Source organism: Ischnura elegans, unplaced genomic scaffold (genome assembly GCF_921293095.1).
Source record: "Ischnura elegans unplaced genomic scaffold, ioIscEleg1.1, whole genome shotgun sequence".
Taxonomy (NCBI): Eukaryota; Metazoa; Arthropoda; class Insecta; order Odonata; family Coenagrionidae; genus Ischnura; species Ischnura elegans.
Genome location: NW_025791676.1, coordinates 48 through 143,165, shown reverse-complemented (window position 1 = coordinate 143,165; position 143,118 = coordinate 48). Strand labels below are relative to the sequence as shown.

The 143,118-nt window shown below is 43.9% G+C and overlaps 16 protein-coding genes, 5 non-coding genes and 1 pseudogene across 21 annotated transcripts; 5 read left to right on the top strand and 17 right to left on the bottom strand.

Moving 5' to 3' along the window:
* Nucleotides 1–4,975: 4,975 nt before the first annotated feature.
* Nucleotides 4,976–5,405, bottom strand: LOC124173424 (histone H2B). Its single transcript, XM_046552906.1, has one exon. It carries the CDS (start codon nt 5,385–5,387, stop codon nt 5,016–5,018), a length of 372 nt encoding a protein of 123 aa, XP_046408862.1. The 5' UTR covers nt 5,388–5,405; the 3' UTR covers nt 4,976–5,015.
* A 193-nt stretch (nt 5,406–5,598) lies between these two features.
* Nucleotides 5,599–6,092, top strand: LOC124173419 (histone H2A). Its single transcript, XM_046552902.1, has one exon. It carries the CDS (start codon nt 5,604–5,606, stop codon nt 5,976–5,978), a length of 375 nt encoding a protein of 124 aa, XP_046408858.1. The 5' UTR covers nt 5,599–5,603; the 3' UTR covers nt 5,979–6,092.
* Nucleotides 6,093–6,922: 830 nt separating this feature from the next.
* LOC124173432 (histone H4-like) lies at nt 6,923–7,321 on the bottom strand. Its single transcript, XM_046552914.1, has one exon. It carries the CDS (start codon nt 7,319–7,321, stop codon nt 6,923–6,925), a length of 399 nt encoding a protein of 132 aa, XP_046408870.1.
* A 6,414-nt stretch (nt 7,322–13,735) lies between these two features.
* On the bottom strand, nt 13,736–15,329 carry LOC124173416 (late histone H1-like). The gene has a single exon (XM_046552900.1). The coding sequence runs from the start codon at nt 14,593–14,595 to the stop codon at nt 13,807–13,809; it is 789 nt and encodes a 262-aa protein (XP_046408856.1). The 5' UTR covers nt 14,596–15,329; the 3' UTR covers nt 13,736–13,806.
* Nucleotides 15,330–23,237: 7,908 nt separating this feature from the next.
* Nucleotides 23,238–23,356, bottom strand: LOC124173438. Its single transcript, XR_006868557.1, has one exon. It is a non-coding gene; the product is annotated as a 5S ribosomal RNA (ribosomal RNA).
* Nucleotides 23,357–32,797: 9,441 nt separating this feature from the next.
* Nucleotides 32,798–32,916, bottom strand: LOC124173433. Its single transcript, XR_006868553.1, has one exon. It is a non-coding gene; the product is annotated as a 5S ribosomal RNA (ribosomal RNA).
* Nucleotides 32,917–33,813: 897 nt separating this feature from the next.
* LOC124173426 (histone H2B) lies at nt 33,814–34,249 on the bottom strand. Its single transcript, XM_046552908.1, has one exon. The coding sequence runs from the start codon at nt 34,223–34,225 to the stop codon at nt 33,854–33,856; it is 372 nt and encodes a 123-aa protein (XP_046408864.1). The 5' UTR covers nt 34,226–34,249; the 3' UTR covers nt 33,814–33,853.
* A 2,889-nt stretch (nt 34,250–37,138) lies between these two features.
* Nucleotides 37,139–37,810, top strand: LOC124173420 (histone H2A). Its single transcript, XM_046552903.1, has one exon. It carries the CDS (start codon nt 37,226–37,228, stop codon nt 37,598–37,600), a length of 375 nt encoding a protein of 124 aa, XP_046408859.1. The 5' UTR covers nt 37,139–37,225; the 3' UTR covers nt 37,601–37,810.
* A 6,996-nt stretch (nt 37,811–44,806) lies between these two features.
* On the bottom strand, nt 44,807–46,394 carry LOC124173414 (late histone H1-like). Its single transcript, XM_046552898.1, has one exon. The coding sequence runs from the start codon at nt 45,664–45,666 to the stop codon at nt 44,878–44,880; it is 789 nt and encodes a 262-aa protein (XP_046408854.1). The 5' UTR covers nt 45,667–46,394; the 3' UTR covers nt 44,807–44,877.
* An 8,872-nt stretch (nt 46,395–55,266) lies between these two features.
* LOC124173437 lies at nt 55,267–55,385 on the bottom strand. The gene has a single exon (XR_006868556.1). It is a non-coding gene; the product is annotated as a 5S ribosomal RNA (ribosomal RNA).
* Nucleotides 55,386–69,040: 13,655 nt separating this feature from the next.
* LOC124173425 (histone H2B) lies at nt 69,041–69,515 on the bottom strand. The gene has a single exon (XM_046552907.1). The coding sequence runs from the start codon at nt 69,450–69,452 to the stop codon at nt 69,081–69,083; it is 372 nt and encodes a 123-aa protein (XP_046408863.1). The 5' UTR covers nt 69,453–69,515; the 3' UTR covers nt 69,041–69,080.
* On the top strand, nt 69,502–70,051 carry LOC124173422 (histone H2A). Its single transcript, XM_046552905.1, has one exon. The coding sequence runs from the start codon at nt 69,671–69,673 to the stop codon at nt 70,043–70,045; it is 375 nt and encodes a 124-aa protein (XP_046408861.1). The 5' UTR covers nt 69,502–69,670; the 3' UTR covers nt 70,046–70,051.
* Nucleotides 70,052–70,988: 937 nt separating this feature from the next.
* Nucleotides 70,989–71,507, bottom strand: LOC124173429 (histone H4). Its single transcript, XM_046552910.1, has one exon. The coding sequence runs from the start codon at nt 71,373–71,375 to the stop codon at nt 71,064–71,066; it is 312 nt and encodes a 103-aa protein (XP_046408866.1). The 5' UTR covers nt 71,376–71,507; the 3' UTR covers nt 70,989–71,063.
* A 3,385-nt stretch (nt 71,508–74,892) lies between these two features.
* Nucleotides 74,893–75,720, top strand: LOC124173431 (putative protein TPRXL). Its single transcript, XM_046552913.1, has one exon. The coding sequence runs from the start codon at nt 74,893–74,895 to the stop codon at nt 75,718–75,720; it is 828 nt and encodes a 275-aa protein (XP_046408869.1).
* A 4,692-nt stretch (nt 75,721–80,412) lies between these two features.
* Nucleotides 80,413–81,963, bottom strand: LOC124173415 (late histone H1-like). Its single transcript, XM_046552899.1, has one exon. It carries the CDS (start codon nt 81,270–81,272, stop codon nt 80,484–80,486), a length of 789 nt encoding a protein of 262 aa, XP_046408855.1. The 5' UTR covers nt 81,273–81,963; the 3' UTR covers nt 80,413–80,483.
* An 8,909-nt stretch (nt 81,964–90,872) lies between these two features.
* LOC124173436 lies at nt 90,873–90,991 on the bottom strand. Its single transcript, XR_006868555.1, has one exon. It is a non-coding gene; the product is annotated as a 5S ribosomal RNA (ribosomal RNA).
* Nucleotides 90,992–100,424: 9,433 nt separating this feature from the next.
* LOC124173434 lies at nt 100,425–100,549 on the bottom strand (annotated as a pseudogene).
* Nucleotides 100,550–103,850: 3,301 nt separating this feature from the next.
* Nucleotides 103,851–104,325, bottom strand: LOC124173428 (histone H2B). The gene has a single exon (XM_046552909.1). It carries the CDS (start codon nt 104,260–104,262, stop codon nt 103,891–103,893), a length of 372 nt encoding a protein of 123 aa, XP_046408865.1. The 5' UTR covers nt 104,263–104,325; the 3' UTR covers nt 103,851–103,890.
* Nucleotides 104,326–104,435: 110 nt separating this feature from the next.
* Nucleotides 104,436–104,864, top strand: LOC124173421 (histone H2A). The gene has a single exon (XM_046552904.1). The coding sequence runs from the start codon at nt 104,481–104,483 to the stop codon at nt 104,853–104,855; it is 375 nt and encodes a 124-aa protein (XP_046408860.1). The 5' UTR covers nt 104,436–104,480; the 3' UTR covers nt 104,856–104,864.
* Nucleotides 104,865–105,798: 934 nt separating this feature from the next.
* On the bottom strand, nt 105,799–106,350 carry LOC124173417 (histone H4-like). The gene has a single exon (XM_046552901.1). It carries the CDS (start codon nt 106,267–106,269, stop codon nt 105,874–105,876), a length of 396 nt encoding a protein of 131 aa, XP_046408857.1. The 5' UTR covers nt 106,270–106,350; the 3' UTR covers nt 105,799–105,873.
* Nucleotides 106,351–123,744: 17,394 nt separating this feature from the next.
* Nucleotides 123,745–125,225, bottom strand: LOC124173430 (late histone H1-like). Its single transcript, XM_046552911.1, has one exon. It carries the CDS (start codon nt 124,531–124,533, stop codon nt 123,745–123,747), a length of 789 nt encoding a protein of 262 aa, XP_046408867.1. The 5' UTR covers nt 124,534–125,225.
* An 8,908-nt stretch (nt 125,226–134,133) lies between these two features.
* On the bottom strand, nt 134,134–134,252 carry LOC124173435. The gene has a single exon (XR_006868554.1). It is a non-coding gene; the product is annotated as a 5S ribosomal RNA (ribosomal RNA).
* Nucleotides 134,253–143,118: the final 8,866 nt, after the last annotated feature.

The following is a 143,118-nucleotide window of genomic DNA, read 5'->3' as shown; positions in this document are numbered from 1 at the left end:
CGTCACCTTCCAGCAGGGATTAGACGGGGGTGTCCCTTGTAAGACAATCGCCTTACTTTTAACGTGGTTAATTTCCACTCCCCCCGCCGTATACGCCTCGATTACCTCACGAGCAGACTCCATCTGCTCGTGATTGTCGATGAAAAGAGTAATGTCATCGGCGTACACAATCCCGGTATATCTTGAGCCGAAACGCTCAATGCCAACCCCCGCCAGCTGTAATCCTCTAATTAGAGGGTCCATGGCTACCGCGAAGAGAGCCATAGATAGGGGGCACCCCTGACGGACTGAATTCCTGACTAAAAAGGGCCCTGAAAACCCTCCCCCAACCCGAAGACAGGCAGTGGCGTCAGTGTATAATAATTTAATAACATTAGTAAAAATATCAGGAAAAGCCATTCGTTTTAAAACAGTTAAAATGAACTCGATCCTAATAAAATCAAAGGCTTTGCTGAGATCTATAGCTAAAACACAATAAAAAGGATTACTGTTTGGCGTGATAAAAAGGTCTCTCAGCAAAGCCGAAGCATCCAGGATGCTACGTTCTTTAGAGACCGCATACTGGGATTTGTCTAAAATCAAATCGGCAACGGCCGAGAATCTGTTTTTTAAAATTCGGCTAAAAATTTTAATATCACAGTTTAATAGGGCGATCGGCCGTAGGTCGTTACACGACTTCGGCCGATCCTTCTTTGGCAATAAGGTAATCACCGCGGTCCGCTGACTTGGAGCCAACTCGCCGCCAGAAATATAAAAATCATTAAAAATTCGCGTCAACACCGGAGTTAAAATGTCCCAGCATGCGGCATAAAACTCGTAGGGAAGCCCGTCCGAGCCGGGTGACTTACCCTTGAGGGAGGGAGCGGAGAACCAGCTCCACCTCCTCCCCTCGGATCGCGCTTTCGAGCTCGAGGGACTCATCAGGCGGGAGCGTGGGTAAGGCGGGGAGTGGGGGGCAGTGCGCATCACTCCAAGCAGGGTAGCGTCATATGTGCCCTTGAAATGTCCCTCCGCCTCACTCATGAGGCGGTCGATATTTGCAGTGGAGTGCTTATTTTTCATTCTTATTACTCGCTTGAGCTCAGAGAGGGATAGCGGGCCCCACCCCTCCTTATCTATCTCCCGCTGCCAGCTGCGGGGAGAGTAACGAGCAATTTCATGGGTTAGAATAGTGCCTTTCAATTCTCGCACCATGGCGTAATAGTTATCAGGCCGGCGAGGCAAGGTAATGAGCTCTTTCAAAGCCAACCTATAAAATTTTATTGTGGCATCTTTCCGTTTTTTCCATTGCCTGGACATTTTCCTCAGCAAGAGGGTAGCCTTGGGCTTGAAGATGCTCTCCCACCATATAATTGCGTCCATGTTTGGGTCGAAGGAGTCAGCCAGCTGAACTACCTTCGCCCTGATTAACTCAATGTACTCAGACATTCCTAAGAGTCGAGTATCTAGACGCCAAAGGGAGTTGCATTGGAAATGACCGGGGGTGAGGGAAGGTAAGGGTAGGGAGAGGTCTAGAATAAGGGCACAGTGGTCAGAGAGAGACACTGGCAATAAATACGGGGTTCGAGGGAAGGATTTAAGGGCTTTGGATAAAAAGATGAAGTCAATTCTCGAGCGCGATGTTGGGCCCGTGCGCGTGAATGGCACAGTGTCAGAATTGGAATTTAAAAAACTATCTGTTAAACATACAGAATCTATTTAACATTTTAAAAGCCCGGCTCGGAGGTTCGATACGAGCGCGGGAAGATTGACGATCTTCGCCGCGATAAGTACAATTAAAAATCCCCCGCGAGAATGGCTTTCCCAGTAAAAACATGTAAATACGGCAACAGTGTTTCATTTAAAAACAAATCTCTGTCCACCCTCCGCTCAACATGCGCAGGAGCGTAGACGTTTACCACATGGATGTCGAATACAGTTAGGGAGGTTATTCTCCCTGAGGGGTGGAATCTGATATTTCTTACCGGAAGCCCGGATTTAATTAAAATAGTCGTACCTCGGCCCGGCCCGTCGCAATTGGCGAAGGACCGGTAGAGGGGGTCAGGCCAAATGATCCCCTCTATTGACTCTTGAATACATGCGATGTCTATATTTTGTGTTTTTATGAAATTTAGAATTAAATTTATCTTAAGGGGATTATAAATCCCCGCAATGTTTAAGGAAAGAATTTTCATTACGGGCCAGTGGGAAGAAAGACTCACGTGGGAATCGAACTTGAAGAAGGGGGGCACGTCTTCCGTCTTTTGTTTGCTCTTTCGTCTCGACGACCCGTTATGGGATCGGCGGCGTGAGCGTCGAGAATCCGTCGGCTGCTCTTGGCTGCTTCCGCCTTCTCCCACACCCCGCTCCGGTTCGGCATCGCTGCCACTTAGACTCCCGCTGGGAGGGACAGCTCCGTGGGACGGCGAGCGTGTGGGGGAGGTCGTCGCCTGCCGGTCGCCTTTCTCCGCCATGTCGAGGGTGAGGGATGGGATGGGGTCGCTCTCGCTGATATGCGAGAGGTCGGAGAAGGAGTTGTGAAGGGAAAGGGAGGTAGGGGAGGTAGAGGGGGAAGTGACGGTGCTGATGGTAATTACTTCGTTTGGGGTGAAAAGGTCTTCTATTATTTCACCCTCATATTCCGCTGCGTTATCTGCCACGTGTTCTGTAGCAGGTTCCGCACCGCTGGTGTCCATCAGCGCTTCTTTGGAAGACTTTGGGTCGCCTTCGTCGTCGGTCTGCTGGTCAAAGGACTCGATGACCCGAACAGACGCGAGGATATGACGATTTGTATGGTCAGGGGCCGGCACTCGTTGGGGGAGGGGGGGATATTCTGTGGGCGTATAGTATGAGACCTTTGAGGCCTCGTCGGCTATTTTCTGCTTTTTGAGCTGTCGGGGTTGAGGTCAGGGATGATGTCAGCCGGGGGAAGGGGGTCTCTTCGGATTTGGAGGGATAGGCTTCGACGGTTCATCCTCCATCGTTGAAAGATGCTGGGCGATGTCAGCTGTTGTCTCTTCGTCGTCCGCGGGTGCAGAGGGGGAACGGGCTGCCACATCCGCAAAACGCCTTCCAAAGTCGTTTCGCGGACAGTTCTTACGAACGTGGCCCTCCTCGTGGCACCGGGCACACGTCTTTTTTTGCCCCTCGTAGAGTATCAGGGCCCTGTGGCCTCTGAAGTTGAGGTAGGAGGGGATATTGCTTTAACAACCATTTTTACAAAAAAGGTGCCAGTTCTGGTGCCACCGAGGAGGTCCTTGCCCCTCCACACCCCTTCCCAGCATGATTTGATGTCGCCAAATCGCCTGAGCTCATCGGTGACCACTGCGATGGGCATCTCTAGCGGCAGGCACATGATTTTTACGAGGACAGGGGCGTCGTCCGTGGAGTCTATGTTGGCCGTCATGATTTTTCCCTCCTGGGTGGGAAAAGGTAGCGTTCTCGTTTTCATTTCTAAGACCTTCTTCAGGATAATTTCATTTTTCAACTTCAAATATATGTTCCTTCGGTTATAACCGATCTGAATACCGTCGACATCCTCCACCGCGAGGCCCAACGTCTTCTTTACAAAAACGTGCGCCTCCAGCGGTGTAGCGAATCTCGCCGTTTCCTCCGTCGTGATGACGATCGTGTTAGTGCGATTGACTTCCATCATCACACTAACATAAGCACATTGGGGGGGGAAGAACACGAAACAAATTGGGGAGAAAGAAAAAAGGGGATCGCTGATGATAATCCTGCCCGGCGCAGACTGCGCGCAGGCAGGGGCGAGCACACTCCGCTACTCACCAAAACAAAGAAAAAAGTAACTTAATCACCACTCGTAGAATAAACTAAAGAAAAACCTTCAAACACTGTTTCACTGTGGCTAAACTATAGCCCGTAGGTCGGTAGAGAGAAAAAACAGAAATCACATGGTTGCTCCGGAAATTTTTTCCGATCGTCAAACACACGAAAAAACAAAAGACGATCGCCAGAACGGGCGATCGTCGCCTCGCGCGGGCGGCCGAGGCAGGCCTCCCGGCCGGGTGTCTTATCTCGCGTTCGGGCTAGCAGAGCGCTCCGCAAACACGTCCGTCCGGTATGGCCGTTGGCGAAGATATGTATGGCTTTTGAAGAATGTTATACTCATTCGGTGATTAGATTCGATAGTTCACTATCTGACTTTGTAACAATTTGGAGTGAAATGTCATACAGGAATGAAATTGAGCATCAACGGCGCATAAAAAATTTCCATTTCAAAAGTATCAGTTTCGGAAATGGATCTGTAAGAGTTAGTTTTCATAAATGTTGCGGAAAGGAAGACAGCTGAAGCGCGGACCTCCCGTGACAAAGTAGAGGCTTTCGAAGATGGATTACAATGGGCTGCCAACGTGGAATATGGAGTGAACTGAAAATGATGGAATAACGGACAAACGGTTTGACGTAAGAGAAACAGTCCCACCAGTTTTCTGAGTTACAAAGTGCCTTTTGTTGTCATAACAAGGAAATAACGTTAACGATCGTCTCGTGCGGCTGCAAGTAGACAAAATTTGAACGCACTGGACGGATTGTCATGCAACGAGGAACTGTGGAGACGTTACGGAGGACTTTACATATAGCGATAGTAGAAATTCATGTACGCGATAGAGGGAAAGGAAAAACATCTGCCATGAAGATAAGGAAAGAGAAAATAATGTTGCATAAATTATTAATTTGTGGGAACATTGTATCTGTTATGCTCGTGGAAAAACGATTTTTGAACTTGAACATTTGAGAGAGCCCGGAGACACCGTCACACTTCGCTTTGACAATGCGACGCCAACAATCACCGACTGTTGGAATGAAATAACTGATGAATGATCAACAATCTGTTGCTATGGCAACCAAGGAGTAATCATAACAATTAGGACCTTCTGAGCACTGAAAATGAGATATGGACTACCGTTGTGAATTTTAAAGTGGAACTTCGTTTTTGTCGTTGAAGTAAGCAATGGAAACATCACACTGAATGATGTAGGGCCCTAAAAAGGGCCGTTGGGGCGCTACCAAGTAATTTACTTGGAGCTGGTGTACTTGGTCACAGCCTTGGTGCCCTCAGACACGGCGTGCTTGGCCAGTTCACCGGGGAGCAGGAGCCTGACGGCGGTCTGCACCTCCCTGGAGGTGATGGTGGAGCGCTTGTTGTAATGAGCGAGACGGGAAGCCTCGGCGGCGATCCTCTCGAAGATGTCGTTGACGAAGGAGTTCATGATGTTCATGGCCTTGGAGGAGATACCGGTGTCAGGGTGGACCTGCTTCAAGACCTTGTAGATGTAGATTGCGTAGCTCTCCTTCCTCCTGCGCTTCTTCTTCTTGTCTCCCTTGGAGATGTTCTTCTGGGCCTTGCCGGCCTTCTTGGCAGCCTTTCCGCTAGTCTTGGGTGGCATGTTGGTACCAACGTTGCGTAGCAGCGAGAATGAAAATTTTTGGCTAGATTTTTATTATATGCCGTGAAGTCGGGACTCGCCGACACCGGATTGGTCGAGTAGACGGAGCAGTCGGCCAGCGGCAGGCCATAAAATGTATAAGCCACACAGACACGGTTCTAATCAACATTTCGTCGAGAGGTCTACACCGTACCGCCGAAAGCAACTCGATTCAACATGTCTGGACGCGGAAAAGGAGGCAAAGTCAAGGGAAAGTCCAAGTCCCGTTCCAGCAGGGCCGGACTTCAGTTCCCCGTGGGACGTATCCACCGTCTGCTCCGCAAGGGCAACTACGCCGAGCGCGTTGGTGCCGGTGCCCCCGTGTACCTCGCCGCCGTCATGGAGTACCTGGCCGCCGAAGTCCTGGAATTGGCAGGCAACGCTGCCCGTGACAACAAGAAGACGAGGATCATTCCCCGTCATCTTCAGCTGGCCATCCGCAACGACGAGGAGTTGAACAAGCTCCTGTCTGGCGTCACCATCGCCCAGGGTGGTGTCTTGCCCAACATCCAGGCCGTGCTTCTGCCCAAGAAGACCGAGAAGAAGGCTTAAGCGTTCTCTTCTTACGAAGAGAATAAAAAAAATGGTCCTTTTTAGGACCGCAAACCATCTAGGTCTGTCAGTCTTACGACTATGTCAAAGAATTTGGTACTCTTCCCAGAATGTGCACATAAAAAGTCTAGAAATTACTTTCTGTTTCTCTGGTGGAGAGGTCGTGGATCGAGTTGTCAAGTGGTTATAAAATTTGAAAATTATAACATAATAGAACGATAGCAAGTGTGACGAAAGCATACCAACAGAGTTAGAGAAACTGTGATGATGAATGAATAGTAATTAAGGGATTAGTATTATGATGGGGGAAAAACATGTTGCAATACCATAGCTTCGCCTTGTAAAAGGAACATTTGAATGGATATCCAAAAAGTCCGAATGCTATGTAGCAGTTTGAAAATATGTTGGCAGCAGTGCGTTTCTAAGCAACAGATAGGCGATGTATAACAATGTGTCATAGTCACCGCATTCGGTCGAAGAATTGTTTGAAAATCGACGAAGGCGTTTGGTCGTTGCTAAGTAACACTATCAATGGACGACATTGTTAACGGCTTGTGCCGCTGTAAAATGTAACAATAACTACCGGAAATAGAACACTTAGTGACCATTATTGTTGAAGTCGGTAATATGGGTTGGATTAAGAAATAGAAACAAATTGATCGTCCCTCAGCAGTTTACTCAATCAACTTTCAATATGAATGAAAGTATTTGGTTTACTCGCATAATAGTAACTTGTCATGTGACAATTCCATCAATTTTTTTTTTCTTTACTCAACCAGTACCTTAGTTCTCATGTATTATCGATGACATCACATTTCTGTGATTGCGACGAGTGTAAGCAATGGCAAATAATATCCTGCATGTTCTATGGTCCTGAAAAGGACCTTTGTTATTCGATGATGCTGCAGCTGCCAGATGTAATGGGCTGCTGCCGCGATGGAAATCTAACCACCGAATCCGTACAGGGTGCGTCCCTGGCGCTTGAGGGCGTACACGACGTCCATGGCGGTCACGGTCTTCCTCTTGGCGTGTTCGGTGTAGGTGACGGCGTCACGGATCACGTTCTCAAGGAACACCTTGAGGACACCGCGGGTCTCCTCGTAGATGAGTCCGGAGATACGCTTGACACCTCCGCGGCGGGCCAGACGGCGAATGGCCGGCTTGGTGATGCCCTGGATGTTGTCGCGAAGAACCTTGCGATGACGCTTGGCGCCTCCTTTCCCCAAGCCTTTTCCTCCCTTGCCTCGTCCGGTCATGTTGCTGCTGTCTCGGTGAGAGAATCGTGCTTGCTTCGATCGATCGATCCTCTCAATTTTGATGGGGCTTTTATACCCAATATCCATCCAGCCTCCGGTGAGTATATATACCACCTCTTCGGCGGCGGTGATTTTTTCGCAAGTGCGAAAATCAGGGAAAATTGACGATTTAAGTGTATAGGGACCAGTGTTACCTTTCCAGTGTTAGTGAAGGAGAATTAGAAAGACAGGCTTCTAGTGAGCATGTGCAAAAGCACTCTAAAGTTAACAAGACTACATACTAACGGCGACTGAAGCCGTGAAACGGCCCTGAGTGGCCCCAAAATGACATTTCAAATATTTTTATGACACTTCTTTTTTGATTTTTACACAATTTTATCATTTTTTTGTTGCATACAATGCATTTTGTTCATTTTATTATTTTTTTTTGTACATTTTATCAAGTTTTTATTATTTTTTTTTGCTTGATTTTGAACAATTTTATATATTTTTTTTTGTTTTAAGTATATTTTCTTATTTTTTCAACAACAATACAATACTACTAATTATTTTGAAAGAAAAGACATAGGAAAGAATTCGGTATTAGCGAAATAATATTTCTTTTGGAAGTCTGTAGCTTTTGAAGCGTTTAAAATGTACTGGGTAATCCCATAGAGTTTTTGTGAGCGGGTTGCGTGAAAGGGAGTTCTGAAGTCGCACAGCTTGTGACTTGATGAACTCGTGTATCTTGGGTACCTTGTGAGCGCGTCTTATTTCGGTAATTGGTATGAGTCTACGTTGGTTTGTGATGTAGCGCAGAGTACGATTTTGGAATGTTTCTAAGCGTTTGATATTCGTAAGGGAAGTGCTGCCGAACACTTCGCACCCGTAAAGCAGCCGAGGTCGAATGTAGGATTTGTACAGCGTCACCTTGTCCTTTCTAGCGATCGCAGATCGCGAATTTAGAAAGCAACTAAGAGCTATCCTAGTTGCTGTTGCTGATTTCAAGGCTTGCTTTACGTGCGCGGACCAGAGTAATTTGGAGTCGAAATGTAACCCTAAGAATTTGTGTTTTGAAACCATTGGTACTTTGCAGGAATTAAAGGTAAGGGAATTGGAAATAGGTTTTTTTCGTCGTTGAAAGACGACAAGACTGCTTTTGGCAGCGTTGATTGTCATCTTCGACGAAACAGTCCACTTTTCAAGAAGAGAAAGATGGGTTTGAAGTTTACGCAAAGCGTAAATGCCGCTCCAGGATTGAGCCGCTATTGCGGTATCATCGGCAAACATGAAAGTTTGAGTTTGTGGAGAAGAAGGAAGGTCATTGACATAGAGGTTGAAGATTGTTGGTGACAAAATGGCGCCCTGGGGAACGCCACAGTTTGTTTCTCTCGCTTGCGACAATTCACCGCTTTCAGCTACCTGGAATATTCTCTCGTGCAGGAAACTCTGTATGAGTTTCAAGAGATCGGGCGGAATGTTTGCCCTGCAAAGCTTAAGAATTAGGCCCTTGTGCCACACTTGATCGAAGGCCTTGGCGACATCGAGGTAAACCACTGCCGTATACATACGGCGTTGATAACCTTGGGCAACAAATTCAGCTAGTCTTAGGACTTGGTGCAAAGTTGAGATTCCTTTACGGAATCCCATTTGCTCCGGGCGGAGAACGTCATTTGTCCGTAAGTAAAGGTCGAGACGGGTTTTGATGATTTTTTCGAACATTTTTGAGATGTTCGAAAGTAAGGAAATTGGGCGGCGGTTTAGAGGAATGGAAGGGTCTTTGCCGGGTTTAGGAATGAGGACTAAGCGCGCTGCTTTCCATGCAGATGGAAAATAACTGGCGGCCATGCAGTTATTAAACAGCGCTAGGAGATGGAGAATGACAGGTCTTGGTGCATTCATCAGCTGTCTGTTCGACACCTCGTCGAGTCCAGACGCTTTTCTTGGATTGAGATACTTGATGAGTAATCTCAATTCAGTCTCAGTCGCAGGAATGAATGGAGGAGTAGGAGTATTTGCAAGTGCTGAATACTCTATTTCTGCTTCTTGGTCGTCGTCAGTCACCGACCAATCAGCTTTTAGTGTCATTGTGGCCTGAAAGGCGTCAGCTAAGATCTCTGCTTTGTCCTTAGCGTCATGGATGAACATGTCATTTTGTCGCAAAGGAACCTGAAACGGCCCTTTTTTAGTCAGGGAACGCGCCAACTTCCAAATGGAGTTGTCGTCAACAGAAAGAGAATTAATTTTGTTCATCCATAATTCCCTACGATGTCGTGCAATTTCTTGCTTCACTCGAGCGGCAAGAAAATTGTAAAGTTTTCTGTCAGTAACGTCATGTCTCCGAATCCATCGTCTACGCATTCGGTTTCGTTCCTTCATGAGTTCAAGGATATGGTCAGGAAGGATATTTGGATCGGCCGGTGGCCGGAAGTATGGAAGGGAAGCAAGGGCATGGGCGTCAAGGAGTTTAGATGTTATTAACTCGACATGCGCGTCAATTGCATCAGGGGTGGCTAAGGTTGGGATTGGAATTTGGGAAAAGGAATCGTTAGAATGATTGACAAAAAATTGCCAATTGGTTTTCACTGAAGGTGACGGAGTGAACTCTTCAGGCGAACACCAAACATGCATTTGGATCGGGAAGTGGTCGCTGGAAAGATCGTCAATTACTTTGGGAGTAGAAATTCGGTGGATATTTTTTGTCACGCAGAGATCGAGAATATCCATGTTGCCAAAGGAATCAACGTGTGTCGCCGTGAGCGGCACTTCGACATTACACGCGCCATCAGAGACGAAACTGTTAAGAATCGTCCCACGCGCGTTAGTGCGTTGACAGCCCCAATCTACATGCTTTGCATTCCAGTCGCCTGCAGCGATGATTTTTTCGTCGGCGGATAACAAGAAACAAACTTCGTCACGCTGGAGAGGTTTGGCCGCGGGTTGGTAAACAGAATACATATAAAAATCGCCCGTTGGAGTAGGAATAGAAATACCAATGGTTTCTAATGTGCTAAAGGCATGCGAAGGCAGTGCTTTATGTTTGATGGTGGATTTTACTGCGATCAACACTCCACCGCTACGGTTCGAGCGATCACGCCGATAGAGTTTGAAATTGGGAATATGAATATGTTGTGAGGGAATTAGATGCGTCTCCTGAAGGGCGATCACATCAAAAGTGCCAGAATTTATGAAATTTAGAAACTCCTGTTGGCGGCGTCGGATACCGTTGCAATTCCAACAGAATAAGTTAATACCGCCGAGTCGATTAATTGTCATTCTCGAGCAGTGCGCACATCTGCCTGAGAAGAAACAATTTCTTCTCATTGGTCGTCTTTAGAAGACTCAATTGATCACTGATGGTCAAGAAGAAGGTGAAAAGGTTGTCGGAGGAAGTATTTGCGGGTTGTTGGGTCGGGCAAGATTGAGTGTCGGCGGATGCCGGCTGGGGTACAGTGGGAGTAGGTCTTGGGCGAGGCTGGGTTAGAGAGGGGTAGCCATCTTGGTCCTTTTCGGGACTTCGTGACCAAGGGTTGAAGGTAGGAATGGGAGCGGGTTGAAAAGCGATCCCTCGGGCTGATCCTTGGGAATTCTTTTTTTCGCGAGCCAATTTCTGCGCCTGCGCAAACTTAAAAGCTTTGCAGCCGCGGTAACTGGCTGTGTGGTCACCACAGCAATTTACACACTTAGCGGGAGTGCGGCTGTCTTTTATACATACGGCCGTCTCATGCGGTCCGGCGCACTTGACACAACGTGGCCGAATGTTGCAATAGTTTTTGCTATGCCCGAAACCCTGACACTTGTGGCACTGGAGCACGCCTTTAGACTTTTGGAAAGGAGACACTTTTACTCGCATACCAAGCAAATAAAACGGTACTTCAAGATTAATGTTTTGTGACTCTCGCGTAAAAATAACGTGATAAACTGGCGTGAGGCGCCGGGGAACAGAGTTAATACCATTACTCTTGTCATTCCGAGTGGGCCGCGTTGTTGACAGCTGCACCACAGACTTCGGTTTGAAGCCCTTTTTCTCTAAGGCCTCCTTAACAGCCTCAGCTGGGGTGTTACTCAGGATGTCCCTGAAGCAATACTCGGTCAGTCGGTCATCGGCTGCCTGGTATGAGGTGAATTCCAGTCCCCTCTCCTGCAGAATCTTCCTGGCCTTGTTGTAGTCAGGTGGCGACGCGGTGTTGATGGCCACGGTGTTAGGGCCTCTCAAGCGGCACTTTGGCGGCACGACAAGTGCAGCCGATAGCGCCTCGTATAACGGAACCCACTCGGAAACACCGTATACATTAATTAGAGGCATTTTGGGTGTCTTAGGTAATTCAGTTGATACATTATTATCGGAATTGTCAGCAATTGGCTGGAATTGATTTGCTATATTCACCTGGGCCGTTGGCGTTAGGCGCCCTCCTAACCTAGCGGCCTTTTTTCTATGAACGGGGGTGAAGCCCTCGTTCTCTTGGTCATGCGGTGTTTGTGAATTGTTAAGCGGCATTGTTGGTGCGAGAGGGAGGACAGTACTTACCGCCGAAGAGGTGGTTTTGGCCCTTCTTGGGTCCTTTAGGGCCTGGCGGGCGAATTTGGCGGCTGCCGCTGCGGTTGGCGATGGCAGCGACATCAGGGCTGGGATGGCGGATGAGCTGGCGGACGGCTGAACGTCAGGGGTGGCAGGGATGGGCTCAGGGGCAGCATCAGGGGCAGCAACGGCGCCTCCGGGAACGGCCGAAAAGGATGAAGTGATGGCCAGTTGGCATGGGAGAGGTTCAGGAGACTCCTGGTTGACGGCAGGTGCCGAAGGTGCAGCTGAAATAGCCATAAGGCTTTGCTGCTTGGCTAGCGCCATTATTCGGGTGACCTCAGGGGTCACGGCAGTGAGACTGGCCATTCTTTGCGACGCCTATGGCGCGCTGGCCGGGTGGTGGCCCGTACCCAGCGTATATAATAAATTTTGGCGAGCAAAATTTTTCTCCGAGAGCACGCTCCGAAATGGTACGATTCCGTACCCTGGTCGGCAGCACGAATCAACACGCTCCGAAATGGTACGATATTACTGGTATGGTATAAAAGACAACGGATCAAGCGTTATGGTCCTTAAACCGGCGAATCGTGAATCGTGCTTGCTTGACTTTCGGCTTTCCATTTTATAACGTCTTTCGACGGTCTCGCACTCTCAGCCAATCACATTTCGGCACATGTAAGAGTCTACACACTCATGCCAATATATTGGGTCGAGAAATCGGCCGCTTCAGTTACTTTCCCGACAGGAAAATGGCACGTACCAAGCAGACAGCCCGTAAGTCGACCGGAGGCAAAGCCCCCAGGAAGCAGCTGGCCACCAAGGCCGCTCGCAAGAGCGCGCCGGCCACCGGTGGAGTGAAGAAGCCCCACAGGTATCGCCCAGGTACCGTGGCCCTCCGAGAGATCAGGAGATACCAGAAGAGCACCGAGCTTCTGATCCGCAAGCTGCCCTTCCAGCGCCTGGTCCGTGAGATCGCCCAGGACTTCAAGACCGACCTCCGCTTCCAGAGCTCCGCCGTCATGGCTTTGCAGGAGGCGTCCGAGGCCTACCTCGTGGGTCTTTTCGAGGACACCAACCTGTGCGCCATCCACGCCAAGCGCGTCACCATCATGCCAAAGGACATCCAGCTGGCACGCCGTATCCGCGGAGAGCGCGCTTAGATCGTCGTCGCTGTCGACTTCTTGTCGGCACAAAAACAAAAGTCCTTTTCAGGACTAGACGTCATACAGACGATTGTTTCCCATTGCTTTCATCGACGAGAATGAAATAATATTTCATAAAGAAAAGCTGAAAGAGAATGAAAAAATAATAAAGTTGTAATTAATGATAATTATAATTAACTAATGAAAAATAGTATAGAAAAATACTGGAAGGTATGAATATAACTTATGAAAAGATGTTTTTTTGCAGATGGAGTGCTTGGCATCCTGGCAGTTTCCTGACGGAAAATGTTATCTTTACAGAATGGCAATTTAAATTTCATAAGTAACGGAAATTTCGAAGTTCTTTCAGAATAACAAAGTCAGGAGTACACTCAATCGTTTATCGAGTTACGACAATGTAGGCATCTCTCGAACTCAAAAAATGTCGTCAGGAGATGTTGCCATGCGCGACGATTGTTTTCCGCCAGCAGTTTTGTCACGGAAAATACTAATGCAACAATGACATTCGCCAAGATTTCATTGTTTTCAACAATCGACCGTCTTGGTTGCAAATATGTGAAACGCAAATACTTCATTCTTTTGAGCAATCAGGCTTTCTGCTGCAGCAGACGTCTCTTTCGAAACTTAGGTTCATAGGTAAATTTTTACTGCCAAAAAATTATCTGACAACCTTCAATGGAAGGTGCATTAATTTGACGTAAAATTAGCGGTTTTGTAGAAGGAATATTGTCCATCTACTCATTTCCTTCAATGGGTAAGGTTTGAAACTTTATTGGGTAAGGTGAAGGAGTTTGGAATTTTGTTTTAAGCATGGAAAATAGTCATCTGTATGACTTGATGGCCCTTAAGAGGGCCTAAATTGAACTTCGCGTACATCGAAGTTCGGTGAACCTGCGAGGTTCGGTCGCTCACTTCTTCTTGGGGGCGGCGGCGGCCTTCTTTGCTGCCGCGGGCTTGGGCTTGGTGGGCGTCTTCTTGGGCTTGGGCGCCTTGGGCTTGGTGGGCGCCTTCTTTGCCTTCGATGGGGACTTTGCTGCCTTCGCCGCTGGCTTGGCTGCTGCGGGCTTCTTCTTGGGCTTGTCTGCTTTCTTTGCCTTCTTCGCAGGAGGCGCGGACTTGGAGCGCTCCTTGGGCGCGGACCGCTTGGTGGCAGCCTTCTCCTTCTTCGCGGGCTTCGGCTTCTTGGCCGCGGCGGTCTTCTTGGCTGCGGTCTTCTTCGCCTTGGCTGCAGCGGGTGCAGCCTTGTCCTTCAGCGTGGTGGAGCTCAGCTTGAAGGACCCCGACGCTCCCTTGCCCTTGGTCTGTACGAGTGTGCCGGAGGTGACGGCGGACTTGAGGTACTTCTTGATGAAGGGGGAGAGCTTCTCGGCGTCGACCTTGTAGGAGGCGGCGATGTACTTCTTGATGGCCTGGAGGGAGGAGCCGCCGCGTTCCTTGAGGCTCTTGACGGCGTTGTTGACCATCTCGGAGGTCGGTGGATGCGAGGGCTTTGCGCGGGCCTTCTTGGAGGCGGCGCCCTTGCTGGCCTTCTTGGATGCTGCGGAGGCGGCGGGCAGGGGCTTGACGGCTGCGGTGCCGGACGGCTGGGCCGCCGGGGGCGCTGCTGCGGCTGCTGCGGTAGCGTCTGCCATGGTCTCGGACGAGAGGTATGAAGCGATGAAATTTTCGCGTTTCCCACCTTCGAGATATCGTACCATTTCGGAGCGCGTTCGCCGCTGTCGAACTTGTCGTCGGCGTTCTCCTTCGAATCTTTGTACTCGACTTCGTCTCGCACTTTATCGTTTCGGACGGCGCCGGCGGCTCCGACGTCGGCGTCCGATCTCGACGCGCGAGGCGACAGTCCCGGCCGCGCGCGGGCGGCCCGCCGTCGGCGACCGGAACGTCGCGGGCGCCGCGGCGCCCGAGCGAAATACGGCATGTCACCGGCGCGCCTTCCGACCCGATAATTAAAGTGTCGCCGTGGCGTCGCGGGTTCGCGTGGTCGATCGGCGACCTGCCTCGCCGTTTCTCTGAACCTTCCTGCGTGTGCCGGCACGCCGGCGCCGGTCTGGACGGCGCCCCGCGGACGGAGAACGATGGTCGGAAGATGTGCCTGTCGGACGGATCGGCGTCGTGTCGCGACGACTCGATCCGCGGTTGTGCATTCGTCTGTTGCACTTTTCGATCCGAGTTTGCGGCGATTTCGATCGACGATCGAGACGCCACTTCGGCGTCGCCGAAACGCGACTGTTTCCCTCGATCTCGCCTTTTCGCGACGCCGAAATCACTCTTTCCGCGTGCGACTGCGATCGTTCGCGCTGCCGCGAACCCGCGATCCCCGGGAGAAGCGGACGAATGTCCATAATTTTTGTTCTCGTGCCGTTATTCCACAAACGGCGGCACTCGATTATCGTTTCCCCTTTCCGGCGGGGGCTGAATGTCGCGAGAGTATTCCGATTGCGCCGCGAGTCGTGATATTCGAAGGAAATGGAATGACTCCGTTTGACGCTCCTACGGTTTTCGGTTCGCCCCGTTCGTTTCACTCCGTGCGCTTTCTGTGCCTATTCTGGGGGGGAATGTGGTGAATTTGATTCCTGGGCAGGGATTGCGAAAGGTTGGTGAAAAAAAAATTACGCCTCGACGGGAGGGATTGTCGAGTGAGGCTGGCTTTTCCATACTCGAGTCGCAGGATATTTCTGGTCTAGCGTGCGATTCTGGAAATTGATGACTGCGATTTTCTGTGTGTGAGAAGGCTGATTTTGAATGACTTTTGTGAAAATGAATTACCGTTCCCTACAACATTGTGACGACGTAGCGCGTTACACGTATTACTTAAATTACCACACGCCACTTCGGGATTGGAAATGATGTGTCTTTCCCGCAGGAACGTGTATTCGTGAATGCGGACGTGCAAGGGAAAAGATGTACTCTTCACATCGCCGATCGATAACTTTCCCTTTGTTAGTTTTTCGTACATTGTTCTGTGGATTAATTCCACTCTCTACGGTAACGTCCAAGTTTTAAACCTAACTTTGCTATTTCCTGAAACGTGGTATTTGTTGTTTCGGCATTCTTACAATTACCTCTTTTGGCAAATCAATTTTCCTTTGACTTACTTCGTTTGTCAATATTTCCGATGCATTTCACTGTCTGATTGCGGAATTACGAAGGAAAAGAGCGAGTACGACTTCGGAGTTATTCCTTTCGAACTTCACATATCCCTATTGCAATGCATGAAGTGACAATCTGCATGTTATGACGAAATGTCACACGCCTACGACGAATACATCGTGCGCTGTCGCAGTAGCCACGTATGTGGCATTAACGTAGCTATTATTCTGTCGAACTTTGTCTCCAAATAATTAATTGTCATTTTTCTGCACGTTTTAAAACGTGCCTCATGAAAATCCGACCGGAAGTGTGGTTTCCACGCTCACTTGTTGAGTTTAAACGGACACTTTGCAATGTGACGGGCACAGAGCATGGAACATTGTTGAAATTTTCAATTCCGTCGCACTGAAGGTCCACGATAATGTTTGTTTCAATTTATGTTAACGTTCTAAAACGTCTCCCGTCCAAATCCCTCTGTAATTATTGCTTTTTATGAATAATTTGGAGTATGGCATTGGAAATTTGTTTTTGTCAGCAACGGATTACAATATATTTCTTAAACCATGGAATCAGTCGCACTGACACTAGTCACGAATAATTGCCTTAATTTCCTTGTCGTTTTAAAACCGGTCCCATCAAAATTCAATGGTTTTTACTGTTCATATGACATAACGTTGATATTGAAAAATCAGCATTTGCTGTCAGACACATAATATGGGATATTTTTCAAAGTATTCATTCTGTGGCTACGGAACTCCGCTATAATGTTCTTTTTGAATACACCTAAGTTTTGAAACGTCTCCCGTCCAAATCCCACGGTAATTATGGTTTTTAGAAATAATTTTGAGTATGAAAATGGAAATTTGATTAACTCATTAGCAACTGTAACACATTTTTAAAACTATTTACTCCGTTGCACTGACACTTGTCACGAATATTTGTCTTAATTTTCTTGTCGTTTTAAAACCGGTCCCATCAAAATCCACTGGTTTTTACTGTTCATATGACATAATGCTGATATTGAAAATTCAGTCTTCGCTTACTTTCAACCCAAAAAATGGCGTATTTTGAAAGTATTCATTCAGAGACTATGATACTCCTCAATAATGTCTGTTTTCACTTTAAGAACGTTTTAAAATGTCTCCCATCAAAATCCCTCAGTAATTATGGTTTTTATAAATAATATTGAGTTTGACCCTAGGAATTTCATGTCGACAGCCAGGGAGTGTAACATATTAATTAAACCATTAATTCAATCGCACTGACACTCGTCACCGACAATTGCCTTATCTCTCCTATTGTTTTAAAACTTGTCCCACCAAAATCCGCTGGTTTTCACTGTTTATAGGACATAACGTTGTTATTGAATATTTAGCCTCTGCAATATTTCAGTCACTTCAACCGGAATATTTTTCAAACTAATTATTCTAACGCTACGAAACTCGACACTAACGTATGTTTTATTATTGTTAACGTTTTAAAACGCATCCCGTCAAAATCCCTCGGTAATTATGGTTTTTATGAATAATTTTGAGTGTGACACATTTAATGTCATTTTGTCATACACACATTGTAACATATTAATTAAACCATTGACTCAATCGCACTGACACTCGTCACCAACAATTGCCTTATCTCTCCTATTGTTTTAAAACTTGTCCCACCAAAATCCGCTGGTTTTCACTGTTTATAGGACATAATGTTGTTATTCAATATTTAGCCTCTGCAATATTTCAGTCACTTCAACCGGAATATTTTTTAAACTAATTACTCTAACGCTACGAAACTCGACACTAACGTATGTTTTACTATTGTTAACGTTTTAAAACGCATCCCGTCAAAATCCCTCGGTAATTATGGTTTTTATGAATAATTTTGAGTATGACACATTTAATGTCATTATGTCATACACACATTGTAACATATTAATTCAACCATTCATTCAATCGCACTGACACACGTCACCGACAATTGCCTTATTTCTCCTATTGTTTTAAAACTTGTCCCACCAAAATCCGCTGGTTTTCACTGTCTATAGGACATAATGTTGTTTTTCAATATTTAGCCTCTGCAATATTTCAGTCACTTCAACCGGTATATTTTTTAAACTAATTACTCTAACGCTACGAAACTCGACACTAACGTATGTTTTACTATTGTTAACGTTTTAAAACGCATCCCGTCAAAATCCCTCGGTAATTATGGTTTTTATGAATAATTTTGAGTATGACACATTTAATGTCATTATGTCATACACACATTGTAACATATTAATTCAACCATTCATTCAATCGCACTGACACTCGTCACCGACAATTGCCTTATCTCTCCTATTGTTTTAAAACTTGTCCCACCAAAATCCGCTGGTTTTCACTGTCTATAGGACATAATGTTGTTTTTCAATATTTAGCCTCTGCAATATTTCAGTCACTTCAACCGGAATATTTTTTAAACTAATTACTCTAACGCTACGAAACTCGACACTAACGTATGTTTTACTATTGTTAACGTTTTAAAACGCATCCCGTCAAAATCCCTCGGTAATTATGGTTTTTATGAATAATTTTGAGTATGACACATTTAATGTCATTATGTCATACACACATTGTAACATATTAATTCAACCATTAATTCAATCGCACTGACACTCGTCACCGACAATTGCCTTATTTCTCCTATTGTTTTAAAACTTGTCCCACCAAAATCCGCTGGTTTTCACTGTCTATAGGACATAATGTTGTTTTTCAATATTTAGCCTCTGCAATATTTCAGTCACTTCAACCGGTATATTTTTTAAACTAATTACTCTAACGCTACGAAACTCGACACTAACGTATGTTTTACTATTGTTAACGTTTTAAAACGCATCCCGTCAAAATCCCTCGGTAATTATGGTTTTTATGAATAATTTTGAGTATGACACATTTAATGTCATTTTGTCATACACACATTGTAACATATTAATTCAACCATTAATTCAATCGCACTGACACTCGTCACCGACAATTGCCTTATCTCTCCTATTGTTTTAAAACTTGTCCCACCAAAATCCGCTGGTTTTCACTGTTTATAGGACATAACGTTGTTATTGAATATTTAGCCTCTGCAATATTTCAGTCACTTCAACCGGAATATTTTTCAAACTAATTATTCTAACGCTACGAAACTCGACACTAACGTATGTTTTATTATTGTTAACGTTTTAAAACGCATCCCGTCAAAATCCCTCGGTAATTATGGTTTTTATGAATAATTTTGAGTGTGACACATTTAATGTCATTTTGTCATACACACATTGTAACATATTAATTAAACCATTGACTCAATCGCACTGACACTCGTCACCGACAATTGCCTTATCTCTCCTATTGTTTTAAAACTTGTCCCACCAAAATCCGCTGGTTTTCACTGTTTATAGGACATAATGTTGTTATTCAATATTTAGCCTCTGCAATATTTCAGTCACTTCAACCGGAATATTTTTTAAACTAATTACTCTAACGCTACGAAACTCGACACTAACGTATGTTTTACTATTGTTAACGTTTTAAAACGCATCCCGTCAAAATCCCTCGGTAATTATGGTTTTTATGAATAATTTTGAGTATGACACATTTAATGTCATTTTGTCATACACACATTGTAACATATGAATTCAACCATTAATTCAATCGCACTGACACTCGTCACCGACAATTGCCTTATCTCTCCTATTGTTTTAAAACTTGTCCCACCAAAATCCGCTGGTTTTCACTGTTTATAGGACATAACGTTGTTATTGAATATTTAGCCTCTGCAATATTTCAGTCACTTCAACCGGAATATTTTTCAAACTAATTATTCTAACGCTACGAAACTCGACACTAACGTATGTTTTACTATTGTGAACGTTTTAAAATGCATCCCGTCAAAATCCCTCGGTAATTATGGTTTTTATGAATAATTTTGAGTGTGACACATTTAATGTCATTTTGTCATACACACAATGTAACATATCAATTAAACCATTGACTCAATCGCACTGACACTCGTCACCAACAATTGCCTTATTTCTTCTATTGTTTTAAAACTTGTCCCACCAAAATCCGCTGGTTTTCACTGTTTATAGGACATAATGTTGTTATTCAATATTTATCCTCTGCAATTTTTCAGGCACTTCTACTGGAATATTTTTAAAACTAATTATTCTAACGATACGAAACTCGACACTAACGTATGTTTTACTATTGTTAACGTTTTAAAACGCATCCCGTCAAAATCCCTCGGTAATTATGGTTTTTATGAATAATTTTGAGTGTGACACATTTAATGTCATTTTGTCATTCACACATTGTAACATATTAATTAAACCATTGACTCAATCGCACTGACACTCGTCACCGACAATTGCCTTATCTCTCCTATTGTTTTAAAACTTGTCCCACCAAAATCCGCTGGTTTTCACTGTTTATAGGACATAATGTTGTTATTCAATATTTAGCCTCTGCAATATTTCAGTCACTTCAACCGGAATATTTTTTAAACTAATTACTCTAACGCTACGAAACTCGACACTAACGTATGTTTTACTATTGTTAACGTTTTAAAACGCATCCCGTCAAAATCCCTCGGTAATTATGGTTTTTATGAATAATTTTGAGTATGACACATTTAATGTCATTATGTCATACACACATTGTAACATATTAATTCAACCATTGATTCAATCGCACTGACACTCGTCACCGACAATTGCCTTATTTCTCCTATTGTTTTAAAACTTGTCCCACCAAAATCCGCTGGTTTTCACTGTTTATAGGACATAATGTTGTTATTCATTATTTAGCCTGTGCAATATTTCAGTCACTTCAACTGGAATATTTTTTAAACTAATTACTCTAACGCTACGAAACTCGACACTAACGTATGTTTTACTATTGTTAACGTTTTAAAACGCATCCCGTCAAAATCCCTCGGTAATTATGGTTTTTATGAATAATTTTGAGTATGACACATTTAATGTCATTATGTCATACACACATTGTAACATATTAATTCAACCATTGATTCAATCGCACTGACACTCGTCACCGACAATTGCCTTATCTCTCCTATTGTTTTAAAACTTGTCCCACCAGAATCCGCTGGTTTTCACTGTCTATAGGACATAATGTTGTTATTCAATATTTAGCCTCTGCAATATTTCAGTCACTTCAACCGGAATATTTTTTAAACTAATTACTCTAACGCTACGAAACTCGACACTAACGTATGTTTTACTATTGGTAACGTTTTAGAACGCATCCCGTCAGAATCCCTCGGTAATTATGGTTTTTATGAATAATTTTGAATATCACAATTGGAATTTCATTTACTCAGCCACACAAATGTCTGCCGTTCCCTTATCAAAACTATGTTCTTTCACGGATTAACACCAGTTCACTTTTAAAACGAAGGAAGAGTTAATGCACGTATTCCTGACGAGTTTCATTGCACGACTCATTACAATTTCATTTATATCACATATTATGTAATCTCCAAGCCCTGATGCCACAACTGCACATATCAACATTCCCCCAATCATCATTCTATTCCCAAACTATCGCCATGGACTAACGCTTCCATTGATACACTTCCTAAAACGCATACTCCAGTCAAGTTTTACAATTTCCGAACATCAAATAGCAATGTTATTCTGCATAATGCCCCGACAATTAAGACTTGTTTTCAAATTGCAAACTTCACCTATCATGATATCTCTCCTTGGGTATCGATTTCCATCACATACCTTTTCAAATGCTAAGAAAGGTAAACCACTTATTCCTGACCAGTTTAATTGCATAAAACAAACTAATTTCCATAATGACACAGTTTGTGTACTCTCGAAGCGTTGACAACATAACAGCTCATTCCAACATTTAACCATGAAAATTATATTTCCCTAACGACGCCCAGCCTTTAACTAATAACATGATCAGTAATTTATGGAAAGAATTAATGTATGAATTCACTGCATTACGCCCCACATTTCCCTATCGTTTGCCTTTCTTATCAGCAAACTCCTACACATCGGCCAACTTCAGCCTGAACAAACAAATGATGTATTGGTTGTATTTGCAATGCAACGACATAATTACCACATTCACATGAAAGTATGCACTACCAATTTCTTCGCGTTAACACATTTTCTCAGTCACACGCAATAACGGATTTATTTTCCGAATTTTTCCTCTGTCGCCTTCCAACACTTCACTTTGCGCCGCCTTTCTTCTACCATACATTTCACAAACACGGGGACAACATCGACACGGGGACTTCACTTGCACATTAGGGAACACTTGTCACAATGTTTGCGACGAGTACCACTTCCACATTGCGTTTTAATACCTACAATTTTTACTCAAATTCCGTGAGGTTCTTGCGTGATGCAAGAATCCTAGCCGATAGTTCCGCAACTGCCACTAGGGCGCACCACCTCCCGAGACACGGTTCCGTGAAACGGCAGGCGATGAGTCCAGCATACGATACAATGTATTATACCATCCGAGAATGCCACGTTTAACCAAGAAATGTAACTAATTCCACGTCAATGAGTGCTGCGCTGTCATTACCCGTACGCCTGTGTTGTTGATTCTCGTCTTGCCTCGTTGCCAAGGTAATGGCGTATTGTTGATCGAGCATCGAAATTTCGTGCTTTCGCGAAAACGTACCGTGGGATGGTTAGGGAGATGTACCGTTGAACATCGATGGTATGATAACAATCTTCAAACCTTATCTTTTCTGAAAATGACCGTTATTAATTACTTGGGTAGTTTAAACTATTTCTAATAATTCAATGAAAAACCCTCTGCACGCCATCTCCCAATGGACACCGGGAAGCGGAAGCCGATTTCCATGCCTTTAGAGTATGTAATCCCGCTGTGATAACCGAGGATCGAAGGAAAATGTCGCGTGGCATGCAAATTAAAATTATTCCCAAACCTATTTCTCTCATTCACCACATATCGGAATCAACGAAACTCTCGCATTAGGGAATAAATTCCGAGGAAGTGATTGCAGTAATGACTGAAAATGGATTTTTCCCAAAGCCTTTCCTCTCCAACGCTACATTAATGTCACTCTTGAAACACGCGAATAAAATATGTAGAAAATATTTCACATAGTGACATTTCTTTCTCAAAAGAAATTTTCGCGGCATATTCCTGCTCTGCATTGCTCGCGGTAGGTGATTGAAAATATTTTTTTTAAACAAGTTGAAGAATAAAAGTAATGCCAACAGCACCCGGTATTCCCAGGCGGTCACCCGTCCAAGTACTATCCGGGCCCTACGTAGTTTAACTTCGGTGATCGAACGAGAACCGGTGAATTGTACGTGGTGTGGCCGTTGGCGAGTACATGACCGAATCCTCAAAAAGTTATCATGACTTGAGAATCGAAGGAAGATCTGGTTTCTTCGCGGTTGTATCTGCTTTTGTTTCTGTTGAATAGTTACCATTTCCAGACAACAGTCCCTTTATGCTTAAGCAATTCTCAATTCCGTTATATCTTTTGGTCCATCTTTGAAAATGTGTTTATGAAAAATGTCTTTCGTAACGGTGTGCTTGTTGGTGTAATGGCGATTCGTTTCAGCTTTAATCCATTGGTAAATGTCGCCTGTTGTTGTTTCGACTGTTTAATGATCGATGTAACGCAAGGGATGCATTTACTTCTTCAAAGAAATTTTCTGGCAAAAGATGATTATGTAATGCGTAACGAGGGAATTAATTTGAGAAAGATAATTCTTGTCGTTCCAATTTCTTCATCTACATTTTCCGGACTTGACGGTGTTATGCTCTTTGTTGGTTAAGCAATGTGTAAAAAATCGTTTTCACCATTCTTGGAACAAAAAATGTTTTTCCCTACATTCATACATTTTTCTTTATGTCATTTATCTATCTCCCAATGCCAACACACTGCCACGGAGACAGGAATTCGTGGTTTTACTCCGAGTTATATTACGGAATAGGAAATTATTATCCTTCCTCGCTTATCGCGCTTCACTCTTTTTCCCAATTGCGATTATGAGGTGGCATTACTGCCCCTGTGATGCGAACCGATTTCGTAACATTTACGTGGAGGAATGACGAACGATAGTGCGCCCCTTCAAAAAAACTGTCCGTTGGCAGGGAGCCGACCTCGATTCAAAGTTCTCCCCTACCGACACTTGCTTACGTCACACGCTGCCGCTTCTCGGTCGGGGAGACGTACCTTCCCCCACCACCATTTCCGACCGTGGGAACAAGAGTCCCCTTCATGTTCCCATACAGGCGGGCGACTGGCATTTGCTTTCGTGAAACGTATGCCCGACGGAAATATTTCCAACCCTAAAATTTCACTTGCGCTATGGAAACACTTCATTGGACGTGTACACCGATCATTGATTGATAAATTCCTCGACATGACTATTGCGTGAAAGTAATGAAAGTGTACTGTTGACGAAGGAACGGTATACATTGAGCGTTTTTTCTTTTTTTCAAGTATTACACGTTATCTCGAAGCCTTGCAAAACCCTACTTCCATTAATGGCAGTCGATTACCTTTCCAACATTTTTAATGGTGCTATGCCATGAAAGTATGTGTTGCTGTCATTGGAGTGATTATCCTCGCCTGCAAGTCTTTCGATACGGCAGGTATTGAATGATGCCATGAATAGAAAACACTTACTCACTTTTTACGTCGACGGGAAACAAACGAAGGAGGCCATTGCGTCTTTTGAAAAATTCGCCCGTTGGAACTTCTTTTTTTCTTCCCGGCGTCCCCTGCCCCACTCGCTGCGTTTAGGTTCGTGGTGGGGGAACCCGTCCCCCACCACCCGGATCCAAGCGTGGGAACTACCCCACACACGGGTTCCCAGGAAAGTTGTCTTCGTTGACCCAAGAATTTCCCCACCCCCGGATTCTTTCCACGTGGCGGTACTTCGCACGAAGAGAGAGTGCGTTACATAAAATTTGTGGACGAATAAAACTTTGAAACGGTATGGAGGGAAATGTTTATAACTGACTGCACGAAATGGATTACGTCGCACTGGTTTTTTCTGAAACAGTCTTCATCAATGAATTAGAGAATGAGGGATACAAATACATCTTCCACTAAGGACGCTGAATAATCTGATTCGCCAAGTAATACTTTCCAACTGCAACGAAAGAAAATGCTCGTGACGAGGGAGCATAATTTTAGACGATTCCGGCATTTAACGCGACTCCGGTGTGTATGGAAAAGGTGTTTGCGATATTCCGTGTCCACCACGGCTAAAAATTTATTTCAAAGTCACGGGGGACTGCATTGGGAATGATGCATCACATTTTAGAATTTTCTTTCATTCCCGTGATTTAATGAAGGGGAAAATAGGCGCTCTGGGATTTTCTCACCCGCGCGGTTACCCGAAGGAATGTTTCTTATTTCAGTAGCCGCCTTTCCGTCGGCCGATGTGCGCAGAGAAAGTCTGTGAATCGCCGGGAGAAGCACGCCGCACCATCTAGCGGCGGCGGCGGAACCATACTCAGACAGTTCGCAGCCAAGTGCGAAATAGGCGACCAGCTTGTTATTAGTTAATTTATGGTATATTAATACGAGACGCAGTCATTCACTAGTAACCGAAGAAGGGGAGAATATCAATAACATTCTCGCTTTTTCTGCATTTCCCTTGCAAACCATTCCTAATTAACATGCTGAAGTAACACAATGGCAAGAATGGTTTCCAATGCGGTGCACGAAAAAAAATTATGTTAGAATTATGGAGTTATGACTAAATTTATCAAAGTTTTCGGTTCACGAGGGACATCAAAATATTTGGTAGAAATCAGCAAAGGATTTGGGTAAAGTGTATGAAATTGGATTGCTATTTGTCAACTTACAGGCCACAGAATTTTTTTTCCCGTGTCTTATATGTCTTCGGGAGGCAATTTATATTAAGCAGACAACATTCCCCTATTAATAAAAATTAGCAGTACTTGCAAGAAGTGGCATTTTTGATAAGCGAATTCCATGATTTTCCACCGTTGGTTGCTATGTTACGTCGCACGTAACGTTGAAAGAATTAGCGATGCAAAGTTTCCATTATTTGCTGTACTCGCGTTACGTCTTGCATTGAAATGTTTATGTGTAGCAAACAGCCAACAGGAAACCAAATAACTTCGTTACTAAGGGTAACTATATCGTTCAGCGCTCAAGCGAAACTGCTCAATGTCACGAAAAGCTTTCCAAATAATTGAGTTATGCTTTGAAAATCATTGTGGAAGAGACGAGTGTGTTCATTAACATATACTCAAGGCAGAAGGCACGGAAATTTATTGCTACGGATTAAGTCGTTCCGTGCGTTTTAATACAGTGTAGAGAAATGTGGATTGCCTACTCATAAGATATTAATTAATCGGTTCTCTCCCTTTACTGACTAAATGTACGGCTATACTCCGAAACTCTGCGAACTTTTCTCGTGTACTGCGAATATGTACAACTATGGGAGTTCGGTTTAAGGATAAGTCGTTGACACTGGCAGACAGTGACGATATCACTTATTGAGAAGAGGAAGGATATTTGACGTATGTAGGGTGCAATCGAGGAAGGAAAGTAGACCTGACTACTCACGAGGAATAATTAATTCGCATAAGGAAATTCTTCGATCGCTCGCGAAAGGATGTAATTTCCGCTTCACTCCGATGGCAAAGAGACTGGAGAACGATTGTCATTCACCGTGGCATGCAAAAATGTAGTAAGAACTTACGGTACCGTTAGGGAAAATGTAAAATTGAATCGTGGACAACTGCGGGCAGCAACTCGGGCACGAAACATTTTCAGAGTAGGAAGGAACGGTGACAAACAGTTAAATCGCTCACTGCATTCGTCGCGGAATCGATATGCTAATGAAATGGTCCGGTATTTACGGCTAATCAATGAATCACTTCTAATCACCTAACCTAAGGTATAACCGAGCCGAGTTCTTTCCCCGCTTATCCGTGTTATCGCGACGAGCACCTACGTCCGAGATGTTCTCTGCCTCGCGGCCCCCTGCCCTGCACCCGCGATGCCGAGAATCGTCAGCCGCACGGAGTGTATTCCTGCCTGGAGTCGAAGCGGTCCGCTCCCTCCGAACGCCGAAATGAAATGCAAATCGCGGGCGGAGGAAAGACACCGCTTGACAGTCGTCACTTCACTGGCAGATGATCATTTACGAGGCGGTCGTGTTCCGATCATGTACGTTTAAACGATACTGTGTTTGATGAATGGATTATTTACATATATTCCGTGCTTCGCGTCGTTGGAATACAGTGCGGTGTTTCATTGTTGTAAATGACAACATTTGTTTTTCCGCATTTCACGACAATTGACCGCGGATGAGTCGATAAATCATTCATCGTGGCTAGCGTTCGCATATTTGCGCCGAGTCGCAATCCGGGATAGAAATCCCACCGAGAGACGATATTTCAAATTCCGCTCTGGACGTCCACGGCGAGCGACTGCGAAAAGGCCTCCCGCGCCATCTGTCGGCGGATTCTGAATTACTACTCGATCAGCGGTAGCTGTCGTGAGAAGACGACGCGAATAATTATTATCAGTTATAATTAGTCCATGTTTATCAGTGGTTAATCACATAACGCCGGTTATGTAGTGTTCTTTGTGACGCACAGCAAACGCGAGGAAATGAGTGAAAGTGTCTGTGTCGATGGATGTATAGGAAAAGTGAGTGAAATGCACGAGAATCAATAGTGTGATGAAAACAGCGATTCTGATAGCCGTGCAGGTGAATACTGTGATCCACAACCAGCGAGCCGAGTAAGTACGCTATTACTTATTTAAACACTTTTCACGCTCGTATTCGTTGACTGTGTTGTTCCTTTCGTTTCTCTTTCGTGTGGAAAAGTAAACTGTGTAGTGATTAATTCACTGTTTGACGATGATGACGGTTGATTGATCCCAACGTGTAATTGTGTATCCTAAGAAAACCGAAATTATTCGTGGCGTCCTTAATTGTTACAAGTTGAGTGAATCGTGGCTTAATTTAAAACTGTTTGCCTTTTCTGTGCTAAGGCGTTGATGGTTATCCCTTGCACTTTGTATGTTAGGCACTGTGCACTGTTTGAAATGTTGACGAAAGAGTGGAAGGAAGAATATTTTTCGCTAATTTTTTCCTTAGCAACGGATTGCTGGTTTCACATTAGTGAATACGGAATAATTAAATGGAAGTGTTTAGCGTGTTATATCGTCGTCCTTAAATTTGCATGAGTGAAGTGATTTTAATTGGCAGATCTTGATTAGTAATACGTGTCAATGCTAAGTCTAGCAAGTGCAATGAAAGAACAATTAACGATGTTGACGATTACACGTCCCATTCCTACCGTCAGGCGTCGTTGGTTATTCTTAACGTTCCTTTCGTGGGAATGTAATTCCTTTTGTGCTATTTCATTTTTTCTTGGCAGCGGAATAACGTAAATATTAGGGCAGGGATATTATAACGTAAATAATTTGGGCAGTTTAATGGTAAGCTGTGATAACTTAACATGTGATTTTAAAAGCGAACTGTTAGCATAACGGAGCCCAAGGAATGTTATCGGACGTAGTAGAGGAATTACTTTTCAAACGTCAAAGGCAAACTCACAAACATTTCCCAGATTGTACTGCCTCTTTCAGTAATTCCTGATTGCTACATCATTTCCTTCGCCATACGAATGTTAACAGTGACATCCGTACTTGATATATTGGTTTAAAATCGCTTGGAAATCGTCGAAAACCACGTAAGACTCTGCATCATGAGGTACGTTTTGGTGGATATTTTGAGGTACAAGAGTACTCTATATTCCAATTATGCAAATGTTCACCACATTGCGCTTGAATCTTGGCTTAATTTACGATATTATATGCGACTTTAAGGCGGGGATTTGGTCGTTCGATGTGCCATTGTTGTGGAGAACATTAATAGTTCACGACCAATGACAATCGATGGTTCATTAGGTATGGCAAGGATTCGCATTTTGCCGCTGCGTTGCGAATAATTATCCCAATTGCTTTCCCACGCGCGATTCCTAATTCCCAACAGCGATGCGCGCAGTGGACTGCTGGAGGTTCCCCCCGCACCATCTAGCGGCCGAATCTGTATTACCACTCGATCGCTCTTGCTGCGGCAGCTGTAGTGAGAAGACGTCGCGAGTAACTAATATCAGTGATAATTGTATAATGTTTATCAGCTGTAACTGACATAACGCCGGTTCTGTAGTGTTCTTTGTGACGCTTGGCAATCGTGAGGAAAGGATTGAAAGTGTTTGTGTCGCTGGATGCATAGGAAAAGTTAGTTAAATGTACGGGAATGAAGTGTGTTGACAACAGCGATTGTGATCTACAGCCGAAGAGCCGAGTAAGTACGCTGTTACTTATTTTTCTACTTTTTACATTCATAATCGTTGTCTGTGTTATTCCTTGGCTTTCTCTTTTGTGTAGAAAAGTGAACTGTGATGTGATTAATACACTGTTTGACGATGATGACGGTTGATTGATCCCAGCGTTTAATTGTGCATCGTAAGAAAACATAAATTAGTCGTGGCGTCCTTAATTGTTACAAGTTGAGTGAATCGTGGCATAATTTAAAAGTGTTTGCCTTTGAATGTGCTAAGACGTTGATGGTTTTCCCTTGCACTTTGTATCTTAGGCACTGTGCACTGTTTGAAATGTTGACGAAGGAGTTGAAGGAAGAACATTTTTCGCGAATTCCTTAGCAACGGATTGTTTGGTTTCACAAAATTTATTACGGAATATTTTAATGGAAGTGTTTACGGTGTTACATCGTGGTCGTATACTCTGTATGTGTGAAGTTATGTACATTGGCAGATCCGGATTAATAATAAGTGTAATGCTATGTATTTGGACTGCTGTTATGAAAGCAGTCAGCGATGTCGAATAGTGCACACCGCATTTCCAATGTCAGCCGGCGTTGATTATTGTTAACGTGCCTTTCGTCCGAATATAATTCCTTGTGTGATATTTCATAACTTCTTCGCAGCGGAACTACATAATTAATTAGGGCAACGATAACATTCCATGGTAATGCTGTGTTGATTTGACATGTGACTTGAAAAGCGTAGTGTTAGCATCACGGAGGCCAAAAGAATTTTATCGGATATGGAAAAGGAATTAATTGTAAAACGTCAAATCACAAACGTTTCCTCAGACTCGTGAAATTGGAGACCAGCAAAACGCCATTGTCATATGATTGAATGGAAACCGTGAAATGTTGTAAGTAGCGGCACTCATACGCAAGTTTATTTGTGATTTTGCAAAATTATGTTCATCGTTGGTTATCGGAAATGTGGGAACGCATTGTGCAAAGCGTCGAAGACTATTTTAAGTCCTCGACACTCATTTTCGCACACCGCATGTGTTATGATTTTCGGGAAAAAATGTAAACTGTGCTCTTTCAATGCGTTACTGATTGTTACGAGGTAACCGTAGGGGATCGAAATTTCAAAAGCTTTCGCCATGGGTGATAATTACTCGATGTCATTACATCAAACTTTTTAATCGCTGGTCTTTCCCGGGAAAGGGAATGAGAAATGTGATTGTTGACGTGCTAATTATCCTTAGCAACCGGGTGTTTGCTGGTTTCATTGCTGTTGTTTTCAATTGTTTGAACAAGTACTAACGCTGAAGTTGTTGCACCGATTTGCGTGTGGGAAGTGTACCACTACTAATTGCTTGCATTGAAAAATTCTTATTGTTGCGAATTAAGTATCGATAGTAAGTATCGTACGTTTGCGTTTCATTGTCTTTGATAGGCCGTCGAAATTGTGCTTCGTAGGACGTCGTGCGTTTGATGAGTAACTGTTACAATAAATCTGTAATTGAATTGATGTAATGAATCGTTCACGAAACAACTCCGCGATTAATATATTTCTCGAATGCATCTGCAAGCTTTGTCCGTTTAACCGATTGCAAGCGTGCCATTACAACGTAAACGAGACATAATGAAAGAAAGAAATTGCGTCCTTCATGTTCCGGGAGCACAATTTTATCCATCGCATGACACGCAAGTTCGGACGGCAGCATTTTGTTTTGCTTTTCTCCAGGCTCGACACCCCCGATACCGGCTGCCTAGTCAGTGTGCGTGTCGAGACTTGCAGGAACTCAATTCGTATGGGAGTGGAAGTGGTCCGCTAGTTTTGAACGCGAAAATGAAATGCGATACGCCGAGCGACGCTCGGTGGTCGGCAGTTAATAGCATTGCCCGGATTTAATTTCCTTCAGTCAAAATTAACATTCACCAACGATGAGAAATGAGAGAAATGTGCAGGTTTACAATGATGTGTTCATAGATTGAATTTAAAAGTGATTTTACGTGCGAAACGGACGCAAGCTTTGCGTCTTCGGACGAAAAGGCTATGTGCCATTGCTGTCATTAATAGCAATTGTTCGAGACAGTCAAGATCCGAGGACTCGACAGCGTATGCATTGGCATTGTTGACCTCGGTCGTAAACAATAGCCCGGGTGCGCTCTCCCTCGGGGGATCGAACGTTCAAACTTGTGTTTGCACGCGCCCGGCGAGGCAGGCACCGGACTGCGGAGTGGCCTCCCTCGCACCATCTAGCGGCAGCGCGTGTTACTTTTTGAGCACTCACGATGCAATACTTGTCCCGGGATGCGGATGACGAGATTAATTATTACATTGTTGCAAGTTTGTCAGTGACAGCTGACATTACGTCGTTTGTATCTTCCACCTTTTGACGCTACACACGTGTAAGAAAAGGAATGATGAATGATCAATAGCCGATCCGGTTAATGAAGGGAATCGCACGTAGCAGGGTTTTAATTATTACGCTATGAATTAATTTTCGTTTCCAGAAAATCTAAAAGGAGAATACTAATCGTTGAAAGCATTTCACAAATTGACCTTCGTCTTCTTTTTTTAAAGAATTTTTCTCGGCATTTTCTGGCAATGCATAGCTCGTGGTAGCTGAGTTAAAATATTTTTTTAAGTTTAATAGTTGCCAGTTTCCCGCAGTAGTCGGATGTGCTTTAGTGTCTCTCAATTCCGTTATTTCATGTACTCGATATTTGAAAATGTGTTTCTGAAAAATGTCTGTAGCAACGGTGTGCTTGTTACTGTAATGGCGATTTCTTTCAGCTCCCATCGCTTAGTAAATGTCGCCTGTTGTTGTGTCAACTGTTTCATGATCGAAATTATTTTGGGTATGCATTCAATTTTAAAAATGGATTCGCTGGAAATGGAGCATTATGGAATGCAGACAGGAAAAGCAGTTCTCTCAAGGAATAATTTCGAGAAGTATATTGTTCGGCGTTACATTACTTTATTTAAATTTTCCGGGCTTGACTGTTTTAAGCGCGGTTTCTCTATGAATGACATAACGAATGTATCAACCTAGGAACAGAAATATATTATCCAAGAGTGGTGAATAAAAAAGTTATATCGATCGTTCGTGGAACAATATAATTTTCGCTGTAATCACCGACGTTTCCTTCATGAGATGTCATTTACTACACTTACGGAATTTACTCGAGCGATATGATTTTTTTCAGTATGTACGATGTGAGTAACTTACGTGTAGAATACGGAAGGAATGGTATGGGCCTAAGAAATGGCATGGACTGCACAAAGGCAGCGTTCTGCGCGATAAGGAAAAGTTAACTGGGAAAACTGAAGTGGCGTGTTTCAATCGTTTCACTTGAAGGAAGTGGGAGTACTGCCATTTCACGCGAAAGAAAATGCAATGCACATCCTTCAACGCATGCATGTGGTGAATAACTTGTAATTAGTTATCATAAGGATAGGGGAAAAAAATAAAAAGTGATACCAACAGCACCCGGTGTTCCCAGGCGGTCACCCATCCAAGTACTATCCGGGCCCGACGTTGCTTAACTTCGGTGATCGGACGAGAACCGGTGTATTCAACGTGGTATGGCCGTTGGCGAAGATATGTATGGCTTTTGAAGAATGTTATACTCATTCGGTGATTAGATTCGATAGTTCACTATCTGACTTTGTAACAATTTGGAGTTAAATGTCATACAGGAATGAAATTGAGCATCAACGGCGCATAAATTCCATTTCAAAAGTATCAGTTTCGGAAATGGATCTGTAAGAGTTAGTTTTCATAAATGTTGCGGAAAGGAAGACAGCTGAAGCGCGGACCTCCCGTGACAAAGTAGAGGCTTTCGAAGATGGATTACAATGGGCTGCCAACGTGGAATATGGAGTGAACTGAAAATGATGGAATAACGGACAAACGGTTTGACGTAAGAGAAACTGTCCCACCAGTTTTCTGAGTAACAAAGTGCCTTTTGTTGTCATAACAAGGAAATAACATTAACGATCGTCTCGTGCGGCTGCAAGTAGACAAAATTTGAACGCACTGGACGGATTGTCATGCAACGAGGAACTGTGGAGACGTTACGGAGGACTTTACATATAGCGATAGTAGAAATTCATGTACGCGATAGAGGGAAAGGAAAAACATCTGCCATGAAGATAAGGAAAGAGAAAATAATGTTGCATAAATTATTAATTTGTGGGAACATTGTATCTGTTACGCTCGTGGAAAAACGACTTTTGAACTTGAACATTTGAGAGAGCCCGGAGACACCGTCACACTTCGCTTTGACAATGCGACGGCAACAATCACAGACTGTTGGAATGAAATAACTGATGAATGATCAACAATCTGTTGCTATGGCAACCAAGGATTAATCATAAAAATTAGGACCTTCTGAGCACTAAAAATGAGATATGGACTACCGTTGTGAATTTTAAAGTGGAACTTCGTTTTTGTCGTTGAAGTAAGCAATGGAAACATCACACTGAATGATGTAGGGCCCTAAAAAGGGCCGTTGGGGCGCTACCAAGTAATTTACTTGGAGCTGGTGTACTTGGTCACAGCCTTGGTGCCCTCAGACACGGCGTGCTTGGCCAGTTCACCGGGGAGCAGGAGCCTGACGGCGGTCTGCACCTCCCTGGAGGTGATGGTGGAGCGCTTGTTGTAGTGAGCGAGACGGGAAGCCTCGGCGGCGATCCTCTCGAAGATGTCGTTGACGAAGGAGTTCATGATGTTCATGGCCTTGGAGGAGATACCGGTGTCAGGGTGGACCTGCTTCAACACCTTGTAGATGTAGATTGCGTAGCTCTCCTTCCTCCTGCGCTTCTTCTTCTTGTCTCCCTTGGAGATGTTCTTCTGGGCCTTGCCGGCCTTCTTGGCAGCCTTTCCGCTAGTCTTGGGTGGCATGTTGGTATCAACGTTGCGTAGCAGCGAGATGTATCTGACCGTGTGGTTTGCGTTTATCGGATATTGAAGTTTATATTACTTCTTTTGCTCCTTATCTTAACATTTAACACCCTTGTGTTGGTTTTATCCTTTTCTTTGTTTTGGTTAGGTCATATTTAGAATTTCTTCTGGTCTTTTATGTTTATCTTTGAAGGTGTCTTTGAATGTTAGGATTTCTTGAATGGCATTATTTTTATTAAGCGTCAGTTCTTCAAAATATCTCGCTGCGGTTTTCCGCACAACGTCTTTGACTGCGGTTATGTTGCTTAGTTTATAAACTGCTTGATTGCCCATACGCGTCCTTATTTTGAAAATTGAGCGTAGATGTCTTCTTTCCAGCTTTTCGATTTTATCGATTTTTTCTTTGGTTAATAGTCCCCACCAAGCCGGTGCTGCATATAATAACTTTGATTGGATATAAGACTTATAAATTATAGTTTTTGCGGCTACTGGGGTAGCATTGCTTTTCAAAATGGGGTTTAAAGACACCCTCGCTCCTATGTATTTAGCTTTCATTTTATTTATTTGATTGCTCATATTGAGTTTTCTATCGAACTCCACGCCTAAATATGTTATATGTTCCTCCCAGGGTAAGGGCTGCTGTTTTATTCTTAACCTTTCCCGTCTATGATCTTCGACAGTGGCTTGTTTCCTAAACATCATTGCCTTGGTCTTTTCCGCAGTAATTTTCATCCTCCATTTGCTGTTCCATTTAACAACCTCGTCCAAGGCCTCTTGGCAGTATTCTGTTGCCTTGTTAGGGCATCTGCTCCTTGCTATAATGGCAGCATCATCCGCATACAGGGCAGTTTTAGAGTGCCAGTCCTCTCTGTCAATCGGGAAGTCTGCGGTATAGATGTTAAAGAGCAGGGGGCCAAGCACAGAGCCTTGCGGCACCCCTGCAGACATTTCCTTGCTCGAGCTAGACACATCTTTCCACCTGGTCACGAAGGTTCTCTGGCTCAAGTATGAGCGTGTCATATTTAAAATCCACAGGGGGAAACCCCACTCAATCATTTTATGTAAAAGACCTTCGTGCCAAACACTATCAAAAGCTTTAGACACGTCAATAAAGACGCCAACTGTCGTTTCGTTTTTATTAAAGCCATCACAGATGTAGTCTAAGACTCTGTGCACCTGTTGTGTACAGGACAGACCCCTACGAAACCCGAACTGTTCTTGCGGGATTACTCTATTGGCGTGCTGCTCAAAGTATGGGGTGATGATCCTTTCCATAAGTTTGCTTAAATTCGAAAGTAGCGAGATAGGCCGGAATTCATCGCAACTAAGTATTTTGCCTCTCTTCTTCGGAATACAAATAACTCCGGCTCTTTTCCACGGATTGGGAAAATGCCCATGTCTAATGCATTCATTGACTAATATAGTCAAGAACATAATAGCCTTTTCTGGTAGTTTTAGAAGTACCTCGTTGGGTATATTATCAAGGCCACACGCCTTACCCTTTACCAGCTTTTTTATTTGGCTACGTACTTCATTTTCGGTTATTGATGGAACTTCATCGTCCTTTTCCCATTCGCCTTCGATAATTAAATCCGGTGTAAAAATGCTCTTACGCACCGGTTTAAACACCCCCTCAAGGAAGGATGCCAGATGTTCGGCCTTGTCCTTGGGATTTGTTAGCAGCTTGCCTTCATTTGTTTTAATGACCGTATCCGGCGGTATGGTAGTTTTCATGCCCCTTGCAATTTTCCAAATACCTTCTCTGTTGTTTTCGAGATTTTTAAGTTTTGTCTCCCACGTCCTTTTCCTCAGATCTCGAATACTAGAGGTTATCTTTTTGTTTAGCATCTTCACCTTGTTTTTGAGATGTCTCGTTCCAAAATTCCGGTATTGCCTTCTCCAATAATTTCTTTCTTTTATCATGTCCTTGGTATCGGACGGGAGTGGAAGGAAATTGTCGCCCCGTTTTTTCCTTTTGGGGATGGCTTTTTCCATGGCAGCATATATGACCTTACCCAATGTTTCGGCTTTCGAGTCGAGATCAATTGTCCCTTTAGGTTTGGTGGGACTCAGATTCTTCTCAATTTCGTCCTGAAAAGTTTTCCAGTTAGCCAGGCTATAACAATAGCGTAGCCTTTCATCCGTATGTAAAATGGGATTCGTTCCAACCCTTACTATGACCGGGTAGTGATCACTTGTTAGGCTGTTCATTACGTATGACTTCATATATCTTGGGATGTTTTTACTAATAGCGAAGTCAATGACCGAGTTCCCATATATTCGGGTGGGTTCTACTGGAGCTGTAATTTTCAATCCTTTTTCATCCGTGTATTTTTTGAGTTTCTTTCCGTTCGCATTTTCAATTGGGCAGTTCCATTCGGTATGCTTACTGTTGAAGTCACCGCCGATAAGAGTTGCGTTGCCATCGCCAAAAAGTTTATCGAAGTCATTTTCTTCAAATTTCTTCCCAGGGCTTAGATAGCAGGAATAAAGTCTGATGTCTCCCATTCTCGTTTCAATAGTCACTCCTATTGCCTCTAGCGTTAGGAAGTCGTCATTAGGTAAAACATTGGATTTTAATCCTTCAGATACCACGATGGCTACCCCACCAGAAGCTTTGCCTCTCTGGGGATTATCGTTGTCACGTCTATATGTGACGTAGCCGTCAATGCTTATGTCAATATCATCTTTAAGCATTGTTTCCGAAATAAAACAAACATTTACGTGGTTTTTCTTTAAAAACATTTTTAATTCTGGGAGCTTGTTTTTTAATCCGCCATTTGCATTCCACAAGGCGATGACTAATCGAGATGTATCTGAAAAATCCTGGGTCAGTTTATAACCCGTAGAGGCAGGACCAGCCGATTCGCGATTGGTCGATTAGGCTGAGGCACCGGCCAGCGGCAGCCCAGAATATGTATAAACCACACGGGGAGCTGTCCGCTGTCAACGATTCGTCGTGAGGTCTGCACCGTAGCGCCGAAAACAACTTGATTCATCATGTCCGGACGAGGAAAGGGAGGCAAAGTCAAGGGGAAGTCCAAGTCCCGTTCCAGCAGGGCCGGACTTCAGTTCCCCGTGGGACGTATTCACCGTCTTCTCCGCAAGGGCAACTACGCCGAGCGTGTCGGTGCCGGTGCCCCCGTGTACCTGGCCGCCGTCATGGAGTACCTCGCCGCAGAAGTTTTGGAGTTGGCCGGTAACGCCGCCCGTGACAACAAGAAGACTAGGATCATCCCTCGTCACCTCCAACTGGCCATCCGTAACGACGAGGAGTTGAACAAGCTCCTCTCAGGCGTCACCATCGCCCAGGGTGGTGTCTTGCCCAACATCCAGGCCGTGCTTCTGCCCAAGAAGACCGAGAAGAAGGCTTAAGCGATCTCTTTCTTGGAAGAGAATAAAAAATGGTCCTTTTTAGGACCGCAAACCATCAAGGTCTGTCAGTCTTACGACTATGTCAAAAATTGGTATACTTCCCAAAATACGCACGAAAAATAGTCTAGAAATTACTTTCCATTTGTCATGTAGGTGAATCGAGTTGTCAAGTAGTAATGCTTGTAGATAATTATAATACATTTAATAATATTGACGGGTGAAGTGTAATGAAGGGAAAAAATTGTTGATCTAGTATAGCTTCGCTGTGAAAAAGTAAAACAGTGGAAATGATATGCAATGCAAGGAAAACGTAGCGCTACTATGTAGAAATTTGAAAACATTGTGGCAGCTGTGCGTTTCTTAATTAATGATGCATAACAATGTGTCAAGGAACACATTTGAATGGATATCCAAAGTAGCAAAAAAGTCGCGATACTATGTAGCAAATTTAAAATATGTTGGCAGCAGTGCGTTTCTAAGTAACTGATAGGCGATGTCTAACAATATGTCACAATCACCGCATTCGGCCGAAGAATTGTTACAAAAGCGATGAAGGCATTTGGTCGTTGCTAAGTAACGCAACACACTATCAATAGACGACAATGGCAACGGCTTGTGCCGCTTGAAACTGCAACAATTAGTACTGGGAATGGAACACTGAGCGACCATTATTGTTGAAGTCGCTTAACTTGGATGGATAAAAAAAACACATTGATCGTCCCTCAGCAGTTTACTAAATGAACTTTCAGTATGGATGAACGTATTAGGTTTAATAGCATAATAACTTACTTAATTTTGTGATTAGTGACAAAATAAGTTGTATTCCATTGATGTTCTTTTATTTACACTCCATCATTACCTGATATTTCATTTGTTATCGTTGACATCACATTTCTGTGATTGCGACGTGTTTAAGCAATGGCAAATAATATCCTGCATGTTCTATGGTCCTGAAAAGGACCTTTGTTATTCGATGATGCAGCTGCCAGATGTAATGGGCTGCTGCCACGATAGAAATCTAACCACCGAATCCGTACAGGGTGCGTCCCTGGCGCTTGAGGGCGTACACGACGTCCATGGCGGTAACGGTCTTCCTCTTGGCGTGTTCGGTGTAGGTGACGGCGTCACGGATCACGTTCTCCAGGAACACCTTGAGGACACCGCGGGTCTCCTCGTAGATGAGTCCGGAGATACGCTTGACTCCTCCACGGCGGGCCAAACGGCGAATGGCTGGCTTGGTGATGCCCTGGATGTTGTCGCGAAGAACCTTGCGATGACGCTTGGCGCCTCCTTTCCCCAAGCCTTTTCCTCCCTTGCCACGTCCAGTCATGTTGCTGCTGTCTCGGTGAGAGAATCGTGGTTGCGCCACGTTCTGCTTTCTTTTTATAACGTCTTTCGACGGTCTCGCACTCTCAGCCAATCACATTTCGGCACATGTAAGAGTCTACACACTCATGCCAATATATTGGGTCGAGAAATCGCCCAGGTTAGTTACGAGTTACTTGGCCGGTTTGGAAACCCAGGCTTAATCACTTGGACTACCCCACTTCGGCTATTTTCGACTTGGCGCCTTTTGGAATACTCTCCCGGACATCGACCTCTGCACCTCTTGGACTACGGACAACGGAACAACACCTACGCCAGCATTGGCGACATCTAAGGGACGCCCCGGGGGATTACTCCCCCCGAAAATCACCTCTGTCCTCTTCGGTGGAGAGGACGCCATGCCATCCGGGAACGGTGCGGCAGGTGCAGCGGCTGCAGCAGCCACCGAGAGCCAGAATGGCCCTCTTCAGGGCCGTCAACCCCAGAATTCGACGGAAACGGGCCCCACTACATCAGGATGGACGACGGTTGTAGATAGGGACTCAAGGAAACGGACGGCGCCATTCCTGTCCATCCAGGACATGGCGAAGAAGAGGCAGACAACACCTCTGGAGACAAGGAATACCTTCACTCCTTTAGCCTCCACCATCCCTGAGGATACCATGGACTCTGAGGAGACCCCGACGGCGACTCCGGCGCAGGGGGCACAACGTGCCAATAAGCGACCACCGTCCCTGATCGTCTATGCTGTTACTGATCATGCAGCACTGGTACGCCTCATCAGAGCAACTGTAAAAGATCAGAAATTTACTGTTGTTCACAACTCTGACTGCAGCCGAGTACAGCTACGCAACGCCGAGGACTACCTACTGCTGAAGACGAAGCTAGAGGAGCAACAGGCCCAGATGTCCACCTGGGGCGCCACCGGGGACAAGGTCCGATTCTATGCTATCCGGAATCTACCCATAGATTACGACGTCGACCAACTTAAGGAAGACCTTGACGTCCTGGGGATAGATGTCGTACGAGTACATCCGGCACGGCGTGGAGCATTCTTCCTTGCAGTCATCCGGGAGACGCCGGAATGGACCATCAAGGAGATGAAGAAGCTTAGATGGATCGGGAATAACGGCGTTCGTGTAGACAAATTTACACATCGTGATCCTCAGATGTGCTACCGATGCAACCGCTTCGGACACTCATCGGTTCACTGTACGGCGGCGCCGAGGTGCTATAAATGCTCCGGAGATCACGAGGGTAGAAACTGCCCTGATGTTGAGAGAAAGAAAACGAAATGCTGCAACTGCGGCGGCAACCATCCGGCGTTCTTCCGTACCTGCCCGGAGTACCAACGGGCGAAGGACCTTAAGGAAAAGAGGAAGCCGACTCAGAAAAAGCCCCCTCCAAAACCAACGACCGCAGAAGTGCCAACCCCTGGACATCAAAACCCATGGGTAGTGGGCCTCCAAGCAGGACCTTCCGCTGGACAACGTTCCACCACGAGCCCAGTATGGGATGTCAACTATCCTGGCCTGCCGCCGAGCAGGCCCGTTCAACGGGAGACGGCGGAGGAAGTCCGTCAGCCACTGCGGCAGAAGATTGCCGCCGCCACTAATCGGCAGGAGCCGATAGCCGACGACTTATCCAGCCTGCCTGCGATCCTTCAGGCACTTACCGCAACGGCCGCCCTGCTGCAGACTCAACTGCAAGCCCTCACGGTTGTAATGAGCCGCATTCTCAACCGTAATGGAGAGTAGACCCACGAACCGGAAATCGGCCGTCCTCGCCACCTGGAATGTGGGTGGCGGACTTCGCAAGAAGCTTCCCGAACTACTTGGCTTTTCCCGCACTACAGGAGCGACAATACTCTGCCTTCAGGAGACACACCTACTCAACAATTCGACCCTCTACATCCCTGGATGGCAACTCTACCGGAACGACAGAGTAGGACGCCGAGGAGGAGGAACTGCCATTGCTGTTTCGTCAGATACCATCGCAAGACGCTGGACACTACCGGAAATGCAGACACTGGAAGCCACCGCTGTAGAAGTGGAGACCAGCCTGGGAACGGTACGCGTCGTGTCGGCTTACTTGGCGCCAAAACGACGATTCCACGCTGCGGACTTCGATCTTATCTTCTCTTCGCAGCATCCAGTAATCCTGCTCGGCGATCTCAACTCCAAGCACGAGGAATGGCACTCCCGAGTCCGTAACACCAATGGCGAAGCACTGTACAACTGGACCACCAGGGCAGCGGTTAAGACAGCGGGGCCGCATGCTCCGACCAGGATCAACTGGAACGGAGAAGAAGACGTGCTAGACATTGCGCTGCACAAGGATCTACCCTGCTCGCTGGCCATAGCTACGTCAAAGACCTTGGACAGCGACCATTACCCAGTGTGTGCCTACCTTGGCTGCCAGCCCAACGTAGCTCCACCTCGAGAAGTCCGCAACTGGGGAAAAGCGGACTGGGACATGTATCGCCAGGACCTCACAGACCTACTGCCATCTGAGGAGCCCCAACTGGAAAAGGAGGAAGACATAGAATCGCTGGCAGAGCATATCACCGCATCCATTGATAAGGCGCTAGAGAGGGCAGTGCCAATGACTAAGTGGAGACCTTCCAACCACCTGGAACTTCCGGATTACATCGTTCGGAAGATACGACAGCGAAATCGGCTCCGACGAAAGTTCCAGAGAACAAGAACACCCATGGATGGCCAGAGATTTAGACTGGCCAGAGCTCAACTGAGACTTCTCATCGACGAGCATCGCCAGAAGGAATGGGACCGGAAGGTGGCCCAACTGGATGCTGACAATGGAACCCTTTGGAGGATGGCGTCCAGTCTGAAGAGTCGCGGAGCCGTAGAGGACTCTCCACTCACATCCCCTGACGGACTACTCAACACCGAGGCTGAAAAGGCTACGTTTGCAGCGGAGTACCTCGAAGGAACGTTTACCTCGGACATCCACCCGCTGGCTCCTGATGGACCCGAACCTCAGCCAGGCGATACCGATGTCGAACAACCGGATGAGGAACCGCCAAAACTGCGACCGGAGGACCTGCGGACTGCTCTCGGAAAGCTGCAGAAGAGGAAGGCCCCTGGAGAAGACGGGATCCCCAACGAGGCGCTGCTGCAGATGCCGACCTCCCTTGCCACCATCCTGCTGCTGCTTTTCACCGCTTGCTTCAGCATCGGCTATTTTCCCCAGAAGTGGAAATCAGCCAGAGTCCTTCTCATTCCAAAACCGGGCAAACCGAAGAAGGAAATCACCAATTATCGACCAATTGCACTCCTTGCAACACTTGGGAAGCTGCTGGAGAGGACGCTGCTACCCTACATCCACCAATTTCTCCAGCGCCGAGACCTTCTTCCGCCGGAGCAATATGGATTCCGAGACCACCATTCCACAACTCACCAACTTGTGCGAATGGTAGACTACATCACGGATGGGTTCAACAGGAACTGCTGCGCTGCTGCCTCCTTTTTCGATGTGCAGAAGGCGTTTGACAGCGTTTGGCACTGTGGACTTCTACTGAAACTGAAGCGGTTCGGATTTCCATTCTGGCAGAGAAGGATGATAGAATCCTATCTTCGGCAGCGGACCTTCACCGTCACCTGGGGGAGAGCGGTATCCGGAAAGAAGATCATACGGGCAGGAGTCCCTCAAGGATCCGTCCTTGGACCAACGCTGTTCAACATCTACACGGCAGACATTCCACGGCAATTCGGATGGAACACCATCGTCACACTTTTCGCCGATGATGCAGCGATCGTAGCGCGTTCATGGAAGCCTCACATGGCGGCGACATACCTGCAGCGTACCATTGACATACTCCTACCGTGGTACGCGCAATGGCGAATTACCATCAACGCCAAGAAAACTAATGCAGTTTTCTTCTCAACATCGCCGAAAACACCAACACCAGGGGAAGTGCTGATCGACACGGAAGAGACACCGTGGAAAACGGAAGCCCTCTATCTCGGCGTGATGCTGGACAGGCACCTCTCCTTCCGTCAGCATGCCAGATACGTGACGAACAAGGCAAGACACAGAAGATTCCTGCTGTCACCGCTTCTACGGTCAAAACATCTCTCTTTAGAGAACAAGCTGAAAATCTACAAGATGGCCATCCGACCCATACTCACATACGCTGCACCTGCATGGAGCGGCCGGATGCAGAAGACCTGGAGTCAACCTATTCGGGTGACGGAGAACATTGCCCTAAGGACGATCCTAGCACTCGGATGGACATACCATCGTGAAATTATGTATGCACTGACAGGAATGGAGCCCATCGAAGACTTCCTTCGCCGGACATCAAAGGAGTTCTTCACAAAGGCGAAGGAGTCCGAAATTGAAGAAATTCGACGCATCGCAGCAGCAAAACCAACGGTCTACGAACGGTTCAAGCGACCATGCTCATCAACAGGCGAGGAGGAGGACCTCCCGCCATTGAAGAGACGGAGGTGAAAGGACCCTCACTGAAGATGACGACGGGAGTTACACTCCAAGGACTCATCTGCTGAAAGACTCAACGTTGGTCAGCAAAGAAGATCTGGCAAGAAGGACTGCCAGACCTAAACACATCCCTGTTAGGTTAGTTACTTTCCCGACAGGAAAATGGCACGTACCAAGCAGACAGCCCGTAAGTCGACCGGAGGCAAAGCCCCCAGGAAGCAGCTGGCCACCAAGGCCGCTCGCAAGAGCGCGCCGGCCACCGGTGGAGTGAAGAAGCCCCACAGGTATCGCCCAGGTACCGTGGCCCTCCGAGAGATCAGGAGATACCAGAAGAGCACCGAGCTTCTGATCCGCAAGCTGCCCTTCCAGCGCCTGGTCCGTGAGATCGCCCAGGACTTCAAGACCGACCTCCGCTTCCAGAGCTCCGCCGTCATGGCTTTGCAGGAGGCGTCCGAGGCCTACCTCGTGGGTCTTTTCGAGGACACCAACCTGTGCGCCATCCACGCCAAGCGCGTTACCATCATGCCAAAGGACATCCAGCTGGCACGCCGTATCCGCGGAGAGCGCGCTTAGATCGTCGTCGCTGTCGACTTCTTGTCGGCACAAAAACAAAAGTCCTTTTCAGGACTAGACGTCATACAGACGATTGTTTCCCATTGCTTACATCGACGAGAATGAAATAATATTTCATAAAGAAAATCTGAAAGAGAATGAAAAAATAATAAAGTTGTAATTAATGATAATTATAATTAACTAATGAAAAATAGTTGAAATGAATACTGGAAGGTATGAATAAAACTTATGAAAAGATGTTTTTTTGCAGATGGAGTGCTTGGCATCCTGGTAGTTTCCTGACGGAAAATGCTATCTTTACAGAATGGCAATTTAAATTTCATAAGTAACGGAAATTACGAAGTTCTATCAGAATAACAAAGTCAGGAGTACACTCAATCCTTTATCGAGTTACGACAATGTAGGCATCTCTCGAACTCAAAAAACGTCGTTAGGAGATGTTGCCATGCGCGACGATTGTTTTCAGCCAGCAGTATTGTCACGGAAAATACTAATGCAACAATGACATTCGCCAAGATTTCATTGTTTTCAACAATCGACCGTCTTGGTTGCAAATATGTGATACGCAAATACTTCATTCTTTTGAGCAATCACGCTTTCTGCTGCAGCAGACGTCTCTTTCGAAACTTAGTTTCATAGGTAAATTTTTACTGCCAAAAAATTATCTGACAACCTTCAATGGAAGGTGCATTAATTTGACGTAAAATTAGCGGATTTGTAGAAGGAATATTGTCCATCTACTCATTTCCTTCAATGGGTAAGGTTTGAAACTTTATTGGGTAAGGTGAAGGAGGAGTTTAGGATTTTGTTTTAAGCATGGAAAATAGTCATCTATATGACTTGATGGCCCTTAAGAGGGCCTAAATTGAACTTCGCGTACATCGAAGTTCGGTGAACCTGCGAGGTTCGGTCGCTCACTTCTTCTTGGGGGCGGCGGCGGCCTTCTTTGCTGCCGCGGGCTTGGGCTTGGTGGGCGTCTTCTTGGGCTTGGGCGCCTTGGGCTTGGTGGGCGCCTTCTTCGCCTTCGATGGGGACTTTGCTGCCTTCGCCGCTGGCTTGGCTGCTGCGGGCTTCTTCTTGGGCTTGTCTGCTTTCTTTGCCTTCTTCGCAGGAGGCGCGGACTTGGAGCGCTCCTTGGGCGCGGACCGCTTGGTGGCAGCCTTCTCCTTCTTCGCGGGCTTGGGCTTCTTGGCCGCGGCGGTCTTCTTGGCTGCGGTCTTCTTCGCCTTGGCTGCAGCGGGTGCAGCCTTGTCCTTCAGCGTGGTGGAGCTCAGCTTGAAGGACCCCGACGCTCCCTTGCCCTTGGTCTGTACGAGTGTGCCGGAGGTGACGGCGGACTTGAGGTACTTCTTGATGAAGGGGGAGAGCTTCTCGGCGTCGACCTTGTAGGAGGCGGCGATGTACTTCTTGATGGCCTGGAGGGAGGAGCCGCCGCGTTCCTTGAGGCTCTTGACGGCGTTGTTGACCATCTCGGAGGTCGGTGGATGGGAGGGCTTTGCGCGGGCCTTCTTGGAGGCGGCGCCCTTGCTGGCCTTCTTGGATGCTGCGGAGGCGGCGGGCAGGGGCTTGACGGCTGCGGTGCCGGACGGCTGGGCCGCCGGGGGCGCTGCTGCGGCTGCTGCGGTAGCGTCTGCCATGGTCTCGGACGAGAGGTATGAAGCGATGAAATTTTCGCGTTTCCCACCTTCGAGATATCGTACCATTTCGGAGCGCGTTCGCCGCTGTCGAACTTGTCGTCGGCGTTCTCCTTCGAATCTTTGTACTCGACTTCGTCTCGCACTTTATCGTTTCGGACGGCGCCGGCGGCTCCGACGTCGGCGTCCGATCTCGACGCGCGAGGCGACAGTCCCGGCCGCGCGCGGGCGGCCCGCCGTCGGCGACCGGAACGTCGCGGGCGCCGCGGCGCCCGAGCGAAATACGGCATGTCACCGGCGCGCCTTCCGACCCGATAATTAAAGTGTCGCCGTGGCGTCGCGGGTTCGCGTGGTCGATCGGCGACCTGCCTCGCCGTTTCTCTGAACCTTCCTGCGTGTGCCGGCACGCCGGCGCCGGTCTGGACGGCGCCCCGCGGACGGAGAACGATGGTCGGAAGATGTGCCTGTCGGACGGATCGGCGTCGTGTCGCGACGACTCGATCCGCGGTTGTGCATTCGTCTGTTGCACTTTTCGATCCGAGTTTGCGGCGATTTCGATCGACGATCGAGACGCCACTTCGGCGTCGCCGAAACGCGACTGTTTCCCTCGATCTCGCCTTTTCGCGACGCCGAAATCACTCTTTCCGCGTGCGACTGCGATCGTTCGCGCTGCCGCGAACCCGCGATCCCCGGGAGAAGCGGACGAATGTCCATAATTTTTGTTCTCGTGCCGTTATTCCGCAAACGGCGGCACTCGATTATCGTTTCCCCTTTCCGGCGGGGGCTGAATGTCGCGAGAGTGCTCCGATTGCGCCGCGAATCGTGATATTCGAAGGAAATGGAATGACTCCGTTTGACGCTCCTACGGTTTTCGGTTCGCCCCGTTCGTTTCACTCCGTGCGCTTTCTGTGCCTATTCTGGGGGGAATGTGGTGAATTTGATTCCTGGGCAGGGATTGCGAAAGGTTGGTGAAAAAAAAATTACGCCTCGACGGGAGGGATTGTCGAGTGAGACTGGCTTTTCCATACTCGAGTCGCAGGATATTTCTGGTCTTGCGTGCGATTCTGGAAATTGATGACTGCGATTTTCTGTGTGTGAGAAGGCTGATTTTGAATGACTTTTGTGAAAATGAATTACCGTTCCCTACAACATTGTGACGACGTGGCGCGTTACACGTATTACTTAAATTACCACAGCCACTTCGGGATTGGAAATGATGTGTCTTTCCCGCAGGAAACGTGTATTCGTGAATACGGACGTGCAAGGGAAAAGATGTACTCTTCACATCGCCGATCGATAACTTTCCCTTTGTTCGTTTTTCGTACATTGTTCTGTGGATTAATTCCACTCTCTACGGTAATGTCCAAGTTTGAAACCTAACTTTGCTATTTCCTGAAACGTGGTATTTGTTGTTTCGGCATTCTTACAATTACCTCTTTTGGCAAATCAATTTTCCTTTGAGTTACTTCGTTTGTCAATATTTCCGATGCATTTCACTGTCTGAATGCGGAATTACGAAGGAAAAGAGCGAGTACGACTTCGGAGTTATTCCTTTCGAACTTCACATATCCCTATTGCAATGCATGAAGTGACAATCTGCATGTTATGACGAAATGTCACACGCCTACGACGAATACATCGTGCGCTGTCGCAGTAGCCACGTATGTGGCATTAACGTAGCTATTATTCTGTCGAACTTTGTCTCCAAATAATTAATTGTGTCATTTTTCTGCACGTTTTAAAACGTGCCTCGTGAAAATCCGACCGGAAGTGTGGTTTCCACGCTCACCTGTTGAGTTTAAACGGACACTTTGCAATGTGACGGGCACAGAGCATGGAACATTGTTGAAATTTTCAATTCCGTCGCACTGAAGGTCCACGATAATGTTTGTTTCAATTTATATTCACGTTCTAAAACGTCTCCCGTCCAAATCCCTCGGTAATTATTGCTTTTTATGAATAATTTGGAGTATGGCATTGGAAATTTGTTTTTGTCAGCAACGGATTACAATATATTTCTTAAACCATGGAATCAGTCGCACTGACACTAGTCACGAATAATTGCCTTAATTTCCTTGTCGTTTTAAAACCGGTCCCATCAAAATTCACTGGTTTTTACTGTTCATATGACATAACGTTGATATTGAAAAATCAGCATTTGCTGTCAGACACATAATATGGGATATTTTTCAAAGTATTCATTCTGTGGCTACGGAACTCCGCAATAATGTTCTTTTTGAATACACCTAAGTTTTGAAACGTCTCCCGTCCAAATCCCACGGTATTTATGGTTTTTAGAAATAATTTTGAGTATGAAAATGGAAATTTGATTAACTCATTAGCAACTGTAACACATTTTTAAAACTATTTACTCCGTTGCACTGACACTTGTCACGAATATTTGTCTTAATTTTCTTGTCTTCGCTTACTTACAACCCAAAAAATGGCGTATTTTGAAAGTATTCATTCAGAGACTATGATACTACTCAATAATGTTTGTTTTCACTTTAAGAACGTTTTAAAACGTCTCCCATCAAAATCCCTCGGTAACTATGGTTTTTATAAATGATATTGAGTTTGATTCTAGGAATTTCATGTTGTCAGCCTGAGATTGAAAAATATTAATTCAACCATTAATTCAATCGCTCTGACACTCGTCACCGACAATTGCCTTATTTCTCCTATTGTTTTAAAACTTGTCCCACCAAAATCCGCTGGTTTTCACTGTTTATAGGACATAATGTTGTTACTCAATATATAGCCTCTGCAATATTTCAGTCACTTCAACTGGAATATTTTTTAAACTAATTATTCTAACGATACGAAACTCGACACTAATGTATGTTTTACTATTGTTAACGTTTTAGAACGCATCCCGTCAAAATCCCTCGGTAATTATGGTTTTTATGAATAATTTTGAGTGTGACACATTTAATGTCATTTTGTCATACACACATTGTAACATATTAATTAAACCATTAATTCAATCGCACTGACACTCTTCACCAACAATTGCCTTATTTCTCCTATTGTTCTAAAACTTGTCCCACCAGAATCCGCTGGTTTTCACTGTTTATAGGACATAATGTTGTTATTGAATATTTAGCCTCTGCAATATTTCAGTCACTTCAACTGGAATATTTTTTAAACTAATTATTCTAACGATACGAAACTCGACACTAATGTATGTTTTACTATTGTTAACGTTTTAAAAGGTATCCCGTCAAAATCCCTCGGTAATTATGGTTTTTATAAATAATATTGAGTTTGACCCTAGGAATTTCATGTCGACAGCCAGGGAGTGTAACATATTAATTAAACCATTAATTCAATCGCACTGACACTCTTCACCAACAATTGCCTTATTTCTCCTATTGTTCTAAAACTTGTCCCACCAAAATCCGCTGGTTTTCACTGTTTATAGGACATAATGTTGTTATTCAATATTTAGCCTCTGCAATATTTCAGTCACTTCAACTGGAATATTTTTTAAACTAATTATTCTAACGCTACGAAACTCGACACTAACGTATGTTTTACTATTGTTAACGTTTTAAAACGCATCCCGTCAAAATCCCTCGGTAATTATGGTTTTTATGAATAATTTTGAGTATGACACATTTAATGTCATTTTGTCATACACACATTGTAACATATTAATTAAACCATTGACTCAATCGCACTGACACTCGTCACCGACAATTGCCTTATTTCTCCTATTGTTTTAAAACTTGTTCCACCAAAATCCGCTGGTTTTCACTGTTTATAGGACATAATGTTGTTATTCAATATTTAGCCTCTGCAATATTTCAGTCACTTCAACTGGAATATTTTTTAAACTAATTATTCTAACGATACGAAACTCGACACTAATGTATGTTTTACTGTTGTTAACGTTTTAAAAGGTATCCCGTCAAAATCCCTCGGTAATTATGGTTTTTATAAATAATATTGAGTTTGACCCTAGGAATTTCATGTCGACAGCCAGGGAGTGTAACATATTAATTAAACCATTAATTCAATCGCACTGACACTCTTCACCAACAATTGCCTTATTTCTCCTATTGTTCTAAAACTTGTCCCACCAAAATCCGCTGGTTTTCACTGTTTATAGGACATAATGTTGTAATTCAATATTTAGCCTCTGCAATATTTCGGTCACTTCTACTGGAATATTTTTAAAACTAATTATTCTAACGATACGAAACTCGACAGTAACGTATGTTTTACTATTGTTAACGTTTTGAAACGCATCCCGTCAAAATCCCTCGGTAAATACGGTTTTTATGAATAATTTTGAGTGTGACACATTTAATGTCATTTTGTCATTCACACATTGTAACATATTCATTAAACCATTGATTCAATCGCACTGACACTCGTCACCAACAATTGCCTTATTTCTCCTATTGTTTTAAAACTTGTCCCACTAAAATCCGCTGGTTTTCACTGTTTATAGGACATAATGTTGTTATTCAATATTTAGCCTCTGCAATATTTCAGTCACTTCAACTTGAATATTTTTTAAACTAATTATTCTAACGCTACGAAACTCGATACTAACGTATGTTTTATTATTGTTAACGTTTTAAAACGCATCCCGTCAAAATCCCTCGGTAATTATGGTTTTTATGAATAATTTTGAGTGTGACACATTTAATGTCATTTTGTCATTCACACATTGTAACATATTAATTAAACCATTGATTCAATCGCACTGACACTCGTCACCAACAATTGCCTTATTTCTCCTATCGTTTTAAAACTTGTCCCACCAAAATCCGCTGGTTTTCACTGTTTATAGGACATAATGTTGTTACTCAATATATAGCCTCTGCAATATTTCAGTCACTTCAACTGGAATATTTTTTAAACTAATTATTCTAACGATACGAAACTCGACACTAATGTATGTTTTACTATTGTTAACGTTTTAGAACGCATCCCGTCAAAATCCCTCGGTAATTATGGTTTTTATGAATAATTTTGAGTGTGACACATTTAATGTCATTTTGTCATACACACATTGTAACATATTAATTACACCATTAATTCAATCGCACTGACACTCGTCACCAACAATTGCCTTATTTCTCCTATTGTTTTAAAACTTGTCCCACCAAAATCCGCTGGTTTTCACTGTTTATAGGACATAACGTTGTTATTGAATATTTAGCCTCTGCAATATTTCAGTCACTTCAACTGGAATATTTTTCAAACTAATTATTCTAACGCTACGAAACTCGACACTAACGTATGTTTTATTATTGTTAACGTTTTAAAACGCATCCCGTCAAAATCCCTCGGTAATTATGGTTTTTATGAATAATTTTGAGTGTGACACATTTAATGTCATTTTGTCATTCACACATTGTAACATATCAATTAAACCATTGACTCAATCGCACTGACACTCGTCACCAACAATTGCCTTATTTCTCCCATTGTTTTAAAACTTGTCCCACCAAAATCCGCTGGTTTTCACTGTTTATAGGACATAACGTTGTTATTGAATATTTAGCCTCTGCAATATTTCAGTCACTTCAACTGGAATATTTTTCAAACTAATTATTCTAACGCTACGAAACTCGACACTAACGTATGTTTTATTATTGTTAACGTTTTAAAACGCATCCCGTCAAAATCCCTCGGTAATTATGGTTTTTATGAATAATTTTGAGTGTGACACATTTAATGTCATTTTGTCATTCACACATTGTAACATATCAATTAAACCATTGACTCAATCGCACTGACACTCGTCACCAACAATTGCCTTATTTCTCCCATTGTTTTAAAACTTGTCCCACCAAAATCCGCTGGTTTTCACTGTTTATAGGACATAATGTTGTTATTCAATATTTAGCCTCTGCAATATTTCAGTCACTTCAACTGGAATATTTTTCAAACTAATTATTCTAACGCTACGAAACTCGACACTAACGTATGTTTTATTATTGTTAACGTTTTAAAACGCATCCCGTCAAAATCCCTCGGTAATTATGGTTTTTATGAATAATTTTGAGTGTGACACATTTAATGTCATTTTGTCATACACACATTGTAACATATCAATTAAACCATTGACTCAATCGCACTGACACTCGTCACCAACAATTGCCTTATTTCTGCTATTGTTTTAAAACTTGTCCCACCAAAATCCGCTGGTTTTCACTGTTTATAGGACATAATGTTGTTATTCAATATTTAGCCTCTGCAATATTTCAGTCACTTCAACTGGAATATTTTTCAAACTAATTATTCTAACGCTACGAAACTCGACACTAACGTATGTTTCATTATTGTTAACGTTTTAAAACGCATCCCGTCAAAATCCCTCGGTAATTATGGTTTTTATGAAAAATTTTGAGTTTGACACATTTAATGTCATTTTGTCATTCACACATTGTAACATATCAATTAAACCATTGACTCAATCGCACTGACACTCGTCACCAACAATTGCCTTATTTCTCCTATTGTTTTAAAACTTGTCCCACCAAAATCCGCTGGTTTTCACTGTTTATAGGACATAATGTTGTAATTCAATATTTAGCCTCTGCAATATTTCAGGCACTTCTACTGGAATATTTTTAAAACTAATTGTTCTAACGATACGAAACTCGACAGTAACGTATGTTTTACTATTGTTAACGTTTTAAAACGCATCATGTCAAAATCCCTCGGTAAATACGGTTTTTATGAATAATTTTGAGTGTGACACATTTAATGTCATTTTGTCATTCACACATTGTAACATATTCATTAAACCATTGATTCAATCGCACTGACACTCGTCACCAACAATTGCCTTATTTCTCCTATTGTTTTAAAACTTGTCCCACTAAAATCCGCTGGTTTTCACTGTTTATAGGACATAATGTTGTTATTCAATATTTAGCCTCTGCAATATTTCAGTCACTTCAACTTGAATATTTTTTAAACTAATTATTCTAACGCTACGAAACTCGATACTAACGTATGTTTTATTATTGTTAACGTTTTAAAACGCATCCCGTCAAAATCCCTCGGTAATTATGGTTTTTATGAATAATTTTGAGTGTGACACATTTAATGTCATTTTGTCATTCACACATTGTAACATATTAATTAAACCATTGATTCAATCGCACTGACACTCGTCACCAACAATTGCCTTATTTCTCCTATCGTTTTAAAACCTGTCCCATCAAAATCCGATGCTTCTAACGGTTTATGAGATATAATGTGTATATTGGAAATTCATCCCTTGCAATATATCAGGCACTTGAAATGGGATATTTTTGAAATTACTAACTCTAGGGCTATGAAACTCTACACTTATGAATGCTTCAATATTATCTACGATTATAAATGTCTCCCAACATAATCCCTCGGTAATTAAGATTTTTATAAATAATTTTGTGTATGGCAATTGAAATTGCATTTTGTCAGCTCCTGGGCTTCACATATTTTTTAAAGCTATTAAATCCGTCGCACTGAAATTCGTCACGAATAATTGCCTTCATTTTCCTGTCGTTTTAAAAGTAGCCCCATGGAAATCCGCTGGTTTTTACGGTTTATAGGACATAATGTTGATATTGAAAGTTGAGGTTTAGCAAACGGTCAGGCACAAAATAGGATATTATTGATACTATTAACTCTAAGGCTATGAAACTCCACACTAACGTATGTTTTAATTTTAAGAACGTTTTAAAACGTCTCCCGTCAAAATCCCTCGGTAATTATGGTTTTTATGAATAATTTTGAATATCACAATTGGAATTTCATTTACTCAGCCACACAAATGTCTGCCGTTCCCTTATCAAAAATATGTTTTTTCACGGATTAACACCAGTTCACTTTTAAAACGAAGGAAGATTTAATGCACGTATTCCTGACGAGTTTCATTGCACGACTCATTACAATTTCATTTATATCACATATTATGTAATCTCCAAGCCCTGATGCCACAACTGCACATATCAACATTCCCCCAATCATCATTCTATTCCCAAACTATCCCCATAGACTAACGCTTCCATTGATACACTTCCTAAAACGCATACTCCAGTCAAGTTTTACAATTTCCGAACATCAAATACCAATGTTATTCTGCATAATGCCCCGACAATTAAGACTTGTTTTCAAATTGCAAACTTCACCTATCATGATATCTCTCCTTGGGTATCGATTTCCATCACATAACTTTTCAAATGCTAAGAAAGGTAAACCACTTATTCCTGATCTGTTTAATTGCATAAAACAAACTAATTTCCATAATGACACAGTTTGTGTACTCTCGAAGCGTTGACAACATAACAGCTCATTCCAACATTTAACCATGAAAATTATATTTCCCTAACGACGCCCAGCCTTTAACTAATAACATGATCAGTAATTTATCGAAAGAATTAATGTATGAATTCACTGCATTACGGCCCACATTTCCCTATCGTTTGCCTTTCTTATCAGCAAACTCCTACACATCGGCCAACTTCAGCCTGAACAAACAAATGATGTATTGGTTGTATTTGCAATGCAACGACATAATTACCACATTCACATGAAAGTATGCACTTCCAATATCTTCGCGTTAACACATTTTCTCACTCACACGCAATAACGGATTTTTTTTCCGAATTTTTCCTCTGTCGCCTTCCAACACTTCACTTTGCGCCGCCTTTCTTCTACCATACATTTCACAAACACGGGGACAACATCGACACGGGGACTTCACTTGCACATTAGGGAACACTTGTCACAGTGTTTGCGACGAGTACCACTTCCAAATTGCGTTTTAATACCTAAAATTTTTACTCAAATTCCGTGAGGTTCTTGTGTGATGCAAGAATCCTAGCCGATAGTTCCGCAACTGCCACTAGGGCGCACCACCTCCCGAGACACGGTTCCGTGAAACGGCAGGCGATGAGTCCAGCATACGATACAATGTATTATACCATCCGATAATGCCACGTTTAACCAAGAAATGTAACTAATTCCACGTCAATGAGTGCTGCGCTGTCATTACCCGTACGCCTGTGTTGTTGATTCTCGTCTTGCCTCGTTGCCAAGGTAATGGCGTATTGTTGATCGAGCATCGAAATTTCGTGCTTTCGCGAAAACGTACCGTGGGATGGTTAGGGAGATGTACCGTTGAACATCGATGGTATGATAACAATCTTCAAACCTTATCTTTTCTGAAAATGACCGTTATTAATTACTTGGGTAGTTTAAACTATTTTTAATAATTCAATGAAAAACCCTCTGCACGCCATCTCCCAATGGACACCGGGAAGCGGAAGCCGATTTCCATGCCTTTAGAGTATGTAATCCCGCTGTGATAACCGAGGATCGAAGGAAAGTGTCGCGTGGCATGCAAATTAAAATTATTCCCAAACCTATTTCTCTCATTCACCACATATCGGAATCAACGAAACTCTCGCATTAGGGAATAAATTCCGAGGAAGTGATTGCAGTAATGACTGAAAATGGATTTTTCCCAAAGCCTTTCCTCTCCAACGCTACATTAATGTCACTCTTGAAACACGCGAATAAAATATGTAGAAAATATTTCACATAGTGACATTTCTTTCTCAAAAGAAATTTTCGCGGCATATTCCGGCTCTGCATTGCTCGCGGTAGGTGATTGAAAATATTTTTTTTAAACAAGTTGAAGAATAAAAGTAATGCCAACAGCACCCGGTATTCCCAGGCGGTCACCCGTCCAAGTACTATCCGGGCCCTACGTAGTTTAACTTCGGTGATCGAACGAGAACCGGTGAATTGTACGTGGTGTGGCCGTTGGCGAGTACATGACCGAATCCTCAAAAAGTTATCATGACTTGAGAATCGAAGGAAGATCTGGTTTCTTCGCGGTTGTATCTGCTTTTGTTTCTGTTGAATAGTTACCATTTCCAGACAACAGTCCCTTGATGCTTAAGCAATTCTCAATTCCGTTATATCTTTTGGTCCATCTTTGAAAATGTGTTTATGAAAAATGTCTTTCGTAACGGTGTGCTTGTTGGTGTAATGGCGATTCGTTTCAGCTTTAATCCATTGGTAAATGTCGCCTGTTGTTGTTTCGACTGTTTAATGATCGATGTAACGCAAGGGATGCATTTACTTCTTCAAAGAAATTTTCTGGCAAAAGATGATTATGTAATGCGTAACGAGGGAATTAATTTGAGAAAGATAATTCTTGTCGTTCCAATTTCTTCATCTACATTTTCCGGACTTGACGGTGTTATGCTCTTTGTTGGTTAAGCAATGTGTAAAAAATCGTTTTCACCATTCTTGGAACAAAATGTTTTTCCCTACATTCATACATTTTTCTTTATGTCATTTATCTATCTCCCAATGCCAACACACTGCCACGGAGACAGGAATTCGTGGTTTTACTCCGAGTTATATTACGGAATAGGAAATTATTATCCTTCCTCGCTTATCGCGCTTCACTCTTTTTCCCAATTGCGATTATGAGGTGGCATTACTGCCCCTGTGATGCGAACCGATTTCGTAACATTTACGTGGAGGAATGACGAACGATAGTGCGCCCCTTCAAAAAAACTGTCCGTTGGCAGGGAGCCGACCTCGATTCAAAGTTCTCCCCTACCGACAGTTGCTTACGTCACACGCTGCCGCTTCTCGGTCGGGGAGACGTACCTTCCCCCACCACCATTTCCGACCGTGGGAACAAGAGTCCCCTTCATGTTCCCATACAGGCGGGCGACTGGCATTTGCTTTCGTGAAACGTATGCCCGACGGAAATATTTCCAACCCTAAAATTTCACTTGCGCTATGGAAACACTTCATTGGACGTGTACACCGATCATTGATTGATAAATTCCTCGACATGACTATTGCGTGAAAGTAATGAAAGTGTACTGTTGACGAAGGAACGGTATACATTGAGCGTTTTTTCTTTTTTTCAAGTATTACACGTTATCTCGAAGCCTTGCAAAACCCTACTTCCATTAATGGCAGTCGATTACCTTTCCAACATTTTTAATGGTGCTATGCCATGAAAGTATGTGTTGCTGTCATTGGAGTGATTATCCTCGCCTGCAAGTCTTTCGATACGGCAGGTATTGAATGATGCCATGAATAGAAAACACTTACTCACTTTTTACGTCGACGGGAAACAAACGAAGGAGGCCATTGCGTCTTTTGAAAAATTCGCCCGTTGGAACTTCTTTTTTTCTTCCCGGCGTCCCCTGCCCCACTCGCTGCGTTTAGGTTCGTGGTGGGGGAACCCGTCCCCCACCACCCGGATCCAAGCGTGGGAACTACCCCACACACGGGTTCCCAGGAAAGTTGTCTTCGTTGACCCAAGAATTTCCCCACCCCCGGATTCTTTCCACGTGGCGGTACTTCGCACGAAGAGAGAGTGCGTTACAAAAAATTTGTGGACGAATAAAACTTTGAAACGGTATGGAGGGAAATGTTTATAACTGACTGCACGAAATGGATTACGTCGCACTGGTTTTTTCTGAAACAGTCTTCATCAATGAATTAGAGAATGAGGGATACAAATACATCTTCCACTAAGGACGCTGAATAATCTGATTCGCCAAGTAATACTTTCCAACTGCAACGAAAGAAAATGCTCGTGACGAGGGAGCATAATTTTAGACGATTCCGGCATTTAACGCGACTCCGGTGTGTATGGAAAAGGTGTTTGCGATATTCCGTGTCCACCACGGCTAAAAATTTATTTCAAAGTCACGGGGGACTGCATTGGGAATGATGCATCACATTTTAGAATTTTCTTTCATTCCCGTGATTTAATGAAGGGGAAAATAGGCGCTCTGGGATTTTCTCACCCGCGCGGTTACCCGAAGGAATGTTTCTTATTTCAGTAGCCGCCTTTCCGTCGGCCGATGTGCGCAGAGAAAGAGTCTGTGAATCGCCGGGAGAAGCACGCCGCACCATCTAGCGGCGGCGGCGGAACCATACTCGGACAGTTCGCAGCCAAGTGCGAAATAGGCGACCAGCTTGTTATTAGTTAATTTATGGTATATTAATACGAGACGCAGTCATTCACTAGTAACCGAAGAAGGGGAGAATATCAATAACATTCTCGCTTTTTCTGCATTTCCCTTGCAAACCATTCCTAATTAACATGCTGAAGTAACACAATGGCAAGAATGGTTTCCAATGCGGTGCACGAAAAAAAATTATGTTAGAATTATGGAGTTATGACTAAATTTATCAAAGTTTTCGGTTCACGAGGGACATCAAAATATTTGGTAGAAATCAGCAAAGGATTTGGGTAAAGTGTATGAAATTGGATTGCTATTTGTCAACTTACAGGCCACAGAATTTTTTTTCCCGTGTCTTATATGTCTTCGGGAGGCAATTTATATTAAGCAGACAACATTCCCCTATTAATAAAAATTAGCAGTACTTGCAAGAAGTGGCATTTTTGATAAGCGAATTCCATGATTTTCCACCGTTGGTTGCTATGTTACGTCGCACGTAACGTTGAAAGAATTAGCGATGCAAAGTTTCCATTATTTGCTGTACTCGCGTTACGTCTTGCATTGAAATGTTTATGTGTAGCAAACAGCCAACAGGAAACCAAATAACTTCGTTACTAAGGGTAACTATATCGTTCAGCGCTCAAGCGAAACTGCTCAATGTCACGAAAAGCTTTCCAAATAATTGAGTTATGCTTTGAAAATCATTGTGGAAGAGACGAGTGTGTTCATTAACATATACTCAAGGCAGAAGGCACGGAAATTTATTGCTACGGATTAAGTCGTTCCGTGCGTTTTAATACAGTGTAGAGAAATGTGGATTGCCTACTCATAAGATATTAATTAATCGGTTCTCTCCCTTTACTGACTAAATGTACGGCTATACTCCGAAACTCTGCGAACTTTTCTCGTGTACTGCGAATATGTACAACTATGGGAGTTCGGTTTAAGGATAAGTCGTTGACACTGGCAGACAGTGACGATATCACTTATTGAGAAGAGGAAGGATATTTGACGTATGTAGGGTGCAATCGAGGAAGGAAAGTAGACCTGACTACTCACGAGGAATAATTAATTCGCATAAGGAAATTCTTCGATCGCTCGCGAAAGGATGTAATTTCCGCTTCACTCCGATGGCAAAGAGACTGGAGAACGATTGTCATTCACCGTGGCATGCAAAAATGTAGTAAGAACTTACGGTACCGTTAGGGAAAATGTAAAATTGAATCGTGGACAACTGCGGGCAGCAACTCGGGCACGAAACATTTTCAGAGTAGGAAGGAACGGTGACAAACAGTTAAATCGCTCACTGCATTCGTCGCGGAATCGATATGCTAATGAAATGGTCCGGTATTTACGGCTAATCAATGAATCACTTCTAATCACCTAACCTAAGGTATAACCGAGCCGAGTTCTTTCCCCGCTTATCCGTGTTATCGCGACGAGCACCTACGTCCGAGATGTTCTCTGCCTCGCGGCCCCCTGCCCTGCACCCGCGATGCCGAGAATCGTCAGCCGCACGGAGTGTATTCCTGCCTGGAGTCGAAGCGGTCCGCTCCCTCCGAACGCCGAAATGAAATGCAAATCGCGGGCGGAGGAAAGACACCGCTTGACAGTCGTCACTTCACTGGCAGATGATCATTTACGAGGCGGTCGTGTTCCGATCATGTACGTTTAAACGATACTGTGTTTGATGAATGGATTATTTACATATATTCCGTGCTTCGCGTCGTTGGAATACAGTGCGGTGTTTCATTGTTGTAAATGACAACATTTGTTTTTCCGCATTTCACGACAATTGACCGCGGATGAGTCGATAAATCATTCATCGTGGCTAGCGTTCGCATACTTGCGCCGAGTCGCAATCCGGGATAGAAATCCCACCGAGAGACGATATTTCAAATTCCGCTCTGGACGTCCACGGCGAGCGACTGCGAAAAGGCCTCCCGCGCCATCTGTCGGCGGATTCTGAATTACTACTCGATCAGCGGTAGCTGTCGTGAGAAGACGACGCGAATAATTATTATCAGTTATAATTAGTCCATGTTTATCAGCGGTTACTCACATAACGCCGGTTATGTAGTGTTCTTTGTGACGCACAGCAAACGCGAGGAAATGAGTGAAAGTGTCTGTGTCGATGGATGTATAGGAAAAGTGAGTGAAATGCACGAGAATCAATAGTGTGATGAAAACAGCGATTCTGATAGCCGTGCAGGTGAATACTGTGATCCACAACCAGCGAGCCGAGTAAGTACGCTATTACTTATTTAAACACTTTTCACGCTCGTATTCGTTGACTGTGTTGTTCCTTGCGTTTCTCTTTCGTGTGGAAAAGTAAACTGTGTAGTGATTAATTCACTGTTTGACGATGATGACGGTTGATTGATCCCAACGTGTAATTGTGTATCCTAAGAAAACCGAAATTATTCGTGGCGTCCTTAATTGTTACAAGTTGAGTGAATCGTGGCTTAATTTAAAACTGTTTGCCTTTTCTGTGCTAAGGCGTTGATGGTTATCCCTTGCACTTTGTATGTTAGGCACTGTGCACTGTTTGAAATGTTGACGAAAGAGTGGAAGGAAGAATATTTTTCGCTAATTTCTTCCTTAGCAACGGATTGCTGGTTTCACATTAGTGAATACGGAATAATTAAATGGAAGTGTTTAGCGTGTTATATCGTCGTCCTTAAATTTGCATGAGTGAAGTGATTTTAATTGGCAGATCTTGATTAGTAATACGTGTCAATGCTAAGTCTAGCAAGTGCAATGAAAGAACAATTAACGATGTTGACGATTACACGTCCCATTCCTACCGTCAGGCGTCGTTGGTTATTCTTAACGTTCCTTTCGTGGGAATGTAATTCCTTTTGTGCTATTTCATTTTTTCTTGGCAGCGGAATAACGTAAATAATTAGGGCAGGGATATTGTAACGTAAATAATTTGGGCAGTTTTATGGTAAGCTGTGATAACTTAACATGTGATTTTAAAAGCGAACTGTTAGCATAACGGAGCCCAAGGAATGTTATCGGACGTAGTAGAGGAATTACTTTTCAAACGTCAAAGGCAAACTCACAAACATTTCCCATATTGTACTGCCTCTTTCAGTAATTCCTGATTGCTACATCATTTCCTTCGCCATACGAATGTTAACAGTGACATCCGTACTTGATATATTGGTTTGAAATCGCTTGGAAATCGTCGAAAACCACGTAAGACTCTGCATCATGCGGTACGTTTTGGTGGATATTTTGAGGTACAAGAGTACTCTATATTCCAATTATGCAAATGTTCACCACATTGCGCTTGAATCTTGGCTTAATTTACGATATTATATGCGACTTTAAGGCGGGGATTTGGTCGTTCGATGTGCCATTGTTGTGGAGAACATTAATAGTTCACGACAATTGACAATCGATGGTTCATTAGGTATGGCAAGGATTCGCATATTGCCGCTGCGTTGCGAATAATTATCCCAATTGCTTTCCCACGCGCGATTCCTAATTCCCAACAGCGATGCGCGCAGTGGACTGCTGGAGGTTCCCCCCGCACCATCTAGCGGCCGAATCTGTATTACCACTCGATCGCTCTTGCTGCGGCAGCTGTGGTGAGAAGACGTCGCGAGTAACTAATATCAGTGATAATTGTATAATGTTTATCAGCTGTAACTGACATAACGCCGGTTCTGTAGTGTTCTTTGTGACGCTTGGCAATCGTGAGGAAAGGATTGAAAGTGTCTGTGTCGCTGGATGCATAGGAAAAGTTAGTGAAATGTACGGGAATGAAGTGTGTTGACAACAGCGATTGTGATCTACAGCCGAAGAGCCGAGTAAGTACGCTGTTACTTATTTTTCCACTTTTTACATTCATAATCGTTGTCTGTGTTATTCCTTGGCTTTCTCTTTTGTGTAGAAAAGTGAACTGTGATGTGATTAATACACTGTTTGACGATGATGACGGTTGATTGATCCCAGCGTTTAATTGTGCATCGTAAGAAAACATAAATTACTCGTGGCGTCCTTAATTGTTTCAAGTTGAGTGAATCGTGGCATAATTTAAAAGTGTTTGCCTTTGAATGTGCTAAGACGTTGATGGTTTTCCCTTGCACTTTGTATCTTAGGCACTGTGCACTGTTTGAAATGTTGACGAAGGAGTTGAAGGAAGAACATTTTTCGCGAATTCCTTAGCAACGGATTGTTTGGTTTCACAAAATTTATTACGGAATATTTTAATGGAAGTGTTTACGGTGTTACATCGTGGTCGTATACTCTGTATGTGTGAAGTTATGTGCATTGGCAGATCCGGATTAATAATAAGTGTAATGCTATGTATTTGGACTGCTGTTATGAAAGCAGTCAGCGATGTCGAATAGTGCACACCGCATTTCCACTGTCAGCCGGCGTTGATTATTGTTAACGTGCCTTTCGTCCGAATATAATTCCTTGTGTGATATTTCATAACTTCTTCGCAGTGGAACTACATAATTAATTAGGGCAACGATAACATTCCATGGTAATGCTGTGTTAAGTTGACATGTGACTTGAAAAGCGTAGTGTTAGCATCACGGAGGCCAAAAGAATTTTATCGGATATGGAAAAGGAATTAATTGTAAAACGTCAAATCACAAACGTTTCCTCAGACTCGTGAAATTGGAGACCAGCAAAACGCCATTGTCATATGATTGAATGGAAACCGTGAAATGTTGTAAGTAGCGGCACTCATACGCAAGTTTATTTGTGATTTTGCAAAATTATGTTCATCGTTGGTTATCGGAAATGTGGGAACGCATTGTGCAAAGCGTCGAAGACTATTTTAAGTCCTCGACACTCATTTTCGCACACCGCATGTGTTATGATTTTCGGGAAAAAATGTAAACTGTGCTCTTTCAATGCGTTACTGATTGTTACGAGGTAACCGTAGGGGCTCGAAATTTCAAAAGGTTTCGCCATGGGTGATAATTACTCGATGTCATTACATCAAACTTTATAATCGCTGGTCTTTCCCGGGGAAGGGAATGAGAAATGTGATTGTTGACGTGCTAATTATCCTTAGCAACCGGGTGTTTGCTGGTTTCATTGCAGTTGTTTTCAATTGTTTGAACAAGTACTAACGCTGAAGTTGTTGCACCGATTTGCGTGTGGGAAGTGTACCACTACTAATTGCTTGCATTGAAAAATTCTTATTGTTGCGAATTAAGTATCGATAGTAAGTATCGTACGTTTGCGTTTCATTGTCTTTGATAGGCCGTCGAAATTGTGCTTCGTAGGACGTCGTGCGTTTAATGAGTAACTGTTACAATAAATCTGTAATGGAATTGATGTAATGAATCGTTCACGAAACAACTCCGCGATTAATGTATTTCTCGAATGCATCTGCAAGCTTTTTTTTCGTTTAACCGATTGCAGGCGTGCCATTACAACGTAAACGAGACATAATGAAAGAAAGAAATTGCGTCCTTCATGTTCCGGGAGCACAATTTTATCCATCGCATGACACGCAAGTTCGGACGACAGCATTTTGTTTTGCTTTTCTCCAGGCTCGACACCCCCGATACCGGCTGCCTAGTCAGTGTGCGTGTCGAGACTTGCAGGAACTCAATTCGTATGGGAGTGGAAGTGGTCCGCTAGTTTTGAACGCGAAAATAAAATGCGATACGCCGAGCGACGCTCGGTGGTCGGCAGTTAATAGCATTGCCCGGATTTAATTTCCTTCAGTCAAAATTAACATTCACCAACGATGAGAAATGTGCAGGTTTACAATGATGTGTTCATAGATTGAATTTATAAGTGGTTTTACGTGCGAAACGGACGCAAGCTTTGCGTCTTCGGACGAAAAGGCTATGTGCCATTGCTGTCATTAATAGTAATTGTTCGAGACAGTCAAGATCCGAGGACTCGACAGCGTATGCATTGGCATTGTTGACCTCGGTCGTAAACAATAGCCCGGGTGCGCTCTCCCTCGGGGGATCGAACGTTCAAACTTGTGTTTGCACGCGCCCGGCGAGGCAGGCACCGGACTGCGGAGTGGCCTCCGTCGCACCATCTAGCGGCAGCGCGTGTTACTTTTTGAGCACTCACGATGCAATACTTGTCCCGGGATGCGGATGACGAGATTAATTATTACATTGTTGCAAGTTTGTCAGTGACACCTGACATTACGTCGTTTGTATCTTCCACCTTTTGACGCAACACACGTGTAAGAAAAGGAATGATGAATGATCAATAGCCGATCCGGTTAATGAAGGGAATCGCACGTAGCAGGGTTTTAATTATTACGCTATGAATTAATTTTCGTTTCCAGAAAATCTTAAAGGAGAATACTAATCGTTGAAAGCATTTCACAAATTGACCTTCGTCTTCTTTTTTTAAAGAATTTTTCTCGGCATTTTCTGGCAATGCATAGCTCGTGGTAGCTGAGTTAAAATATTTTTTTAAGTTTAATAGTTGCCAGTTTCCCGCAGTAGTTGGATGTGCTTTAGTGTCTCTCAATTCCGTTATTTCATGTACTCGATATTTGAAAATGTGTTTCTGAAAAATGTCTGTAGCAACGGTGTGCTTGTTACTGTAATGGCGATTTCTTTCAGCTCCCATCGCTTAGTGAATGTCGCCTGTTGTTGTGTCAACTGTTTCATGATCGAAATTATTTTGGGTATGCATTTCATTTTAAAAATGGATTCGCAGGAAATGGAGCATTATGGAATGCAGACAGGAAAAGCAGTTCTCTCAAGGAATAATTTCGAGAAGTACATTGTTCGGCGTTACATTACTTTATGTAAATTTTCCGGGCTTGACTGTTTTAAGCGCGGTTTCTCTACGAATGACAACGAATGTATCAACCTAGGAACAGAAATATATTATCCAAGAGTGGTGAATAAAAAAGTTATATCGATCGTTCGTGGAACAATATAATTTTCGCTGTAATCACCGACGTTTCCTTCATGAGATGTCATTTACTATACTTACGGAATTTACTCGAGCGAAATGATTTTTTTCAGTATGTACGATGTAAGTAACTTACGTGTAGAATACGGAAGGAATGGTATGGGCCTAAGAAATGGCATGGACTGCACAAAGGCAGCGTTCTGCGCGATAAGGAAAAGTTAACTGGGAAAACTGAAGTGGCGTGTTTCAATCGTTTCACTTGAAGGAAGTGGGAGTACTGCCATTTCACGTAAAAGAAAATGCAATGCACATCCTTCAACGCATGCATGTGGTGAATAACTTGTAATTAGTTCTCATAAGGATAGGGGAAAAAAATAAAAAGTGATACCAACAGCACCCGGTGTTCCCAGGCGGTCACCCATCCAAGTACTATCCGGGCCCGACGTTGCTTAACTTCGGTGATCGGACGAGAACCGGTGTATTGATTCAAAATTTTTTTTTATTGTTCTTTTCCACAAAACATTACAGACAAAATTTTTTACATTTGAATTTAGACCTCTTTTTATGAACAAGACATAAAGGACATATGATACCACTAGGTTTGCAATAATCCAAAAAGCAAAATTTGATTTGAACGCCCGGCCGAACACAGCAAAACTCTCCCCTCACCAGCCGGACGTCGATCCACTAGGCTATCACTGCTCTTATGTTCGGGATAGTAAACCGAGCAACAAAACTTTTTACAAATTCACATATTACGAGGTTATAAAACAAAATCTACAAAAATCGTGAAAGATAAATTAACATATTCAGCTTTTAGCTCAAACAGTCACTCATTTAAAATATTTGTTTATTTTTTGCAGGATTTATAATACCCGCTGCGTTAAATGTTACGATTTTCATGAATGTTTTGACGTGATATAAGTTAACCATCATATCGTGAAAAGGAGAAAACCAATAACAGACAAAAAGAAGATATAAAAATTAGTAGGAAAATTGAGCGTAAAAAACACATCTTTGAAAGTCCTTGCTTGGGTTCGAACCTGCGTTTTCCCACAGGTCTTGGCAGTAGCCCGCGACACATCCCCTGGGCTAACTGGGCGCTTGAGGCAAACACTGTATTTTTAGTCTTAAAACTTCCTCTTACTTTTTCGTGTTCATTTGTTTTTAAATTGAGCTCGTAATAGGAACACACTATGATCATTAATACCAATAAAAGACACAAAGAAGATACAAAATTTAGAAAGGAAATTGAGCGGAAAAAACACATCTTTGAAAGTTCTTGCTTGGGTTCGAACCTGCGTTTTCCCACAGGTCTGGGCAGTAGCCCGCGACACATCCCCTGGGCTAACTGGGCGTATGAGGCAAACACTGTATTTTTAGTCTTAAAACTTCCTCTTACTTTTTCGTGTTCATTTATTTTTAAATTGAGCTCGTAATAGGAACACACTATGATCATTAATACCAATAAAAGACACAAAGAAGATACAAAATTTAGAAAGGAAATTGAGCGGAAAAAACACATCTTTGAAAGTTCTTCCTTGGGTTCGAACCTGCGTTTTCCCACAAATCTGGGCGGTAGCCCGCGACACATCCCCTGGGCTAACTGGGCGTATGAGGCAAACACTGTATTTTTAGTCTTAAAACTTCCTCTTACTTTTTCGTGTTCATTTGTTTTTAAATTGAACCCGTAATAAAAATACCTTACGGTCATTAACATCGAACATATAGATAAAACTCGATTTGCATTTTCTATTTTAAACATTAGTGCATAGTTGTATCTTATCAAAACACATTCTCGTTTCTTGCCTTTGCTTCGCCATTGTGATGTGTCAGCCTGCTTTGTTCCCGCTGCTCGGCATTCCTCGCACCGAAGTGGGTCACGTAACGGGTTTTCTCCGACTCTGAGGCTAAAAATAGCCCTCGGTGTCTCGTTGCTCTGGCCTCTGCAGCACGGGCTGCCAACCTTGGTGTGTAGAATCTCAGCTCTCGTCGATTCACCGGACTTCTTGCTCCCGTTTCCGCTCCCCCAGCAAGGCTGCATCTTTTGTCCTGTAATAAATTTTGAGAAAATGATATCAGTACAGCGTACTTTTCCTATTTCCCCCAACCCCCCCGAATTTATGTGTGATTTTCTGTCTTTCATTTCTGTTGTGCCTTGTGTTTTTTCGTTTTCTTTAGCTCTCTCTTTTCGGAATCAGTGTTTTGTTTAAGAAATGCTTTTTTAAGTGTTTCTGTTTCACTTTGTAGTTTTGTCATTCTATGTCCACTCCTCTGCCACAATCTTGACACTCCTGGTTCTTCTTCTTCTTCTGTTGTTTCTTCGTCAGTCTCCCTCCCCATGGTAAAAGTAAAACCTTTCGGCACGGGGAAAGAAGTCTTGGGAACGGTCCAACCCTCTTTCGTTTCGGCCTCTTCCTCCTTGTCTTCCTCGTCTTCTATAATTATTTCCTCGACCTCCATCTCAGCATTTGATGTGTTCGACAAATATTCGTCTATGTTCCTCTCTCCCTCTTCTGTGCCTCCTCCCGACCCTGTCGGCGACGTTGAATTTTTTCTTTTTCCTCGCCTTCCGCTGTTTCTTTTTCGTCTTCTTCGTGTTGTGTTGTTGTCCGACTCCATATTCTCTGCTTCCGGAGTAGCTCCTGCACCCTCTGTTTTTCCACTCCCCCCGGAAACTTCTTCGATGTCACTCTTGTCCACTTTCATCTCAGTCCCTTGTTGCTCTTCCACCGCCGGAATGTTTCCCCCCTTGGTTTCTTCTCCTTCCTGCGTGTTCTCGCTTTGCTCCCGCACCGCTCTCTCCACCTCTTCTTCCATTTGAGTTTGTTCTTTACCTATTTCGCTCACTTCCATGGGATCTTCCCCCCTCACCCTCTCGGCGTACGTAGAGTTGGGGCCCACACTTAGTATGAGTGGGCAGTTTATCCTCAAATGCGATGTCTCCCCACACCTAGAGCACGTCGGCTTTTGCCCGTAATAATAAATCGCTGCTCTGTATCTAGCCACCTGTAGATACGACGGGATGTCTTTTGTTAATTCCATTTTGACGCTGCGGGCACCCGTGTAAGTGCCCGCTAACGTTTTCGGGCCAGCCCAAGTGTTTAGTTGGTAGTCGATTATCTTTCCGTAAGGCGCAAGTGCCTTCAACACCTCCTCCCTCGGTACCTCGATATTCAGCAGGTGAACTTTAACAATTGTCACTCTTCTACTCGCCGATGTAATCTTCACCTCCCTGTTGCCCATCTTCCTTGACTCGCCTGCGGCGAGTATTTCTTCCATTCTTCCCTCCGTCTTCAATTTCAAAAAAATCGTTCTTCTTTTGTTTGTTATTACTACCGCTACTGCCTCTTCGATCCGAACCCCGAGCTCTGACATGATGAAATCATGGATCTCTAGGGGCTGTGGTGCTTCAAAATTCTTCTCAAACTCCAAACATAGGGTGTTGACCTTTGGGTATTCCATGGCTAACCCCTGTTGCACTAGAGTTTAACTTGTTTAAACACACTTACGTGTGTCACACGTTTTTTAGTCGCGTCACAAAATCGCAAAACTGTCCGAGCCCGCACTCAGCAAGGCTCCCGGCGATCGCAGGGTGCGATCGCCGGGGCTTAGAACCGGTTCCGAAATCCACGAAACAAAATACGGTCGGGAGCTCTCTCTCTAGACGTCCTCTCGCCTCGCGTATTCAACGTGGTATGGCCGTTGGCGAAGATATGTATGGCTTTTGAAGAATGTTATACTCATTCGGTGATTAGATTCGATAGTTCACTATCTGACTTTGTAACAATTTGGAGTTAAATGTCATACAGGAATGAAATTGAGCATCAACGGCGCATAAATTCCATTTCAAAAGTATCAGTTTCGGAAATGGATCTGTAAGAGTTAGTTTTCATAAATGTTGCGGAAAGGAAGACAGCTGAAGCGCGGACCTCCCGTGACAAAGTAGAGGCTTTCGAAGATGGATTACAATGGGCTGCCAACGTGGAATATGGAGTGAACTGAAAATGATGGAATAACGGACAAACGGTTTGACGTAAGAGAAACTGTCCCACCAGTTTTCTGAGTAACAAAGTGCCTTTTGTTGTCATAACAAGGAAATAACATTAACGATCGTCTCGTGCGGCTGCAAGTAGACAAAATTTGAACGCACTGGACGGATTGTCATGCAACGAGGAACTGTGGAGACGTTACGGAGGACTTTACATATAGCGATAGTAGAAATTCATGTACGCGATAGAGGGAAAGGAAAAACATCTGCCATGAAGATAAGGAAAGAGAAAATAATGTTGCATAAATTATTAATTTGTGGGAACATTGTATCTGTTACGCTCGTGGAAAAACGACTTTTGAACTTGAACATTTGAGAGAGCCCGGAGACACCGTCACACTTCGCTTTGACAATGCGACGGCAACAATCACAGACTGTTGGAATGAAATAACTGATGAATGATCAACAATCTGTTGCTATGGCAACCAAGGATTAATCATAAAAATTAGGACCTTCTGAGCACTAAAAATGAGATATGGACTACCGTTGTGAATTTTAAAGTGGAACTTCGTTTTTGTCGTTGAAGTAAGCAATGGAAACATCACACTGAATGATGTAGGGCCCTAAAAAGGGCCGTTGGGGCGCTACCAAGTAATTTACTTGGAGCTGGTGTACTTGGTCACAGCCTTGGTGCCCTCAGACACGGCGTGCTTGGCCAGTTCACCGGGGAGCAGGAGCCTGACGGCGGTCTGCACCTCCCTGGAGGTGATGGTGGAGCGCTTGTTGTAGTGAGCGAGACGGGAAGCCTCGGCGGCGATCCTCTCGAAGATGTCGTTGACGAAGGAGTTCATGATGTTCATGGCCTTGGAGGAGATACCGGTGTCAGGGTGGACCTGCTTCAACACCTTGTAGATGTAGATTGCGTAGCTCTCCTTCCTCCTGCGCTTCTTCTTCTTGTCTCCCTTGGAGATGTTCTTCTGGGCCTTGCCGGCCTTCTTGGCAGCCTTTCCGCTAGTCTTGGGTGGCATGTTGGTATCAACGTTGCGTAGCAGCGAGATGTATCTGAAAAATCCTGGGTCAGTTTATAACCCGTAGAGGCAGGACCAGCCGATTCGCGATTGGTCGATTAGGCTGAGGCACCGGCCAGCGGCAGCCCAGAATATGTATAAACCACACGGGGAGCTGTCCGCTGTCAACGATTCGTCGTGAGGTCTGCACCGTAGCGCCGAAAACAACTTGATTCATCATGTCCGGACGAGGAAAGGGAGGCAAAGTCAAGGGGAAGTCCAAGTCCCGTTCCAGCAGGGCCGGACTTCAGTTCCCCGTGGGACGTATTCACCGTCTTCTCCGCAAGGGCAACTACGCCGAGCGTGTCGGTGCCGGTGCCCCCGTGTACCTGGCCGCCGTCATGGAGTACCTCGCCGCAGAAGTTTTGGAGTTGGCCGGTAACGCCGCCCGTGACAACAAGAAGACTAGGATCATCCCTCGTCACCTCCAACTGGCCATCCGTAACGACGAGGAGTTGAACAAGCTCCTCTCAGGCGTCACCATCGCCCAGGGTGGTGTCTTGCCCAACATCCAGGCCGTGCTTCTGCCCAAGAAGACCGAGAAGAAGGCTTAAGCGATCTCTTTCTTGGAAGATAATAAAAAATGGTCCTTTTTAGGACCGCAAACCATCAAGGTCTGTCAGTCTTACGACTATGTCAAAAATTGGTATACTTCCCAAAATACGCACGAAAAATAGTCTAGAAATTACTTTCCATTTGTCATGTAGGTGAATCGAGTTGTCAAGTAGTAATGCTTGTAGATAATTATAATACATTTAATAATATTGACGGGTGAAGTGTAATGAAGGGAAAAAATTGTTGATCTAGTATAGCTTCGCTGTGAAAAAGTAAAACAGTGGAAATGATATGCAATGCAAGGAAAACGTAGCGCTACTATGTAGAAATTTGAAAACATTGTGGCAGCTGTGCGTTTCTTAATTAATGATGCATAACAATGTGTCAAGGAACACATTTGAATGGATATCCAAAGTAGCAAAAAAGTCGCGATACTATGTAGCAAATTTAAAATATGTTGGCAGCAGTGCGTTTCTAAGTAACTGATAGGCGATGTCTAACAATATGTCACAATCACCGCATTCGGCCGAAGAATTGTTACAAAAGCGATGAAGGCATTTGGTCGTTGCTAAGTAACGCAACACACTATCAATAGACGACAATGGCAACGGCTTGTGCCGCTTGAAACTGCAACAATTAGTACTGGGAATGGAACACTGAGCGACCATTATTGTTGAAGTCGCTTAACTTGGATGGATAAAAAAAACACATTGATCGTCCCTCAGCAGTTTACTAAATGAACTTTCAGTATGGATGAACGTATTAGGTTTAATAGCATAATAACTTACTTAATTTTGTGATTAGTGACAAAATAAGTTGTATTCCATTGATGTTCTTTTATTTACACTCCATCATTACCTGATATTTCATTTGTTATCGTTGACATCACATTTCTGTGATTGCGACGTGTTTAAGCAATGGCAAATAATATCCTGCATGTTCTATGGTCCTGAAAAGGACCTTTGTTATTCGATGATGCAGCTGCCAGATGTAATGGGCTGCTGCCACGATGGAAATCTAACCACCGAATCCGTACAGGGTGCGTCCCTGGCGCTTGAGGGCGTACACGACGTCCATGGCGGTAACGGTCTTCCTCTTGGCGTGTTCGGTGTAGGTGACGGCGTCACGGATCACGTTCTCCAGGAACACCTTGAGGACACCGCGGGTCTCCTCGTAGATGAGTCCGGAGATACGCTTGACTCCTCCACGGCGGGCCAAACGGCGAATGGCTGGCTTGGTGATGCCCTGGATGTTGTCGCGAAGAACCTTGCGATGACGCTTGGCGCCTCCTTTCCCCAAGCCTTTTCCTCCCTTGCCACGTCCAGTCATGTTGCTGCTGTCTCGGTGAGAGAATCGTGGTTGCGCCACGTTCTGCTTTCTTTTTATAACGTCTTTCGACGGTCTCGCACTCTCAGCCAATCACATTTCGGCACATGTAAGAGTCTACACACTCATGCCAATATATTGGGTCGAGAAATCGCCCAGGTTAAGAGGAGAGGCAGCTCATCGAGGGACTTCGAGGACAGCGAGGAGCAGCCGACTAGGAGCAGACGCCGACGCCGAGAGGACACCGACACGCCAAGGAGGACACCAGAGGAAGCGCTTGCGCTACCGAGGCACCCGCCTAGGCACCGCCAGGGATCTCTCCGGGCTTCGCCCGTGTCCTTCTAAGGACAACGTAGAAGCCGCCGACGCCGAGTGAGGGGACAGCACCGCGAGGACATCCGCGAGCAGCGCTTGCGCTGCTGTAGGCAGCCGCGAAGGCACAGTCCTACCCAGGACTTGCCTCTTGGTTATCTCCATTGCTTAGCGTATTAGCCCTTTTAAGGGCCGTTTCTTTTACAGGAGAAGAAGGCAGCCGCGAAGGCAGTCCTACCCAGGACTTGCCTCTTGGTTATATCCATTGCTTAGCACATTAGCCCTTTTAAGGGCCGTTTCTCTTACAGGCATACCAGCAGCCGCCGCCGTCGGGGAGACAACGCCGACAGGACTTCCGTGGGCAGCGCCCGCGCTGCCGAGCAGTCACCGGCGCCGCCAACCCGACTGACCAGGACCCAGGAAGAGGGACCGGAGGGCCGCGGCATATTTTTCTTTTCCCTTCTCCTCTAGGCCTGTGTAAGGAACTCTCTGCGGGCCCTACGGGTAACCCAAAGTTAGCACCCTTGCGACAGTAGGGGCATTCCCCCGCCCGGGGGAACTAGTATCTGCCCAAGTGAAGTCTGCTAGTGGAGAGGGTTCGGTCCTCCAATCGCCGGCTGGTACACGCAAAACCTCTCATCCGATCTACCCCGACGCACTCGTCGGCCATAGAGTGAGAGTCCCTGACTCCCGAGGCATTGCACGCTAACGCACTCGTTGGCAGCCGAAGGAAACTCCCCATCACAAACACATACGGCGCCCACGTAACGTGCGGTGGGTTCTCCAGCCGTGGGGCAGCTCATCGTCGGGGCTTCTCTGCTTGTCTGCGGGCAAGTAGTCCAATAGGCACACTGGGGTAGGGGGGACAACACAGCGCTAGGCGGCCCTCCCCCGTCAGGGGGGGACCTGACACCAGGGCCTTCAGCCACCCAAACCGAAAAAGGACCCAAAGAGGGCCTTTTACGGACTTACACTCTTCGAATCTAAGCGCGCTCTCAGAAGAGGACCATCGTGTGGGAGTTGGCATAAGAGCCTCTCTCCAGCAGTAAGTCCGCGGTTGGTTCGCACTTAGTTTCTTTTTCTTCCGGACTTAGTCAATTTTAACTTCACTTGGACTTAGTTTATTTTCCTCTCTCCGGACTTAGTCAGTTTCGAGCTTGGGCACTTAGCCCATTTTTCACCTCCGGACTTAGTAAATTTTAACTTCACTTGGACCTACTTTATTTTCTCTCCGGACTTAGTCAATTTTTCACTTCACTTGGACTTAGTTTATTTCCTCTCCCCGGACTTAGTCAATTTTTCACCTCACTTGGACTTAGTCAATTTTCACTTCCCTTGGACTTAGTTTATTTTCTTCTCCCCGGACTTAGTCAATTTCTTAACTTCACTTGGACTTAGTTTATTTTCTTATCTCCGGACTTAGTCAATTTCTTAACTTCACTTGCACTTAGTTTATTTTCTTATCACCGGACTTAGTAAATTTTAACTTCGCTTGGACTTAGTTTATTTTCTTCTCTCCGGACTTAGTCAATTTTCCTCTCTCCGGACTTAGTCAATTTCGAGCTTGGGCACTTAGCCCATCTTTTCCCCTCCGTACTTAGTCAATTTCCAACCTCACTTGGACTTAGTTTATTTTCTTCTCTCCGGACTTAGTCAATTTTCCTCTCTCCGGACTTAGTCAATTTCGAGCTTGGGCACTTAGCCCATCTTTTCCCCTCCGTACTTAGTCAATTTCCAACCTCACTTGGACTTAGTTTATTTTCTTATCTCCGGACTTAGTCAATTTTTAACTTCACTTGGACTTAGTTTATTTTCTTCTCTCCGGACTTAGTCAATTTTCCTCTCTCCGGACTTAGTCAATTTCGAGCTTGGGCACTTAGCCCATCTTTTCCCCTCCGTACTTAGTCAATTTCCAACCTCACTTGGACTTAGTTTATTTTCTTATATCCGGACTTAGTCAATTTCTTAACTTCACTTGGACTTAGTTTATTTCCTCATCTCCGGACTTAGTCAATTTCTTAACTTCACTTGGACTTAGTTTATTTCCTCATCTCCGGACTTAGTCAATTTCTTAACTTCACTTGGACCTAGTTTATTTTCTTCTCTCCGGACTTAGTCAATTTAACTTCACTTGGACTTAGTTTATTTCCTCTCTCCGGACTTAGTCAATTTCGAGCTTGGGCACTTAGCCCATCTTTTCCCCTCCGGACTTAGTCAATTTCCAACTCCACTTGGACTTAGTTTATTTTCTTCTCTCCGAACTTAGTCAATTTTAACTTCACTTGGACTTAGTTTATTTCTTATCTCCGGACTTAGTCAATTTTAACTCATTCTCCCCGGTCTTAGTTAATTTTTAACATCACTTGGACTTAGTTTATTTTCTTCTCCCCGGACTTAGTCAATTTTAACTTCACTTGGACTCAGTTTATTTTCTTCTCCCCGGACTTAGTCAATTTCTAACTTCACTTGGACTTAGTTTATTTTCTTCTCCCCGGACTTAGTCAATTTTAACTTCACTTGGACTCAGTTTATTTTCTTCTCCCCGGACCTAGTCAATTTCTAACTTCACTTGGACTTAGTTTATCTTCTTATCTCCGGACTTAGTCAATTTTTAACTTCTACACTCTACTAGCGAACTGAGTATACCGCAAGGTTAACACAGAAAGGTATAAGAGCCTTTCAAGGTTAAGTGTACCGGGCATAAGAGCCCGCAGCTTTCCCCAAACTGGTTAGGGCGAAAGGGGTATAAGAGCCCTTTTCCTATCACCACAACTTAGCCTCACCTCTCACCTCACAAGTAACTCAATCTTAGTGCAGTAGCTTCAGTCCCCTACTTGTTTTCAACCCCATCTTATTCGACCTTCATTTCACCTGCTCACTCACTCTTAGTGCATTAGCTTCAGTACCCAGCTTATACAGCCTAAGTCTTACTGTTATACTCGCACCGTTCCATCCTTGATTTTACTTAACTCTCACTTAGCAACGCACTTCGCGACTTATTGCTTAAGAAAACCAACTTGTCTCCGTACCACAGCAACTAGCATGTAACTTAACTTGTTCATATCGTGACCTCTTCTAAAGTAGCAACTGTATCTACTAGCCGCGTCACGACAACCGCTATCTAAAGAACCGCCTATCGGCCACTTTCCTTGGACTGCCCCGCCTCCCGGGGACCAGGCACCGACAACGGGCCTGGGCAAGCCTAGGGATGGACCGGCTCCCGCGCCCAAACTCCCGCATCCGCCGCCCAAGCTCCCTATGCTCCCTGCGGAGTTACGCCCTAAGATCTCTCGGACCACCGCCATTCCTCTCGACAGTTAAGTCGCCCAGCGTGCCCCCGGATGGCAAAGGTGCTTTCAAGGTGGCGGAGCCGTCTGCCTCGCCACTGCAGGATTCACCAGACTCCCCGGGCTCAAGCGTGCCGTCAGCACGAGTGAGTCGGGATGCACCCCTAGATGATGCTGCCTCGCCCTCTGCGCAGGACAACACTCCCCCCCGCGCTGCAATGTCCTCCCTTTCGCCATTTAAGGACACATCCATGAGGTTGCTCACCTCCCCTAAGTCCGCCTTTGTCCCGATCCAACCTGCGGCTACCTCAACCCCATCCTCGGTGCTTACTCTGGTACGCGCCACTCCAGCTAAACCCTCTTCCATAAACCCGAGCAATACCGTCCGCCTTAATGCGACAAGGCCTCCATCCGGGGACCCAGCACGCCCCCCACCTGCTACCACCTGCCCCCCCGAGAGACCAACCCTCAACTCACCCCAACCTACCCAGCAACCACAACGGACCTCTCCCCTCCAAGTTTCGGGCCTCCCTAGGAACTGCAGTCAGCGCGGGTTTTCCCAAGCCTGGCGCGCGGTTTTCCCGGGACTCAGCCAAGTCTCCGGAGTGGTAGATACTGACAGGGGCACGGCTGTGGTACATGTAACGGCCAAGGAGATGGAATTCCTCAGGCGCACGGCAGCCAGAGAGGTCTTCGGATGGGGCAACGACGCCGCGAGCTACGCCAACGTTTTAACCCGCAATGGATAAGTCCGAACCAAGAGTGTCGTTCCTGAACATCAACGGGGCAGGGACTCAGAAACGGGCACTGCTCCGAGAACACCTACGGAGCAGGAAGGTCGCCATCATGGGACTGGTGGAGACCTTCCTCAAACCCTCCGCTAAAGTAAAGATCTCTGGCTTCCAGGAATTCTCCGTGCCGAGGGCCCGACCACGATCCGGCGGGGTCGCCCTTCTGATCCGTTCAGACCTTGCGGCATCATCAACAGACATCCCGGAGGATTGCATACCAGAGGGGAACGACGCAGTGATGGCCAGCGTGCGACTGGGACGTAGAGATATACAGGTTTGCGTCCTCTACTGCAGACCGAAAGCGCCGCTCCCGATGAAGCTCCTGGACTTCATCGTGGATAGCAAGAAGCCCACCATCATCCTTGGAGACTTCAACGCCCGCCATCACGCCTTCAGGGACCATACCACAACCGCAAAAGGACGACAACTTCTATCCTTCCTCCTCCGTAGTCCCGTAGTGCGGATGGACATCCCCTCTCCTACCTGTATCGGGAGAGGGGCAACTTACCCGGACCACGCCCTCATAACGAGTGACCTCTCGCCCTACGTGGGAGACGTCACCGTCGACGACTGCCTGACATCTGATCACCTCCCTTTTTCTTTCCCTTTCAGGTGGGTCAAGCATCGTGGGAACTACGTCTTTGAAACCCCGGACTGGAAGAAAGTGGACTGGCAAGCCTTCAACGGGACGGTACGACAAAAAACTACACCTGCAGAAGAAATCCACACAGTTGCAGAAGTGGACGAGGCAATAGCAACAATGGAAGCAGCCTTCCACGAAGCAGTCGCAGCCATACCAATGAGGAAGATCGACACCGCATGCCCTCCCCTGGCTCCGCATATCGTCCGCAGGATAAAAGAAAAACGGGCGCTCTACAGGGAATGGATTAAAACCAAAGACCCAGCTATGAAACAGGAGTGGAACCGGCAAAACGCCATCATCAGGCAGAACGTCATCCAGACGAAAGAGAAGGCATGGGCCGCCGCCTGCAAGAAACTGGACTACCGGGACGGAGGGGCATTTTGGCGGAAATTTAAAATACTCACAGGCCAGATGACGAACACGCCTGTCTCCCTAAAAGGTCCCGATGACAAACCAATAGCAGACGCGGCAGGAAAAGCAGAGGAATTCCGGCGAGTACTTAAGGATGTATACTCACCGATGCGCGACCCCCTCTTCAGTGAAAAGAAGTTTGCGATCTGCACCAGGCACGCAGTAAGGAAAAGGGGCTACCTGCAACCCAAGCAGACGATGGATGCAGTCCAGCCGGACACAGGACTACTCAAGCACATATCAGAAGAGGAAATGGAAGACACTAGGCCCAGGAAGAACAAAGCACCGGGCGACGATGGCATCCGGACACTCCACCTACAGAAAGCCCCAGCGTGCCTTCCACTCCTGAACAAAATCTTCAACGCCTCCCTCGCCCTCGGATACTACCCCCGGGCTTGGAAGAAAATGACGATGGTGATGATCCCCAAGCCCGGAAAGGACAAAGCCAAGGCAGAAAACTACCGGCCCATCAGTCTGACCAGCACCGTGGGAAAATGGTTCGAGAGGATCGTAGTCCGGAGACTGACGGATCTCCTGGAGAGTAATGGAGGACTACCACAGCTCCAGTATGGGTTCCGTCCTCACAGATGCACCACAGACCCGCTGACACTCCTGACCAGCACCGCCGCAGAAGCCAGCAACAGGAACCAATACACGGCCGCACTATTCCTAGACATAGAGAGGGCATTCGACAGCGTGTGGCACGACGGACTCATGTACAAGCTAGAGAAGCTGCCAGGGATGGAGCCGGACATCCTGAGGCTCATTAACTGTTTCCTGAGAAACAGAAATGCGAAGGTACGAGTCGCATCGCAGCTCTCTTCCGCATTCCCACTACGAGCAGGTGTCCCTCAGGGCACTGTGCTATCCCCCCTACTCTTCTCGCTGTACTGCCACGACATTCCCACTCACAACTGCCATCGCAGGACCGCAAGAGTGGAAGTTATCCAATATGCTGACGACACTGCCCTATGGAGTATATCCCCGCAGGCCGACAAGGCAGTGAAGAAAGTCCAAACCATGCTCTTCCGGCTAGAGAGGTGGTTCAAGGACTGGAGAATCCGGCCCAACCCGAAGAAGACGCAACTGATAGTCATCAAACCCGCGACGAAGAGGCACTTTGACAACCACAGTGTCACCCTCTGGGGACAAGAAATTCATCGGGCCGACACCGCAACGTATCTGGGGACCCTAATCGACCAAAACCTTAATTTCAGGAAGCATGTCCACAACGTATGGTCGAGGTGCAACAGACGAAGTAACCTAATCCGCGCAGTAAGAGCCAGAGGGCGCGGGGTCTCAGAACAGTGCGGCCTGCTCCTATACAAGGCTTTCATTAGACCTGTCATGGAGTACGCCGCACTGGCTGTCCTCCCGACTAGTAATGCCCTAAGAAAATACGCCACACTTGAAAGACGAGTTTTACGTCAGATTTTCCTGTTGCACCCTCGAACGAAGGCTCGAAGGGTATACGAATCCACTAATACTGAACCTCTCCTCCACAGACTATGCAGACTAAGGACCAACGCGGCCCAGCGGATCTCCGTACACAACCCAAGGCTCTTCGAGGACATCATGCTTACATCTAAGGGGGTCATCATCAAAAGGAAAAGGAAGAAGCTCTACTCTGCCCCCAGGTTCATCAACGACCACATGCACCTCTACCACCGCGACGTCGTAATACCGCACACCCCGACGAATCGACCGGCCATACCAGCTCCAGAGACTCTGACCATCACCCCTGGACTCCCACTCGTGCGGAAGAAGAAGACAAGGAAAAGGAAGAGGACGCCAACAATCACCGAAGATACCAGTGACCCCCCCATGTGTCCCCAAGTGCGTCCCTTAAGGGCGGCAGATAGAGAATAGAACTAAAAGACAGCACAGACTCCAGTTTAAGTGCCAGTGATCTCCAGTGAAGGGTATCAGACCCAATCCAGTGATATATATGTTAATTTATTTATTTATTGTGTGTTGTCCACTTATTTATTTTATTTATTCAGAGTATATGTATTGTTATGTCACCAACGTAATCTACTTGGATCGTGGGTGACAATCTTGTTGAATTTATTATTATATATTTTATTGTGAACCGTGGTGGTCTGACGGTGGTTTTACGGGTTTCCCACCTCCTTAGGGCGAATGCCGGGCCGACACCACTCCCGTACCAGTGACAAATACCCAGTAATGCTGAAGAGGCGCAAGCCTAAACCAGCTCCACGAGATGTTGTTGTTGTTTTTGTTGTTACAGTTTATGTATTTGTTATTATTGTTTTTCTCGTGGAATAAACGATTTTTGAACTTGAACTTGCCCAGGTTAGTTACTTTCCCGACAGGAAAATGGCACGTACCAAGCAGACCGGACCAGTAAGTCGACCGGAGGCAAAGCCCCCAGGAAGCAGCTGGCCACCAAGGCCGCTCGCAAGAGCGCGCCGGCCACCGGTGGAGTGAAGAAGCCCCACAGGTATCGCCCAGGTACCGTGGCCCTCCGAGAGATCAGGAGATACCAGAAGAGCACCGAGCTTCTGATCCGCAAGCTGCCCTTCCAGCGCCTGGTCCGTGAGATCGCCCAGGACTTCAAGACCGACCTCCGCTTCCAGAGCTCCGCCGTCATGGCTTTGCAGGAGGCGTCCGAGGCCTACCTCGTGGGTCTTTTCGAGGACACCAACCTGTGCGCCATCCACGCCAAGCGCGTTACCATCATGCCAAAGGACATCCAGCTGGCACGCCGTATCCGCGGAGAGCGCGCTTAGATCGTCGTCGCTGTCGACTTCTTGTCGGCACAAAAACAAAAGTCCTTTTCAGGACTAGACGTCATACAGACGATTGTTTCCCATTGCTTACATCGACGAGAATGAAATAATATTTCATAAAGAAAATCTGAAAGAGAATGAAAAAATAATAAAGTTGTAATTAATGATAATTATAATTAACTAATGAAAAATAGTTGAAATGAATACTGGAAGGTATGAATAAAACTTATGAAAAGATGTTTTTTTGCAGATGGAGTGCTTGGCATCCTGGTAGTTTCCTGACGGAAAATGCTATCTTTACAGAATGGCAATTTAAATTTCATAAGTAACGGAAATTACGAAGTTCTATCAGAATAACAAAGTCAGGAGTACACTCAATCCTTTATCGAGTTACGACAATGTAGGCATCTCTCGAACTCAAAAAACGTCGTTAGGAGATGTTGCCATGCGCGACGATTGTTTTCAGCCAGCAGTATTGTCACGGAAAATACTAATGCAACAATGACATTCGCCAAGATTTCATTGTTTTCAACAATCGACCGTCTTGGTTGCAAATATGTGATACGCAAATACTTCATTCTTTTGAGCAATCACGCTTTCTGCTGCAGCAGACGTCTCTTTCGAAACTTAGTTTCATAGGTAAATTTTTACTGCCAAAAAATTATCTGACAACCTTCAATGGAAGGTGCATTAATTTGACGTAAAATTAGCGGATTTGTAGAAGGAATATTGTCCATCTACTCATTTCCTTCAATGGGTAAGGTTTGAAACTTTATTGGGTAAGGTGAAGGAGGAGTTTAGGATTTTGTTTTAAGCATGGAAAATAGTCATCTATATGACTTGATGGCCCTTAAGAGGGCCTAAATTGAACTTCGCGTACATCGAAGTTCGGTGAACCTGCGAGGTTCGGTCGCTCACTTCTTCTTGGGGGCGGCGGCGGCCTTCTTTGCTGCCGCGGGCTTGGGCTTGGTGGGCGTCTTCTTGGGCTTGGGCGCCTTGGGCTTGGTGGGCGCCTTCTTCGCCTTCGATGGGGACTTTGCTGCCTTCGCCGCTGGCTTGGCTGCTGCGGGCTTCTTCTTGGGCTTGTCTGCTTTCTTTGCCTTCTTCGCAGGAGGCGCGGACTTGGAGCGCTCCTTGGGCGCGGACCGCTTGGTGGCAGCCTTCTCCTTCTTCGCGGGCTTGGGCTTCTTGGCCGCGGCGGTCTTCTTGGCTGCGGTCTTCTTCGCCTTGGCTGCAGCGGGTGCAGCCTTGTCCTTCAGCGTGGTGGAGCTCAGCTTGAAGGACCCCGACGCTCCCTTGCCCTTGGTCTGTACGAGTGTGCCGGAGGTGACGGCGGACTTGAGGTACTTCTTGATGAAGGGGGAGAGCTTCTCGGCGTCGACCTTGTAGGAGGCGGCGATGTACTTCTTGATGGCCTGGAGGGAGGAGCCGCCGCGTTCCTTGAGGCTCTTGACGGCGTTGTTGACCATCTCGGAGGTCGGTGGATGGGAGGGCTTTGCGCGGGCCTTCTTGGAGGCGGCGCCCTTGCTGGCCTTCTTGGATGCTGCGGAGGCGGCGGGCAGGGGCTTGACGGCTGCGGTGCCGGACGGCTGGGCCGCCGGGGGCGCTGCTGCGGCTGCTGCGGTAGCGTCTGCCATGGTCTCGGACGAGAGGTATGAAGCGATGAAATTTTCGCGTTTCCCACCTTCGAGATATCGTACCATTTCGGAGCGCGTTCGCCGCTGTCGAACTTGTCGTCGGCGTTCTCCTTCGAATCTTTGTACTCGACTTCGTCTCGCACTTTATCGTTTCGGACGGCGCCGGCGGCTCCGACGTCGGCGTCCGATCTCGACGCGCGAGGCGACAGTCCCGGCCGCGCGCGGGCGGCCCGCCGTCGGCGACCGGAACGTCGCGGGCGCCGCGGCGCCCGAGCGAAATACGGCATGTCACCGGCGCGCCTTCCGACCCGATAATTAAAGTGTCGCCGTGGCGTCGCGGGTTCGCGTGGTCGATCGGCGACCTGCCTCGCCGTTTCTCTGAACCTTCCTGCGTGTGCCGGCACGCCGGCGCCGGTCTGGACGGCGCCCCGCGGACGGAGAACGATGGTCGGAAGATGTGCCTGTCGGACGGATCGGCGTCGTGTCGCGACGACTCGATCCGCGGTTGTGCATTCGTCTGTTGCACTTTTCGATCCGAGTTTGCGGCGATTTCGATCGACGATCGAGACGCCACTTCGGCGTCGCCGAAACGCGACTGTTTCCCTCGATCTCGCCTTTTCGCGACGCCGAAATCACTCTTTCCGCGTGCGACTGCGATCGTTCGCGCTGCCGCGAACCCGCGATCCCCGGGAGAAGCGGACGAATGTCCATAATTTTTGTTCTCGTGCCGTTATTCCGCAAACGGCGGCACTCGATTATCGTTTCCCCTTTCCGGCGGGGGCTGAATGTCGCGAGAGTACTCCGATTGCGCCGCGAATCGTGATATTCCAAGGAAATGGAATGACTCCGTTTGACGCTCCTACGGTTTTCGGTTCGCCCCGTTCGTTTCACTCCGTGCGCTTTCTGTGCCTATTCTGGGGGGAATGTGGTGAATTTGATTCCTGGGCAGGGATTGCGAAAGGTTGGTGAAAAAAAAATTACGCCTCGACGGGAGGGATTGTCGAGTGAGACTGGCTTTTCCATACTCGAGTCGCAGGATATTTCTGGTCTTGCGTGCGATTCTGGAAATTGATGACTGCGATTTTCTGTGTGTGAGAAGGCTGATTTTGAATGACTTTTGTGAAAATGAATTACCGTTCCCTACAACATTGTGACGACGTGGCGCGTTACACGTATTACTTAAATTACCACAGCCACTTCGGGATTGGAAATGATGTGTCTTTCCCGCAGGAAACGTGTATTCGTGAATACGGACGTGCAAGGGAAAAGATGTACTCTTCACATCGCCGATCGATAACTTTCCCTTTGTTCGTTTTTCGTACATTGTTCTGTGGATTAATTCCACTCTCTACGGTAATGTCCAAGTTTGAAACCTAACTTTGCTATTTCCTGAAACGTGGTATTTGTTGTTTCGGCATTCTTACAATTACCTCTTTTGGCAAATCAATTTTCCTTTGAGTTACTTCGTTTGTCAATATTTCCGATGCATTTCACTGTCTGAATGCGGAATTACGAAGGAAAAGAGCGAGTACGACTTCGGAGTTATTCCTTTCGAACTTCACATATCCCTATTGCAATGCATGAAGTGACAATCTGCATGTTATGACGAAATGTCACACGCCTACGACGAATACATCGTGCGCTGTCGCAGTAGCCACGTATGTGGCATTAACGTAGCTATTATTCTGTCGAACTTTGTCTCCAAATAATTTATTGTGTCATTTTTCTGCACGTTTTAAAACGTGCCTCGTGAAAATCCGACCGGAAGTGTGGTTTCCACGCTCACCTGTTGAGTTTAAACGGACACTTTGCAATGTGACGGGCACAGAGCATGGAACATTGTTGAAATTTTCAATTCCGTCGCACTGAAGGTCCACGATAATGTTTGTTTCAATTTATATTCACGTTCTAAAACGTCTCCCGTCCAAATCCCTCGGTAATTATTGCTTTTTATGAATAATTTGGAGTATGGCATTGGAAATTTGTTTTTGTCAGCAACGGATTACAATATATTTCTTAAACCATGGAATCAGTCGCACTGACACTAGTCACGAATAATTGCCTTAATTTCCTTGTCGTTTTAAAACCGGTCCCATCAAAATTCACTGGTTTTTACTGTTCATATGACATAACGTTGATATTGAAAAATCAGCATTTGCTGTCAGACACATAATATGGGATATTTTTCAAAGTATTCATTCTGTGGCTACGGAACTCCGCAATAATGTTCTTTTTGAATACACCTAAGTTTTGAAACGTCTCCCGTCCAAATCCCACGGTATTTATGGTTTTTAGAAATAATTTTGAGTATGAAAATGGAAATTTGATTAACTCATTAGCAACTGTAACACATTTTTAAAACTATTTACTCCGTTGCACTGACACTTGTCACGAATATTTGTCTTAATTTTCTTGTCTTCGCTTACTTACAACCCAAAAAATGGCGTATTTTGAAAGTATTCATTCAGAGACTATGATACTACTCAATAATGTTTGTTTTCACTTTAAGAACGTTTTAAAACGTCTCCCATCAAAATCCCTCGGTAACTATGGTTTTTATAAATGATATTGAGTTTGATTCTAGGAATTTCATGTTGTCAGCCTGAGATTGAAAAATATTAATTCAACCATTAATTCAATCGCTCTGACACTCGTCACCGACAATTGCCTTATTTCTCCTATTGTTTTAAAACTTGTCCCACCAAAATCCGCTGGTTTTCACTGTTTATAGGACATAATGTTGTTACTCAATATATAGCCTCTGCAATATTTCAGTCACTTCAACTGGAATATTTTTTAAACTAATTATTCTAACGATACGAAACTCGACACTAATGTATGTTTTACTATTGTTAACGTTTTAGAACGCATCCCGTCAAAATCCCTCGGTAATTATGGTTTTTATGAATAATTTTGAGTGTGACACATTTAATGTCATTTTGTCATACACACATTGTAACATATTAATTAAACCATTTATTCAATCGCACTGACACTCTTCACCAACAATTGCCTTATTTCTCCTATTGTTCTAAAACTTGTCCCACCAGAATCCGCTGGTTTTCACTGTTTATAGGACATAATGTTGTTATTGAATATTTAGCCTCTGCAATATTTCAGTCACTTCAACTGGAATATTTTTTAAACTAATTATTCTAACGATACGAAACTCGACACTAATGTATGTTTTACTATTGTTAACGTTTTAAAAGGTATCCCGTCAAAATCCCTCGGTAATTATGGTTTTTATAAATAATATTGAGTTTGACCCTAGGAATTTCATGTCGACAGCCAGGGAGTGTAACATATTAATTAAACCATTAATTCAATCGCACTGACACTCTTCACCAACAATTGCCTTATTTCTCCTATTGTTCTAAAACTTGTCCCACCAAAATCCGCTGGTTTTCACTGTTTATAGGACATAATGTTGTTATTCAATATTTAGCCTCTGCAATATTTCAGTCACTTCAACTGGAATATTTTTTAAACTAATTATTCTAACGATACGAAACTCGACACTAACGTATGTTTTACTATTGTTAACGTTTTAAAACGCATCCCGTCAAAATCCCTCGGTAATTATGGTTTTTATGAATAATTTTGAGTATGACACATTTAATGTCATTTTGTCATACACACATTGTAACATATTAATTAAACCATTGACTCAATCGCACTGACACTCGTCACCGACAATTGCCTTATTTCTCCTATTGTTTTAAAACTTGTTCCACCAAAATCCGCTGGTTTTCACTGTTTATAGGACATAATGTTGTTATTCAATATTTAGCCTCTGCAATATTTCAGTCACTTCAACTGGAATATTTTTTAAACTAATTATTCTAACGATACGAAACTCGACACTAATGTATGTTTTACTGTTGTTAACGTTTTAAAAGGTATCCCGTCAAAATCCCTCGGTAATTATGGTTTTTATAAATAATATTGAGTTTGACCCTAGGAATTTCATGTCGACAGCCAGGGAGTGTAACATATTAATTAAACCATTAATTCAATCGCACTGACACTCTTCACCAACAATTGCCTTATTTCTCCTATTGTTCTAAAACTTGTCCCACCAAAATCCGCTGGTTTTCACTGTTTATAGGACATAATGTTGTAATTCAATATTTAGCCTCCGCAATATTTCAGGCACTTCTACTGGAATATTTTTTAAACTAATTATTCTAACGATACGAAACTCGACAGTAACGTATGTTTTACTATTGTTAACGTTTTAAAACGCATCCCGTCAAAATCCCTCGGTAAATACGGTTTTTATGAATAATTTTGAGTGTGACACATTTAATGTCATTTTGTCATTCACACATTGTAACATATTAATTAAACCATTGATTCAATCGCACTGACACTCGTCACCAACAATTGCCTTATTTCTCCTATTGTTTTAAAACTTGTCCCACTAAAATCCGCTGGTTTTCACTGTTTATAGGACATAATGTTGTTATTCAATATTTAGCCTCTGCAATATTTCAGTCACTTCAACTTGAATATTTTTTAAACTAATTATTCTAACGCTACGAAACTCGATACTAACGTATGTTTTATTATTGTTAACGTTTTAAAACGCATCCCGTCAAAATCCCTCGGTAATTATGGTTTTTATGAATAATTTTGAGTGTGACACATTTAATGTCATTTTGTCATTCACACATTGTAACATATTAATTAAACCATTGATTCAATCGCACTGACACTCGTCACCAACAATTGCCTTATTTCTCCTATCGTTTTAAAACTTGTCCCACCAAAATCCGCTGGTTTTCACTGTTTATAGGACATAATGTTGTTACTCAATATATAGCCTCTGCAATATTTCAGTCACTTCAACTGGAATATTTTTTAAACTAATTATTCTAACGATACGAAACTCGACACTAATGTATGTTTTACTATTGTTAACGTTTTAGAACGCATCCCGTCAAAATCCCTCGGTAATTATGGTTTTTATGAATAATTTTGAGTGTGACACATTTAATGTCATTTTGTCATACACACATTGTAACATATTAATTACACCATTAATTCAATCGCACTGACACTCGTCACCAACAATTGCCTTATTTCTCCTATTGTTTTAAAACTTGTCCCACCAAAATCCGCTCGTTTTCACTGTTTATAGGACATAACGTTGTTATTGAATATTTAGCCTCTGCAATATTTCAGTCACTTCAACTGGAATATTTTTCAAACTAATTATTCTAACGCTACGAAACTCGACACTAACGTATGTTTTATTATTGTTAACGTTTTAAAACGCATCCCGTCAAAATCCCTCGGTAATTATGGTTTTTATGAATAATTTTGAGTGTGACACATTTAATGTCATTTTGTCATTCACACATTGTAACATATCAATTAAACCATTGACTCAATCGCACTGACACTCGTCACCAACAATTGCCTTATTTCTCCCATTGTTTTAAAACTTGTCCCACCAAAATCCGCTGGTTTTCACTGTTTATAGGACATAACGTTGTTATTGAATATTTAGCCTCTGCAATATTTCAGTCACTTCAACTGGAATATTTTTCAAACTAATTATTCTAACGCTACGAAACTCGACACTAACGTATGTTTTATTATTGTTAACGTTTTAAAACGCATCCCGTCAAAATCCCTCGGTAATTATGGTTTTTATGAATAATTTTGAGTGTGACACATTTAATGTCATTTTGTCATTCACACATTGTAACATATCAATTAAACCATTGACTCAATCGCACTGACACTCGTCACCAACAATTGCCTTATTTCTCCCATTGTTTTAAAACTTGTCCCACCAAAATCCGCTGGTTTTCACTGTTTATAGGACATAATGTTGTTATTCAATATTTAGCCTCTGCAATATTTCAGTCACTTCAACTGGAATATTTTTCAAACTAATTATTCTAACGCTACGAAACTCGACACTAACGTATGTTTTATTATTGTTAACGTTTTAAAACGCATCCCGTCAAAATCCCTCGGTAATTATGGTTTTTATGAATAATTTTGAGTGTGACACATTTAATGTCATTTTGTCATACACACATTGTAACATATCAATTAAACCATTGACTCAATCGCACTGACACTCGTCACCAACAATTGCCTTATTTCTGCTATTGTTTTAAAACTTGTCCCACCAAAATCCGCTGGTTTTCACTGTTTATAGGACATAATGTTGTTATTCAATATTTAGCCTCTGCAATATTTCAGTCACTTCAACTGGAATATTTTTCAAACTAATTATTCTAACGCTACGAAACTCGACACTAACGTATGTTTCATTATTGTTAACGTTTTAAAACGCATCCCGTCAAAATCCCTCGGTAATTATGGTTTTTATGAAAAATTTTGAGTTTGACACATTTAATGTCATTTTGTCATTCACACATTGTAACATATCAATTAAACCATTGACTCAATCGCACTGACACTCGTCACCAACAATTGCCTTATTTCTCCTATTGTTTTAAAACTTGTCCCACCAAAATCCGCTGGTTTTCACTGTTTATAGGACATAATGTTGTAATTCAATATTTAGCCTCTGCAATATTTCAGGCACTTCTACTGGAATATTTTTAAAACTAATTATTCTAACGATACGAAACTCGACAGTAACGTATGTTTTACTATTGTTAACGTTTTAAAACGCATCCCGTCAAAATCCCTCGGTAAATACGGTTTTTATGAATAATTTTGAGTGTGACACATTTAATGTCATTTTGTCATTCACACATTGTAACATATTCATTAAACCATTGATTCAATCGCACTGACACTCGTCACCAACAATTGCCTTATTTCTCCTATTGTTTTAAAACTTGTCCCACTAAAATCCGCTGGTTTTCACTGTTTATAGGACATAATGTTGTTATTCAATATTTAGCCTCTGCAATATTTCAGTCACTTCAACTTGAATATTTTTTAAACTAATTATTCTAACGCTACGAAACTCGATACTAACGTATGTTTTATTATTGTTAACGTTTTAAAACGCATCCCGTCAAAATCCCTCGGTAATTATGGTTTTTATGAATAATTTTGAGTGTGACACATTTAATGTCATTTTGTCATTCACACATTGTAACATATTAATTAAACCATTGATTCAATCGCACTGACACTCGTCACCAACAATTGCCTTATTTCTCCTATCGTTTTAAAACCTGTCCCATCAAAATCCGATGCTTCTAACGGTTTATGAGATATAATGTGTATATTGGAAATTCATCCCTTGCAATATATCAGGCACTTGAAATGGGATATTTTTGAAATTACTAACTCTAGGGCTATGAAACTCTACACTTATGAATGCTTCAATATTATCTACGATTATAAACGTCTCCCAACATAATCCCTCGGTAATTAAGATTTTTATAAATAATTTTGTGTATGGCAATTGAAATTGCATTTTGTCAGCTCCTGGGCTTCACATATTTTTTAAAGCTATTAAATCCGTCGCACTGAAATTCGTCACGAATAATTGCCTTCATTTTCCTGTCGTTTTAAAAGTAGCCCCATGGAAATCCGCTGGTTTTTACGGTTTATAGGACATAATGTTGATATTGAAAGTTGAGGTTTAGCAAACGGTCAGGCACAAAATAGGATATTATTGATACTATTAACTCTAAGGCTATGAAACTCCACACTAACGTATGTTTTAATTTTAAGAACGTTTTAAAACGTCTCCCGTCAAAATCCCTCGGTAATTATGGTTTTTATGAATAATTTTGAATATCACAATTGGAATTTCATTTACTCAGCCACACAAATGTCTGCCGTTCCCTTATCAAAAATATGTTTTTTCACGGATTAACACCAGTTCACTTTTAAAACGAAGGAAGATTTAATGCACGTATTCCTGACGAGTTTCATTGCACGACTCATTACAATTTCATTTATATCACATATTATGTAATCTCCAAGCCCTGATGCCACAACTGCACATATCAACATTCCCCCAATCATCATTCTATTCCCAAACTATCCCCATAGACTAACGCTTCCATTGATACACTTCCTAAAACGCATACTCCAGTCAAGTTTTACAATTTCCGAACATCAAATACCAATGTTATTCTGCATAATGCCCCGACAATTAAGACTTGTTTTCAAATTGCAAACTTCACCTATCATGATATCTCTCCTTGGGTATCGATTTCCATCACATAACTTTTCAAATGCTAAGAAAGGTAAACCACTTATTCCTGATCTGTTTAATTGCATAAAACAAACTAATTTCCATAATGACACAGTTTGTGTACTCTCGAAGCGTTGACAACATAACAGCTCATTCCAACATTTAACCATGAAAATTATATTTCCCTAACGACGCCCAGCCTTTAACTAATAACATGATCAGTAATTTATCGAAAGAATTAATGTATGAATTCACTGCATTACGGCCCACATTTCCCTATCGTTTGCCTTTCTTATCAGCAAACTCCTACACATCGGCCAACTTCAGCCTGAACAAACAAATGATGTATTGGTTGTATTTGCAATGCAACGACATAATTACCACATTCACATGAAAGTATGCACTTCCAATATCTTCGCGTTAACACATTTTCTCACTCACACGCAATAACGGATTTTTTTTCCGAATTTTTCCTCTGTCGCCTTCCAACACTTCACTTTGCGCCGCCTTTCTTCTACCATACATTTCACAAACACGGGGACAACATCGACACGGGGACTTCACTTGCACATTAGGGAACACTTGTCACAGTGTTTGCGACGAGTACCACTTCCAAATTGCGTTTTAATACCTAAAATTTTTACTCAAATTCCGTGAGGTTCTTGTGTGATGCAAGAATCCTAGCCGATAGTTCCGCAACTGCCACTAGGGCGCACCACCTCCCGAGACACGGTTCCGTGAAACGGCAGGCGATGAGTCCAGCATACGATACAATGTATTATACCATCCGATAATGCCACGTTTAACCAAGAAATGTAACTAATTCCACGTCAATGAGTGCTGCGCTGTCATTACCCGTACGCCTGTGTTGTTGATTCTCGTCTTGCCTCGTTGCCAAGGTAATGGCGTATTGTTGATCGAGCATCGAAATTTCGTGCTTTCGCGAAAACGTACCGTGGGATGGTTAGGGAGATGTACCGTTGAACATCGATGGTATGATAACAATCTTCAAACCTTATCTTTTCTGAAAATGACCGTTATTAATTACTTGGGTAGTTTAAACTATTTTTAATAATTCAATGAAAAACCCTCTGCACGCCATCTCCCAATGGACACCGGGAAGCGGAAGCCGATTTCCATGCCTTTAGAGTATGTAATCCCGCTGTGATAACCGAGGATCGAAGGAAAGTGTCGCGTGGCATGCAAATTAAAATTATTCCCAAACCTATTTCTCTCATTCACCACATATCGGAATCAACGAAACTCTCGCATTAGGGAATAAATTCCGAGGAAGTGATTGCAGTAATGACTGAAAATGGATTTTTCCCAAAGCCTTTCCTCTCCAACGCTACATTAATGTCACTCTTGAAACACGCGAATAAAATATGTAGAAAATATTTCACATAGTGACATTTCTTTCTCAAAAGAAATTTTCGCGGCATATTCCGGCTCTGCATTGCTCGCGGTAGGTGATTGAAAATATTTTTTTTAAACAAGTTGAAGAATAAAAGTAATGCCAACAGCACCCGGTATTCCCAGGCGGTCACCCGTCCAAGTACTATCCGGGCCCTACGTAGTTTAACTTCGGTGATCGAACGAGAACCGGTGAATTGTACGTGGTGTGGCCGTTGGCGAGTACATGACCGAATCCTCAAAAAGTTATCATGACTTGAGAATCGAAGGAAGATCTGGTTTCTTCGCGGTTGTATCTGCTTTTGTTTCTGTTGAATAGTTACCATTTCCAGACAACAGTCCCTTGATGCTTAAGCAATTCTCAATTCCGTTATATCTTTTGGTCCATCTTTGAAAATGTGTTTATGAAAAATGTCTTTCGTAACGGTGTGCTTGTTGGTGTAATGGCGATTCGTTTCAGCTTTAATCCATTGGTAAATGTCGCCTGTTGTTGTTTCGACTGTTTAATGATCGATGTAACGCAAGGGATGCATTTACTTCTTCAAAGAAATTTTCTGGCAAAAGATGATTATGTAATGCGTAACGAGGGAATTAATTTGAGAAAGATAATTCTTGTCGTTCCAATTTCTTCATCTACATTTTCCGGACTTGACGGTGTTATGCTCTTTGTTGGTTAAGCAATGTGTAAAAAATCGTTTTCACCATTCTTGGAACAAAATGTTTTTCCCTACATTCATACATTTTTCTTTATGTCATTTATCTATCTCCCAATGCCAACACACTGCCACGGAGACAGGAATTCGTGGTTTTACTCCGAGTTATATTACGGAATAGGAAATTATTATCCTTCCTCGCTTATCGCGCTTCACTCTTTTTCCCAATTGCGATTATGAGGTGGCATTACTGCCCCTGTGATGCGAACCGATTTCGTAACATTTACGTGGAGGAATGACGAACGATAGTGCGCCCCTTCAAAAAAACTGTCCGTTGGCAGGGAGCCGACCTCGATTCAAAGTTCTCCCCTACCGACAGTTGCTTACGTCACACGCTGCCGCTTCTCGGTCGGGGAGACGTACCTTCCCCCACCACCATTTCCGACCGTGGGAACAAGAGTCCCCTTCATGTTCCCATACAGGCGGGCGACTGGCATTTGCTTTCGTGAAACGTATGCCCGACGGAAATATTTCCAACCCTAAAATTTCACTTGCGCTATGGAAACACTTCATTGGACGTGTACACCGATCATTGATTGATAAATTCCTCGACATGACTATTGCGTGAAAGTAATGAAAGTGTACTGTTGACGAAGGAACGGTATACATTGAGCGTTTTTTCTTTTTTTCAAGTATTACACGTTATCTCGAAGCCTTGCAAAACCCTACTTCCATTAATGGCAGTCGATTACCTTTCCAACATTTTTAATGGTGCTATGCCATGAAAGTATGTGTTGCTGTCATTGGAGTGATTATCCTCGCCTGCAAGTCTTTCGATACGGCAGGTATTGAATGATGCCATGAATAGAAAACACTTACTCACTTTTTACGTCGACGGGAAACAAACGAAGGAGGCCATTGCGTCTTTTGAAAAATTCGCCCGTTGGAACTTCTTTTTTTCTTCCCGGCGTCCCCTGCCCCACTCGCTGCGTTTAGGTTCGTGGTGGGGGAACCCGTCCCCCACCACCCGGATCCAAGCGTGGGAACTACCCCACACACGGGTTCCCAGGAAAGTTGTCTTCGTTGACCCAAGAATTTCCCCACCCCCGGATTCTTTCCACGTGGCGGTACTTCGCACGAAGAGAGAGTGCGTTACAAAAAATTTGTGGACGAATAAAACTTTGAAACGGTATGGAGGGAAATGTTTATAACTGACTGCACGAAATGGATTACGTCGCACTGGTTTTTTCTGAAACAGTCTTCATCAATGAATTAGAGAATGAGGGATACAAATACATCTTCCACTAAGGACGCTGAATAATCTGATTCGCCAAGTAATACTTTCCAACTGCAACGAAAGAAAATGCTCGTGACGAGGGAGCATAATTTTAGACGATTCCGGCATTTAACGCGACTCCGGTGTGTATGGAAAAGGTGTTTGCGATATTCCGTGTCCACCACGGCTAAAAATTTATTTCAAAGTCACGGGGGACTGCATTGGGAATGATGCATCACATTTTAGAATTTTCTTTCATTCCCGTGATTTAATGAAGGGGAAAATAGGCGCTCTGGGATTTTCTCACCCGCGCGGTTACCCGAAGGAATGTTTCTTATTTCAGTAGCCGCCTTTCCGTCGGCCGATGTGCGCAGAGAAAGAGTCTGTGAATCGCCGGGAGAAGCACGCCGCACCATCTAGCGGCGGCGGCGGAACCATACTCGGACAGTTCGCAGCCAAGTGCGAAATAGGCGACCAGCTTGTTATTAGTTAATTTATGGTATATTAATACGAGACGCAGTCATTCACTAGTAACCGAAGAAGGGGAGAATATCAATAACATTCTCGCTTTTTCTGCATTTCCCTTGCAAACCATTCCTAATTAACATGCTGAAGTAACACAATGGCAAGAATGGTTTCCAATGCGGTGCACGAAAAAAAATTATGTTAGAATTATGGAGTTATGACTAAATTTATCAAAGTTTTCGGTTCACGAGGGACATCAAAATATTTGGTAGAAATCAGCAAAGGATTTGGGTAAAGTGTATGAAATTGGATTGCTATTTGTCAACTTACAGGCCACAGAATTTTTTTTCCCGTGTCTTATATGTCTTCGGGAGGCAATTTATATTAAGCAGACAACATTCCCCTATTAATAAAAATTAGCAGTACTTGCAAGAAGTGGCATTTTTGATAAGCGAATTCCATGATTTTCCACCGTTGGTTGCTATGTTACGTCGCACGTAACGTTGAAAGAATTAGCGATGCAAAGTTTCCATTATTTGCTGTACTCGCGTTACGTCTTGCATTGAAATGTTTATGTGTAGCAAACAGCCAACAGGAAACCAAATAACTTCGTTACTAAGGGTAACTATATCGTTCAGCGCTCAAGCGAAACTGCTCAATGTCACGAAAAGCTTTCCAAATAATTGAGTTATGCTTTGAAAATCATTGTGGAAGAGACGAGTGTGTTCATTAACATATACTCAAGGCAGAAGGCACGGAAATTTATTGCTACGGATTAAGTCGTTCCGTGCGTTTTAATACAGTGTAGAGAAATGTGGATTGCCTACTCATAAGATATTAATTAATCGGTTCTCTCCCTTTACTGACTAAATGTACGGCTATACTCCGAAACTCTGCGAACTTTTCTCGTGTACTGCGAATATGTACAACTATGGGAGTTCGGTTTAAGGATAAGTCGTTGACACTGGCAGACAGTGACGATATCACTTATTGAGAAGAGGAAGGATATTTGACGTATGTAGGGTGCAATCGAGGAAGGAAAGTAGACCTGACTACTCACGAGGAATAATTAATTCGCATAAGGAAATTCTTCGATCGCTCGCGAAAGGATGTAATTTCCGCTTCACTCCGATGGCAAAGAGACTGGAGAACGATTGTCATTCACCGTGGCATGCAAAAATGTAGTAAGAACTTACGGTACCGTTAGGGAAAATGTAAAATTGAATCGTGGACAACTGCGGGCAGCAACTCGGGCACGAAACATTTTCAGAGTAGGAAGGAACGGTGACAAACAGTTAAATCGCTCACTGCATTCGTCGCGGAATCGATATGCTAATGAAATGGTCCGGTATTTACGGCTAATCAATGAATCACTTCTAATCACCTAACCTAAGGTATAACCGAGCCGAGTTCTTTCCCCGCTTATCCGTGTTATCGCGACGAGCACCTACGTCCGAGATGTTCTCTGCCTCGCGGCCCCCTGCCCTGCACCCGCGATGCCGAGAATCGTCAGCCGCACGGAGTGTATTCCTGCCTGGAGTCGAAGCGGTCCGCTTCCTCCGAACGCCGAAATGAAATGCAAATCGCGGGCGGAGGAAAGACACCGCTTGACAGTCGTCACTTCACTGGCAGATGATCATTTACGAGGCGGTCGTGTTCCGATCATGTACGTTTAAACGATACTGTGTTTGATGAATGGATTATTTACATATATTCCGTGCTTCGCGTCGTTGGAATACAGTGCGGTGTTTCATTGTTGTAAATGACAACATTTGTTTTTCCGCATTTCACGACAATTGACCGCGGATGAGTCGATAAATCATTCATCGTGGCTAGCGTTCGCATACTTGCGCCGAGTCGCAATCCGGGATAGAAATCCCACCGAGAGACGATATTTCAAATTCCGCTCTGGACGTCCACGGCGAGCGACTGCGAAAAGGCCTCCCGCGCCATCTGTCGGCGGATTCTGAATTACTACTCGATCAGCGGTAGCTGTCGTGAGAAGACGACGCGAATAATTATTATCAGTTATAATTAGTCCATGTTTATCAGCGGTTACTCACATAACGCCGGTTATGTAGTGTTCTTTGTGACGCACAGCAAACGCGAGGAAATGAGTGAAAGTGTCTGTGTCGATGGATGTATAGGAAAAGTGAGTGAAATGCACGAGAATCAATAGTGTGATGAAAACAGCGATTCTGATAGCCGTGCAGGTGAATACTGTGATCCACAACCAGCGAGCCGAGTAAGTACGCTATTACTTATTTAAACACTTTTCACGCTCGTATTCGTTGACTGTGTTGTTCCTTGCGTTTCTCTTTCGTGTGGAAAAGTAAACTGTGTAGTGATTAATTCACTGTTTGACGATGATGACGGTTGATTGATCCCAACGTGTAATTGTGTATCCTAAGAAAACCGAAATTATTCGTGGCGTCCTTAATTGTTACAAGTTGAGTGAATCGTGGCTTAATTTAAAACTGTTTGCCTTTTCTGTGCTAAGGCGTTGATGGTTATCCCTTGCACTTTGTATGTTAGGCACTGTGCACTGTTTGAAATGTTGACGAAAGAGTGGAAGGAAGAATATTTTTCGCTAATTTCTTCCTTAGCAACGGATTGCTGGTTTCACATTAGTGAATACGGAATAATTAAATGGAAGTGTTTAGCGTGTTATATCGTCGTCCTTAAATTTGCATGAGTGAAGTGATTTTAATTGGCAGATCTTGATTAGTAATACGTGTCAATGCTAAGTCTAGCAAGTGCAATGAAAGAACAATTAACGATGTTGACGATTACACGTCCCATTCCTACCGTCAGGCGTCGTTGGTTATTCTTAACGTTCCTTTCGTGGGAATGTAATTCCTTTTGTGCTATTTCATTTTTTCTTGGCAGCGGAATAACGTAAATAATTAGGGCAGGGATATTGTAACGTAAATAATTTGGGCAGTTTTATGGTAAGCTGTGATAACTTAACATGTGATTTTAAAAGCGAACTGTTAGCATAACGGAGCCCAAGGAATGTTATCGGACGTAGTAGAGGAATTACTTTTCAAACGTCAAAGGCAAACTCACAAACATTTCCCATATTGTACTGCCTCTTTCAGTAATTCCTGATTGCTACATCATTTCCTTCGCCATACGAATGTTAACAGTGACATCCGTACTTGATATATTGGTTTGAAATCGCTTGGAAATCGTCGAAAACCACGTAAGACTCTGCATCATGCGGTACGTTTTGGTGGATATTTTGAGGTACAAGAGTACTCTATATTCCAATTATGCAAATGTTCACCACATTGCGCTTGAATCTTGGCTTAATTTACGATATTATATGCGACTTTAAGGCGGGGATTTGGTCGTTCGATGTGCCATTGTTGTGGAGAACATTAATAGTTCACGACAATTGACAATCGATGGTTCATTAGGTATGGCAAGGATTCGCATATTGCCGCTGCGTTGCGAATAATTATCCCAATTGCTTTCCCACGCGCGATTCCTAATTCCCAACAGCGATGCGCGCAGTGGACTGCTGGAGGTTCCCCCCGCACCATCTAGCGGCCGAATCTGTATTACCACTCGATCGCTCTTGCTGCGGCAGCTGTGGTGAGAAGACGTCGCGAGTAACTAATATCAGTGATAATTGTATAATGTTTATCAGCTGTAACTGACATAACGCCGGTTCTGTAGTGTTCTTTGTGACGCTTGGCAATCGTGAGGAAAGGATTGAAAGTGTCTGTGTCGCTGGATGCATAGGAAAAGTTAGTGAAATGTACGGGAATGAAGTGTGTTGACAACAGCGATTGTGATCTACAGCCGAAGAGCCGAGTAAGTACGCTGTTACTTATTTTTCCACTTTTTACATTCATAATCGTTGTCTGTGTTATTCCTTGGCTTTCTCTTTTGTGTAGAAAAGTGAACTGTGATGTGATTAATACACTGTTTGACGATGATGACGGTTGATTGATCCCAGCGTTTAATTGTGCATCGTAAGAAAACATAAATTACTCGTGGCGTCCTTAATTGTTTCAAGTTGAGTGAATCGTGGCATAATTTAAAAGTGTTTGCCTTTGAATGTGCTAAGACGTTGATGGTTTTCCCTTGCACTTTGTATCTTAGGCACTGTGCACTGTTTGAAATGTTGACGAAGGAGTTGAAGGAAGAACATTTTTCGCGAATTCCTTAGCAACGGATTGTTTGGTTTCACAAAATTTATTACGGAATATTTTAATGGAAGTGTTTACGGTGTTACATCGTGGTCGTATACTCTGTATGTGTGAAGTTATGTGCATTGGCAGATCCGGATTAATAATAAGTGTAATGCTATGTATTTGGACTGCTGTTATGAAAGCAGTCAGCGATGTCGAATAGTGCACACCGCATTTCCACTGTCAGCCGGCGTTGATTATTGTTAACGTGCCTTTCGTCCGAATATAATTCCTTGTGTGATATTTCATAACTTCTTCGCAGTGGAACTACATAATTAATTAGGGCAACGATAACATTCCATGGTAATGCTGTGTTAAGTTGACATGTGACTTGAAAAGCGTAGTGTTAGCATCACGGAGGCCAAAAGAATTTTATCGGATATGGAAAAGGAATTAATTGTAAAACGTCAAATCACAAACGTTTCCTCAGACTCGTGAAATTGGAGACCAGCAAAACGCCATTGTCATATGATTGAATGGAAACCGTGAAATGTTGTAAGTAGCGGCACTCATACGCAAGTTTATTTGTGATTTTGCAAAATTATGTTCATCGTTGGTTATCGGAAATGTGGGAACGCATTGTGCAAAGCGTCGAAGACTATTTTAAGTCCTCGACACTCATTTTCGCACACCGCATGTGTTATGATTTTCGGGAAAAAATGTAAACTGTGCTCTTTCAATGCGTTACTGATTGTTACGAGGTAACCGTAGGGGCTCGAAATTTCAAAAGGTTTCGCCATGGGTGATAATTACTCGATGTCATTACATCAAACTTTATAATCGCTGGTCTTTCCCGGGGAAGGGAATGAGAAATGTGATTGTTGACGTGCTAATTATCCTTAGCAACCGGGTGTTTGCTGGTTTCATTGCAGTTGTTTTCAATTGTTTGAACAAGTACTGACGCTGAAGTTGTTGCACCGATTTGCGTGTGGGAAGTGTACCACTACTAATTGCTTGCATTGAAAAATTCTTATTGTTGCGAATTAAGTATCGATAGTAAGTATCGTACGTTTGCGTTTCATTGTCTTTGATAGGCCGTCGAAATTGTGCTTCGTAGGACGTCGTGCGTTTGATGAGTAACTGTTACAATAAATCTGTAATGGAATTGATGTAATGAATCGTTCACGAAACAACTCCGCGATTAATGTATTTCTCGAATGCATCTGCAAGCTTTTTTTTCGTTTAACCGATTGCAGGCGTGCCATTACAACGTAAACGAGACATAATGAAAGAAAGAAATTGCGTCCTTCATGTTCCGGGAGCACAATTTTATCCATCGCATGACACGCAAGTTCGGACGACAGCATTTTGTTTTGCTTTTCTCCAGGCTCGACACCCCCGATACCGGCTGCCTAGTCAGTGTGCGTGTCGAGACTTGCAGGAACTCAATTCGTATGGGAGTGGAAGTGGTCCGCTAGTTTTGAACGCGAAAATAAAATGCGATACGCCGAGCGACGCTCGGTGGTCGGCAGTTAATAGCATTGCCCGGATTTAATTTCCTTCAGTCAAAATTAACATTCACCAACGATGAGAAATGTGCAGGTTTACAATGATGTGTTCATAGATTGAATTTATAAGTGGTTTTACGTGCGAAACGGACGCAAGCTTTGCGTCTTCGGACGAAAAGGCTATGTGCCATTGCTGTCATTAATAGTAATTGTTCGAGACAGTCAAGATCCGAGGACTCGACAGCGTATGCATTGGCATTGTTGACCTCGGTCGTAAACAATAGCCCGGGTGCGCTCTCCCTCGGGGGATCGAACGTTCAAACTTGTGTTTGCACGCGCCCGGCGAGGCAGGCACCGGACTGCGGAGTGGCCTCCGTCGCACCATCTAGCGGCAGCGCGTGTTACTTTTTGAGCACTCACGATGCAATACTTGTCCCGGGATGCGGATGACGAGATTAATTATTACATTGTTGCAAGTTTGTCAGTGACACCTGACATTACGTCGTTTGTATCTTCCACCTTTTGACGCAACACACGTGTAAGAAAAGGAATGATGAATGATCAATAGCCGATCCGGTTAATGAAGGGAATCGCACGTAGCAGGGTTTTAATTATTACGCTATGAATTAATTTTCGTTTCCAGAAAATCTTAAAGGAGAATACTAATCGTTGAAAGCATTTCACAAATTGACCTTCGTCTTCTTTTTTTAAAGAATTTTTCTCGGCATTTTCTGGCAATGCATAGCTCGTGGTAGCTGAGTTAAAATATTTTTTTAAGTTTAATAGTTGCCAGTTTCCCGCAGTAGTTGGATGTGCTTTAGTGTCTCTCAATTCCGTTATTTCATGTACTCGATATTTGAAAATGTGTTTCTGAAAAATGTCTGTAGCAACGGTGTGCTTGTTACTGTAATGGCGATTTCTTTCAGCTCCCATCGCTTAGTGAATGTCGCCTGTTGTTGTGTCAACTGTTTCATGATCGAAATTATTTTGGGTATGCATTTCATTTTAAAAATGGATTCGCAGGAAATGGAGCATTATGGAATGCAGACAGGAAAAGCAGTTCTCTCAAGGAATAATTTCGAGAAGTACATTGTTCGGCGTTACATTACTTTATGTAAATTTTCCGGGCTTGACTGTTTTAAGCGCGGTTTCTCTACGAATGACAACGAATGTATCAACCTAGGAACAGAAATATATTATCCAAGAGTGGTGAATAAAAAAGTTATATCGATCGTTCGTGGAACAATATAATTTTCGCTGTAATCACCGACGTTTCCTTCATGAGATGTCATTTACTATACTTACGGAATTTACTCGAGCGAAATGATTTTTTTCAGTATGTACGATGTGAGTAACTTACGTGTAGAATACGGAAGGAATGGTATGGGCCTAAGAAATGGCATGGACTGCACAAAGGCAGCGTTCTGCGCGATAAGGAAAAGTTAACTGGGAAAACTGAAGTGGCGTGTTTCAATCGTTTCACTTGAAGGAAGTGGGAGTACTGCCATTTCACGTAAAAGAAAATGCAATGCACATCCTTCAACGCATGCATGTGGTGAATAACTTGTAATTAGTTCTCATAAGGATAGGGGAAAAAAATAAAAAGTGATACCAACAGCACCCGGTGTTCCCAGGCGGTCACCCATCCAAGTACTATCCGGGCCCGACGTTGCTTAACTTCGGTGATCGGACGAGAACCGGTGTATTTTTTTTTTCAAAGTAATTAGTATTTATTTGCCAAGATTTACAACATTTTTTTTATACATTTATCATACAGTCTTTTCATTTACGAATTTTAAAATTATAACATATAAAAATTTATCACAGAACATACCAAAAATATTTTTTGTTTGACCAAATATTAACTCATTATTATTCTTCTTCTTTTTAGTTGGGGGCCTGGGGATTCGAACGCCCGGCCACATTCATTCCATTCATCCACTCACTGGCCGAACGCCGATCCACCAGGCCACCATCACTTGCTGCACATAACACAAAATTTTTGCACTAAATTCTTCTTAGACATGTTCTTTTTTGTCAAAATGGAGCAAAAGTTTTTAATTATTTTTACGAAGTCATCTTCGTATTTTTGACAATTTAATTAAACTCAAACATTTTTATTCATTACTACTACTGTATGACAGATTTATACATTGTAAAAATTTTTTTGGAGGCCTGGGGAATCGAACGCCCGACCGCGCCCACTCCTGGTCGCGAGTCGAGCGCCTATCCACCAGGCCACCGATCACATACCTAAATACCCTCAAATTTACACTTTTTCATCTGTGCGTTTACATCGTCCTCCCTTGATGAGGGACCGACGTTCACCCATTTACATCATTATCACCAAAATATCCCAAATACATAGAAACATAGAATAAGACCATCTACATTCAAATGAAGAACCAAAATTTCCGCAATTGGCGGAGGACATATTAGAAAACCTTTACATTTTGATCTATTTCTTCCCTTCTTTAAGTATTACGTTCATCACTCTTGCTTTTTTTTCCCGTTTAAATACGTCACTTTCAGAGGATGAGTCCGTACCTGGCTGTCTATTTTTCTTGTCTGTTTTTGTCGTGCTTTTAGTTACTACCTTTACACTCGTGTCACTAGCCTTGACGTCTTCAGGTCTTGCGAAACTACTTTCCCCCTTCACTTCATTTCCTTCCTCATTACTCCTTTGTTTTCCCTTTCCTCCCCGTGTTTCTCTGGCCTCACTTTTCTTTTCCCTCTCATTCTGTTTCATATAGGTTGTTTTGTTTTTTTCAAACACTTTGCCCACCCTGTCAAGGAAGTCTGAATCATATTCTGATAATGAGCCTGTACTTTTAAGCCATTCATTTGTACTGTCCTCACTTGAGTCCGCTGTCGGGTCAGGGAAGACGCGCTTTTGACTCTTCCCTTCGTCTAATGAAATTACCCCTTTATCCCCAACTCGGTGCGTCATATTCATCGATTCAACTTTCTTTAGATTATCACCGTCATCCAATTTTACTTTTTTTGTGGCATTTCCCATAACCACACCCTCTTCTCCCCTCGAGTCTGAGTTGTTCTCCGAATCACTTTCACTGTTTCCGCCCCTTTGCCTGCCAGCCCGCGACCCTCTCCCTCCTCGTCTGTTATGCTTCTTTGCTTTCTCGTTGTCGTTATCTCTACTCCCCTCCCTTTCCGCCTCAGAAGTGACGGCGTGCTTGCTGGTGCTGGGAAATTCACTGTCGAACGTTTCCGTTAACTGGGGCAAATCAAGTTCCATTTCATTTGCTTCATTCGTTCCCTTTAAAACCTCATTATACCCTCTCTGATTCCCAAATGATATTTTTGGACAGCTAATGCGCACATGCTCTTTCGAGCCACATCTGGAGCAAGTAATCGGTTGGCCATCGTAGTGAATGATGGCCTTTTCACCCGATATAATCACAAAATTGGGTATATCTTTTTCGATTATCATTTTTAATGTCCGATGACCGTTTTTAACTTTGAACTCGTGTTCTCCTCCCCAAGTTGTTTCGAAAGATGTAACTATTTTCCCGTACTGACCCATGACTCTACATACCTCACTGTGGTCTGTTTCAAAGGGAAGATAGCAGACTCTCACGTACGTAGCGGGTTTGCTGGCCGGTGCAATTGTCGCCATTCCCCTCGGGTTGACCCTGGATGGGAAGGGCAGCTCCCCCTTATGTCCTTCTAAGTACATTCTCATCAGCTCCTCGGTCTGTAGCTTCATATATGCTGCACTCCTATACGGGCCAAACTGCATACCAATGATGTGTTCTTGTTTCGCTTCTAAAACCTCCTTCATGAAAGTCATCACTTCCAGGCTCGTGACTGATTCCGTGACATTTTGCAAGTTAATGCAAATTGTGTTCTTCCTTTCCACCGGCATAATTGGATATTATGCGCCCGATCGCGTTTCCGCGCTCCGCTGGCAGAAATTAAGACAAAAAACTACGCTTCAAAAGATCGCTCAGCGATCAAAGAAACAAAACACGATCGCTTTTTCCCGGCACTAAGCCCGGGCGAAGCCAAGGGCATCCGCCGGGCGAGAATTCGTCCGAAACCGAGCTTCTCTTACTCACGGAGCGCTCCGCAAACACGTCCACTCCCCACGTGTATTCAACGTGGTATGGCCGTTGGCGAAGATATGTATGGCTTTTGAAGAATGTTATACTCATTCGGTGATTAGATTCGATAGTTCACTATCTGACTTTGTAACAATTTGGAGTTAAATGTCATACAGGAATGAAATTGAGCATCAACGGCGCATAAATTCCATTTCAAAAGTATCAGTTTCGGAAATGGATCTGTAAGAGTTAGTTTTCATAAATGTTGCGGAAAGGAAGACAGCTGAAGCGCGGACCTCCCGTGACAAAGTAGAGGCTTTCGAAGATGGATTACAATGGGCTGCCAACGTGGAATATGGAGTGAACTGAAAATGATGGAATAACGGACAAACGGTTTGACGTAAGAGAAACTGTCCCACCAGTTTTCTGAGTAACAAAGTGCCTTTTGTTGTCATAACAAGGAAATAACATTAACGATCGTCTCGTGCGGCTGCAAGTAGACAAAATTTGAACGCACTGGACGGATTGTCATGCAACGAGGAACTGTGGAGACGTTACGGAGGACTTTACATATAGCGATAGTAGAAATTCATGTACGCGATAGAGGGAAAGGAAAAACATCTGCCATGAAGATAAGGAAAGAGAAAATAATGTTGCATAAATTATTAATTTGTGGGAACATTATATCTGTTACGCTCGTGGAAAAACGACTTTTGAACTTGAACATTTGAGAGAGCCCGGAGACACCGTCACACTTCGCTTTGACAATGCGACGGCAACAATCACAGACTGTTGGAATGAAATAACTGATGAATGATCAACAATCTGTTGCTATGGCAACCAAGGATTAATCATAAAAATTAGGACCTTCTGAGCACTAAAAATGAGATATGGACTACCGTTGTGAATTTTAAAGTGGAACTTCGTTTTTGTCGTTGAAGTAAGCAATGGAAACATCACACTGAATGATGTAGGGCCCTAAAAAGGGCCGTTGGGGCGCTACCAAGTAATTTACTTGGAGCTGGTGTACTTGGTCACAGCCTTGGTGCCCTCAGACACGGCGTGCTTGGCCAGTTCACCGGGGAGCAGGAGCCTGACGGCGGTCTGCACCTCCCTGGAGGTGATGGTGGAGCGCTTGTTGTAGTGAGCGAGACGGGAAGCCTCGGCGGCGATCCTCTCGAAGATGTCGTTGACGAAGGAGTTCATGATGTTCATGGCCTTGGAGGAGATACCGGTGTCAGGGTGGACCTGCTTCAACACCTTGTAGATGTAGATTGCGTAGCTCTCCTTCCTCCTGCGCTTCTTCTTCTTGTCTCCCTTGGAGATGTTCTTCTGGGCCTTGCCGGCCTTCTTGGCAGCCTTTCCGCTAGTCTTGGGTGGCATGTTGGTATCAACGTTGCGTAGCAGCGAGATGTATCTGAAAAATCCTGGGTCAGTTTATAACCCGTAGAGGCAGGACCAGCCGATTCGCGATTGGTCGATTAGGCTGAGGCACCGGCCAGCGGCAGCCCAGAATATGTATAAACCACACGGGGAGCTGTCCGCTGTCAACGATTCGTCGTGAGGTCTGCACCGTAGCGCCGAAAACAACTTGATTCATCATGTCCGGACGAGGAAAGGGAGGCAAAGTCAAGGGGAAGTCCAAGTCCCGTTCCAGCAGGGCCGGACTTCAGTTCCCCGTGGGACGTATTCACCGTCTTCTCCGCAAGGGCAACTACGCCGAGCGTGTCGGTGCCGGTGCCCCCGTGTACCTGGCCGCCGTCATGGAGTACCTCGCCGCAGAAGTTTTGGAGTTGGCCGGTAACGCCGCCCGTGACAACAAGAAGACTAGGATCATCCCTCGTCACCTCCAACTGGCCATCCGTAACGACGAGGAGTTGAACAAGCTCCTCTCAGGCGTCACCATCGCCCAGGGTGGTGTCTTGCCCAACATCCAGGCCGTGCTTCTGCCCAAGAAGACCGAGAAGAAGGCTTAAGCGATCTCTTTCTTGGAAGATAATAAAAAATGGTCCTTTTTAGGACCGCAAACCATCAAGGTCTGTCAGTCTTACGACTATGTCAAAAATTGGTATACTTCCCAAAATACGCACGAAAAATAGTCTAGAAATTACTTTCCATTTGTCATGTAGGTGAATCGAGTTGTCAAGTAGTAATGCTTGTAGATAATTATAATACATTTAATAATATTGACGGGTGAAGTGTAATGAAGGGAAAAAATTGTTGATCTAGTATAGCTTCGCTGTGAAAAAGTAAAACAGTGGAAATGATATGCAATGCAAGGAAAACGTAGCGCTACTATGTAGAAATTTGAAAACATTGTGGCAGCTGTGCGTTTCTTAATTAATGATGCATAACAATGTGTCAAGGAACACATTTGAATGGATATCCAAAGTAGCAAAAAAGTCGCGATACTATGTAGCAAATTTAAAATATGTTGGCAGCAGTGCGTTTCTAAGTAACTGATAGGCGATGTCTAACAATATGTCACAATCACCGCATTCGGCCGAAGAATTGTTACAAAAGCGATGAAGGCATTTGGTCGTTGCTAAGTAACGCAACACACTATCAATAGACGACAATGGCAACGGCTTGTGCCGCTTGAAACTGCAACAATTAGTACTGGGAATGGAACACTGAGCGACCATTATTGTTGAAGTCGCTTAACTTGGATGGATAAAAAAAACACATTGATCGTCCCTCAGCAGTTTACTAAATGAACTTTCAGTATGGATGAACGTATTAGGTTTAATAGCATAATAACTTACTTAATTTTGTGATTAGTGACAAAATAAGTTGTATTCCATTGATGTTCTTTTATTTACACTCCATCATTACCTGATATTTCATTTGTTATCGTTGACATCACATTTCTGTGATTGCGACGTGTTTAAGCAATGGCAAATAATATCCTGCATGTTCTATGGTCCTGAAAAGGACCTTTGTTATTCGATGATGCAGCTGCCAGATGTAATGGGCTGCTGCCACGATGGAAATCTAACCACCGAATCCGTACAGGGTGCGTCCCTGGCGCTTGAGGGCGTACACGACGTCCATGGCGGTAACGGTCTTCCTCTTGGCGTGTTCGGTGTAGGTGACGGCGTCACGGATCACGTTCTCCAGGAACACCTTGAGGACACCGCGGGTCTCCTCGTAGATGAGTCCGGAGATACGCTTGACTCCTCCACGGCGGGCCAAACGGCGAATGGCTGGCTTGGTGATGCCCTGGATGTTGTCGCGAAGAACCTTGCGATGACGCTTGGCGCCTCCTTTCCCCAAGCCTTTTCCTCCCTTGCCACGTCCAGTCATGTTGCTGCTGTCTCGGTGAGAGAATCGTGGTTGCGATCGATCGATCCTCTCAATTTTGATGGGGCTTTTATACCCAATATCCATCCAGCCTCCGGTGAGTATATATACCACCTCTTCGGCGGCGGTGATTTTTTCGCAAGTGCGAAAATCAGGGAAAATTGACGATTTAAGTGTATAGGGACCAGTGTTACCTTTCCAGTGTTAGTGAAGGAGAATTAGAAAGACAGGCTTCTAGTGAGCATGTGCAAAAGCACTCTAAAGTTAACAAGACTACATACTAACGGCGACTGAAGCCGTGAAACGGCCCTGAGTGGCCCCAAAATGACATTTCAAATATTTTTATGACACTTCTTTTTTGATTTTTACACAATTTTATCATTTTTTTGTTGCATACAATGCATTTTGTTCATTTTATTATTTTTTTTTGTACATTTTATCAAGTTTTTATTATTTTTTTTGCTTGATTTTGAACAATTTTATATATTTTTTTTTTGTTTTAAGTATATTTTCTTATTTTTTCAACAACAATACAATACTACTAATTATTTTGAAAGAAAAGACATAGGAAAGAATTCGGTATTAGCGAAATAATATTTCTTTTGGAAGTCTGTAGCTTTTGAAGCGTTTAAAATGTACTGGGTAATCCCATAGAGTTTTTGTGAGCGGGTTGCGTGAAAGGGAGTTCTGAAGTCGCACAGCTTGTGACTTGATGAACTCGTGTATCTTGGGTACCTTGTGAGCGCGTCTTATTTCGGTAATTGGTATGAGTCTACGTTGGTTTGTGATGTAGCGCAGAGTACGATTTTGGAATGTTTCTAAGCGTTTGATATTCGTAAGGGAAGTGCTGCCGAACACTTCGCACCCGTAAAGCAGCCGAGGTCGAATGTAGGATTTGTACAGCGTCACCTTGTCCTTTCTAGCGATCGCAGATCGCGAATTTAGAAAGCAACTAAGAGCTATCCTAGTTGCTGTTGCTGATTTCAAGGCTTGCTTTACGTGCGCGGACCAGAGTAATTTGGAGTCGAAATGTAACCCTAAGAATTTGTGTTTTGAAACCATTGGTACTTTGCAGGAATTAAAGGTAAGGGAATTGGAAATAGGTTTTTTTCGTCGTTGAAAGACGACAAGACTGCTTTTGGCAGCGTTGATTGTCATCTTCGACGAAACAGTCCACTTTTCAAGAAGAGAAAGATGGGTTTGAAGTTTACGCAAAGCGTAAATGCCGCTCCAGGATTGAGCCGCTATTGCGGTATCATCGGCAAACATGAAAGTTTGAGTTTGTGGAGAAGAAGGAAGGTCATTGACATAGAGGTTGAAGATTGTTGGTGACAAAATGGCGCCCTGGGGAACGCCACAGTTTGTTTCTCTCGCTTGCGACAATTCACCGCTTTCAGCTACCTGGAATATTCTCTCGTGCAGGAAACTCTGTATGAGTTTCAAGAGATCGGGCGGAATGTTTGCCCTGCAAAGCTTAAGAATTAGGCCCTTGTGCCACACTTGATCGAAGGCCTTGGCGACATCGAGGTAAACCACTGCCGTATACATACGGCGTTGATAACCTTGGGCAACAAATTCAGCTAGTCTTAGGACTTGGTGCAAAGTTGAGATTCCTTTACGGAATCCCATTTGCTCCGGGCGGAGAACGTCATTTGTCCGTAAGTAAAGGTCGAGACGGGTTTTGATGATTTTTTCGAACATTTTTGAGATGTTCGAAAGTAAGGAAATTGGGCGGCGGTTTAGAGGAATGGAAGGGTCTTTGCCGGGTTTAGGAATGAGGACTAAGCGCGCTGCTTTCCATGCAGATGGAAAATAACTGGCGGCCATGCAGTTATTAAACAGCGCTAGGAGATGGAGAATGACAGGTCTTGGTGCATTCATCAGCTGTCTGTTCGACACCTCGTCGAGTCCAGACGCTTTTCTTGGATTGAGATACTTGATGAGTAATCTCAATTCAGTCTCAGTCGCAGGAATGAATGGAGGAGTAGGAGTATTTGCAAGTGCTGAATACTCTATTTCTGCTTCTTGGTCGTCGTCAGTCACCGACCAATCAGCTTTTAGTGTCATTGTGGCCTGAAAGGCGTCAGCTAAGATCTCTGCTTTGTCCTTAGCGTCATGGATGAACATGTCATTTTGTCGCAAAGGAACCTGAAACGGCCCTTTTTTAGTCAGGGAACGCGCCAACTTCCAAATGGAGTTGTCGTCAACAGAAAGAGAATTAATTTTGTTCATCCATAATTCCCTACGATGTCGTGCAATTTCTTGCTTCACTCGAGCGGCAAGAAAATTGTAAAGTTTTCTGTCAGTAACGTCATGTCTCCGAATCCATCGTCTACGCATTCGGTTTCGTTCCTTCATGAGTTCAAGGATATGGTCAGGAAGGATATTTGGATCGGCCGGTGGCCGGAAGTATGGAAGGGAAGCAAGGGCATGGGCGTCAAGGAGTTTAGATGTTATTAACTCGACATGCGCGTCAATTGCATCAGGGGTGGCTAAGGTTGGGATTGGAATTTGGGAAAAGGAATCGTTAGAATGATTGACAAAAAATTGCCAATTGGTTTTCACTGAAGGTGACGGAGTGAACTCTTCAGGCGAACACCAAACATGCATTTGGATCGGGAAGTGGTCGCTGGAAAGATCGTCAATTACTTTGGGAGTAGAAATTCGGTGGATATTTTTTGTCACGCAGAGATCGAGAATATCCATGTTGCCAAAGGAATCAACGTGTGTCGCCGTGAGCGGCACTTCGACATTACACGCGCCATCAGAGACGAAACTGTTAAGAATCGTCCCACGCGCGTTAGTGCGTTGACAGCCCCAATCTACATGCTTTGCATTCCAGTCGCCTGCAGCGATGATTTTTTCGTCGGCGGATAACAAGAAACAAACTTCGTCACGCTGGAGAGGTTTGGCCGCGGGTTGGTAAACAGAATACATATAAAAATCGCCCGTTGGAGTAGGAATAGAAATACCAATGGTTTCTAATGTGCTAAAGGCATGCGAAGGCAGTGCTTTATGTTTGATGGTGGATTTTACTGCGATCAACACTCCACCGCTACGGTTCGAGCGATCACGCCGATAGAGTTTGAAATTGGGAATATGAATATGTTGTGAGGGAATTAGATGCGTCTCCTGAAGGGCGATCACATCAAAAGTGCCAGAATTTATGAAATTTAGAAACTCCTGTTGGCGGCGTCGGATACCGTTGCAATTCCAACAGAATAAGTTAATACCGCCGAGTCGATTAATTGTCATTCTCGAGCAGTGCGCACATCTGCCTGAGAAGAAACAATTTCTTCTCATTGGTCGTCTTTAGAAGACTCAATTGATCACTGATGGTCAAGAAGAAGGTGAAAAGGTTGTCGGAGGAAGTATTTGCGGGTTGTTGGGTCGGGCAAGATTGAGTGTCGGCGGATGCCGGCTGGGGTACAGTGGGAGTAGGTCTTGGGCGAGGCTGGGTTAGAGAGGGGTAGCCATCTTGGTCCTTTTCGGGACTTCGTGACCAAGGGTTGAAGGTAGGAATGGGAGCGGGTTGAAAAGCGATCCCTCGGGCTGATCCTTGGGAATTCTTTTTTTCGCGAGCCAATTTCTGCGCCTGCGCAAACTTAAAAGCTTTGCAGCCGCGGTAACTGGCTGTGTGGTCACCACAGCAATTTACACACTTAGCGGGAGTGCGGCTGTCTTTTATACATACGGCCGTCTCATGCGGTCCGGCGCACTTGACACAACGTGGCCGAATGTTGCAATAGTTTTTGCTATGCCCGAAACCCTGACACTTGTGGCACTGGAGCACGCCTTTAGACTTTTGGAAAGGAGACACTTTTACTCGCATACCAAGCAAATAAAACGGTACTTCAAGATTAATGTTTTGTGACTCTCGCGTAAAAATAACGTGATAAACTGGCGTGAGGCGCCGGGGAACAGAGTTAATACCATTACTCTTGTCATTCCGAGTGGGCCGCGTTGTTGACAGCTGCACCACAGACTTCGGTTTGAAGCCCTTTTTCTCTAAGGCCTCCTTAACAGCCTCAGCTGGGGTGTTACTCAGGATGTCCCTGAAGCAATACTCGGTCAGTCGGTCATCGGCTGCCTGGTATGAGGTGAATTCCAGTCCCCTCTCCTGCAGAATCTTCCTGGCCTTGTTGTAGTCAGGTGGCGACGCGGTGTTGATGGCCACGGTGTTAGGGCCTCTCAAGCGGCACTTTGGCGGCACGACAAGTGCAGCCGATAGCGCCTCGTATAACGGAACCCACTCGGAAACACCGTATACATTAATTAGAGGCATTTTGGGTGTCTTAGGTAATTCAGTTGATACATTATTATCGGAATTGTCAGCAATTGGCTGGAATTGATTTGCTATATTCACCTGGGCCGTTGGCGTTAGGCGCCCTCCTAACCTAGCGGCCTTTTTTCTATGAACGGGGGTGAAGCCCTCGTTCTCTTGGTCATGCGGTGTTTGTGAATTGTTAAGCGGCATTGTTGGTGCGAGAGGGAGGACAGTACTTACCGCCGAAGAGGTGGTTTTGGCCCTTCTTGGGTCCTTTAGGGCCTGGCGGGCGAATTTGGCGGCTGCCGCTGCGGTTGGTGATGGCAGCGACATCAGGGCTGGGATGGCGGATGAGCTGGCGGACGGCTGGACGTCAGGGGTGGCAGGGATGGGCTCAGGGGCAGCATCAGGGGCAGCAACGGCGCCTCCGGGAACGGCCGAAAAGGATGAAGTGGTGGCCAGTTGGCATGGGAGAGGTTCAGGAGACTCCTGGTTGACGGCAGGTGCCGAAGGTGCAGCTGAAATAGCCATAAGGCTTTGCTGCTTGGCTAACGCCATTATTCGGGTGACCTCAGGGGTCACGGCAGTGAGACTGGCCATTCTTTGCGACGCCTATGGCGCGCTGGCCGGGTGGTGGCCCGTACCCAGCGTATATAATAAATTTTGGCGAGCAAAATTTTTCTCCGAGAGCACGCTCCGAAATGGTACGATTCCGTACCCTGGTCGGCAGCACGAATCAACACGCTCCGAAATGGTACGATATTACTGGTATGGTATAAAAGACAACGGATCAAGCGTTATGGTCCTTAAACCGGCAGAGTCGTGGTTGCGCCACGTTCTGCTTTCTTTTTATAACGTCTTTCGACGGTCTCGCACTCTCAGCCAATCACATTTCGGCACATGTAAGAGTCTACACACTCATGCCAATATATTGGGTCGAGAAATCGCCCAGGTTAGTTAGAGTGGAGTTGGAGTTCAGTTGAGTTGAGTTTGACGATAGTTGAGTTCAGTTCAGTTGAGTTAGTTGAAAAAACAGCGATCTTCTGTGCGCTCCGCGGCAATTGATGTTCTTCCGGAAATTGAATGAAAATGAATGGAATGAATTAAAAAAGAAGAAACAGCATTACCATCTCCTATCAACCCATAGAGAACCCTTTTTTTTCCTTTTTTTTTCCAACCTTCACCTTCACCCGAAGCCTTCACCTTCACCCGAAGACTCCTTCACTCTTCACCTGAAGACCTTATCCTGCCTGCAATCCAGCTGATCATCAAATCATCCTAACTACCGTCCCGGTAGCTCTCTTTATTTTTTATTATTTTTTATACAATAATCTAACGTGAATAACATTACTTGCACTCCCAAACAATTACACGTCCCTCAACGGCGACGTGACAGAGCCCCGGGGGGAGGCGAGCAATACTGGACGCTCGTTCCCTCCCTTCGGGTGGTGTCTGTTTGCGTCTTTCCCTGGGAAGTCTCGCCCAATACCTCAGGCACGGGTAGCGCAAGCACGCCCATTGCACGCCTGGGGGACTTGGGTGGGTCCCCTCGCTAGGTTCCCATGCCCTCCCGATCCCCCGCACCACACCCAGACATGCACTCACGGAAGCAGAGGCAACCAATTAAAAATCCCTCCCCAACGGTCAACATGAAGACTCCAGCGACGCCGCTAGAAGTTCCATCGGCCCTCTTCAGGGCCGTCCCACCACCGACCTCCGCCAGAAGCACTCAAGAATCTCCAGCGCCTTCCACCAGCAGCCAAAGTCCGGTTCCGGCCCCCTTAAGGACCTCATCATCATCAAATGCACCTTCTCCAGCTCCAGCCGCCGTCAATTCGAGTCAACATGACTCCATTCCTTCCCTGATGTCCGTCAACACTGCTCCTACTCCATCAACCGCCAATCAGCCTGCTCAGCCCGTTCCTGTGGCCCAAAGCTCTGCTTCCGTGTGCTCACACGCCGCCACTACCGCCTCTTACGTTGCGCCCATGCACGATAGGGAATTTGAAGTCGTACAGAATAAACGCCGTCGCCATATGGCCAATGGTAGTCTTTCCTCCCCACCTCCGATCAAAATTAGCAATCGATTCACTCTAATTTCCACTCCAGCTTCTGCCCCCGTAGCCAATCAGCCTTCTCAAACTCCCGAGGACATGGAAACTTCCGCGCCCTCCCCCCGAGTTCGTCTTCCGCCCTTCAGGCTCGCCAGCACCGAAAACTGGCCAACTTTGTATAGCCGCATAAAAAATGCCTGCACCTTCCCCCCGGCCGCCCATTCAACAGGACCTAATTCAGCCATTATTAAGTGTTCCACCCCTGACGACTTCCGTGCAACTGACCGAATCCTGAAGGAATTAAACATTCCTTACGTTACCTACGCTATATCTGACGAAAAACGAAAGGAATATGCCATCGCCGGCATACTCCAATCAGTCCCGACAGAAGACGTTATGACTGAACTGGAACACTTAGGCTTCCCTGTCGTTCACGTCGAACGAATATTTTCTACTCGACCCAGTAACTACGAGCGACAGCTCGGACATAATGCCGTACCAAAATACCCGACCAGAACCTGCCGGGTCTCATTGGCCCCTCATGCCGACCTTCAAAAATTTACTTCCCTTCACCTAATTGCCGGACTAAGCGTCCGTATTTTTCCCTTCCGTAAACCCCTTCAACCCGTTCAATGCCATAGGTGCCAACGCCTTGGGCACACAAAAAATCACTGCCAACTCCCTCCAAACTGTGTCAGATGCGGTGCTGACCACATAACCGGACAGTGTACAAAGCCCCAAGGAGCCGATCCCACTTGTTACCTCTGCCAAGGCGGCCACACCGCTAGCTACCGTGGCTGCCCCATCCATAAAGACGCCAGGAAAGCACTAATTGCTGCAAAATTCCCCTCTAGACCCGATTTTCCTACCCAACGTTCAAACTTAATTCATAATTCCCGCAGCTTTGCCTCCACAGTCGCTAATTCACCTCAGCCAATCACAAGCCCCGAAGACCCAAGTCACTCCGAAATGGTACGATACCCCGAATACCCTCAAAATTCTCATTTTCCGCCGCTTATGTACCAAAATCCCAACCAACTGCCGATGCCCGACAATGCCACCGCCCCGTCAGCCGACCCCGACACCGCGGAACTGCTCCGTTGGTGCCGGGGAATATTCTCACAGCTCCGCCACTGCAATTCCGTGCAGGAAAAGAAAATTTTCATTCTTGAGCAGCTACTTACCCTCACCGCTACACCATGAACAATACGACACACTGCATACCTACACTCAAGTTACTCTCGTGGAACTGTCAAGGCATCACGAACAAGAAAAACGAACTCCTGCAATATGCATTTGATAACATGATACACGTAATTTTATTGCAGGAAACACACTTGAAACCACATAATACACTATCTAACGCCCATTATAACATACACCGCCTTGACAGGGACACGCGGGGAGGGGGGGTAGCTGTCTTAGTTCATAAATCGCTTAATTATTCCATTCTCAACGTCCCCGTCCTAAATTCCCTTGAGGCCCTTGGAATCGCACTTGACACCCAACACGGTAAACTTAACATCTTTTCAATATATCAACCTGCCACCAAAAAGCTCAGCAGCGACGACCTTGAGGAACTTTTTTCCATGTATTCGAGCGGTCTTTTCATAGGCGACTGGAATTCAAAATCCCCTTCATTTAATTCGTACGCTACGAATAAAAACGGCAAAACTCTGCTTAAATTCATTACCGGCAAACCATTCTCCGTTCTTGCTCCAACTTCACCTACTCATTATTGCTCTTCCCACAGATATTCTGCCGATATTCTTGATTTTGCCGTTTGCAATAACCTTCCCATTACTTCAACTCCTGATGTAATTCATTCATTCACTTCCGACCACTTTCCAATTCTTTTTCACATTCCCATTCAGCCGCGTAAAATAATTCCTCCTGCAAAAATTTTCACTAATTGGTCTCGTTTCGTTAATTCCCTTACCATCAATCTCGATTCTATTCCTCTCCTTGATTCCCCCTCCACGCACGATCTTGATCAGAGAGCTTCACTCATCAGCTCCACTTTAACCCGGGTTAAAGATTCCGTCACGCGATCCATTCCCGTCTCCGCGAGCGCGCCCAGTCACTTCGATCAATCTATCGTAGAACTGATTAAGCGTCGTAATGCCGCGCGTAGGCGATGGCAGCGCTCCAGAGATCCGTATGACAAGCTGCGCTATCAACATCTCTGCGCAGGCGTCAGTAGGGAAATCTCAAAACATTCTTCCGAGCGTTGGAACACACATGTATCTACACTCTCATTCGAAGACAACACCCTTTGGAAAACATCAAAGTCCCTCAGACGCACAGTTAAAGTAATTTCCCCCCCAATTAAACATGATAACAAATACATTTACGACCCGCAACACAAAACCGAAATCCAGGCGGACCATTTGCAACAAACCATGGCACTAGATCCTTCTCATTCTCCCCTTGATAGACAAATTGCCTTGGTTCTAAGTACTTTTTCTCTCCCAAAGCCAAATTTTGATATTACCTCTTCTTTTGAAATCGAATCTATTATCAATAAATTCCCCAAACACAAAGCCCCCGGTTTAGATGGCATCACCAATCTTTTATTGAAAAACAGTTGTAAAGTTCCCCGCTTCAGTCTTCTCCTTGCTGATCTATTTAATAATTGCTTCAAATCCTCCCATTTTCCGGCTGCCTGGAAAGTAGGCAAAGTAATTCTTATTCCAAAACCCGGAAAAAATCCCACCATCCCAGGAAATTCACGACCAATCACATTACTTTCCAACATTTCCAAAATTTTTGAAAGCATCATACTATCGAAATTAGAATTACACGTTCAACAAAATAACACATTCCGCCCTGAGCAATTTGGTTTCAGGAAACGCCACTCTTGCACTCACCAAATCCTTCGCCTCGTTGAACAAGTTACACGCGGATTTAACCTTCGACGCCCTACAGATGCGGTTTTTCTGGACGTTGCCAGAGCCTTTGATCGCGTTTGGCATGACGCGCTCATCTACAAAATGTATCTTAATCAGTTCCCGATGTCTCTGATCGCGCTCGTCAGAAGTTACCTCCGAGGCCGCTCGTTTAAAATCTCCGACTTCAATATCTTGTCGTCGGAAAGACCAGCGCAAGCTGGTGTTCCTCAGGGCTCGCTGTTGAGTCCGTTATTATTCAACATTTTCGTAAACGACATTCCCACAGACGATGACACTACACTCCACATGTATGCAGACGACACAGCCATTTCAGCACAATCCAAATACACCGACACTAACATCAGAAAACTTAACAGACATCTTAGCAAAATTCATAAATGGACCGAAAAATGGAAAATTCAGATAAACGCCTCCAAAAGCAGTCATTTACACTTCGAGAGAACCCGAAAACACGAACCTAGAAATTCAGTACTCATCCAAAACACACGCGTTCCAAGGGTCGACAACCACCGCTTTCTTGGCGTCATCCTCGATCAACGTCTCTCCTACAAATCCCATTCCACTGCAGCAATAGCCAAAGCCCGGCAGGCACAATACGCATTAAACGGACTTTTATGTAAAAAATCGCCACTGACTAAAGACAATAAAATACGGCTGTACAAAGGAATAATTCGTCCCATCCTGCTCTTCGGCGCAGAGATTTTTGCAAATTCCCTCCCAATTCAAAATAAATTAAATACATTTCAGAATAAGTCCCTCCGTTTCATCTTGCATTTTCCGCAGAGAACCAAAATTTCCCATGTCCTCAGAGCTCACAACCTAACCACCGTTCAGGAATTTATCAGTCAACAAGCAAATCGCATGGGCGCTCGTCTTACAGCTACACAAAATCCGCTTTTAATTAATATCTGGAATTACAACGAAAATCTGCCTACTACACATACACTGCCTAAGCATATCACTCGTCTATGAGTCTTTCGTATGTCTTTTCTCCTTACGTTGCGTTCTTTTTTAATAAAATTCACATAAAATCGTTATAAAAAAAATTATAAGATACGTTAAAAAACTTAATAGAAAATCTAAAAAATACTTCGAAAAATCCTCAAAAAAAAAATATAAAATATTCAAAAATGAAAAGGACTCTAATCTAAAACCAAAAAAATAATAAAAAATATACCATTTAGGTACCGAAAATACAAAAATATTGTTGCGAAAGCTATGTTCATTTTTTTTCTTTCTTTTCTCATCAACTTTGTTTTTAATTATTTTTAGTTTTAGTTCTCCAGTTCTATCAACAGTTACTTTAGATTATAAGTTTCCTCTTCTCACAAACATTACACTACACAAGTCACGCAAACCTCCGTCATTTTTATTTTAATTATTTTTTGACAACATTGGTAGTGGTGGCAAATAGCTACCGGGACAATTTTTCTTGCGCCTTCGGCGCGTCAGAACGTCTGCTCGGCCCAGGTTAGTTGAGTTAGTTACAGTTGAGTTGGTAGTCAGTTGAGTTGAGTTACAGTTCCAGTTAGTTAGTTAGTTGAGTTAGTTGGACGACGAGAACGAGTAAACAGCGATCTTCTGTGCTCTCCGCGGCAATTGATGTTCTTCCGGAAATTGAATGAAAATGAATGGAATGAATTAAAAAAGAAGAAACAGCATTACCATCTCCTATCAACCCATAGAGAACCCTTTTTTTTCCTTTTTTTTTCCAACCTTCACCTTCACCCGAAGCCTTCACCTTCACCCGAAGACTCCTTCACTCTTCACCTGAAGACCTTATCCTGCCTGCAATCCAGCTGATCATCAAATCATCCTTACTACCGTCCCGGTAGCTCTCTTTAATTTTTTATTATTTTTTATACAATAATCTAACGTGAATAACATTACTTGCACTCCCAAACAATTACACGTCCCTCAACGGCGACGTGACAGAGCCCCGGGGGGAGGCGAGCAATACTGGACGCTCGTTCCCTCCCTTCGGGTGGTGTCTGTTTGCGTCTTTCCCTGGGAAGTCTCGCCCAATACCTCAGGCACGGGTAGCGCAAGCACGCCCATTGCACGCCTGGGGGACTTGGGTGGGTCCCCTCGCTAGGTTCCCATGCCCTCCCGATCCCCCGCACCACACCCAGACATGCACTCACGGAAGCAGAGGCAACCAATTAAAAATCCCTCCCCAACGGTCAACATGAAGACTCCAGCGACGCCGCTAGAAGTTCCATCGGCCCTCTTCAGGGCCGTCCCACCACCGACCTCCGCCAGAAGCACTCAAGAATCTCCAGCGCCTTCCACCAGCAGCCAAAGTCCGGTTCCGGCCCCCTTAAGGACCTCATCATCATCAAATGCACCTTCTCCAGCTCCAGCCGCCGTCAATTCGAGTCAACATGACTCCATTCCTTCCCTGATGTCCGTCAACACTGCTCCTACTCCATCAACCGCCAATCAGCCTGCTCAGCCCGTTCCTGTGGCCCAAAGCTCTGCTTCCGTGTGCTCACACGCCGCCACTACCGCCTCTTACGTTGCGCCCATGCACGATAGGGAATTTGAAGTCGTACAGAATAAACGCCGTCGCCATATGGCCAATGGTAGTCTTTCCTCCCCACCTCCGATCAAAATTAGCAATCGATTCACTCTAATTTCCACTCCAGCTTCTGCCCCCGTAGCCAATCAGCCTTCTCAAACTCCCGAGGACATGGAAACTTCCGCGCCCTCCCCCCGAGTTCGTCTTCCGCCCTTCAGGCTCGCCAGCACCGAAAACTGGCCAACTTTGTATAGCCGCATAAAAAATGCCTGCACCTTCCCCCCGGCCGCCCATTCAACAGGACCTAATTCAGCCATTATTAAGTGTTCCACCCCTGACGACTTCCGTGCAACTGACCGAATCCTGAAGGAATTAAACATTCCTTACGTTACCTACGCTATATCTGACGAAAAACGAAAGGAATATGCCATCACCGGCATACTCCAATCAGTCCCGACAGAAGACGTTATGACTGAACTGGAACACTTAGGCTTCCCTGTCGTTCACGTCGAACGAATATTTTCTACTCGACCCAGTAACTACGAGCGACAGCTCGGACATAATGCCGTACCAAAATACCCGACCAGAACCTGCCGGGTCTCATTGGCCCCTCATGCCGACCTTCAAAAATTTACTTCCCTTCACCTAATTGCCGGACTAAGCGTCCGTATTTTTCCCTTCCGTAAACCCCTTCAACCCGTTCAATGCCATAGGTGCCAACGCCTTGGGCACACAAAAAATCACTGCCAACTCCCTCCAAACTGTGTCAGATGCGGTGCTGACCACATAACCGGACAGTGTACAAAGCCCCAAGGAGCCGATCCCACTTGTTACCTCTGCCAAGGCGGCCACACCGCTAGCTACCGTGGCTGCCCCATCCATAAAGACGCCAGGAAAGCACTAATTGCTGCAAAATTCCCCTCTAGACCCGATTTTCCTACCCAACGTTCAAACTTAATTCATAATTCCCGCAGCTTTGCCTCCACAGTCGCTAATTCACCTCAGCCAATCACAAGCCCCGAAGACCCAAGTCACTCCGAAATGGTACGATACCCCGAATACCCTCAAAATTCTCATTTTCCGCCGCTTATGTACCAAAATCCCAACCAACTGCCGATGCCCGACAATGCCACCGCCCCGTCAGCCGACCCCGACACCGCGGAACTGCTCCGTTGGTGCCGGGGAATATTCTCACAGCTCCGCCACTGCAATTCCGTGCAGGAAAAGAAAATTTTCATTCTTGAGCAGCTACTTACCCTCACCGCTACACCATGAACAATACGACACACTGCATACCTACACTCAAGTTACTCTCGTGGAACTGTCAAGGCATCACGAACAAGAAAAACGAACTCCTGCAATATGCATTTGATAACATGATACACGTAATTTTATTGCAGGAAACACACTTGAAACCACATAATACACTATCTAACGCCCATTATAACATACACCGCCTTGACAGGGACACGCGGGGAGGGGGGGTAGCTGTCTTAGTTCATAAATCGCTTAATTATTCCATTCTCAACGTCCCCGTCCTAAATTCCCTTGAGGCCCTTGGAATCGCACTTGACACCCAACACGGTAAACTTAACATCTTTTCAATATATCAACCTGCCACCAAAAAGCTCAGCAGCGACGACCTTGAGGAACTTTTTTCCATGTATTCGAGCGGTCTTTTCATAGGCGACTGGAATTCAAAATCCCCTTCATTTAATTCGTACGCTACGAATAAAAACGGCAAAACTCTGCTTAAATTCATTACCGGCAAACCATTCTCCGTTCTTGCTCCAACTTCACCTACTCATTATTGCTCTTCCCACAGATATTCTGCCGATATTCTTGATTTTGCCGTTTGCAATAACCTTCCCATTACTTCAACTCCTGATGTAATTCATTCATTCACTTCCGACCACTTTCCAATTCTTTTTCACATTCCCATTCAGCCGCGTAAAATAATTCCTCCTGCAAAAATTTTCACTAATTGGTCTCGTTTCGTTAATTCCCTTACCATCAATCTCGATTCTATTCCTCTCCTTGATTCCCCCTCCACGCACGATCTTGATCAGAGAGCTTCACTCATCAGCTCCACTTTAACCCGGGTTAAAGATTCCGTCACGCGATCCATTCCCGTCTCCGCGAGCGCGCCCAGTCACTTCGATCAATCTATCGTAGAACTGATTAAGCGTCGTAATGCCGCGCGTAGGCGATGGCAGCGCTCCAGAGATCCGTATGACAAGCTGCGCTATCAACATCTCTGCGCAGGCGTCAGTAGGGAAATCTCAAAACATTCTTCCGAGCGTTGGAACACACATGTATCTACACTCTCATTCGAAGACAACACCCTTTGGAAAACATCAAAGTCCCTCAGACGCACAGTTAAAGTAATTTCTCCCCCAATTAAACATGATAACAAATACATTTACGACCCGCAACACAAAACCGAAATCCAGGCGGACCATTTGCAACAAACCATGGCACTAGATCCTTCTCATTCTCCCCTTGATAGACAAATTGCCTTGGTTCTAAGTACTTTTTCTCTCCCAAAGCCAAATTTTGATATTACCTCTTCTTTTGAAATCGAATCTATTATCAATAAATTCCCCAAACACAAAGCCCCCGGTTTAGATGGCATCACCAATCTTTTATTGAAAAACAGTTGTAAAGTTCCCCGCTTCAGTCTTCTCCTTGCTGATCTATTTAATAATTGCTTCAAATCCTCCCATTTTCCGGCTGCCTGGAAAGTAGGCAAAGTAATTCTTATTCCAAAACCCGGAAAAAATCCCACCATCCCAGGAAATTCACGACCAATCACATTACTTTCCAACATTTCCAAAATTTTTGAAAGCATCATACTATCGAAATTAGAATTACACGTTCAACAAAATAACACATTCCGCCCTGAGCAATTTGGTTTCAGGAAACGCCACTCTTGCACTCACCAAATCCTTCGCCTCGTTGAACAAGTTACACGCGGATTTAACCTTCGACGCCCTACAGATGCGGTTTTTCTGGACGTTGCCAGAGCCTTTGATCGCGTTTGGCATGACGCGCTCATCTACAAAATGTATCTTAATCAGTTCCCGATGTCTCTGATCGCGCTCGTCAGAAGTTACCTCCGAGGCCGCTCGTTTAAAATCTCCGACTTCAATATCTTGTCGTCGGAAAGACCAGCGCAAGCTGGTGTTCCTCAGGGCTCGCTGTTGAGTCCGTTATTATTCAACATTTTCGTAAACGACATTCCCACAGACGATGACACTACACTCCACATGTATGCAGACGACACAGCCATTTCAGCACAATCCAAATACACCGACACTAACATCAGAAAACTCAACAGACATCTTAGCAAAATTCATAAATGGACCGAAAAATGGAAAATTCAGATAAACGCCTCCAAAAGCAGTCATTTACACTTCGAGAGAACCCGAAAACACGAACCTAGAAATTCAGTACTCATCCAAAACACACGCGTTCCAAGGGTCGACAACCACCGCTTTCTTGGCGTCATCCTCGATCAACGTCTCTCCTACAAATCCCATTCCACTGCAGCAATAGCCAAAGCCCGGCAGGCACAATACGCATTAAACGGACTTTTATGTAAAAAATCGCCACTGACTAAAGACAATAAAATACGGCTGTACAAAGGAATAATTCGTCCCATCCTGCTCTTCGGCGCAGAGATTTTTGCAAATTCCCTCCCAATTCAAAATAAATTAAATACATTTCAGAATAAGTCCCTCCGTTTCATCTTGCATTTTCCGCAGAGAACCAAAATTTCCCATGTCCTCAGAGCTCACAACCTAACCACCGTTCAGGAATTTATCAGTCAACAAGCAAATCGCATGGGCGCTCGTCTTACAGCTACACAAAATCCGCTTTTAATTAATATCTGGAATTACAACGAAAATCTGCCTACTACACATACACTGCCTAAGCATATCACTCGTCTATGAGTCTTTCGTATGTCTTTTCTCCTTACGTTGCGTTCTTTTTTAATAAAATTCACATAAAATCGTTATAAAAAAAAAATTATAAGATACGTTAAAAAACTTAATAGAAAATCTAAAAAATACTTCGAAAAATCCTCAAAAAAAAAATATATAAAATATTCAAAAATGAAAAGGACTCTAATCTAAAACCAAAAAAATAATAAAAAAATATACCATTTAGGTACCGAAAATACAAAAATATTGTTGCGAAAGCTATGTTCATTTTTTTTTCTTTCTTTTCTCATCAACTTTGTTTTTAATTATTTTTAGTTTTAGTTCTCCAGTTCTATCAACAGTTACTTTAGATTATAAGTTTCCTCTTCTCACAAACATTACACTACACAAGTCACGCAAACCTCCGTCATTTTTATTTTAATTATTTTTGACAACATTGGTAGTGGTGGCAAATAGCTACCGGGACAATTTTTCTTGCGCCTTCGGCGCGTCAGAACGTCTGCTTGGCCCAGGTTAGTTACTTTCCCGACAGGAAAATGGCACGTACCAAGCAGACAGCCCGTAAGTCGACCGGAGGCAAAGCCCCCAGGAAGCAGCTGGCCACCAAGGCCGCTCGCAAGAGCGCGCCGGCCACCGGTGGAGTGAAGAAGCCCCACAGGTATCGCCCAGGTACCGTGGCCCTCCGAGAGATCAGGAGATACCAGAAGAGCACCGAGCTTCTGATCCGCAAGCTGCCCTTCCAGCGCCTGGTCCGTGAGATCGCCCAGGACTTCAAGACCGACCTCCGCTTCCAGAGCTCCGCCGTCATGGCTTTGCAGGAGGCGTCCGAGGCCTACCTCGTGGGTCTTTTCGAGGACACCAACCTGTGCGCCATCCACGCCAAGCGCGTTACCATCATGCCAAAGGACATCCAGCTGGCACGCCGTATCCGCGGAGAGCGCGCTTAGATCGTCGTCGCTGTCGACTTCTTGTCGGCACAAAAACAAAAGTCCTTTTCAGGACTAGACGTCATACAGACGATTGTTTCCCATTGCTTACATCGACGAGAATGAAATAATATTTCATAAAGAAAATCTGAAAGAGAATGAAAAAATAATAAAGTTGTAATTAATGATAATTATAATTAACTAATGAAAAATAGTTGAAATGAATACTGGAAGGTATGAATAAAACTTATGAAAAGATGTTTTTTTGCAGATGGAGTGCTTGGCATCCTGGTAGTTTCCTGACGGAAAATGCTATCTTTACAGAATGGCAATTTAAATTTCATAAGTAACGGAAATTACGAAGTTCTATCAGAATAACAAAGTCAGGAGTACACTCAATCCTTTATCGAGTTACGACAATGTAGGCATCTCTCGAACTCAAAAAACGTCGTTAGGAGATGTTGCCATGCGCGACGATTGTTTTCAGCCAGCAGTATTGTCACGGAAAATACTAATGCAACAATGACATTCGCCAAGATTTCATTGTTTTCAACAATCGACCGTCTTGGTTGCAAATATGTGATACGCAAATACTTCATTCTTTTGAGCAATCACGCTTTCTGCTGCAGCAGACGTCTCTTTCGAAACTTAGTTTCATAGGTAAATTTTTACTGCCAAAAAATTATCTGACAACCTTCAATGGAAGGTGCATTAATTTGACGTAAAATTAGCGGATTTGTAGAAGGAATATTGTCCATCTACTCATTTCCTTCAATGGGTAAGGTTTGAAACTTTATTGGGTAAGGTGAAGGAGGAGTTTAGGATTTTGTTTTAAGCATGGAAAATAGTCATCTATATGACTTGATGGCCCTTAAGAGGGCCTAAATTGAACTTCGCGTACATCGAAGTTCGGTGAACCTGCGAGGTTTGGTCGCTCACTTCTTCTTGGGGGCGGCGGCGGCCTTCTTTGCTGCCGCGGGCTTGGGCTTGGTGGGCGTCTTCTTGGGCTTGGGCGCCTTGGGCTTGGTGGGCGCCTTCTTCGCCTTCGATGGGGACTTTGCTGCCTTCGCCGCTGGCTTGGCTGCTGCGGGCTTCTTCTTGGGCTTGTCTGCTTTCTTTGCCTTCTTCGCAGGAGGCGCGGACTTGGAGCGCTCCTTGGGCGCGGACCGCTTGGTGGCAGCCTTCTCCTTCTTCGCGGGCTTGGGCTTCTTGGCCGCGGCGGTCTTCTTGGCTGCGGTCTTCTTCGCCTTGGCTGCAGCGGGTGCAGCCTTGTCCTTCAGCGTGGTGGAGCTCAGCTTGAAGGACCCCGACGCTCCCTTGCCCTTGGTCTGTACGAGTGTGCCGGAGGTGACGGCGGACTTGAGGTACTTCTTGATGAAGGGGGAGAGCTTCTCGGCGTCGACCTTGTAGGAGGCGGCGATGTACTTCTTGATGGCCTGGAGGGAGGAGCCGCCGCGTTCCTTGAGGCTCTTGACGGCGTTGTTGACCATCTCGGAGGTCGGTGGATGGGAGGGCTTTGCGCGGGCCTTCTTGGAGGCGGCGCCCTTGCTGGCCTTCTTGGATGCTGCGGAGGCGGCGGGCAGGGGCTTGACGGCTGCGGTGCCGGACGGCTGGGCCGCCGGGGGCGCTGCTGCGGCTGCTGCGGTAGCGTCTGCCATGGTCTCGGACGAGAGGTATGAAGCGATGAAATTTTCGCGTTTCCCACCTTCGAGATATCGTACCATTTCGGAGCGCGTTCGCCGCTGTCGAACTTGTCGTCGGCGTTCTCCTTCGAATCTTTGTACTCGACTTCGTCTCGCACTTTATCGTTTCGGACGGCGCCGGCGGCTCCGACGTCGGCGTCCGATCTCGACGCGCGAGGCGACAGTCCCGGCCGCGCGCGGGCGGCCCGCCGTCGGCGACCGGAACGTCGCGGGCGCCGCGGCGCCCGAGCGAAATACGGCATGTCACCGGCGCGCCTTCCGACCCGATAATTAAAGTGTCGCCGTGGCGTCGCGGGTTCGCGTGGTCGATCGGCGACCTGCCTCGCCGTTTCTCTGAACCTTCCTGCGTGTGCCGGCACGCCGGCGCCGGTCTGGACGGCGCCCCGCGGACGGAGAACGATGGTCGGAAGATGTGCCTGTCGGACGGATCGGCGTCGTGTCGCGACGACTCGATCCGCGGTTGTGCATTCGTCTGTTGCACTTTTCGATCCGAGTTTGCGGCGATTTCGATCGACGATCGAGACGCCACTTCGGCGTCGCCGAAACGCGACTGTTTCCCTCGATCTCGCCTTTTCGCGACGCCGAAATCACTCTTTCCGCGTGCGACTGCGATCGTTCGCGCTGCCGCGAACCCGCGATCCCCGGGAGAAGCGGACGAATGTCCATAATTTTTGTTCTCGTGCCGTTATTCCGCAAACGGCGGCACTCGATTATCGTTTCCCCTTTCCGGCGGGGGCTGAATGTCGCGAGAGTACTCCGATTGCGCCGCGAATCGTGATATTCCAAGGAAATGGAATGACTCCGTTTGACGCTCCTACGGTTTTCGGTTCGCCCCGTTCGTTTCACTCCGTGCGCTTTCTGTGCCTATTCTGGGGGGAATGTGGTGAATTTGATTCCTGGGCAGGGATTGCGAAAGGTTGGTGAAAAAAAAATTACGCCTCGACGGGAGGGATTGTCGAGTGAGACTGGCTTTTCCATACTCGAGTCGCAGGATATTTCTGGTCTTGCGTGCGATTCTGGAAATTGATGACTGCGATTTTCTGTGTGTGAGAAGGCTGATTTTGAATGACTTTTGTGAAAATGAATTACCGTTCCCTACAACATTGTGACGACGTGGCGCGTTACACGTATTACTTAAATTACCACAGCCACTTCGGGATTGGAAATGATGTGTCTTTCCCGCAGGAAACGTGTATTCGTGAATACGGACGTGCAAGGGAAAAGATGTACTCTTCACATCGCCGATCGATAACTTTCCCTTTGTTCGTTTTTCGTACATTGTTCTGTGGATTAATTCCACTCTCTACGGTAATGTCCAAGTTTGAAACCTAACTTTGCTATTTCCTGAAACGTGGTATTTGTTGTTTCGGCATTCTTACAATTACCTCTTTTGGCAAATCAATTTTCCTTTGAGTTACTTCGTTTGTCAATATTTCCGATGCATTTCACTGTCTGAATGCGGAATTACGAAGGAAAAGAGCGAGTACGACTTCGGAGTTATTCCTTTCGAACTTCACATATCCCTATTGCAATGCATGAAGTGACAATCTGCATGTTATGACGAAATGTCACACGCCTACGACGAATACATCGTGCGCTGTCGCAGTAGCCACGTATGTGGCATTAACGTAGCTATTATTCTGTCGAACTTTGTCTCCAAATAATTTATTGTGTCATTTTTCTGCACGTTTTAAAACGTGCCTCGTGAAAATCCGACCGGAAGTGTGGTTTCCACGCTCACCTGTTGAGTTTAAACGGACACTTTGCAATGTGACGGGCACAGAGCATGGAACATTGTTGAAATTTTCAATTCCGTCGCACTGAAGGTCCACGATAATGTTTGTTTCAATTTATATTCACGTTCTAAAACGTCTCCCGTCCAAATCCCTCGGTAATTATTGCTTTTTATGAATAATTTGGAGTATGGCATTGGAAATTTGTTTTTGTCAGCAACGGATTACAATATATTTCTTAAACCATGGAATCAGTCGCACTGACACTAGTCACGAATAATTGCCTTAATTTCCTTGTCGTTTTAAAACCGGTCCCATCAAAATTCACTGGTTTTTACTGTTCATATGACATAACGTTGATATTGAAAAATCAGCATTTGCTGTCAGACACATAATATGGGATATTTTTCAAAGTATTCATTCTGTGGCTACGGAACTCCGCAATAATGTTCTTTTTGAATACACCTAAGTTTTGAAACGTCTCCCGTCCAAATCCCACGGTATTTATGGTTTTTAGAAATAATTTTGAGTATGAAAATGGAAATTTGATTAACTCATTAGCAACTGTAACACATTTTTAAAACTATTTACTCCGTTGCACTGACACTTGTCACGAATATTTGTCTTAATTTTCTTGTCTTCGCTTACTTACAACCCAAAAAATGGCGTATTTTGAAAGTATTCATTCAGAGACTATGATACTACTCAATAATGTTTGTTTTCACTTTAAGAACGTTTTAAAACGTCTCCCATCAAAATCCCTCGGTAACTATGGTTTTTATAAATGATATTGAGTTTGATTCTAGGAATTTCATGTTGTCAGCCTGAGATTGAAAAATATTAATTCAACCATTAATTCAATCGCTCTGACACTCGTCACCGACAATTGCCTTATTTCTCCTATTGTTTTAAAACTTGTCCCACCAAAATCCGCTGGTTTTCACTGTTTATAGGACATAATGTTGTTACTCAATATATAGCCTCTGCAATATTTCAGTCACTTCAACTGGAATATTTTTTAAACTAATTATTCTAACGATACGAAACTCGACACTAATGTATGTTTTACTATTGTTAACGTTTTAGAACGCATCCCGTCAAAATCCCTCGGTAATTATGGTTTTTATGAATAATTTTGAGTGTGACACATTTAATGTCATTTTGTCATACACACATTGTAACATATTAATTAAACCATTGACTCAATCGCACTGACACTCTTCACCAACAATTGCCTTATTTCTCCTATTGTTCTAAAACTTGTCCCACCAGAATCCGCTGGTTTTCACTGTTTATAGGACATAATGTTGTTATTGAATATTTAGCCTCTGCAATATTTCAGTCACTTCAACTGGAATATTTTTTAAACTAATTATTCTAACGATACGAAACTCGACACTAATGTATGTTTTACTATTGTTAACGTTTTAAAACGCATCCCGTCAAAATCCCTCGGTAATTATGGTTTTTATAAATAATATTGAGTTTGACCCTAGGAATTTCATGTCGACAGCCAGGGAGTGTAACATATTAATTAAACCATTAATTCAATCGCACTGACACTCTTCACCAACAATTGCCTTATTTCTCCTATTGTTCTAAAACTTGTCCCACCAAAATCCGCTGGTTTTCACTGTTTATAGGACATAATGTTGTTATTCAATATTTAGCCTCTGCAATATTTCAGTCACTTCAACTGGAATATTTTTTAAACTAATTATTCTAACGATACGAAACTCGACACTAACGTATGTTTTACTATTGTTAACGTTTTAAAACGCATCCCGTCAAAATCCCTCGGTAATTATGGTTTTTATGAATAATTTTGAGTATGACACATTTAATGTCATTTTGTCATACACACATTGTAACATATTAATTAAACCATTGACTCAATCGCACTGACACTCGTCACCGACAATTGCCTTATTTCTCCTATTGTTTTAAAACTTGTTCCACCAAAATCCGCTGGTTTTCACTGTTTATAGGACATAATGTTGTTATTCAATATTTAGCCTCTGCAATATTTCAGTCACTTCAACTGGAATATTTTTTAAACTAATTATTCTAACGATACGAAACTCGACACTAATGTATGTTTTACTGTTGTTAACGTTTTAAAAGGTATCCCGTCAAAATCCCTCGGTAATTATGGTTTTTATAAATAATATTGAGTTTGACCCTAGGAATTTCATGTCGACAGCCAGGGAGTGTAACATATTAATTAAACCATTAATTCAATCGCACTGACACTCTTCACCAACAATTGCCTTATTTCTCCTATTGTTCTAAAACTTGTCCCACCAAAATCCGCTGGTTTTCACTGTTTATAGGACATAATGTTGTAATTCAATATTTAGCCTCTGCAATATTTCAGGCACTTCTACTGGAATATTTTTAAAACTAATTATTCTAACGATACGAAACTCGACAGTAACGTATGTTTTACTATTGTTAACGTTTTAAAACGCATCCCGTCAAAATCCCTCGGTAAATACGGTTTTTATGAATAATTTTGAGTGTGACACATTTAATGTCATTTTGTCATTCACACATTGTAACATATTCATTAAACCATTGATTCAATCGCACTGACACTCGTCACCAACAATTGCCTTATTTCTCCTATTGTTTTAAAACTTGTCCCACTAAAATCCGCTGGTTTTCACTGTTTATAGGACATAATGTTGTTATTCAATATTTAGCCTCTGCAATATTTCAGTCACTTCAACTTGAATATTTTTTAAACTAATTATTCTAACGCTACGAAACTCGATACTAACGTATGTTTTATTATTGTTAACGTTTTAAAACGCATCCCGTCAAAATCCCTCGGTAATTATGGTTTTTATGAATAATTTTGAGTGTGACACATTTAATGTCATTTTGTCATTCACACATTGTAACATATTAATTAAACCATTGATTCAATCGCACTGACACTCGTCACCAACAATTGCCTTATTTCTCCTATCGTTTTAAAACTTGTCCCACCAAAATCCGCTGGTTTTCACTGTTTATAGGACATAATGTTGTTACTCAATATATAGCCTCTGCAATATTTCAGTCACTTCAACTGGAATATTTTTTAAACTAATTATTCTAACGATACGAAACTCGACACTAATGTATGTTTTACTATTGTTAACGTTTTAGAACGCATCCCGTCAAAATCCCTCGGTAATTATGGTTTTTATGAATAATTTTGAGTGTGACACATTTAATGTCATTTTGTCATACACACATTGTAACATATTAATTACACCATTAATTCAATCGCACTGACACTCGTCACCAACAATTGCCTTATTTCTCCTATTGTTTTAAAACTTGTCCCACCAAAATCCGCTCGTTTTCACTGTTTATAGGACATAACGTTGTTATTGAATATTTAGCCTCTGCAATATTTCAGTCACTTCAACTGGAATATTTTTCAAACTAATTATTCTGACGCTACGAAACTCGACACTAACGTATGTTTTATTATTGTTAACGTTTTAAAACGCATCCCGTCAAAATCCCTCGGTAATTATGGTTTTTATGAATAATTTTGAGTGTGACACATTTAATGTCATTTTGTCATTCACACATTGTAACATATCAATTAAACCATTGACTCAATCGCACTGACACTCGTCACCAACAATTGCCTTATTTCTCCCATTGTTTTAAAACTTGTCCCACCAAAATCCGCTGGTTTTCACTGTTTATAGGACATAACGTTGTTATTGAATATTTAGCCTCTGCAATATTTCAGTCACTTCAACTGGAATATTTTTCAAACTAATTATTCTAACGCTACGAAACTCGACACTAACGTATGTTTTATTATTGTTAACGTTTTAAAACGCATCCCGTCAAAATCCCTCGGTAATTATGGTTTTTATGAATAATTTTGAGTGTGACACATTTAATGTCATTTTGTCATTCACACATTGTAACATATCAATTAAACCATTGACTCAATCGCACTGACACTCGTCACCAACAATTGCCTTATTTCTCCCATTGTTTTAAAACTTGTCCCACCAAAATCCGCTGGTTTTCACTGTTTATAGGACATAATGTTGTTATTCAATATTTAGCCTCTGCAATATTTCAGTCACTTCAACTGGAATATTTTTCAAACTAATTATTCTAACGCTACGAAACTCGACACTAACGTATGTTTTATTATTGTTAACGTTTTAAAACGCATCCCGTCAAAATCCCTCGGTAATTATGGTTTTTATGAATAATTTTGAGTGTGACACATTTAATGTCATTTTGTCATACACACATTGTAACATATCAATTAAACCATTGACTCAATCGCACTGACACTCGTCACCAACAATTGCCTTATTTCTGCTATTGTTTTAAAACTTGTCCCACCAAAATCCGCTGGTTTTCACTGTTTATAGGACATAATGTTGTTATTCAATATTTAGCCTCTGCAATATTTCAGTCACTTCAACTGGAATATTTTTCAAACTAATTATTCTAACGCTACGAAACTCGACACTAACGTATGTTTCATTATTGTTAACGTTTTAAAACGCATCCCGTCAAAATCCCTCGGTAATTATGGTTTTTATGAAAAATTTTGAGTTTGACACATTTAATGTCATTTTGTCATTCACACATTGTAACATATCAATTAAACCATTGACTCAATCGCACTGACACTCGTCACCAACAATTGCCTTATTTCTCCTATTGTTTTAAAACTTGTCCCACCAAAATCCGCTGGTTTTCACTGTTTATAGGACATAATGTTGTAATTCAATATTTAGCCTCTGCAATATTTCAGGCACTTCTACTGGAATATTTTTAAAACTAATTATTCTAACGATACGAAACTCGACAGTAACGTATGTTTTACTATTGTTAACGTTTTAAAACGCATCCCGTCAAAATCCCTCGGTAAATACGGTTTTTATGAATAATTTTGAGTGTGACACATTTAATGTCATTTTGTCATTCACACATTGTAACATATTCATTAAACCATTGATTCAATCGCACTGACACTCGTCACCAACAATTGCCTTATTTCTCCTATTGTTTTAAAACTTGTCCCACTAAAATCCGCTGGTTTTCACTGTTTATAGGACATAATGTTGTTATTCAATATTTAGCCTCTGCAATATTTCAGTCACTTCAACTTGAATATTTTTTAAACTAATTATTCTAACGCTACGAAACTCGATACTAACGTATGTTTTATTATTGTTAACGTTTTAAAACGCATCCCGTCAAAATCCCTCGGTAATTATGGTTTTTATGAATAATTTTGAGTGTGACACATTTAATGTCATTTTGTCATTCACACATTGTAACATATTAATTAAACCATTGATTCAATCGCACTGACACTCGTCACCAACAATTGCCTTATTTCTCCTATCGTTTTAAAACCTGTCCCATCAAAATCCGATGCTTCTAACGGTTTATGAGATATAATGTGTATATTGGAAATTCATCCCTTGCAATATATCAGGCACTTGAAATGGGATATTTTTGAAATTACTAACTCTAGGGCTATGAAACTCTACACTTATGAATGCTTCAATATTATCTACGATTATAAACGTCTCCCAACATAATCCCTCGGTAATTAAGATTTTTATAAATAATTTTGTGTATGGCAATTGAAATTGCATTTTGTCAGCTCCTGGGCTTCACATATTTTTTAAAGCTATTAAATCCGTCGCACTGAAATTCGTCACGAATAATTGCCTTCATTTTCCTGTCGTTTTAAAAGTAGCCCCATGGAAATCCGCTGGTTTTTACGGTTTATAGGACATAATGTTGATATTGAAAGTTGAGGTTTAGCAAACGGTCAGGCACAAAATAGGATATTATTGATACTATTAACTCTAAGGCTATGAAACTCCACACTAACGTATGTTTTAATTTTAAGAACGTTTTAAAACGTCTCCCGTCAAAATCCCTCGGTAATTATGGTTTTTATGAATAATTTTGAATATCACAATTGGAATTTCATTTACTCAGCCACACAAATGTCTGCCGTTCCCTTATCAAAAATATGTTTTTTCACGGATTAACACCAGTTCACTTTTAAAACGAAGGAAGATTTAATGCACGTATTCCTGACGAGTTTCATTGCACGACTCATTACAATTTCATTTATATCACATATTATGTAATCTCCAAGCCCTGATGCCACAACTGCACATATCAACATTCCCCCAATCATCATTCTATTCCCAAACTATCCCCATAGACTAACGCTTCCATTGATACACTTCCTAAAACGCATACTCCAGTCAAGTTTTACAATTTCCGAACATCAAATACCAATGTTATTCTGCATAATGCCCCGACAATTAAGACTTGTTTTCAAATTGCAAACTTCACCTATCATGATATCTCTCCTTGGGTATCGATTTCCATCACATAACTTTTCAAATGCTAAGAAAGGTAAACCACTTATTCCTGATCTGTTTAATTGCATAAAACAAACTAATTTCCATAATGACACAGTTTGTGTACTCTCGAAGCGTTGACAACATAACAGCTCATTCCAACATTTAACCATGAAAATTATATTTCCCTAACGACGCCCAGCCTTTAACTAATAACATGATCAGTAATTTATCGAAAGAATTAATGTATGAATTCACTGCATTACGGCCCACATTTCCCTATCGTTTGCCTTTCTTATCAGCAAACTCCTACACATCGGCCAACTTCAGCCTGAACAAACAAATGATGTATTGGTTGTATTTGCAATGCAACGACATAATTACCACATTCACATGAAAGTATGCACTTCCAATATCTTCGCGTTAACACATTTTCTCACTCACACGCAATAACGGATTTTTTTTCCGAATTTTTCCTCTGTCGCCTTCCAACACTTCACTTTGCGCCGCCTTTCTTCTACCATACATTTCACAAACACGGGGACAACATCGACACGGGGACTTCACTTGCACATTAGGGAACACTTGTCACAGTGTTTGCGACGAGTACCACTTCCAAATTGCGTTTTAATACCTAAAATTTTTACTCAAATTCCGTGAGGTTCTTGTGTGATGCAAGAATCCTAGCCGATAGTTCCGCAACTGCCACTAGGGCGCACCACCTCCCGAGACACGGTTCCGTGAAACGGCAGGCGATGAGTCCAGCATACGATACAATGTATTATACCATCCGAGAATGCCACGTTTAACCAAGAAATGTAACTAATTCCACGTCAATGAGTGCTGCGCTGTCATTACCCGTACGCCTGTGTTGTTGATTCTCGTCTTGCCTCGTTGCCAAGGTAATGGCGTATTGTTGATCGAGCATCGAAATTTCGTGCTTTCGCGAAAACGTACCGTGGGATGGTTAGGGAGATGTACCGTTGAACATCGATGGTATGATAACAATCTTCAAACCTTATCTTTTCTGAAAATGACCGTTATTAATTACTTGGGTAGTTTAAACTATTTTTAATAATTCAATGAAAAACCCTCTGCACGCCATCTCCCAATGGACACCGGGAAGCGGAAGCCGATTTCCATGCCTTTAGAGTATGTAATCCCGCTGTGATAACCGAGGATCGAAGGAAAGTGTCGCGTGGCATGCAAATTAAAATTATTCCCAAACCTATTTCTCTCATTCACCACATATCGGAATCAACGAAACTCTCGCATTAGGGAATAAATTCCGAGGAAGTGATTGCAGTAATGACTGAAAATGGATTTTTCCCAAAGCCTTTCCTCTCCAACGCTACATTAATGTCACTCTTGAAACACGCGAATAAAATATGTAGAAAATATTTCACATAGTGACATTTCTTTCTCAAAAGAAATTTTCGCGGCATATTCCGGCTCTGCATTGCTCGCGGTAGGTGATTGAAAATATTTTTTTTAAACAAGTTGAAGAATAAAAGTAATGCCAACAGCACCCGGTATTCCCAGGCGGTCACCCGTCCAAGTACTATCCGGGCCCTACGTAGTTTAACTTCGGTGATCGAACGAGAACCGGTGAATTGTACGTGGTGTGGCCGTTGGCGAGTACATGACCGAATCCTCAAAAAGTTATCATGACTTGAGAATCGAAGGAAGATCTGGTTTCTTCGCGGTTGTATCTGCTTTTGTTTCTGTTGAATAGTTACCATTTCCAGACAACAGTCCCTTGATGCTTAAGCAATTCTCAATTCCGTTATATCTTTTGGTCCATCTTTGAAAATGTGTTTATGAAAAATGTCTTTCGTAACGGTGTGCTTGTTGGTGTAATGGCGATTCGTTTCAGCTTTAATCCATTGGTAAATGTCGCCTGTTGTTGTTTCGACTGTTTAATGATCGATGTAACGCAAGGGATGCATTTACTTCTTCAAAGAAATTTTCTGGCAAAAGATGATTATGTAATGCGTAACGAGGGAATTAATTTGAGAAAGATAATTCTTGTCGTTCCAATTTCTTCATCTACATTTTCCGGACTTGACGGTGTTATGCTCTTTGTTGGTTAAGCAATGTGTAAAAAATCGTTTTCACCATTCTTGGAACAAAATGTTTTTCCCTACATTCATACATTTTTCTTTATGTCATTTATCTATCTCCCAATGCCAACACACTGCCACGGAGACAGGAATTCGTGGTTTTACTCCGAGTTATATTACGGAATAGGAAATTATTATCCTTCCTCGCTTATCGCGCTTCACTCTTTTTCCCAATTGCGATTATGAGGTGGCATTACTGCCCCTGTGATGCGAACCGATTTCGTAACATTTACGTGGAGGAATGACGAACGATAGTGCGCCCCTTCAAAAAAACTGTCCGTTGGCAGGGAGCCGACCTCGATTCAAAGTTCTCCCCTACCGACAGTTGCTTACGTCACACGCTGCCGCTTCTCGGTCGGGGAGACGTACCTTCCCCCACCACCATTTCCGACCGTGGGAACAAGAGTCCCCTTCATGTTCCCATACAGGCGGGCGACTGGCATTTGCTTTCGTGAAACGTATGCCCGACGGAAATATTTCCAACCCTAAAATTTCACTTGCGCTATGGAAACACTTCATTGGACGTGTACACCGATCATTGATTGATAAATTCCTCGACATGACTATTGCGTGAAAGTAATGAAAGTGTACTGTTGACGAAGGAACGGTATACATTGAGCGTTTTTTCTTTTTTTCAAGTATTACACGTTATCTCGAAGCCTTGCAAAACCCTACTTCCATTAATGGCAGTCGATTACCTTTCCAACATTTTTAATGGTGCTATGCCATGAAAGTATGTGTTGCTGTCATTGGAGTGATTATCCTCGCCTGCAAGTCTTTCGATACGGCAGGTATTGAATGATGCCATGAATAGAAAACACTTACTCACTTTTTACGTCGACGGGAAACAAACGAAGGAGGCCATTGCGTCTTTTGAAAAATTCGCCCGTTGGAACTTCTTTTTTTCTTCCCGGCGTCCCCTGCCCCACTCGCTGCGTTTAGGTTCGTGGTGGGGGAACCCGTCCCCCACCACCCGGATCCAAGCGTGGGAACTACCCCACACACGGGTTCCCAGGAAAGTTGTCTTCGTTGACCCAAGAATTTCCCCACCCCCGGATTCTTTCCACGTGGCGGTACTTCGCACGAAGAGAGAGTGCGTTACATAAAATTTGTGGACGAATAAAACTTTGAAACGGTATGGAGGGAAATGTTTATAACTGACTGCACGAAATGGATTACGTCGCACTGGTTTTTTCTGAAACAGTCTTCATCAATGAATTAGAGAATGAGGGATACAAATACATCTTCCACTAAGGACGCTGAATAATCTGATTCGCCAAGTAATACTTTCCAACTGCAACGAAAGAAAATGCTCGTGACGAGGGAGCATAATTTTAGACGATTCCGGCATTTAACGCGACTCCGGTGTGTATGGAAAAGGTGTTTGCGATATTCCGTGTCCACCACGGCTAAAAATTTATTTCAAAGTCACGGGGGACTGCATTGGGAATGATGCATCACATTTTAGAATTTTCTTTCATTCCCGTGATTTAATGAAGGGGAAAATAGGCGCTCTGGGATTTTCTCACCCGCGCGGTTACCCGAAGGAATGTTTCTTATTTCAGTAGCCGCCTTTCCGTCGGCCGATGTGCGCAGAGAAAGAGTCTGTGAATCGCCGGGAGAAGCACGCCGCACCATCTAGCGGCGGCGGCGGAACCATACTCGGACAGTTCGCAGCCAAGTGCGAAATAGGCGACCAGCTTGTTATTAGTTAATTTATGGTATATTAATACGAGACGCAGTCATTCACTAGTAACCGAAGAAGGGGAGAATATCAATAACATTCTCGCTTTTTCTGCATTTCCCTTGCAAACCATTCCTAATTAACATGCTGAAGTAACACAATGGCAAGAATGGTTTCCAATGCGGTGCACGAAAAAAAATTATGTTAGAATTATGGAGTTATGACTAAATTTATCAAAGTTTTCGGTTCACGAGGGACATCAAAATATTTGGTAGAAATCAGCAAAGGATTTGGGTAAAGTGTATGAAATTGGATTGCTATTTGTCAACTTACAGGCCACAGAATTTTTTTTCCCGTGTCTTATATGTCTTCGGGAGGCAATTTATATTAAGCAGACAACATTCCCCTATTAATAAAAATTAGCAGTACTTGCAAGAAGTGGCATTTTTGATAAGCGAATTCCATGATTTTCCACCGTTGGTTGCTATGTTACGTCGCACGTAACGTTGAAAGAATTAGCGATGCAAAGTTTCCATTATTTGCTGTACTCGCGTTACGTCTTGCATTGAAATGTTTATGTGTAGCAAACAGCCAACAGGAAACCAAATAACTTCGTTACTAAGGGTAACTATATCGTTCAGCGCTCAAGCGAAACTGCTCAATGTCACGAAAAGCTTTCCAAATAATTGAGTTATGCTTTGAAAATCATTGTGGAAGAGACGAGTGTGTTCATTAACATATACTCAAGGCAGAAGGCACGGAAATTTATTGCTACGGATTAAGTCGTTCCGTGCGTTTTAATACAGTGTAGAGAAATGTGGATTGCCTACTCATAAGATATTAATTAATCGGTTCTCTCCCTTTACTGACTAAATGTACGGCTATACTCCGAAACTCTGCGAACTTTTCTCGTGTACTGCGAATATGTACAACTATGGGAGTTCGGTTTAAGGATAAGTCGTTGACACTGGCAGACAGTGACGATATCACTTATTGAGAAGAGGAAGGATATTTGACGTATGTAGGGTGCAATCGAGGAAGGAAAGTAGACCTGACTACTCACGAGGAATAATTAATTCGCATAAGGAAATTCTTCGATCGCTCGCGAAAGGATGTAATTTCCGCTTCACTCCGATGGCAAAGAGACTGGAGAACGATTGTCATTCACCGTGGCATGCAAAAATGTAGTAAGAACTTACGGTACCGTTAGGGAAAATGTAAAATTGAATCGTGGACAACTGCGGGCAGCAACTCGGGCACGAAACATTTTCAGAGTAGGAAGGAACGGTGACAAACAGTTAAATCGCTCACTGCATTCGTCGCGGAATCGATATGCTAATGAAATGGTCCGGTATTTACGGCTAATCAATGAATCACTTCTAATCACCTAACCTAAGGTATAACCGAGCCGAGTTCTTTCCCCGCTTATCCGTGTTATCGCGACGAGCACCTACGTCCGAGATGTTCTCTGCCTCGCGGCCCCCTGCCCTGCACCCGCGATGCCGAGAATCGTCAGCCGCACGGAGTGTATTCCTGCCTGGAGTCGAAGCGGTCCGCTCCCTCCGAACGCCGAAATGAAATGCAAATCGCGGGCGGAGGAAAGACACCGCTTGACAGTCGTCACTTCACTGGCAGATGATCATTTACGAGGCGGTCGTGTTCCGATCATGTACGTTTAAACGATACTGTGTTTGATGAATGGATTATTTACATATATTCCGTGCTTCGCGTCGTTGGAATACAGTGCGGTGTTTCATTGTTGTAAATGACAACATTTGTTTTTCCGCATTTCACGACAATTGACCGCGGATGAGTCGATAAATCATTCATCGTGGCTAGCGTTCGCATACTTGCGCCGAGTCGCAATCCGGGATAGAAATCCCACCGAGAGACGATATTTCAAATTCCGCTCTGGACGTCCACGGCGAGCGACTGCGAAAAGGCCTCCCGCGCCATCTGTCGGCGGATTCTGAATTACTACTCGATCAGCGGTAGCTGTCGTGAGAAGACGACGCGAATAATTATTATCAGTTATAATTAGTCCATGTTTATCAGCGGTTACTCACATAACGCCGGTTATGTAGTGTTCTTTGTGACGCACAGCAAACGCGAGGAAATGAGTGAAAGTGTCTGTGTCGATGGATGTATAGGAAAAGTGAGTGAAATGCACGAGAATCAATAGTGTGATGAAAACAGCGATTCTGATAGCCGTGCAGGTGAATACTGTGATCCACAACCAGCGAGCCGAGTAAGTACGCTATTACTTATTTAAACACTTTTCACGCTCGTATTCGTTGACTGTGTTGTTCCTTGCGTTTCTCTTTCGTGTGGAAAAGTAAACTGTGTAGTGATTAATTCACTGTTTGACGATGATGACGGTTGATTGATCCCAACGTGTAATTGTGTATCCTAAGAAAACCGAAATTATTCGTGGCGTCCTTAATTGTTACAAGTTGAGTGAATCGTGGCTTAATTTAAAACTGTTTGCCTTTTCTGTGCTAAGGCGTTGATGGTTATCCCTTGCACTTTGTATGTTAGGCACTGTGCACTGTTTGAAATGTTGACGAAAGAGTGGAAGGAAGAATATTTTTCGCTAATTTCTTCCTTAGCAACGGATTGCTGGTTTCACATTAGTGAATACGGAATAATTAAATGGAAGTGTTTAGCGTGTTATATCGTCGTCCTTAAATTTGCATGAGTGAAGTGATTTTAATTGGCAGATCTTGATTAGTAATACGTGTCAATGCTAAGTCTAGCAAGTGCAATGAAAGAACAATTAACGATGTTGACGATTACACGTCCCATTCCTACCGTCAGGCGTCGTTGGTTATTCTTAACGTTCCTTTCGTGGGAATGTAATTCCTTTTGTGCTATTTCATTTTTTCTTGGCAGCGGAATAACGTAAATAATTAGGGCAGGGATATTGTAACGTAAATAATTTGGGCAGTTTTATGGTAAGCTGTGATAACTTAACATGTGATTTTTAAAGCGAACTGTTAGCATAACGGAGCCCAAGGAATGTTATCGGACGTAGTAGAGGAATTACTTTTCAAACGTCAAAGGCAAACTCACAAACATTTCCCATATTGTACTGCCTCTTTCAGTAATTCCTGATTGCTACATCATTTCCTTCGCCATACGAATGTTAACAGTGACATCCGTACTTGATATATTGGTTTGAAATCGCTTGGAAATCGTCGAAAACCACGTAAGACTCTGCATCATGCGGTACGTTTTGGTGGATATTTTGAGGTACAAGAGTACTCTATATTCCAATTATGCAAATGTTCACCACATTGCGCTTGAATCTTGGCTTAATTTACGATATTATATGCGACTTTAAGGCGGGGATTTGGTCGTTCGATGTGCCATTGTTGTGGAGAACATTAATAGTTCACGACAATTGACAATCGATGGTTCATTAGGTATGGCAAGGATTCGCATATTGCCGCTGCGTTGCGAATAATTATCCCAATTGCTTTCCCACGCGCGATTCCTAATTCCCAACAGCGATGCGCGCAGTGGACTGCTGGAGGTTCCCCCCGCACCATCTAGCGGCCGAATCTGTATTACCACTCGATCGCTCTTGCTGCGGCAGCTGTGGTGAGAAGACGTCGCGAGTAACTAATATCAGTGATAATTGTATAATGTTTATCAGCTGTAACTGACATAACGCCGGTTCTGTAGTGTTCTTTGTGACGCTTGGCAATCGTGAGGAAAGGATTGAAAGTGTCTGTGTCGCTGGATGCATAGGAAAAGTTAGTGAAATGTACGGAATGAAGTGTGTTGACAACAGCGATTGTGATCTACAGCCGAAGAGCCGAGTAAGTACGCTGTTACTTATTTTTCCACTTTTTACATTCATAATCGTTGTCTGTGTTATTCCTTGGCTTTCTCTTTTGTGTAGAAAAGTGAACTGTGATGTGATTAATACACTGTTTGACGATGATGACGGTTGATTGATCCCAGCGTTTAATTGTGCATCGTAAGAAAACATAAATTACTCGTGGCGTCCTTAATTGTTTCAAGTTGAGTGAATCGTGGCATAATTTAAAAGTGTTTGCCTTTGAATGTGCTAAGACGTTGATGGTTTTCCCTTGCACTTTGTATCTTAGGCACTGTGCACTGTTTGAAATGTTGACGAAGGAGTTGAAGGAAGAACATTTTTCGCGAATTCCTTAGCAACGGATTGTTTGGTTTCACAAAATTTATTACGGAATATTTTAATGGAAGTGTTTACGGTGTTACATCGTGGTCGTATACTCTGTATGTGTGAAGTTATGTGCATTGGCAGATCCGGATTAATAATAAGTGTAATGCTATGTATTTGGACTGCTGTTATGAAAGCAGTCAGCGATGTCGAATAGTGCACACCGCATTTCCACTGTCAGCCGGCGTTGATTATTGTTAACGTGCCTTTCGTCCGAATATAATTCCTTGTGTGATATTTCATAACTTCTTCGCAGTGGAACTACATAATTAATTAGGGCAACGATAACATTCCATGGTAATGCTGTGTTAAGTTGACATGTGACTTGAAAAGCGTAGTGTTAGCATCACGGAGGCCAAAAGAATTTTATCGGATATGGAAAAGGAATTAATTGTAAAACGTCAAATCACAAACGTTTCCTCAGACTCGTGAAATTGGAGACCAGCAAAACGCCATTGTCATATGATTGAATGGAAACCGTGAAATGTTGTAAGTAGCGGCACTCATACGCAAGTTTATTTGTGATTTTGCAAAATTATGTTCATCGTTGGTTATCGGAAATGTGGGAACGCATTGTGCAAAGCGTCGAAGACTATTTTAAGTCCTCGACACTCATTTTCGCACACCGCATGTGTTATGATTTTCGGGGAAAAAATGTAAACTGTGCTCTTTCAATGCGTTACTGATTGTTACGAGGTAACCGTAGGGGCTCGAAATTTCAAAAGGTTTCGCCATGGGTGATAATTACTCGATGTCATTACATCAAACTTTATAATCGCTGGTCTTTCCCGGGGAAGGGAATGAGAAATGTGATTGTTGACGTGCTAATTATCCTTAGCAACCGGGTGTTTGCTGGTTTCATTGCAGTTGTTTTCAATTGTTTGAACAAGTACTGACGCTGAAGTTGTTGCACCGATTTGCGTGTGGGAAGTGTACCACTACTAATTGCTTGCATTGAAAAATTCTTATTGTTGCGAATTAAGTATCGATAGTAAGTATCGTACGTTTGCGTTTCATTGTCTTTGATAGGCCGTCGAAATTGTGCTTCGTAGGACGTCGTGCGTTTGATGAGTAACTGTTACAATAAATCTGTAATGGAATTGATGTAATGAATCGTTCACGAAACAACTCCGCGATTAATGTATTTCTCGAATGCATCTGCAAGCTTTTTTTTCGTTTAACCGATTGCAGGCGTGCCATTACAACGTAAACGAGACATAATGAAAGAAAGAAATTGCGTCCTTCATGTTCCGGGAGCACAATTTTATCCATCGCATGACACGCAAGTTCGGGACGACAGCATTTTGTTTTGCTTTTCTCCAGGCTCGACACCCCCGATACCGGCTGCCTAGTCAGTGTGCGTGTCGAGACTTGCAGGAACTCAATTCGTATGGGAGTGGAAGTGGTCCGCTAGTTTTGAACGCGAAAATAAAATGCGATACGCCGAGCGACGCTCGGTGGTCGGCAGTTAATAGCATTGCCCGGATTTAATTTCCTTCAGTCAAAATTAACATTCACCAACGATGAGAAATGTGCAGGTTTACAATGATGTGTTCATAGATTGAATTTATAAGTGGTTTTACGTGCGAAACGGACGCAAGCTTTGCGTCTTCGGACGAAAAGGCTATGTGCCATTGCTGTCATTAATAGTAATTGTTCGAGACAGTCAAGATCCGAGGACTCGACAGCGTATGCATTGGCATTGTTGACCTCGGTCGTAAACAATAGCCCGGGTGCGCTCTCCCTCGGGGGATCGAACGTTCAAACTTGTGTTTGCACGCGCCCGGCGAGGCAGGCACCGGACTGCGGAGTGGCCTCCCTCGCACCATCTAGCGGCAGCGCGTGTTACTTTTTGAGCACTCACGATGCAATACTTGTCCCGGGATGCGGATGACGAGATTAATTATTACATTGTTGCAAGTTTGTCAGTGACAGCTGACATTACGTCGTTTGTATCTTCCACCTTTTGACGCTACACACGTGTAAGAAAAGGAATGATGAATGATCAATAGCCGATCCGGTTAATGAAGGGAATCGCACGTAGCAGGGTTTTAATTATTACGCTATGAATTAATTTTCGTTTCCAGAAAATCTAAAAGGAGAATACTAATCGTTGAAAGCATTTCACAAATTGACCTTCGTCTTCTTTTTTTAAAGAATTTTTCTCGGCATTTTCTGGCAATGCATAGCTCGTGGTAGCTGAGTTAAAATATTTTTTTAAGTTTAATAGTTGCCAGTTTCCCGCAGTAGTCGGATGTGCTTTAGTGTCTCTCAATTCCGTTATTTCATGTACTCGATATTTGAAAATGTGTTTCTGAAAAATGTCTGTAGCAACGGTGTGCTTGTTACTGTAATGGCGATTTCTTTCAGCTCCCATCGCTTAGTAAATGTCGCCTGTTGTTGTGTCAACTGTTTCATGATCGAAATTATTTTGGGTATGCATTCAATTTTAAAAATGGATTCGCTGGAAATGGAGCATTATGGA

Excerpts from the sequence above, each read along its gene's own strand:
- LOC124173424 (XM_046552906.1), bottom strand. The coding sequence starts at position 5,387 with ATGCCACCCAAGACTAGCGGAAAGGCTGCCAAGAAGGCCGGCAAGGCC.
- LOC124173419 (XM_046552902.1), top strand. The coding sequence starts at position 5,604 with ATGTCTGGACGCGGAAAAGGAGGCAAAGTCAAGGGAAAGTCCAAGTCC.
- LOC124173432 (XM_046552914.1), bottom strand. The coding sequence starts at position 7,321 with ATGGATATTGGGTATAAAAGCCCCATCAAAATTGAGAGGATCGATCGA.
- LOC124173416 (XM_046552900.1), bottom strand. The coding sequence starts at position 14,595 with ATGGTACGATATCTCGAAGGTGGGAAACGCGAAAATTTCATCGCTTCA.
- LOC124173426 (XM_046552908.1), bottom strand. The coding sequence starts at position 34,225 with ATGCCACCCAAGACTAGCGGAAAGGCTGCCAAGAAGGCCGGCAAGGCC.
- LOC124173420 (XM_046552903.1), top strand. The coding sequence starts at position 37,226 with ATGTCCGGACGAGGAAAGGGAGGCAAAGTCAAGGGGAAGTCCAAGTCC.
- LOC124173414 (XM_046552898.1), bottom strand. The coding sequence starts at position 45,666 with ATGGTACGATATCTCGAAGGTGGGAAACGCGAAAATTTCATCGCTTCA.
- LOC124173425 (XM_046552907.1), bottom strand. The coding sequence starts at position 69,452 with ATGCCACCCAAGACTAGCGGAAAGGCTGCCAAGAAGGCCGGCAAGGCC.
- LOC124173422 (XM_046552905.1), top strand. The coding sequence starts at position 69,671 with ATGTCCGGACGAGGAAAGGGAGGCAAAGTCAAGGGGAAGTCCAAGTCC.
- LOC124173429 (XM_046552910.1), bottom strand. The coding sequence starts at position 71,375 with ATGACTGGACGTGGCAAGGGAGGAAAAGGCTTGGGGAAAGGAGGCGCC.
- LOC124173431 (XM_046552913.1), top strand. The coding sequence starts at position 74,893 with ATGGACCGGCTCCCGCGCCCAAACTCCCGCATCCGCCGCCCAAGCTCC.
- LOC124173415 (XM_046552899.1), bottom strand. The coding sequence starts at position 81,272 with ATGGTACGATATCTCGAAGGTGGGAAACGCGAAAATTTCATCGCTTCA.
- LOC124173428 (XM_046552909.1), bottom strand. The coding sequence starts at position 104,262 with ATGCCACCCAAGACTAGCGGAAAGGCTGCCAAGAAGGCCGGCAAGGCC.
- LOC124173421 (XM_046552904.1), top strand. The coding sequence starts at position 104,481 with ATGTCCGGACGAGGAAAGGGAGGCAAAGTCAAGGGGAAGTCCAAGTCC.
- LOC124173417 (XM_046552901.1), bottom strand. The coding sequence starts at position 106,269 with ATGGATATTGGGTATAAAAGCCCCATCAAAATTGAGAGGATCGATCGA.
- LOC124173430 (XM_046552911.1), bottom strand. The coding sequence starts at position 124,533 with ATGGTACGATATCTCGAAGGTGGGAAACGCGAAAATTTCATCGCTTCA.